At 41.8% G+C, this 144,179-nt stretch overlaps 1 protein-coding gene and 1 long non-coding RNA gene across 4 annotated transcripts; one reads left to right on the forward strand and one right to left on the reverse strand.

The window, feature by feature from the left end:
- The first annotated feature begins 27,841 nt into the window (after positions 1 to 27,841).
- On the forward strand, positions 27,842 to 113,261 carry LOC140117803 (uncharacterized). Of its 3 annotated transcripts, XR_011853085.1 has the most exons (6): positions 29,488 to 29,575; positions 98,358 to 98,412; positions 102,318 to 102,505; positions 106,384 to 106,545; positions 111,247 to 111,326; positions 111,417 to 113,261. It is a non-coding gene; the product is annotated as an uncharacterized lncRNA (long non-coding RNA). The 3 variants fall into 3 exon arrangements; XR_011853084.1 differs by lacking the exon at positions 29,488 to 29,575 and adding an exon at positions 27,842 to 28,027 and having other exon boundaries at positions 111,247 to 113,261; XR_011853083.1 differs by having other exon boundaries at positions 111,247 to 113,261.
- On the reverse strand, positions 90,805 to 94,160 carry LOC140116519 (inhibin beta B chain-like). Its single transcript, XM_072133033.1, has 2 exons — positions 93,345 to 94,160; positions 90,805 to 92,158 (listed from the first exon to the last, which is right to left on the reverse strand). The coding sequence occupies exons 1-2, from the start codon at positions 93,697 to 93,699 to the stop codon at positions 91,413 to 91,415; spliced, it is 1,101 nt and encodes a 366-aa protein (XP_071989134.1). The 5' UTR covers positions 93,700 to 94,160; the 3' UTR covers positions 90,805 to 91,412.
- Positions 113,262 to 144,179: the final 30,918 nt, after the last annotated feature.

Consider the following 144,179-nt stretch of genomic DNA (forward strand, 5'->3'; position numbering starts at 1 on the left):
GTCACTGTGTTCACTGTTTTTATTCTATTCTTCACTGTTCTTCACATCTGCTAACTTGTCGGGAGATAATATACGTGCGGAACAGTGAAGAATAGATTGCAGATGTTTGCATACATCTGCTAACTTATCAGAAGACATTCTTTTTCAATTAAATAACACAGTTTATTCCCGAACCATGGTCCCTTTGAAAAATGCTCGAGTCTCCCATTGACTTCAATGGGGCTCGTTATTCGAGACGAGCACTCGAGCATCGGGAAAAGTTCGTCTCGAATAACGAGCACCCGAGCATTTTAGTGCTCGCTCATCTCTAGTCAGTGCTCAACTCTTCTAAGTCACAATTCACATTCAGTAGGTAATCTCACCACCTTCCCTTCAGTTAGAAATTGAGGATCTCCTAAGTTTCTCCTGCCTTTTCTTCGTTCTCCCGAACACTGGATTCCAATGCACCCCTGAACCACTCCCGTGTCAGTGGTGCACTGAAGAAGCCCCGAAGAAGTCTGAAGAGGCGAAACCTGAGGTGTTTGGCGTTTTTTACACTGTTACATGCGCGCCTTTTAACTCCACTTTGTGAGTATGTACAATAAAATAACCTTCTTGAACCTTGGGATTATGCACTATTTGTTCGTTTATCTTCTGACACAGGACTAAGAGTGCACCACTGACACGGGAGTGGTTCAGGGGTGCATTGGAATCCAGTGTTCGGGAGAACGAAGAAAAGGCAGGAGAAACCTAGGAGATCCTCAATTTCTAACTGAAGGGAAGGTGGTGAGATTACCTACTGAATGTGAATTGTGACTTAGAAGAGTTGAGCACTGACCTTTTTTATCTGTGTGAATTGGTTACTATATTGGGAGAGTGCCGGTTCAGTGGCTCCTCTGTTTCTTCTTTTTGTCCCTGTTCTTTTTCCGGAGATTGAACTTTTTGCAATATTTATTCTGAGAACCAGTGTTGCCCGAGATCCCTTAACCTACTAGGGGCATGTAATGGTAGAACCAATGAGCCAACAGCCAACCAACACCCCACCACAAGCACAAGTAATGAAACAACACGCAGCCTAGAGAAGAGATTTTGTCAACTTCCTCAAATAGAAGACGGAATAGTCTCAAAAAGGTAAACAGGTATGAAAGGACATCACCAAGGCCATTCCTCCCAAGTGCAGGGTCGGGAGAAACGGAATGTAGGGAAAGTACAAGTAAGCTAGCAGGATAAATCAAAACAGACCAGCACAATGGGTGCAGTGCTGAAAAGAATGGAGGAACAGGGCCTTTAGTGCCATCAATCCTATTAGTGTCCTTTCCTGGGGAGGCCTAGCATGTGAAAATAGCAGCAGAGGCTGGTGGAGATGAGACTTGAGGAGAAAAATATAACAGCCAGTGGCCCAATTTCACCACGGGCAGTCATAGGGCCTAAAGAAACAACTGCAGGTCATCCGGTGAGCATAGGGTGTCATCTTTCCCTCCATTCCGGACATGAAGAGCAAATGGGAAGCCCGATCATTAGGAAAGATTATACTCTCTTAGTAAGTCCAGCAAGGGCCGTGCAGCAACATGCTGAGCAAGGCCAAAACAGGAAAGATTACACAGAATCTTCAGCAAGGCTTTCTGGTACATTATCTGCTTTTGATTCCATAATTTCAAGTAGATCTGCACTTTGAGAGAGTAGAAATGGAATTAACACACCACGATGACACTTGTGTTTCTGATGATATTTAGAAGAAGAAGAAGGGCAAGTTTCTGATGAAGGAGCAAAAAACTTCTAGTGGAAGCAGCGGCCCACATTTATCAAAAACAGTGCAAACTCATTCTCATCTCTCGGATTTTGTGCATTTAGAGGCCATCCAAGGATGTTGTTGAGGATTTTGATGATGGGGGAGAACATGGATACAGTTTGGACAGATTTGCGGAAACGTTTGATGTGCAAGTTATTGCGCCTGCTTCTATTCTCCATATAATCCATATGTAGCTGGACGCAATGATTTGCATTTGATGGTGGAAGTGAGTGAAGATTGCGCCTGGTCCAGGTTGTCTACTCTGGTGGTCAAAGAAGTAACATTGAAGCGCAGACTGGCAAACTCTTGTTGGCATTCAGCCAAGATTTGAGAAGAAAATTGAGACATATCCATAGGGAAGAGAGTAGAGATGTAGAGATGAAGGGATGATGTAGAATTGAAGGGCTTGACTGAGTCTTGCCGGAAACCAAGGTGGGGGTCAAGGATGGGGCTTGGGGACCTCCAGTATCAACCTGAGTGGTCCTACTAATGGGGGGGGGGAGATACGGGGGGAGATACGGTTAGTCCTTTACATTGGGAAGGAGTGGTGGAGTGGTTTGCACTGTTTTTGATAAATATGGACAACTTCTTCCACTATAAGTTTTTTCTCCTTCATCGAAAACTTGCTTTCCTTCTTCTTTTTCTTGATATCATCAGAATCACAAGTATCATCAGATGAGCAGCAGAAGAAGGGGTTTGTATTATTCGGCAAAAGCAGCCGAATGAGTTCCTCCATTTGACTAATCTGGCTGGTGCTTGTAATTTGCTCCTTCTTCATGGTGTCATTCCGGGGCTCTCCTTTAGCATACTTTATATATATTTTAATTTAGACGCACAGCTGCTGCATTAGTGCAGCTCCGGATGATGTACTTGTTTTTCAGCATAGTTTAGTATGGCTTTTTTGTGTGCGCCAAAAAATAGGCGCACAGAAAATGATAAATGCCCCTCAACACATTGACAATCCACTGTGTGTTACATCAGACAACCTCTATGTAATGAGCCTGTACTATGTATAATGGTGCCCAGGGCACCAGAAACTATATGACATGTCCTTACTATTAGTAACATGTGTACTGGTGACATGTGGTGAACACATGTAGCTGTCATGGCTCATGAGCACAGCGTGTAAGGTACTGAATCTATGAAATACCCAGTACTCACACGTTGAATTGTCCAGTAATCACCCGGAGGGGTTCTATGGTATCAAATGTTTGCTTCCATACATGTATTAATAAGATTTCAGCTGAGGCAAAACACTTCTCATACTTGCTTACTCATCTTGCTGCCTCCTTCCAGTCCCAACCAGCGCTGGTAACCCCATTTAATATTGGTTCAGCTGCTTTCTTCCCCTCCTTTATCCCTATAACCTGATGTTCGCTTTATTCCAACCCTCCTCAGAGCTCATATCTCCATGTTTTCAAGATAACATGTAATTATGCAGCTCACTTATATAGCAAATATCTGTTAGTCACTGTCTTTCTGATGAGGCAGGGATCCATTAATGGAATGTTCAGTAATTACCTAGTACAGAATTACCCAAGAAAAGGATGAGAAATACAATGGGAAACAAAAGGTAAACTGAATAAATTGGAGTATAAGGACTCACAAAATCCAGCCACGCCTTGTTCTTTGCCCTGGGCAGAGAGTGAGGTGCCAAAATAGCATGCTTAAACCTTGTTATTTCAATTTTGGAAGTGTTTACATTTTTACATGCTATGTGGGTGTTCTGTACGGTTCTTTATAATGGAGACACGGGCAGTTTTTAATTCTTCTTGTTAAATAACCCACTTAATTTTATTCACTATGAATAAAACAGGTCTTTCAGAAACAGGTCATTATATAACTTAATGATTTTCAGATGTGCACTTAATCTCAGGGAAATAAATAGGTAATTCTATGGTTTTTGATCGGGACATGTGAAATCACACACAGGAAAAAATTAGAAAATCACTGAAGCCAGGAAGAGAAAAAGAGAAAAAAAAACTGATGTGTGAATAATCCCTAAATTTACAGTCATATACTGCACCAGATTATGCTGGTTTAGTTCAAGACTGTGGAGTCATATTTTGCACCATCTATTAGTTGATCTAGTTTGGGTAAGAAAACTGCACAAAAATTTTGATGAGTTTGCATATTTGTTTTTTGGGCCCTGACTTTTACCCCAAAGCAGCACCCCTTTTTCGTGGCCAAGCCCCTTTTGTTGTACTAGTTGTTAAGGTGTCTGAAACCCAGAATAAATGTGGCACACTTCATTTCAGAGGTTTTTGGTAAACATTTGGACAGAATTCTGGTAAATAAATCTCCCCCTGTGTGTTCTAAGCTAAGCTAAATATTTATAGCAGAAAAAAGGCAAACTGCTAAAAGATAAAAATCAATAAAGCAGGGTCATCCAACCCCAAGAGCCTGGGGTTGTATCCTGCCTGCTGCTGCCTGCAGGGACCAGTGAGTGCTGCCATCAATGGGGCACATTTACTTACCCGTCTCGTCGCGATCCCCGCCGTGAGTTGTCCGATGAGGATCCGCGTGCGTCCAATTTCCTTTCCCCGCTGAGGTCCGCCGGAGTTCACCTTCTTCTTCCTTGTTTATGTGAGTGCTGATCTTGCGACACAATTTGCTTTTTAAGTTCTGCGGTTTGTCCGAATCAGTTGGGTTGTCCGACATCCATGCCCCCCGATTTGTGTTGCATGCAAGCCGGCGCCGATGTGACACAATCCGATTGCGTGTGCCAAAAACCTGAGGCAATTCAGGCCAAAACTAAAAAAAAAAACGGGAAACCCGACGAAAATGCGGCGTTTGGACCTTTAGTAAATGTGCCCTAATGTTTTACAAGGACTCGCTTCTCTTGATTTCTTGATGTTGTTAGTAGCAGCAGGACTGTGAAAAATGCATTTATGTTCCAGGATTGTCACTGAATTTGGAATACTTGGGGAGTCTCCTCACACTTCTGTGTTTTGGTTTTAAACTGCCCTCTGTTCCTTCCTTCTGCTCAAATATCTAACCAGCAGCCTGTTCCAGCTCATACTCCTAGCAGAATGGAGGGGCTGTGCTGTGAGATCTCACACACCAATGCACCTCTGTGCATTTTTCATAGCCCTGCTGCTATATACAACACGCACAGGTATGGTTACACGGATTAGGAAGTGGAGGACCAATACCTAACACTGTTGCTTTTCTTGAGGATCACTGACCTTTAAAGGGGTATTCTGGGAATATGAACATCTGATACAAAAACCCATAATGGTGTAAATAAATGAATGTAACAAAACTCAATGGGGCTCATTTACTAAGGGTCGCAGTGCGCACTTTAGTCAGACTGTGCACCTTTTTCGGGGCTAAAACGGCTTGCACAGGTATTTAATAAATGTGTGTGCCAGGATTGTAGTGCACGGACCCTGTTTGTGGCACAGATGCGCTGGCTTCCATGTGACCCAAATTAGGGTGTGTGTTGTCGGACGGTCCGACTGATTCAGACTGAGCGCCGTATTTAACTTTTAAATTCTCTCGCACGCTGTATGTTAAAGATGCACCACAAAAAAGATGGTGAACTCTGTTGGACCTGAGCGGGGAAGCGACACATTAATGACTTTTTGACGCATTGGGGGTCATTTATTAAGGGCCCGATTCGCGTTTTCCCGACGTGTTACCCGAATATTTCCGTTTTGCGCCGCTTGTACTTAAATTGCCCCGGGATTTTGGCGCACGCGATCGGATTGTGGCGCATCGGCGCTGGCATGCGCGCGACGGAAATCGGGGGGCGTGGCCGAACGAAAACCCGACGTATTCGGAAAAACCGCCGCATTTAAAAACCGAAAATGTGTCGCATAAGGACCGCTTACCTTCACCTGGTCCAGCTCGGTGCATTCCGGCGCGATGAGTTTACTTTCAGCGCAGCAGCGCCACCTGGTGGACGGCGGAAGAACTACCTTATTAAATCCCGGCCGGACCCGAATCCAGAGCGGAGAAGCCGCCGCTGGAACGCGAATGGACCGGGTAAGTAAATTTGCCCCATTATCTTAGTGAATCACCGCACGCTGCATCATAGTTGGACAATGCACTTTCAGTGAACTTTGGTGACCCTGTAAGTAAATGTGCCCCAATGTCTTAAATCACAAAATGGAGCTTAAATAGTTTGATTTTATGATTCATAAAATGTTATGGGCTTTCTAAAGTAGGCAGAGTTATCACCAAGATGGCTGCACACTGGAAACTACAAGTCCCATGATCCTTCAGTTCTCAGTAACTCCTCCTCCCTTTTCATACTCCGCTCCCAGTGATGATGTAACAGAATGTCCTGCTATGTTACCGTAGTAACTGCCATCACTGCACATCACTTCACTGAGATGGGTCTCACCTCAACATTGGATGCACTGCAACCAACCGCCTACAGCCAAATGTAGTAATGGTCACATGACCTGCCCAGGCAGGTGCAGGACATTTGATGTGGACATGTGACCAGCGGCCATCTTCTGTCTTGTGCCTACTCCGTGCAGAGAAAATCAAAGGACTAATTAAAGGGCCAGTAGCATTTTAATTCTTCATTACAGTGTATGTCACAGCAGTTTTCTGCTAGGGGAAGAAAATATTTAAATAACAACTAAATATTAGTTTATATTTTAAAGACCCATTTGTATATGAATTATTCTTACTTCTGGAATACCCCTTTGTGATTTCTGTAATTGCTTTCTACAGAGAACTTCCAAAAACGACCATTATATACTATATACTCGATTATAAGCCAACCCGAGTATAAGCTAAGGCACCTAATTTTAACACAAAAACTGGAAAAACCTATTGACTTGAGTGTAAGCCGAGGGTGGGAAATGCATTGGTCACGGCCTCCCCAGTATATAGCCAGCCAGCACATTCCCACCAGTATATAGCCAGCAGCCCCCCAATATATAGCCAACCTCTGCCCCCTAGTATACAGCCAGTGCCTGGCCCCTATATATAGCCAGTGGCCCCCTTCCCCCAGTATATAGCCAGCAGACCCCTAATCTATAGCCTGACCCCTAGTCTATAGCCTGCCCCCTAGTATATAGCCAGCTCCCTAGTATATAGCCAGTCCCCTGCCCCCTAGTATATAGCCAGCAGTCCCCTTGTATATAGCCAGTGCCTGCCCCCTTGTAAATAGCCAGCAGCCCCCTTGTATTTAGCCAGCAGCCCCCTTGTATATAGCCAGTGCCTGCCCCCCAGTATATAGCCAGTGCCTGCCCCCAGGATATAGCCAGTGCCTGCCCCCTTGTATATAGCGCGTGCCTGCCCCCCAGTATATAGCCAGTGCCTACCCCCCAGTTTATAGCCAGTGGCTGCCTCGTTAGTATACAGCCAGCAGCCCCCTGCCCAGCCATAAAAAAACAAATTTCTCTGTACTCACCTTTCCGATGCCCCCCGCAGGTCCTCTTCTGTCTTCAGCTCCGGCTCTGTCTTCGGTTTCCTGTGCGGTGCAATCGCATATACAATGACGGCAGCCACTTGCTGACATCATAGTGTGTGCTGATGGCATGTGGCTGATGTCATGGTGTGTACAACAGGACCGCGTGGGGAGCCAGAGCCGGAGCTGAAGTCAGAAGAGGACCTGCAGGGGAATCGGAAAGGTAAGTACAGAGGTTTTTTTCATAGACTCGAGTATAAGCCCAGTTTTTCAGCACAAAAAACTTGGCTTTTACTCGAGTACATACGGTATGCTCTAATAGCAGAACTGTTAGGTGCTATATTACATGGGGGCCTTAAGTCACCTCTGTAAAAGTTTGTTAACATGATCTTAGAAGGAAGAATTTTGTTTCCATCTACCTGCCATGATTTCAGTAAGTCTTTCACAAGAAAGCAGCTGAGAAGTGAAGTTATGGAAAATAACATATGCTCAAAAGATCTTTGAGTGTATTTCCATGAACACGTGTTGTAGTAAATGAATCAAGGTAGGACTGAGGAAAAGTTTTCCTTTTTTTACAATGAATATTTAATTGCATATTTTTTCACGGAATCCCCAGCAGGACCTTAAAAAGGGGTTTTCCCACAAAGACAAGATTCTTATATGTACTCAGGATAACAAAATAACACACATTCTCTAATTCACTGTTTTTAGCAAAAATATTGAATTTCACAGATATAATTCCAATCTGTCTCTATTAGTCCTGGTGTACACAATTTTGATTGCCCCTGGACCTGCCCCTGGATCTTTTGAGTTTAGGGTCTGCAGCCATATTGTTCTTCTGTCTGATGTTTGCAACACACCTGCACATGCAAGGGGTTAGGTAGGTGTTTTGTGAAAGTGTCCCTCTCCATTTCAGAAGCAGTAACATTGGAAACTTAGTAATTGCAGCTAAAAGGTACTCTCTGGCAAAGCAACAGTTAACTGGTGCATGTAATTAGCCAATGATGTGTCTGTTATGAAAGCTGGAGTGTGATTAGAGAGGTGCTACCATCTGACCAGGGGGAGTATAGAAAACCCCTACTGGGTGAGAGCACATCGTTCAGTCAGAGTGAGAGAATCCATCTTGGGGTCAGACTGCAGAGGAGAGTGTGCAGCACATGCCAGTGCTGCCACAGATACTAATCCCAGGAAATTCTAGTGCCTCAGACCTACTGCCTGACACCAGGGTGACTCTGGAGACTCAAGCCAAGAACTGCAGCTTCCACTATTTGGACACAGTTCTCCCTGAACCAGCCCAGCCTGCAACTACTATCAGGCTGCGTGCACCTTACCTGCGTACCAACTCTCCATGAGCATCCCAGCATTCAAGAATCTGCTGTGCTATCCTGCGTGGCTGTTGCCTGCTGTTGAATAAAGAACTGTAAGTTGATTTGAACAAAGTTTCCTCTGTCTGATCCCTGGATACAGCTGATTACCACCACTGGCTCCCCATCCATCACCCAGGGATTTATCCTACAGACACCTCTGGGGTTGTCCCTGGGAGAAAACATTGCATCAGCCTCTCCTTCCAGGCCCCAAGAAAAGGCTAGGTCCTGGTGGGGGAGGTTGCACGCTGCACTGAGTTTCTCTCTGCCTCTAGACCCCACTCTTGCATTCCAGGACAAGCTCACACAGACACACAGACTTCCTGCCCACAAAGAACACATCACATTGTGAGGAGAGTAAAGCTACAAGCTACAGACAGATAAGATCTTTATCCAGGGGAGGAGGAGGATGGTATATAGTAGGCCTGCAGTGTATGCTACGGCTGTGATAGAGGGGATTTCCTCAGCAATCGCCCTGAATTCAAAAACATCAGTTATCTGTGGATTGCTGTTCAGCTAAACTGAAAATAAAGTACAATTCCACGGACGGCTGGGAAATCCAGGACTGTCCTGCCAGATCTGGGATGGTTGGGAGGTTATTAATCTAGTGCTGCACCTATTGCAGTGTTCCTGGTCTTGAGTCAGAAGGCATGTGACTGCTACACCCCATCAGCGCTGAGTAATGACGTTCCATAAATATCATTGTGATGTTTCAAATCAAACCAAAATCACAACCCCGTATTTATTCCAAATAAAATATAATATCAGTTACAATTCAATAAACCTTTTTAAGGTCCATAGTTTATGTAAACAAATGAAGATAACAATTTGGAAACCTCATGCACCTTGACATAACCCTAGGTAATGGTGGGTCATCTGTCTCCCTAGGCCAGTGATGGCGAACCTTTTAGAGACAGAGTGCCCAAACTACAATCAAGACCCACTTATTTATCGCAAAGTGCCAACACAGAAATTTAATATGCGATTTATACTTCCTGCTCTGTCACAACTTTCATTCATATCAGCACCCTGAGGACACCAATAAAGCAGAAAATAGAAGAAATTTGGATGATCATTGTAGTTTCCCTGCAAGGTCCCAAAAACAGGAAGAATTGTTAGGGCCGGAGCATGAGCTACAATGATAATCCAGATCTGTCCACACCTTTCCACTCCTCCAGTAGTCCCAGGTAGCCCTGTCACTTTAAAATAGCTCTGTGCACAGCAAGTCCTGAGCTGTCTGGGACTACAGGAAGATACCTGGAGACCTCTCTGGTGATGGCCTGAGTGCCCACAAAAAGGGCTCCGAGTTCCACCGCTGGCACCCGTGCCATAGGTTCGCCACCACTGCCCTAGGCTATTAGTATTCACATGTGTCTATTTATATCAGGAACATAATTTGTAAATGGGTCTACATACCCTAAGAGAAAGGGGAAGGGGTTTGGAGATGGGAGAAAGCACTAAATGGACTGGATGCATAGGGATAAAATTACACTTAGCATTCAGAACTTTTCATTTATACTGAAGGCTGCTAGCAATTATCATAAAAAGTGATAGTTATAGGCATAGAAAACCTCACCCAGACAAACATTACTGCCTCTGCAATCACGCCGACATACATAACTGTGAAAAACATAGAGCACATGAAATCTTCCACCTTTAAATACTTCATATCATGGTGGGGTCCAGATATGGTGATCTGCATCCAATAACAAATGTAGGTGCGGAAAGAAAAAGGGGATGCATATGTACAAAGTCAGACAATTTAAGTTTTTATTAATCAATATGTACAAAAACACACAATTTTAAAACACCATTAAAAAGTCCCAAATTGGACATGTATAAGGAACAAGGTCAGACAGAGGTATGGGACTTGTATATAAAGGTAATCATGATAAAGTGACAGAAGTGTGCATAGAATATATGTAAAACAAGATACCCATATATAAGTGTGGAGACCAGAGCAGAGTATACAGAATAAAATGCCAATGATTATAAAAACTAATAATACTTTGTATACAATAAGTCTAAATACCTGGTCTCCATGGAGTCTATATGGCCAGAATTATACTAGCCGACAATTGTAAAAAGCACAGTCTGAACACATTATAAGGAAATGCAATACCAGTTTACAATCCCAACCTGTGTCTGGAGGAGAATGACCCGACGTGTGTCGCCTATCAGGTAGGCTTCATCAGGAGTGAGTGAATAGTAGGGGAGGACTGCCCTTTATACCCGCAGCTGCTCGGAGTGTGGTTCCGGTCCGCGTTTATGGCGCATGCGCAATACGTTTTCCATGAGCCGGAAGTGCGTCATCAAGCATTAGTTACCTAGTGTGTGGAACGCAAACTGCGTCTCACCAGGCTAAGAAGGAAGTGGCGCATGCGCACCACCAACCAGCGGCACTCCGTGATGCCGAGTCAATAAGGTGAGTAAGATATAACCAAAATATGTAATAATCAGTTACCTCGGCCGAATGCGATCCAAGGTAAGTACAAAGAGTTATTTAGGGTGTTTTAAAATTGTGTGTTTTTGTACATATTGATTAATAAAAACTTAAATTGTCTGACTTTGTACATATGCATTCACCTTTAAATACTTGCAGTAAATGCAAAGCAAGAGACTGGAGCCAATGGCGGATTATAATATGGGTGTTTGGAGCAGCCGCTGGGGCCCGATGGAGCTATATACTAGGGGTCTGGAGGGTTGGAGCTATATACTAGGAAGTTGGAGCTATATACTGGAGGCCTCGAGCTATATACCAGGGGTTGGAGTTATATACCAAGGGCATGGAGCTATATACTGGAGGCTGAAACTATATACTATGGACCTGGAGCTATACACTTGGGAGCTGCATCTATATATGGGGTGCCTGGAGCTATATACTAGGGAGCTGGAGCTATATACTGGAGGCCTGGAGCTATATATTGGGGGCCTGGAACTATATACTAAGGGGCTGGAGCAGTGGAGCTATATACTAGGAGCCAGGAGCTATATAGTAGGGGGGTCATGAGCTATATACTAGGGGGCTGGAGGTATGTATATTCCTGGAGTCTGTAACTATATCCTGGGAGTCTGGAGCTATATACTAGAGAGTTGGAGTTTGGGTTGGAGCTATATACTGGTGGGATGAAGCTTTATATTAGGGACCTTTAGCTATATACTAGTGGTCTGGGGCTATATACTGGGGGCTGGAGCAATATACTGGGGGCTGGAGATATATACTGGGGGGGCTGGAGGTATATACTGGTGGGCTGGTTATAGTATATACTGGGGGCTGGAGCTAGATACTGGGGGGACTGGAGCTATATACTGGAAGGTTAGAGCTACATACTGTGGGCAGGAGCTATATACTGGGGGGCTGGAGCTATATACTGGGGGGTCTGGAGCTATATTCTGGAGGTTTAGAGCTATATACTGAGGGGGCTGGAGATATATACTGGTGGACTGGATATAGTATATACTGGAGTTGGAGCTATATATCGAGTGGTCTGGAGCTATATACTTGAGGCTTAGAGCTATATACTGTAGCCTGGAGCTATATAGTGAGGACTGGAGCTATATACTGGGGGCTGGATATAGTATATACTGGAGTTGGAACTATATACTGGGTGGTCAGGAGCTATATATTTGAGGGTTAGAGCTATATACTGTAGCCTGGAGCTATATACTGAGGACTGGAGCTATATACTGGGGGCTGGATATAGTATATACTGGGGCTGGAGTTATATACTTGGGGGCTGAAGCTATCTACTGCGGGGCTGGAGTTATATACTTGGGGGCTGAAGCTATCTACTGCGGGGCTGGAGTTATATACTTGGGGGCTGAAGCTATCTACTGCAGGGCTGGAGTTATATATTGGGGGGCTGGCTATGATAATTTGGGGCATGGCATATACATAACTGTATAAGAGGGTGTAGCATATCATTATGCTGAATATCATACTATATGATATATAAGGAGGTGATTTATTGTGTACTTTAGTTATAAGGGATATTTCGGGAATAAATTACGTGTATGGTTGGGGGACACTATATATTATACAATAAATTGAGGGTGCTGTATTTATTATTCATAAAGGGGGTTATATATTATGTAACAGGGAACACTGTATATATTCTTTGAAGTGTAACATATATTCCTGAGGTATAATATAATAATTCACTATTAATATTAATAATATGGTAGTAATATGGTCACAGTGAGGTCAGTTGTGGTTTGAGGTGACCGTAATCCAGGTGATATTATATTGTGACTGTGGTATTTTTAGTTTTGTCTGTTACTGATCAGTACTGTAGTCGCTGACCTTCTAGTATAACCAGTGTCGGACTGGGATACCTTGGGCCCACCAGTAAAATCTGATCTTGGGGCCCACCACAGCTATAAGTTTGTTACATAATCTATTAATATAATCATATAAATGCATAGGATAGTTGCGATGCTCCATGCTATATATATATAATACACAGAGGGTACATTGTCCAGCACTACTTATGCAGGATCTGGGGGCCCACCTAACTCAAGGGCCCACCGATTGTCAGTAATCAGTATTTTTTGGTTAGTTTGGTGGTTTGTCGGTCCTTTTTAGGGTTATCCTGGTACAATTGGTCGACATGATGTTGGATTAGAGGTATCAGGCTGCAGACAGGTAGGGGGCCTGCAATCTGTGTACAGTGCAGGACCCATGCTAGTCTAAATGCGCCACTGACTGGAGCCAAAGCAGAAGCTAGTGACAAGACACTATTGAATATGTGATATAACTGCTCCCTCTAGTGGTTATACAGTATATACTTTAGCTTTATTCACAAGGTGGATAATGGAATGAGTGCAAGTAAAGAAAAAGACTTCAGCTTTTTTAAATCAATTCTTCTTTGACTTATATAATAATATATTTAAATATAAATAAAAACTGCATTAAGCACAGATGGCCTAAAATTGATACAAACAGCTTTTATAGTTGGTCATGATGGGGCACATTTACTTACCCGACCGCTGGAGTTCACCGAAAGTGCATTGTCCACCGATAACACTAAGGTCGTGCGCCCGATATCATGAATGTGTCGCTTCCCCGCTCAGGTCCAACAGAGTTCACCATCTTTTTAGTGGTGCATGTAAGTGCTGGGGCTTGCAACACAAATTGAAAATTAAATCCTGCGCTCAGTCCGAATCAGTTGGATTGTCCAACGGCACTTCCCCTAATTTGTGTCACATGGAAGCCAGGGCAGCTGCGCCAAAAAATGGTCGAGTGTGACACAATCCCAGTGCAGACACCTGTTAAATACCTGTCAAAACTGTGTCATTCCCGAAAAAGGTACAAAGTCTGACAAAAGTGAGCAGCACGACCCTTAGTAAATGAGCCCCATTGTCTACCATCAAAATCAAGCAGGGACACGTACTCATAATTCCAGACACATTGGCCAACATTTATTAAAATGTCTATAGTGCAAAGTCAGAGAGAAAACTGGGCAAAGAATTCGGAAAAAAAACGCCGTATTTTTTTTTAAAAAAGTGTCGCTTGATACGCACTTACCTGCACCCACGATAGCTTGGTGAACTGCGGTGAACTATGACGGACTTCAGCGCAGCAGCAACACCTAGTGGACATCGGGCGCACTACCTTAGTGAATCGCCGGAACACCCGAATCCTCCACTGAGAACGCGCCGCTGGACCGCGAATGGACCGCGTAAGTAAATCTGACCCAATGGGGAAAAGAGACAGTACAAATCTACACTACTAGCAACACAATGGGGAAAAGAGACAGCACAAATCTACACTACTAGCAACACAATGGAGAAAAGAGACAGCACAAATCTACACTACTAGCAACACATTGGGGCAGATTTACTTACCCGGCCCATTCGCGATCCAGCGGCGCATTCTTTGCACAGGATTCGGGTCCGGACGGGATTTATGAAGGTAGTTCCTCCGCCGTCCACCAGGTGGCGCAGCTGCGCTGAAAATCATCTGAACGCGCCGGAATACACCGAGCTGGACCAGGTGAAGGTAAGCGCTTCCCAAGCGACACATTTTCGGTTTTTAAATGCGGCGGTTTTTCCGAATACGTCGGGTTTTCGTTCGGCAACGCCCCCCGATTTCCGTCACAATCCGATCGCGTGCGCCAAAATTTCGGGGGAAATTCAGGTACAATCGGCGCAAATCGGAAATATTCGGGTAACATGTCGGGAAAACGCCAATCGGGCCATTAGTAAATGACCCCCAATGGGGAAAAGAGACAGCACAAATCTACACTACTAGCAACACAATGGGGAAAAGAGACAGCACAAATCTACACTACTAGCAACACAATGGGGCACATTTACTACAGATACTCCTTGTGTCAGTTTTCTGTCGGACTTTGCACATTCATTCTAGTGCACACTGCTTGCAGACGTATTTAAGAAGCGTCCTCGCCACATATGTTTTGCATATGACACTTTTGTGTCGCGGCTGCACTATTCTTCATGCGAGACAAATTCCGTCACATTTTACATGCAAAGTCCAACAAAAATGCATTCCATGCCCCATGTTAAAGGTGCACCAAACAAACTGGTGCACTCTGGCTCCAGAAATCCTGAATCTGGTGCCCTCTGCACTATACACAGGAGAACTGCATATAGTACAGATTGCACTATTTTTGATAAATGTGGGCCAGTGACTGTGGTGATCTTCTTATATGTGTTATCCATGGCCTCCTTCCTTCTAAAATCAATGTTTATAATACTCCTTGTAAGCCTCTAGTCCTGTGGGGAGGTGTATCCAGAACCCCTCAGTGCTGTAGCTTCACAGGCTGTTACGCTGTGCAGAGAAGGTCTCCCCTACCCCACAGAGGGCGGGGAGAGAGCAGGTTGAGGGTGAGGGGATATGCCAACAATACCTTTGTTTTTAATTTCCAGCTGTTCTGTGTTCAAAAACTTAAAGTGTTTTAATACATTTAAAAAAATTAAAACATTCTGCACAAAAAAATAAATGTTCATTTTGTTATCTTCTGGTGCTAATAACTTTTTCATACTTTGGTGTACGGAGCTGTGTGACGTGTCATTTTTGAGAGATGAGATGACATTTTCATTGCTGCCATTGTGAGGACTGTACAGCCTTTGGATCACTTTTTGAAAGAGGGGCTTTTCTGACTTTTGGGGGCGCTATTTTCTTTTACGGAGTTGAACACCTGGAATAACTGTTATTATATTTTTATAGACTGCGTATTTTGCTGGGGGATGTGTTCACACAGGGGGATGTGTTCACAAGGCTGCGTTCACACATTTACCCTGCATTTAACCAGTGCTCATTACTGATCACGTGTGTTTCGCTGGACACGCATATCACACCAAGGCCCATCCTAGTGCCACGGGTGAACATGCCCCAAGAAATGTCCCCACATTCCCCAGTATTGTCCTCACACAGCTCCCAAGTAATGTCCCACATAAAGCTACCCAGTAATGTCCTCACAGCCCCAGTAAAGTCCACATACAGCCCCCCAGTAATGTGCCCCACACAGACCCCCAGTGATGTGCCCACACATCCCCCCACATAACCCCCCGGTAATATTCCCACACATCCCCCCCTCAATGTATCTCATGTAGCCCCCATTAATTTGCCCCACAGAGGCCCCCAGGTGACATGCCCACACAGCCACTACAGTAACGTGCCCACACATGCCCCCAGTAATGTGCCCACACAGCCCCCCAGTAATGTTCTCACACATCTCTTCCAGTAATATGCCCACACAGCCCCCCAGTAATGTCCCCCACACAACTCACCAGTAATGTGCCCAAACAACCCCCCAGTAATTTGCCCACACAGCCCCCCCAGTAATGTTCTCACACATCTCTTCCAGTAATATGCCCACACAGCCCCCCAGTAATGTCCCCCACACAACCCACCAGTAATGTGCCCAAACAGCCCCCCAGTAATGTTCTCACATATCCCCCCAGTAACGTGCCCACACATACCCCCAGTAATGTCCCTATTCAGCCCCACCCCCAGTAACGTGCCCACACAGCCCCCCAGTAATTTTTCACAAATCCCCCCAGTAATGTCCTCACACATCCCCCAGTAATCTTTTCACCCCCCCAGTAATGTCCTCACACATCCCCTAGTAATGTCTCTCACCCAGCCCCCCCAGTACATGCCCACACAGCCCCTTAGTAATGTCCTCTACACAGCCCCCACAGTAATGTGCCCACACATCTCCCCAGTAATGTCCTCACACATCACCCCAGTAATGTTCTCACATCACCACCCCCAGTAATGCTCTCACATATCGCCCCCAGTAAAGTGCCTACCCATCCCCAGATATGTGACTACACAGCCCCCCAGTAATATCCACCATACAGCCCCTCCAGTAACATGCATACACATCTGCCGCAGTAATTTCCTCACACATCCCCCAGCAATGTGCCCACACAGCTCCCAAGTAATGTGCACACACAGCCCCCCAGTAATGTGCCCACACAGTTACTCCCAGTAATGTCAAGCACACATCCCCAAGTAATGTCCACACCCATTCCCCCAGTAATGTCCCCCACACATCCCCCCCAGTAATGTCCTCCCACATTCCCCACAGTAATGTCCTCACACATCCCCCTCCAGTAATGTTCTCACACATCCCCCCAGTAATGTCCCCACACATCCCCCAGTAATGTCCACACCTATTCCCCCAGTAATGTCTCCCACAAATTACCCCAGTAATGTCCTCCCACTTTCCCCACCGTAATGTCCTCACCCCCCCCAGTAATGTTCTCACACATCCCCCCAGTAATGTCCCCACACATCCCCCAGTAATGTCCACACCTATTCCCCCAGTAATGTCCCCCACACATTCCCCCAGTAATGTCCTCCCACATTCCCCACCATAATGTCCTCACCCCCCCAGTAATGTTCTCACGCATCCCCCCAGTAATGTCATCACACATCCAACCCAGTAATGTGCTCACACAGCTCCCAAGTAACATGCCCACACAGTCCCCCAGTAAAGTGCCTACACATCCCCCCCAAGTAATGCCCTCACACATCCCCCAGTAATGTGCTCACACAGTTACTCCCAGTAATGTCCCCTACACAAATACCCCAGTAATGTGCCCACACAGTGACCCCCAGTAATGTCCCCCAAAAATCCCCCCGGTAATGTGCCCCCCCCCCAGTAATATGCCTACATCCCCCCCCCCCCAGTAATGTACCCACACAGCCTGCCAGCAATGTGCCAACACAATTACCACTCATGTTCTCCCCCTTCCCTTAGTCCCTATCATGTGCCACCTCACCTGACATATGACATGATCACAGGTCCTCCAGTCTTTGGGTAGTAATATTCTGCAGAGGCTCAGGACCTGCAGGGGAAAGCAGTAATGCACATTGGATAGTGATGTGAGTGGGGAGGAATGCCCGGGCAGCGTTACTTATGTCCTGCTGACCTGGGGAGATCTGGGGCTCCGGCCAAAATATCTGGAGCACGGGCCCCGGAGCTTTTGACCTAGCGATGCCCCTGCTAAGGTGATTTAAATTTTTAATCGCAGGAGGTTGTTATGGCGGATACTTTATACATGCCCGGATGCTAAAATATCACAGGATATGGGAAGAAAACATTTGTTTAATAGGTTGAACTAGATAGACCTGCATCTTTCCCCAAATTTATCTACTATGATACTATGAAAAAATCATTAATTTAACTGCAGGAAGTTCAACTTTTATATGCCTTAGTGTACAAGATATGTGATACATAGGGGTCAATGGGTCATGGTATGAAGAAGTGCTTATGGAACCAATGGGGAAGATATGTTATCAGTAAGTTCCTCGATGGCAGATGTGCATGTGTCCCATCAGTACTGTAGTGACTGACCTTCTCATGTCACAAACCCCAAATATTTTATAGTTATTCATAGAGTATCAGTGAGACAAGCCTGCCTTCTGCACGATGAGCTGACATTTTCATAAATTTAATTTAAGGGATTTGATTTCATTTTGGGCTCTATGCAACCTTTCAATGACTTCTATGTGGGACGTGGGGGTACTTAGTATGTTTATGATTTTTTTGTTTATATTTATATGTTATATGGGGGGGGGGGGAATTTGATATTTTAATTTTTTTTTATTTTTGTTAAATTTCTTTTTCCCTTTTGTATTTTTTATTTTAGTATTATATGAGACCCTGTAGGTCTGATTGCTCAATATACTGCATAATACAATGCACGGCAATACAACTACTGTATAAGCCAAGTTTTTCAGCACAATTTTTTAATGAGGGGAGCTGCTGGACATTTTATTAGAGAGTAGCGTCTACTTTTCCCACCCTAGGCTTATATTTGAGTCAATAAGATTTCCCATTTTTTGGGTGGTAAAATTAGGTGCCTCTACTTATACCTGGATTGGTTTATACTCCAGTCTGTACAGTATATTGCAGTACGTTGTGAATATACTCCTGTAGATGTGGTGAATGACCGGCTTGCAAGCCTTGGAGAGGCTCCTGTCCATCATGGCAACAGATCCCATGATGGCTCCACTATGGTGCCACCCATGTTCCCATGGGTTCAAGAATGGCATTCAACAGGTGATCTATTCCTGCACTGATTAGGAAAGATTAAAGAAGTTTACATAGCTCTTAAGTGGATGGGGTTTGTGTTAGCAACAACTTAGGTATTATCCCCCTGACAAAGCAAAAGGCGAAATGTGCATTGAGGGTGGATGGAAGGAGCTGACAAGTGTTCACTCAACAATATAGTTAGTAATAACTTCATTGAAATCTTTTCACTTTCCTGCTTTCAATAATACTTAGATGAGGAGCCAATATTTTGGTATTGCCATAAGATTACTTTTAAACCTCTTGTTTATGGTCGTTAGTCATAAAGGGGAAGTGCACAATAATTGTCTTAAAGGTGTGCCATAAGATTACTATTACATGAATTAGGTTTTGTTCCTTGTATGTATCCAATCCAATATTGGCGCTGTTGGGATATCCTACTTTTTAATTCTTGTGAAATAAGCCTTTCTTGTTACACTTCCTATGAATTTTATATAAGTGTATCCTAAAATATTTTAAATAAAGTAATAATCCATTTTTTTTCTACAAAAAACTTTTGTGTTATCAGGCTCAATATCTATAAAATAGGTGTTGTCTTCTGACTGTTTTTGAGCACTTCCACCCTGTGATATTGGCGGAGGATTTAATTTGGGTATATACAGTAACTTAGGTAATATAATAGATATTCTAATTTTTAACCCGATATCTTGCATATGTGTCGCTTCCCTGCTCAGGTCCGACAGAGTTCACCATCTTTTTTCTGGTGCATGTAAGTGCTTGGTTTTGCAACACAATTTGAATGTTAAATCCTGTGCTTAGTCCGAATCAGTCGGATCGTCCGACAGCACGCCCCCTACTTTGTGTCCCATGGAAGACAGGTCAGCTGTGCCAAAAAACAATTGCGTGGGACACAATCCCAGCGCAGACACATGTTAAAGGGAACCTACAAATCTACCTATAAAGGTAGAACGGGTGGTAGATGCATGTATTGGACGTGAGGATAGCCCTTTTTAGCGCTAATCCTCACGTCCCTGCTATCTTTTTAAAGTCTTTATTGCCCTAATATGTAAAGTTTCTAAAGAGGCTACTGGGGCGTGGAGTAGCCGGACATGAGTAGCCTCGTAGCTGCGCGCCCTCGTCCGAGAAGCCAGCGTTCTGCGCATGCTACGAGGAGCTGCACGCCAAAGATGTCAGGGTAGGAGGAACAAACAGGTTATTGGGGCGTGGAGTAGCCGAAACGTGTAGCCTCAGCTCTGGCTACTACTTTATAGGTAGATTCGTAGTGGTAGGCTCCCTTTAAATACCTCTCCGAACCGTGCAATTCCCGAAAAGTCTGAAGAAAGTGAGCAGCGCGATTCTTAGTAAATGAACCCCAATGACTCTAGAACAGTGGTTCTCAACCTTTCTAATGCTGTGACCCCGCAATACAGTTCCTCATGTGGTGGTGACCGCAAACCATGCGATTCACAGTAAAAATGCAATAAAATTGCGGCTCCGATGGCTTTAGGCGACCCCCGATTTTGGTTGTTCGACCCCCGCTGGGGTCGCGACCCACAGGTTGAGAACCACTGCTCTAGAACAATTTTGTAGGATTTCACAAGATAGCTAGATACTTTCTAATTTGTTTTATATACACTTGAGTCCAGTGAGTTTTTACTTCCCATACACATAAACAACCAACTAGATGGAATGTGAGCTATAGGAATGATTGTAAGGAAACCCCCCTTCTATCACATCGTTTTATTTTAAGTAAACCCATTGATAGGTTCTCATCACAATATCAACAGCATGTACCGAGCCTGTAAAGTAGCACCACAGATGTAGCTTTAGATTACTGAGCTATAAACAGCCTCATGTTAATCCGTATTTGCTCAGTCCAAAGTAAGCCATAAATATAGCTCGAAGCACTTGGCAAGATCATTTTTATGTAGAGAAGTAATCAAGGTTGTAAACAAGATGTTGACAAGCGTTCATCGGAATAATGTTCACTCTATATATAGCATATTGTAAAAATGTTCTCTGGACATTAAGATATAGTTGTAAACTGACTGGTTTGAACATCCTTTTTATAAGGGATTTGCATCCGGTAATATTTCATTTTCCAAAAAAGTTTTCTTCTTAAATGTAGGCAGTGAAAGGAAATCTATTACTATGGTCAAGGATTGTAAGCCAAGCATAATGACGTACTGGTGTGTGCCCACTCTGGCAGGATCTGCCCTTCTTATAGCTTCTTATGCCCTGGTTTTTAAAAAAATGCTTTTAAAATTAAAACAAAGAGCAAGCCAGTGTGTATAGGCTGTAAAGAGGATACTTTTATTTCAAGTCATACACAAAAGATGCCATGCATCAAAATACTATGAATATTATTAACAAAATACTAAATACTATTATCTGATGTGCAAATACTACTTTCTATTGCGCATGCGCGAGTTGTCACTAATATCGCAAGTACTCATGCAGCTACGGACCGACATGCTGCAGCTTCATGCTCACAGGTGTTTCTCACCTAGTGGGCGTCAGAGATTGGAGGCAGGTGATCACCCCGGGACTTTAAAGATAGGCTCCACAGGTTAGGAGGCACTAACCTCTGAAGAAGTCAAATGGCTGCGACGTAACGTGTGGGGTGCCTCCGGCTGCAAGTCTGAGATTGGACTATTCCTCCCACTATGTATCCAATACTGATTAGCTTTGTTTGTATGTGCTTGGTCCTGATTCCAACATTGGGGGGCTCCCGTGACTGGTATTCATATCTTATTATTTGTTTACATTACTGTCTAGGAGTTCATTGACCTTTACTTTTTGATATACTGGGGCAGATTTACTTACCCGGTCCATTCGCGATCCAGTGGCGCGTTCTCTGCAGAGGATTTGGGTCCGGCCGGGATTCACTAAGGTAGTTCCTCCGATGTCCACCAGGTGTCGCTGCTGCGCTGAAGTTCATCGGAATGCACTGGAGTTCACGATCCTATCCTGGGTGCAGGTAAGCGCGTGTCAATCGACACTTTTTTTTTTTTAATGTGGCGATTTTTCCGAATCCGTCGTTTTTTTTTTTAGATTTCTGTTGCATGCATACCGGCGCCGATGCGCCACAATCCGATCGCGTGCGCCAAAATCCCGGGGCAATTCAGGGAAAATCGCCGCAAATCGGAAATTTTCAGATAACCCATCGGCAAAACGCGAATCGGGCCCTTAGTAAATGACCCCCACTGTGTTTGTGTTCTCTAGGACTGTACCACATTGCTGCTATTAGTGACTCATGTTCATATAGCGTGGAGGGTTTGTCGACTTGTGGCCATTTGTGGATCCTTGTGATTGGCTCTGATCCACATGTTCTTTTGTGATGTGTTTATTTACACTTTTTAAATGATTTTATGAATTTTGATGCATGGCATCTTTTGTGTGTGTTTTTCATATGACTTGAAATAAAAGTATACTCTTTTCAGCCTATATGCACTGGCTTGCTCTATGTTTTGGTCACATGTTGTATACAGTGCCCTGCTATATTGTATGTTACATCTTGTACAAATTTCCACTATTATCTTTGTATGCTTTTAAAATTATCAAAATATGCTTGAGGGGCTCTGGGCTCCATAGATGTTAATGGTGCCTGGAGCCCCTCTGGCTCATTTGCATATTTTTCTAAAGAATAAATATGCCTTTTAATAGCCATTTCTTCTGTGTTGCAAAATATTAAAGTTATGATCTATGACTGCAACTTCATATTTCCAGTGTCTCTATGAGTCTCTATGAAAATATTTGCTTTCTTGGGCACTGATAAAGTCCCCGGGGACTATAGTGTGAACCTGGACCAAAGAAATCACACTGTTGGATTCATTTTGCTGGACCCGCGGAAACCCGCTAGAAGTGGTGCTACAGGTTAGTGTTCCACCAAAACATGACAACTGGTCTTTTTTAGAGATAATCGCAGTGTTAAATCTCAGATAAAGGTTAACCATTACTGCCAATTTTACTGGGATCATCCAACGATCTTATGCACAGTATATGGGGACATACCTTGTCCTACTTCCGCCTCATGGTTATTGCTTGCTTGTATTTGGCTTCCGCTCCTGTACTTAGCTGTAGTCTAGACTGCAACTCGAAATGCACAGTAGAATATAACCAACAGCAGGTCATGGACCCCAGGGTCGGATCCAGGTATCAGTAGGCCTTTGGGTGACAGAGCCTCAGTAGGCCCCTTTGCAGTGAACTCACATGGTGGCATTAAAAATTCAGAAACTAAAACAATCTCCTGTTAATTTAAATATTCCCTATTTTATCATCCCAAACAGTTATTTTATACACAATTATTTTTTTTGCACATTGCAGAAAACCTTGTCATGGTTCACCTTTTTTATTCAAAAAAATGTATCATGTAGATATGGAATGTAGGCTTGTCTACGTAACCTTGCTCACATGTACAGGGCATGTCCCCTATTCATAGTAAAGGGCCTTTATTGAGAGTATATGTGATCCCAGTGCATTGGTAGCAATTAACAATTCTTCCCCCATAAACATTTTTAGAAGTTTATTCTCCATAAACTAGTACTTGCATAGTATAATCTGCATAAAATAGTGTCAAATCTATGCTGTTTAATGAGACAATATTGGCTACAGTGGGACAACTGTGACTATATTGGCTACTGTGGGGCCTCTGCGACTATATTGGCTACTGTGGTGTACTTGTGGTTATTTTGGCTACTGTGGGGGCCCCTGTGACTATATTGCTGCTGTGGAAGCAATGTAACTACATTAGCTACTGTTGGGGCACTGAAATTATATTGGCTAGTGTGGGGCATTGTATCTCATTCCTTTTGTTCCCTATGGCTGTGTTTTTACTCTGTAATGCCTTATTTTTTTTGTATGTGTCCCCATGATTTGTAAAGTGCTATGGAATATGATGGTGTATATAAATAAAGATTATTATTATTACAGTGGCCAGGGTTAACCCCTTCCTGAAATGTGACGTAATAGTACGTCACACGGGCTGAGCCCTCTTCATAGCCGGTAAGTCTTTGCTGCATATTGCAGCAAAGGCTTACCCGGAACACCCGCGATTGGTCCTAGCAAAGCTGCCGGTGGCTTAAAAAAAATGGCGGCACATGGGCACCACCAACTTGGCGAGGATTGTGACTCCCCGTGACGTCATCAGGGAGCGGCGATCAGTCGACATGACAGCCTCGGGTCTTCCGAAGACCCGGTGCTGTCTAGTTTTAACCCTTTCATTACAATGTCCGATCAGCTGTAGTATGGCAGTACATGGTAGGATCGATTAGACAAACTAAGGTTAAAGTACCCTAGGGAGTTTAAAAAATAGTAAAAATAAAACTAAAAAAAGTTTAAAAAATTAAATAAAAAAACCTAAAAATTCTAATCACCCCCCTTTCCTTAGAACTGATATAAATATAAATAATCAGTAAAAATCATAAACACATTAGGCATCGCCGCATCCAAAAATGCCCGATCTATCAAAATATAATAACGTTTTTTCACTGTGTTTAACCCCATTACAGAAAATAGCGCCCAAAGTTTCACACTGGAGTGTGAAAAAGTTATTTAGCGCCAGAAAATTGCAAAATAATTTTTTTGTACATGAGGTTTTATTTTTGTAAATGTATGAAAACATCACTGTCCGTACAGTGAAATCCGTAAAACCCAAACCCACAAGAAAACGGCGCAAATGTGTTTTTTCTCCAATTTCACTGCATTTGGAATTTTTTAAGTGCAATTTGTTATGCAAAAAACAAGCCATAACACAGCTCTGTACATGGATAAATAAAAAAGATATAGAGTTTGAAGGTGGGGAGAAAAAAATTAAAACGCAAACACGAAAAAGGGCTGCGGCGGGAAGGGGTTAAATGCATTTTCGGTATAATGAGAGGGTCCACCATTAGGAATTTTGTCCCTAACTGATGACCTGGATTACTTACACACAGCTCTATCCCTCTAACCCCCTTTCTTACTTTTCAAAGCCAAAGAATCAACAGACAAAATCCTTATTTACCCGAAGCATCTAAAAGAAGGGATCTTCTTTACACTAGTTCAGTTGAGGTCAATGAGTACAATATAAATTCTTAAGCAAATTTAGAATAAGTCAATATGCAATACAAATGCAAGAAACGTTGTAATATGTTTTATCAGAATTTTTTTTTCTTTTTTCATTGTCATTGCATTTATACTGTATATAGTTACTGACCTGAATATAGCTACATAAAGAATGGGCCCCTAGTGGCAGCAACAGGCAACACAATGCCGGGCAAGACCCGTTCCCTTTGGTAGTGCTTCAGGAGTGCTGAATGTCTGTGAAGACATCTGCAGAGTTTATACACTTCAAAATTAATGCTCAGATCCCTGGACCTATCCAGTGCTGCTAACTACCGACCAGTCTCTAATCTCCCTTTTATCTCCAAACCCCTGGTCTATTCTCAACTAACTGCACAACTAACTGCACATAACCGCTTTGTGGCGCGGCTGCAGTATACTTCACGTCCTCTTTTGGACCGGGCGCCAAATTTATCATGCACAGTCCAACAAAATTGCACGACAGTTGTGTGTTAAAGGTGCAACTAAAAAAAGTTGGTGCAGTCCATCGGAGCAGTGCAGGGGGCGCCAGATTCACGATGAACACTGATTCGCACTGATTGCCTTTACAGGCAAACTGCTCACAGTGCAGTTTGCTCTGTTTTAATAAATGTGGTCCATGGTCATTCTGTCATCTCTAACATCATGTCCTCTCTCTTCTTGACGCTTAATCTTTCTGAAGTTCTCGTCTTTCCAACATCTACTACCTGACTCAACCCTGACCTTTCCATCTCGGTCTATGGGGTCACTATAACACAGAGGCAGCAGGCCGGTTGTGCTGGGCTCCGACCTCTCCTTTGCACTGCATATTCAATCTCTTGCTCCCTCTTGCCAAATGCATCTCAAAAACATCTCTAGAATCCGCCGATTTCTTACAATTTAAACCTCTAAAATGCTAATTGTTGCTCTAATTTACTCTCGATTAGACTACTGTAACTCCCTACTAATTGGTCTTCCACCCACTAAATGCCGCAGCCAGGCTTGACTTCCAGACTAAACACTACACGAATGCCTCCAGGGCCACAATTAGAGCTGGAAGAAGCACTGATTGCTTTTAATAAATTCTCCTACCTAATGCTGGACCTTAAGTCCATGATCTAAAAATTAAATTGAGTTTTAAAATGTATTTCAAGCTTATCTGAAGTTGTTCCTCCCTGAATGCTCGATATGTATAGATCTAAATGCCTGCATTTAGGTCTAAACCCATCTACATTCGGGGAGGATTTACTCCAGATGTGCTTGTAAAGCATTTTAAAATGCAATTCAGTCACATCTTGTGAACATGGCCGGGGCTGTGCTTAAACAATGGCTCAGATTTTTTAATAGTGAAGCAAACTGCACATGGTGTGCACATCGCTCCAGATTAATGAAGATCGGTGCACGGTCTTCATTACTCTGGTGCACCCAAAGAGCAAATACAGAGTGCCCCAGTTTTTTCTGGAGTACTCAGTTTAACATCCTTGCGGACATAAATGTGGTGCACGATGCGAATATGCACCAGAACGCCCCTTTATGTGCATGGTATTGTGTCTTGGGGGACCCAGTGCAGCCGCGACACAATACTGGTGCTCAAACTTCATAAGCCCTGATGCAAAACTTACTAGGACTGTAACTTGTAAGGGCACATTTACTAAGGGCCGAGTACCAGTTTTCTGTTGCACTTTGCTTGTTCTTTTATGTGCAAATTGCTTGCACAGGTACCTAAGAAGTGTCTGCGCCAGATATGTGTCGCACGCAATCCTTTTGTGTTGCCTCTGCACTATTTATCAATGGAGGGGGCGTTGCGGGGGGTTGCACTATTTGCCACTGAAGGGGGCATTCCGGTGCATAGACAGGCTACACATAGTTCAGTTTGCTTTGTTTTTAGCAAATGTGCTAGCAAATATCTGTATTTGCCATATTGTAATAGATAGTATGCTAGGCATAGGAGTGAACATACCGTAATTTCCCAGAAATTCTCCCAGGTCCACTTATACTTATTAATAGCAGTTTAGAAGGGTGAAAGGGTCTCCGGAGTTATGTTTCTGTATGGAATGCTTCCCTTCTCCAAAGAAGATTTACCACTTCCCATCACTCCGCTGCCTTTTCATGTCCTAATGAAAATGCCGCTTTCCTCATGGATGGTAAAAGACATACCCTGTTTCCTTGAGGATAGTGATATCTGGTCTTCCCCGCTTTCTCCCTACTGCAAGTACATGAAGCTAAATAATGTTCAGCTTCAGGCATCATGAATATGTTACTTTCATCTGCTTTAATGTACTGTGCAGGATTTCTAGCTATCTAGGACCAAAGCATATTCTTTATTTATACCTCATTTGCACAGATAAAGAAGGATTTACCTGTAGGCAAGATGGTCACCATAAAAATAATTACTACACATCTGTTGTAAAGATGAACTTAAGACTTAAGTTGCTATAACAGTAGGAGCATGTGCTATTTGCACCTCAAGCCGATAAGTCAAAGCTATTTGCAAATGTTTTTTTGTTATTTTTTGCTCCTTGTGTACCTTTGAAGACCTTAACAGACTCTGTGCGGCTTTACCTTCTCTCAGGGAGAGCAGAGGGAATAACAGCCTGTTCCATATGCCATTGAGGATAGGACAGATGTTTCTATCACAGGGCAGCACGGTCATATAACAAGAGATTTTCTCTACAGATGGCCCTATGCATATGTCAAACAATCCATCTCTATGTATGGACTATAAATAGTGTCCTCCAGAACGAGAATAAATAGACCAGTGTGAGATGAATAGGATGCAGAGAGAGAATGGCTACGATACTGCACATTGTGGCTCTGTGTGTCATTTAGAATTTTTTGTCATTTTCATTGTCTGTAGTTTGTTACTTGCACTCCCACTATAATAAGGGGTCATAATGGATATTTATCTTCATGTCTGACTGTAGAAGAAGTCTGCAGGTTGCTGCAAGGTAAAAAGGTAGGAGCAATATATATCATTTATTTTACTGTAAATATGTATGGTTTTATAGTATTGCACATTTTATAGCTATAAATCCTACAATTTTGTTATGATCAAATTTTGCCCATTTTTATCCGGTTGCAAATGACAGTTTTTAGAAAAGTGACTGTTGCTTTAAGAACAGAGGTGATAAGTCATATCCTGCATAGGTGGCTTTTTTGAGAATACCATATCCCTTTATGATAAGTGAAACAGTACAGGGTGGAATACTGTAAGAAAACAAACCAAAATCTGTGAAATTCTTGTAGATAATAGCTATGTTTATCACATGTGCATCGTACATATGTATGAATTATGCTGTATAGATGATACAATTACTCTAACAAAAATGCAGGCTCATTCATGGATGCAATTATTTTTGCACGCCAGAGGTGACAAAAGTGACACTTGTAGGCTTAATGCATACATTGGATGTCCTAGAAGAAATAATAAATGAATACTAATTTGATATTGATGTCATAAACATAAACACACAGATTGTATGGAGACAGAAGTATGAAGAAGATCATAATAAGATCATAATATTTATGTATTAATAAGAACATTTTGATCCAATGTTTAACATTAGGTTTAACATTCAGGTTTTGTACACAGTTTTTATGGGAAACTATCATGTTATTATGTTATGATACTAAATATACAGTTTTCTCACTTAAAGTATCAGTAACATGAATTTCCCTGCACATGATCCTAGTGCAGGAGCTGTGAACCTCTCTCACTCTCTTAAACAGTCAGTTAACATTCCTATTAAGTTGGATTAAAATAGTTTCCCATTTACTTCTACAACTTTCATATAATACATTTTCCTAATGAGCAACAACAATAATTTACACTACTGAGCAACAACTAATGATGTACACTCTGTGTAGTGATAATGCACATATGTTTGTTAAAATATGAAATGTTCACTGCATTATAAATCAGACAGTATAGATTTTCATTGTGCCTAGAGAGCCGGCTTTGTTTCATAACTACATAGGTCTTAACGTATGAATGAAAGGGCTGTGGGATATCCCCTCTGCAGTATACATCCTTTTCCACTGAATAGTACAGGGTCGATTGAGTTCAGTTTAACTTGGATCAGGTAACTTGTGATTGGTTTCCAATGGAAAAGCTGTGCTGCTCCGCTTCCAGGAGTGCTAGACTGCAGACCAAAGAAGAGTGCTCTGGCACTGGCTCGGTGAATATAAGCCTAGTAATCCATGTTAAAATCCATCTTCTTTATTGATACATGTTAAAAAAGATTTTCTTGATGGTAGCAAAACACTGCATACAACATTCAGTATGTTTTTCTACCATCAAGATGGATTGTTTTTAAGTCCAGCGCTGTATAGTCTTTCCCAAATACAAGATGGTGACATAGTGCTCCCTTTTCCTTCTACGCATGCTCGTATTCTTGATTCCGATTGCACAATGAATGATGATGGACATTGAGAGAACCTTTTGAGCAAGAATATAACCGAGCAGCCTTTTGCAGACATTGATCGATATATAATCAAAAATCAAGTAAGTGTAACATGTACAAATTATCAGTAAACCGATCCGACAAGACTCAGCTAATCAAATAATGAAAATAGCACAAGGAACGCTATGGCTGCCCTCTTGGGTATGCATGCAAGCTTTAGACTAACAGAAAAAGAGGATGCAACATGCCAAATGTGATAATAAAAGATAATTTTTATTGAATACAAAGTTCATTAAAATGTCATATAAAATAGCATCTCAGGAGAGACATAAAATATGAAGCACACCAAGTATACTGTCCATACACAATATTATATTAACAGGAAGTGTAACCAACCAGTGTAAACAGTAACAAACTGCAATGCAAGATATATACCATTAGTAACATATCGCCTATATCGGCTTGTAATTAGACCCCATAATGCAGCATCGTGCCTTGGTTAGTGGTTGCAAAGTTAAACATTGCATAAGATGTAGTAATTGGACATACTACCTGGCGTGCCTCTAGCCCCAAACGCGCGTTTCAACCCGCCTGGTCTTTCTCAAGGGGTGGTGTTACTGCACACGCTCCCGGATTATATATAACTGAGGGCCAATAAGCCGCCAGATTCAAATTGAGAGCCCACGTTCACCTGTATGTGTGGCGCATGGTCCGCCTATCGGCCCCACGTCATCGGAGGGGGCGGGCCCATGATGTCAGAGGGGCGGAGCCTAGGTTCCGCCTCACATGACTGCACAGACACACCCCCCGCATGAATATCGCGGCGCTGCGACAGACCGAGCATGCGCACCAGGTGGAGGTGAGAAATAGCAGCGGGATACACAGAGTATAACTTAAAAAGATAAAATCACATTTGGCATGTCGCATCCTCTTTTTCTGTTAGTCTAAAGCTTGCATTGATCGATATATGTTGTAGTACACTACTGTATACCCCTTATTTTTAATATTGCATTTTGCTCACTAATTAGGATGTGGGGATTGCACTTCCGCTATCCTGTATAGCGTTGTGGCAACCATGGGAACGCGCAAGTCGCCTCATAGTGCCCCAAACACCTGATTTTCTTACTTTATTGGAATATATATTTCACCATGGAATATATGTTATGGTCCGTGTTCATCTTTAGAATGTTATGTGGAGTTTTGTATATGCTGTCACTGTTTTACACATGGGTTGGTGATTGCTTCACCGCTATTTAAGTCACGTGACCTGTAACTCACTATGCTTGAGAATGCTTTGATTGAATAAGCAGAACGACGCATTACTATGGTGGAATAAAAACTCTTAAGCTTTCTACATAGATACAGCAACAGAACTAAGACTACTACATAGATATGGTACCAAAATCATGATTGATACATAGATACAGGAACAGGGCCAATATTAATACATCAATAAAGGACAAAAACCAAGATTACTACATATATGCAAGACCAGAACTGAAGAAAAGTGACAGCCTTAGGGTGATGCCACACATGGCGTTTTGAAACCGTTTTTGGTCCGTTTTTAAGCAATCCATTAAAAAATGCATGTGTTAAAAAACGCATCCGTTTTTTAACAGGTTTTCCAAATTGAATTTCACAATAGTATGTGAAGAACAATATGTGTGAAGAACACATTGCAGATGTTTCCATATATCTGCAATGTGTTCTTCACACATAGTGTTCTTCACATACTATTGTGAAGAACACCATTCGGCACGCGTGTCTTCCGATAAGTTAGCAGATGTACGGAAACATCTGCAATGTGTTCTTCACTGTGTTCTTCACTTAAATGATCCTGCCTTCACTGTGTTCACTGTTTTCATTGTATTCTTCACTGTGTTTTCTTAAGTAAATACTCGATCTCGAGCAGGGGAAATACTCGTCCGAGCAACGAGCCGTTTGCTAATACTCGAACGAGCATCAAGCTCGGACGATTATAACTGCTCATCTCTAATCTCCAAGATAACAGAGAGTCAGTAGAGTCACAAAACATAGGAGATGCTGCACAATTGTGAGCTCATGGATAATGCTAGGACTTCCTGTAAATCTAGTTAGAAACAGAAGAAGTCTTTGATTGGAGGAGCTTTTATTTTTTTCTTCTATTTTTATGTCCCCACAGATGCCAATATAGCCACAGTGTCCCCACAGCAGTTCTTATAGTAGCCAATACAGTCACTGTGCCCCAAGTAACCCCAGTGCCACAGTGCCTTCTGAAGCCAGTAGTTACAGAACACTATGAGCAAATAGTAATAATTCCTCTTTGTAGACAATAATCCATAATAACAGTGCCACCAATGGTTCAGTTCAGCCTTGTAGCCCATATTGACAGTCCCTTTTGTTGCCAACAGTAATACTGTCACACTTAGTAGCGAATAGCTACAGTGCCCCCTCACAGCCTATAATCACAGCATCCCCAATTGCCAATGGTAACAGTGCCCCTATAGGTAGCCCCAGTTCATGTCCCCAGTATGTAGGTGGTAGCCCCAGCAAACACCCCCAGTATATAGATAAGTAAAAGGTATCCACAGTACATGTCCTCCACTGCATAGATAGGTAGCCCTAACACATGTCCCCAGTATATAAATAGGCAGCCCCAGCACATGTCCCCAGTATACAGGTAGGTAGCCCCAGCACACGCCCCCAGTATATAGATAGGTAGCCCCAGCTTATGCCCCCAGTATGTAGATAGGTAGCCCTAGCACATGTCCCCAGTATATATATAAGTAGTCCCAACACACACCTGAGTATACAGGAAGGTATCCCCAGTATATAGATAGTTAGCCCCAGCACGCATCCCCAGTTTATATATAGGTCACCCTAGCACACGCCCCGAATATATAGACACAAAGCCCAAGCACATACACCTAGTATATAGATAGGTAGCCTCAGCACACTCCCCCACAGTACATAGGTAGCCTCAGCATACTCCCCCACTGTATATAGGTAGCCCCAGCACACTCGCCCCTCCATTTTATAGGTAGTCCCCACCAGTATATAGGTGGCCCCCGCACACTCCCCCAATATATAGGTAGCAACAGCACACTCCCCCTCCCAGTATGTAATTAGCCCCAGCACACTGCCATAAAAAAAAACTATTATTCTTCTGCTAGTAGAGTCAGCTCCATTCACTCTGCCCACTAAGACGTTATGAGGCGACAACCTGCTGCTTCATAGTAGGCATAGAGAGCAGAGCTCACGGAGCTGGCTCTGCTGTCACTACTGCAGAAGAGTCTCAAGGAGAAGAGGAGCGGTGGGGGGCACCTGGAAGATCAGTAATGAGATAATTTTTTTAATGTGCTGGGGCAGTGAGTGGCTACTGTTGATCGCCCGCCCCACCCAGTGGAAGAAATGGCATGTCACCCACTCTATTCAATTCTGAATAAAAAAATAATAATTAGCCTTGAAGCTTTAGCTATGCTTTAAAGTATACCTGTCACCAGAAATGTGACAAGTTCCAATAGCTTATGCTATGTTGATTTTAAAAATGCCTTTGTGAACATACTGAAATATCTCAAAACTTAATAAAACTTTATTTTACATTACCTGGCTCCCAGCCAGCAGTGTGTGGTAAGTCCCTTTCCCCTCCTCAGGAAGAGTGTTTAGGCACACAGGCTACATGTGCTTGCACCTTCACCCGGGAACTTGCCACACGTTACCACTGAGCACCAGAACGCTCCCTTCAGTGAAGAAATTTGTGCTGCATGAATAATAGTGAAGCCATACCTCCCAACTTTTGGGCAAGAGAAAGAGGGACACAAAGCCCCTCCCCCTTTTTCTAAACCACGCCCACTGTCCCACCCACAGGCATAGTATAATATCTACCTTGATGGTGCCCCCATGGTACAACACCCCTTAATTTGCCCCCCCCTTCCCATGGACCAATATAATATCCCCTAATGCAACTCTGCAACATGTAAACCATATAAGACCCCTCTTTAATTTTATTCTGCCTTTACATTTGGTTTTGCACTTTTATTTATCTCCCCAAACTTACACATAATACTATCTGAACTCCTACACCTACCCCTTCTCACATGGTGTAGTCCCAGTTCTCTATCCTCCTCATTTTGTTCCCTTCTGTCCTCCATCCTCCTCCTGTAGCCCCCTTTCCTATATCCTTCTCCTGTTCTCTATCCTCCTCATTCTGTGACCTCCTGTCCTCCAGCCTCCTCCTGTAGTCTCCTGGCCTCTATCCTCCTCCTGTAGCCCCCTTCCCTATATCCTTCTCCTGTTCTCTATCCTCCTCATTCTGTGACCTCCTGTCCTCCAGCCTCCTCCTGTAGCCTCCTGTCCTCCAGCCTCCTCCTGTAGTCTCCTGGCCTCTATCCTCCTCCTGTAGCCTCCTGTCCTCCAGCCTCCTCCTGTAACTCCTGTCCTCCATCCTCCTCCTGTAACCTCCTGTCCTCCATCCTCCTCCTGTAGCTCCTGTCCTCCATCCTAATCCTGTAGCCTCCTGTCCTCTACCCTCCTCCTGTAGCCTCCTGTCCTCTATCCTCCTCCTGTAGCCTCCTGTCCTCTATCCTCCTCCTGTAGCCTCCTGTCCTCTATCCTCCTCCTGTAGCCTCCTGTCCTCTATCCTCCTCCTGTAGCCTCCTGTCCTCCATCCTCCTCCTGTAGCCTTCTGTCCTCTATCCTCCTCCTGTAGCCTTCTGTCCTCTATCCTCCTCCTGTAGCTCCTGTCCTCCATCCTCCTCCTGTAACTCCTGTCCTCCATCCTCTTCCTGTAACCTCCTGTCCTCCATCCTCCTCCTGTAGCTCCTGTCCTCCATCCTCCTCCTGTAGCTCCTGTCCTCTACCCTCCTCCTGTAGCCTCCTGTCCTCTATCCTCCTCCTGTAGCCTCCTGTCCTCTATCCTCCTCCTGTAGCCTCCAGCCTCCTGTCCCCCAGCCTCCTCTAGCATCATCCTGTCCTCCAGCCTCCTGTCCCCCAGCCTCCTCTAGCATAATCCTGTCCTCCAGCATCATCCTGTCCCCCAGCCTCCTGTCCCCCAGCCTCCTCCTCCTGTACCCCAGCCTCCTCTAGCATCATCCTGTCCTCCAGCCTCCTGTCCCCCAGCCTCCTCTAGCATCATCCTGTCCTCCAGCCTCCTCTAGCATCATCCTGTCCTCCAGCCTCCTGTCCCCCAGCCTCCTCTAGCATCATCCTGTCCTCCAGCCTCCTGTCCCCCAGCCTCCTCTAGCATCATCCTGTCCTCCAGCCTCCTGTCCCCCAGCCTACTCTAGCATCATCCTGTCCTCCAGCCTCCTCCTCCTGTACCCCAGCCTCCTTCAGCATCATCCTGTCCTCCAGCCTCCTCCTCCTGTACCCCAGCCTCCTCTAGCACCATCCTGTCCTCCAGCCTCCTGTCCCCCAGCCTCCTCCAGCATCATCCTGTCCTCCATCCTCCTGTCCCCCAGCCTTCTCCTCCTGTCCCCCAGCCTGTTCCAGCATCATCGTGTCCCCCCAGCCTCCTTTCCCCCAGCCTCCTCCTCCTGTCCCCCAGCCTCTTCCAGCATCATCCTGTCCCCCAGCCTCCTCCTCCTGTCCCCCAGCCTCTTCCAGCATCATCGTGTCCCCCCAGCCTCCTTTCCCCCAGCCTTCTCCTCCTGTCCCCCAGCCTCCTCCAGCATCATCCTGTCCCCCAGCCTCCTCCTCCTGTACCACAGCATCCATCATCCTGTCCTCCAGCCCCCTGTCCCCCAGCCTTCTCCTCCTGTCTCCCAGCCTCCTCCAGCATCATCGTGTCCCCCCAGCCTCCTTTCCCCCAGCCTTCTCCTCCTGTCCCCCAGCCTCCTCCAGCATCATCGTGTCCCCCCAGCCTCCTTTCCCCCAGCCTTCTCCTCCTGTCCCCCAGCCTCCTCCAGCATCATCGTGTCCCCCCAGCCTCCTTTCCCCCAGCCTTCTCCTCCTGTACCCCAGCCTCCTCCAGTTTCCTCCTCCTGTCCCCAAGGATACCAAAATTATAGGTTTTATAATGATTTTATACTTTTACAAAAATGAAAACCTCCTCTTCATATTGCCATCTTCTGATGCTAAGTTGTTCTTTTTAGTGGTCTTGTTTTAGAGTGCAGAACATTTTTTATATCACTTTTTAGAGCATTTTGTTAAAAGGTATTAATTAAAAATCTTTTTTTGGAAAGTTTTTTGCGTTTTTTTCTCCGGCGTTTACCGTGCAGGTCCAGTAACGATTCTTTTTTACAGATTGTTACATACCAAAATACCGTATATTCCGGCGTATAAGACGACTTTTGAAGACAGAAAAATCTTCTGTCTTGTCTGGGGTCGTCTTATACGCCGGTAATCCCGACCGCCCTCCGTGTATTCACGGGCTGAGCCCTCACCATAGCCGGTAAGTCTTTGCTGCATATTGCAGCGAAAACACCGGTTTTCACAGCGATGGCTGCCGGCAGCCTCAAAAATCTGCCGGCAGCCTCAAAAAGACATCGGGGCCACCGGAGGGTGAGTATGCGCCCCGATGTCTTTTTGAGGCTGCTGGCAGATTTTTGCCTTCAGCCTACCGCGCCGTCTTCTTTCTTCTGCCGGGCGCCGCCATGTTTTTCCCCGGGGTAGCGCCTAGTATGACGTCAGCAGCGGCGCATCATACTAGGCGCCTGCCGGGGAAGATCAATGGCGGCGCCCAGCAGAAGAAAGAAGACGGCTCGGAAGACTGAAGATGAGCCGCGCGGACATCAGGGGAGCAGCGCAGCACCTCGGGGCCACCGGAAGGTGAGTATATAAGTTTTTTTTTTAATGCTGGGCTGTGCTGTATACTACTGCGGGCTGTGCTGTATACTACTGGGGGCTGTGCTGTATACTACTGGGGGCTGTGCTGTATACTACTGGGGGCAGTGCTGTATACTACTGGGGGCTGTGCTGTATACTACTGGGGGCTGTGCTGTATACTACTGGGGGCAAGCTGTATACTACTGGGGGCTGTGCTGTATACTACTGGGGGCAAGCTGTATACTACTGGGGGCTGTGCTGTAATGGTAATGTTGTTGTTGTATGCCTTATGTTTATGAGCGACAGTTTTCCTGCTATATACCTGCATGTCATAAGAATTTACATTATAAAAAGGACCATGTTAAATTCAAATCAGTTTTTTTTTTAATTTTTACCGGTGTTTTGTATGCGTTGGAAAAGGGGTAGTCTTATACGGCGAATATATCTTAAACTCTATATTTTAAACAGGAAAGTAGGGGGGTCGTCTTGTACACCGGAATATACGGTATATGTATGTGTATGTGTGTGGGGGTTGTGTTTTTGTGTGTTTTATACTTTATTAAGTGTTTTTATGGGAAAGTGACATTTTAGGGGCTTATAATTTCATGTATTTATTTTTTATTCAAGTCCAATACACTGCTCTACAATACTTCTTCATTGTAGAGCAGTGTAAACTGTCTTCCAGGGAGATTGTGCAGCCCCAGGGCACTTGGCAGTCCTCGGGGCTGCCCAGAAGAGGAACAGCCTTACACGCCGTGATCATGCATGACCGCGGCGTGTAAGGGGTTAACACCCGCGATCGGAGTCAGCTCCGATCGCGGGTGTTACAGCGCGGTGTCAGCTGTGATAGACAGCTGCCAGCCGCGGCTTCTGGTGCCGGCTCTGTTCGTGAGCCGGTGCCAGAAGCGGGAAGCTATACTACGTCCCGGTGCGCTAAGTATCTAGCCACAGGGACGTGGTATAACGTCCAGGTGTGCCTAGGGGTTAATAGCTCACTGATGGCTATATCCCCCTTGGTGTGGAGAAGGGAAAAATAATCGCAATGTCTGGCGGTTCACAAGACATTGCGATTATTTCAGGGCTTGTATGTCACAAAGCTGCCATACAAGTCCTGATAGAGGTGTCCTGTCACACAGCTACAGGTCAGTGTGGGGGTCAGGCTGTGTCCTACCTCATCACTGCTGTGCAGATTCTCCTAATGGATGTCTGTAGCCTCTGGAGGGGGGCACATCACACAGGCTGCCCCCTCCACCTCCACAGCTTCAGGAGCAGAGGGTCTCCGGGTCACACAGCAGCAGGCCCTCCTGAAGATTCATCCTCAGAGATCGCGGCAGCACACACAGGGGGGGAGGAGGAGGAGGGGCCGTGCTGTGCCATGCTCTGTGCTGGGAGCTCACGATCTCCAGGTGACACCCCCCCTCCCCCCTGTTGATTCCTCCTTAGACATCCCACGGCAGCTCACACAGGGGGAGGGGGGCGGCCCGGGGGAGGAGAAGGAGGGGCCGTGCACTGCTGTGAGCTCTGCCTTCACAGCCTCCGCGCTGCCTCCTCTGTCTCTGCAGCCGGTGTGTCCCGGGACCAGGAGACGGGACAAAGTCTCTTGGCCCGGGACAATGCAGAGGAAAGCGTGATAACCTCTTAACCTCCCGGGGCGGCGGGACACAGCTGAAAAACCGTGAAAGTCCCGCCGAACCCGGGACGGTTGGGAGGTATGGTGAAGCCGTGCCACAAAAGGGTCGCGTGGGGCACATATGTAGCACGGACCCTTCTTAAATACCTCTGCAAGCAGTTTGTACAGGATAGAACGTGAAAAGTCTGTCAGAAAATTGGCCCTTTCCCCTCCTCAGGAAGAGTGTTTAGGCACACAGGCTACATGTGCTTGCACCTTCACCCGGGAACTTGCCACACTCTCCTGGCAGGGAGCCAGGTCATGTACAATTTTTATTGAAATGATTTAGAATGCTGAAAAGGTATTTTTAAAATCAGCATAGCAGAGGCTATTGGAACCTGTCACCAACTACAAATGACATTTCTGGTGACAAGTTTGTTTTAAAAATGTTTAAAATTATTTGGTAACTTTACATTATGCTAAGAAATCTGCACTGCAAATCCACACTAGTAAACATTACCTCATGGTGCTGCTTCAGTGAGGCATTTACATAATAAATGTATCATAATATATAAAAATGTATAATATATAAGTCTCTCTTGAGGAGTTTGGGTCTTTATGGAATGCTGGAATATATTGGGGCTTACTTACTAAGGGTCTGCTGAACGCACTTTCGTTGGATGTTGGTAATTTTCGGGATTAGCGGCACTGTGACAGGTATTTAGAAGGGGATTGTGTCGCATTTGATCGAATTTTGGCACATCGGCGCCAGCTTTCATGCGACAGAAATCGGGGGGTGGGCCGTCCGCCTATCTGACTGTTTTGGACTGAGCACAGGATTTAATATTCAAATTGTGTTGCAACCAATGCATTTACATGCACCGGGAAGAAGATGGTGAGCTCCGGCGGACCTGAGCAGGGAGGCGACAGATGCAGGAAATCGGGCGCACAATCTTTGTGAATCGCGACACAATGCATTGTCGTTAGACAATGCACTACGGGTGAACTCTGTCGGCTGGATAGGTAAATGTGCCTCATTGTACGTATAGAGGAAGTTTACTGAAAACAGTGCAAACTGCACTATATGAAGTTTTCCTGTCTCGTGTGCAGGGGATGCCAGATTCATGATTTGTGGTTCACATGAATCTCATGAATCGGACGCCCCCTGCACTGCTCCGACAGAGTAAACCAACTTTTTTGGTGCACCTTTAACATTTCTGTCGGACATGTTAAATTTGTCGCACGTTACCACTGAGCACCAGAACGCCCCCTTCAGTGAAGAAATTTGTGCTGCATGAATAATAGTGAAGCTGCGCCACAAAAGGGTCGCGTGGGGCACATATGTAGCACGGACCCTTCTTAAATACCTCTGCAAGCAGTCTGTACAGGATAGAACGTGAAAAGTCAGAAAATTGGCACACGGCTGGCGTCAGCTCACCTGGGCAAGTGCCGGGGCCCACGGCACACGCTGGCCCGATCATAAAACTCAATTACATCGGCATCCTTGCGTGCTGGTGCGGGTGACAGGGGAGTGGGGCTGCAGGCTTATCCTCCGAGGAATCAATTGCAGAGTGTCTGTGCTCACTGTGCAGGATGCTGGAGGGCGACATGATGACCTCACGCCACCAGCGTCCCTGCTTCACTGAAGACTATGGCCCCAGAAGAGGTGAAGAGGAGTGCGGGATGGAGCCATGGACCTGCATGCTTGAGGTAAGTTAACGTATATTATTTTTCTATTGCCCACTATATGGTACTAAATGTGCATTTAATTAATTCAGGGGGCTGTATGTACCTAATTAATGGAGCCGCCTCTTACAGTTAAAAGTTTGAGGGGCTGTATATTAATTCATGAAGCAACTGTATGTTAACCCTTTAAGGATGCAATGTTTTTATGTTAATTTTTTCACTTCCCACCTTCTAAAATCTATAACATTTTCATTTTTCCGTGGACAGAGCTGTGTGAGGGCTTTTTTTCGGAATAAGAAACATTACTGCTCAGTGACGTTATTTATTATTCCTTGTTGTGTACTGGGAAGCTGGAAAAAATTCTAAATGTGGGGAAATTGGCGAAAAAACGCCAATTGTATCACTTTATTGTGGGCTCAGTTTTTACCATAAAGGTTTTATTGTATTTTAATACATTTTTAAAAAATGAAAACTTTCCCATACTATGGTGTATGGAGCTGTGTGTGGTGTAATTTTTTACGCAATGAGCTGACATTTTCATTTGTACCATTTTGAGGACTGTGCGAGTTTCTGATCACATTTTATAAAAATTTTTATGAGATGCAAAATGGTGTAAAGGTGGCGTTTTGGATAATTGGGTGCTATGTTCCATTATTGGGTTCACTGTAAGGAATAACCATTTTTATATTTTGATCAGGCATTTTGAGACGCAGTGATGCCTGTATTTGTGATTTTTACAGTTTATTTTGTTATATATCAGTTGTAGGGAAAGAGGGGTTAATCTTATTGAATTCTTTTTTTTAGACCCTCTATGGTAATTTAACCCTAGATGGCCTGATCACTCCTACCATATACTGCAATACTTACATAGGATTCGTTACAATGTGTACATGTATGGTGTAGAGCGCTAAGAGGTTAATTCTTGGACTAGCGGTCTATTTATTCATTAAATTGTGTGTTTTTAATGCCGCCACATGTGTTCACTGCTAAGGGGCCCACTGAGGCTCTGTCGCCCAGGGACCCACTGATTCCTGGAGCTGGCCCTGGCACGGCCCTAAGTAAATGTGCTCCTATGTGTTTTATTTTTCAGTCTTCCAAGCTAATACGTTCTTTGCCACAAGATGGCACCATATGCATTAGTTGTGCCGGAAGATCTTCTAAAAGTTTTGAAAGATGCTTCTAAACTGATGTATAACTTACAAGTGATTGATGTTACTAGAATTGTTTCTATCTATAACATTATATTTTTTACAGTTATTTAAAGAGGACTGGTGCTATTACTTTATATTATTTTATGTAAACTTTGCATTTTGATCTGGTTTTAAATGCACGTGCAACAAAAAGGAATCGTCTGACTATATGATGGTTTGATATTCACCCATGCATCACTATAGTATCTATAAAGTTTATTAAGAAAACTGCCATATAAGAGTCTTATTGGGAAATTTATAATCTGTCCCTCCAATAGAGGAATACGAGGATGGTTAGTTCCCCCCATTACAAAACCTCTATAGCAATATGTAAACTCTCTTACAAAATGAAACTTTATTGGGCATCTTTATTAAAAAGGAAATATCTCAGTGCAGTCCTCTGTTTTTGTGGCCTAGAAACTTCAGTAGAAGCTGCTGATCATCTAACAACTGGATTACCCCAATGTAGTTAAAGCAACTAAATGGGGCACATTTACTTACCCGGTCCATTCGCGATCCAGCGGCGGGTTCTCCGACGCTGATTCAGGTCTTCCGACGATTCACTAAGGTAGTGTGCCCGATGTCCACCAGGTGTCGCTGCTGCGCTGAAGTCCTTCAGAGTTCAGTGGATTTCACCATCCGTTCATCAAAAGTCACCCACAGCTCCATACACCAAAGTATAAAAAAGATATTAGCACCAGAAAATGGCAAAATAAAAGTTTATACACAAGTTTTTAATTTTTGTAAATGTATGAAAACATTATAAAACCTATACAAATTTGGTATCACCGTGATCACACCGACCCAAAGAATAAAGTAAACATGTCAATTGTGGCGCACAATGAAAGCCATAAATTCCAAGCCCACAAGAAAATGCTGCAAATGCGTTTTTTCACCAATTTCACTGCATTTTGAAATGTTTTCCTGCTTCCCTGTACATGGCATAGAAGAATAAATATCATCACTATGTTACGCAGAAAACAAGCCATTACAGAGCTCATTGGGGCAGATTTACTTACCCAGTCCATTTGCGATCCAGCGGCACTTTCTCTGCAGTGGATTCGGGTCCGGCCGGGATTCACTAAGGCAGTTCCTCCGACGTCCACCAGGTGGCGCTGCTGCGCTGAAGTTCCCTAGAATGCACTGATCTTCACCAAGCCGGACCGAGTAAGGTAAGTGCGAGTCCCTCGACACTTTATTTTTTTTTTAATGCCGTGGTTTTTCCGAATCCGTCGGGTTTTCGTTCGGCCACGCCCCCCGATTTCCTTGCGTGCATGCCAGCGCCGATGCGCCACAATCTGATCGTGTGCGCCAAAATTCTGTGGCAATTCTGGGGAAATCGGCGCAAATCGGAAATATTCGGGTAACATGTCGGGAAACCGCAAATCGGGCCCTTAGTAAATGACCCCCTTTATGTGTAAAAAAAAAAGTTATAGATTTTTGATTGTGGGGAGTGAAAAATAAAAATGAAGGGCGAGGTCCTTAAAGGGTTAAGTAACGCTTAATACATGAATGAGTGTAAAGAAAGCTATTTTAGTTAAAACAATTTTAGCCAATATTACAGGAAGCTTCTGTCAGAAAATGATTCAAGGATTCACAGGTTATAGGGCAGTGGATTAAAAAGTAACCATCATGATCTGGTAGTTATGTCACAGTACAGTGATAATAAATACATTGATGTCAACAGTACAGGGATATTAGACACAATGATGTCACAGTCCAGGGATAATACACACAATGATGTCACAGTGCAGGGTTAATACACACAATGATGTCACAGTATAGGGATTATACACACAGTAGTGTCACAGTACAGGGATAAAACCCACTTGTGTGGCGGTATGTACTGCACACGGTAAAAAGATAGAACATGCTCTATCTTTCCCCATGTTTATGGCCGTGCAAAACCATTTCCTACGGAGAGGGGTGAGCAGCGCTCATCCCTCCTCCTCTCCAGTGCGCAGATGGATGCAGTGCGCTGTAGCCCGGCGAGCGCATGTTCATCTAAATGCGGCCTTAGTCAATTTAATTTTTTGTTAAAAAATAGACGAAGAGGAATTTCACAGTAAACCAAACATACCATGGCTTTGCCAGAACAAGGTTAAGGTTTTGCTATGGTCCAGATCCAAGACCTAACTCCAACTAGACAAATGGTGGATTGACAAGAAAAGGGCTCTAGCAGGAGATGGATTTAGCCACTTTTGCAGAGACTGGCAAGGCTAGATTGACTCTTATCCACATAGACAAAATATCACAAATTCAAAAGGGCACTTTAACAAAGTACTAGTTTGAGGGTGTTTTAATTTATTCAACTATATTTGTTTAGTTCTTTATTGTTATTGTTCCTACATTATAGATTTATGTTTATTTTTTGGGATTGTACAGATTTTAGGTGACGCTAAAGGTGGAAAGTTCTGCAATGATTCTTCTGGTCTGTGTTTTTCACATGACAGAATCCCAGATTTTTACAGGGAACAGTATATTTTTAAATTCACTGTACAGCATCTCCACCTTTAATTATAAAATATATAGTGCCCCCCCCTAAATAATTGTTATATTCAAGTCTACCTTCAATACCTCTGCCCCCAAATGAAACAGAATGTAGTGTATAACTACACTAAATTTATTAAAATATATCAGTGTGTCCCGTTGAATTTTTAATATGGTAGCTCATCCCCCCAATTTCATTACACAGTGCCTAATAATAAAACAATAAAGTAAATTTCCTCCAAGCACCTTCCTCCACCAATGAAAGCCTTGGTCTCGCAGGTCTCAACTCATTGCTATAAACTCGCAGATATAATTGATTCTTATACAAAGAACACTCGACTTACATACGACCCCTAGTTATAAACGGACCCCTGGATATTGGTAATTTATTGTGCTTTAGTCCTAGGCTACAATAATCAGCTGTAACAGTTATCAAATGTGTCTGCAATTAAGCTTTATTGTTATTCTTGATTCTTATGACAATCCAACATTTTTAAAATCCAATTGTCACAGAGACCAAAAAAGTTCTGGCTGGAATTACAATGATAAAATATACAGTTCCGACTTACATGCAAATTCAACTTAAGAACAAACCTACAGACCCTATCTTGTATTTAACCCGGGGACTGCCTGTATCCACTACAATAGAACTTGAGCAGCACCGTAAATTTCAATTGAGTTGGTTCTTGGGCTCTTGGTGCTTCCCCTTTTTATCAGTTACATCAGTCTTTGTCCCCTGTGAGACTCACAATGTCATACAAGCTGCCTCAGACACAAGGAGAAAGATACTATGGACAATTTTATAGTTATCAGTATATGTATAGATTATTGTAGGAGACCTACGTTTCTGAAGAAAACATCCAAAATCTCTCATGTCTGAGAGTAAAATTGTTCTACTGGCCCATGACACAGCTGTGGGAAAATGAAAACTAAGACGACCATCCGGCGCACCCATATACATCAAGAGGCTCCGGCCTCTTGATGTATCCGGCAGGGGCCTGTGCAGCATTTATTTCATGCCAGACCCTACCTGGTGCTGAAATACAAGCAGCCGGCAAATTTTCACGTATGAAAATTTGCCGGTTGCAGCGACTGCAAAGACGCCCGTCCACTTCCTACCGGCCGCACTCTGCCCCCAGCAGGCTGTGCCCCCTCTTCAATGAAGTGCTAAAACAGTATATGAACATAGCCTTACTAAGTCTTTAACCCCATCATTAATCTGGCATGCTACTTTACAAAAGGGTAATCAGGCCGGTGAACTGTTCAACCTAATTTTGACTAGCATTCCCTAATCATAGTCATAGACTAAAGACTTGTAGACAGGCCAAGAAATATCACATGGAATTACTAAAAGTTTATGTGTACACATGATCTTACCAAAAATCAAAGTGTTTTTAAAGTTTCCATTTTTTCCCATTGTTTATTGATATACAGATTATTTTAAAACAAGATTTTAACATGAGGCAATAATGAGCCAGGCCCATATACTTAGAGGGCATCCAGAGCACAACAACAAGGAACATCTACCACCAGGATAAAGGATTATAAACCAGGCACACTGACATACTGGTGTGTGCCCCCTCTGGCCGTACTGCATCTATTTTTATTTTAGCTTTTAAACCTTCTTTTATTTAAAAGGCCTTTAAAATGGTACAAATGAGCCCGTGGGGCTTCAGACTCCATAGGTGTTAATGATGCCTGGAGTCCTTCAGGCTCATTTGCTAAATTTTTATAGCCTTTTTTTCTTAAAAACAAGGACACTGGAAGCTTAAAGAAGAGCAGGTCCTGCCAGAAGGGGCACACACCAGTATGTCAGTGTGCTTGGTTTACATCCTGGTGGTAGATTTCCATAAGACCATTCTTAAGACCAACAACAAGAGAGCATCAGATCAAACCTGTATTCACCATGATGCAAACTTACATCATTGTGGCCTCAGTTTTTATCATCAGTTTAGTTTGGTTGAAGGGAAAGAAAAAAACAACAAAAGGTAAAGTTAACATTTATATGAATACTAAGTTGCGAAAGTTATTTGTGATGATACCTATTACATGAATTCCTTATTCTGTGAAGTTATTAAACTACCTGGCAATACAGTGCAGGGATTGTATTGCTTAACATGATTATGTGACTCGCCAGCTATTACTTTCATGCTATATTTACACAGAAAGTTACCGTTTAATTGGAATTATCCGTCACTTGATATGTTCTACACCTCAAAGACGTCACACGTAAGCCAGACTATTATGAAAATCCTGGCTGCAGAGACCACTGAGCAGACAGGATAAATCACAGAGGGGACATGGCCTACATGAGCGGCTGACCAAGTCACACTAAGTGACACTTTAATCCGTGTAAGATGCTTTATCTATGACATGACGGTTCCAAACGTGTTCCCATTGTACTTAATTATCTCAATGATAAATGAGACTAATTATTCTTAAATGTCTTCTGCAAGCATTTTCAACTTGTTTTGGCTCTATAATCTATTTTATCTTTCCAAAAAAATGAATTTATAATGAATCTTATCTACCGTATATACTCGAGTATAAGCCGACCCGAGTATAAGCCGAGACCCCTAATTTCAACACAAAAAACTGGGAAAACCTATTTACACGAGTATAAGCCGAGGGTGGGAAATGCATTGGTTACAGCCTCCCAGTATATAGTCTGCCAGCCCCTGTAGCATATAGCTTGCCCAACCCCTGTAGTAGGAAAAAAAATAACACTGTACTCATTCTTCCGACGTCCCCCATAGGTCCTCTTCTGTCTTAGACTGTCTCAGACAGAAGAGGACCTACGGGTGACGTCAGAAAGGTGAGTTTTGTTTTTTAGTTGACTCGAGTATAAGCCGAGTTAGGGTTTTTGTGCTGAAAAACTAGGCTTATACTCGAGTATATAAGGTATATATATTTTTTAAAGATGCATTGTATAAAAACTGAATGTGGTAACAAATTTCTGGCACTATCCACTCTATGTATATTAGTATATTGTTTTAAAAAAAAAAAAAAAATACATCTTAAAAGCATACAATTCTTTCAAGTTACACAGTAGTATATACGGACATACAATTGTGCAAATACTTTCATTAATGCATACGATGATGTACATAAAATAAATGTACATAACACCAAGATTACCCTGCCCAGTGGCCTGTGTGATACATGAACAACTAGTATTACCAGTACTACAATGGTACACTGGGAGATAGTTCTCTAAGAAGACTTAAGGTGAATGACTGTATGGCATAAATATAGTGAAACATAGTGTATTCAGACTTTAGTGATTACACACAGGAAGAATAACAGGATTTTGGCTGGGTGATGGTATGTTTCTCAAACCACTAACATCAACTTGGCCAGGCATGTGTAATAAAGAGCCTTCCCCGTCAATCTTATCACAGAGAACAGAAACAATACAAGCACTATTGGCCCTTAGGTGTTTGTATACTGGCTAAACATGATGTATCTTTGATAACTTACAATGAGGAACTGACTGGTATTAGTGATATTTCCCAAACATCAATTGAAAGTGACAAATCGGATGTATGTTTGGTTTAACATTTTAAAGGGAGCATGAAATCCACTTACTGTCCACCCTTGCCGACCAAACATCCAATTGAAACAATCTCCTAAAGTGTAATGGATGTTTCATGGCTCTGGTTTACACACATGAGGAACAAAAATCTCTCAACGGGCTGAAGGCCAGCAAAGATGTCATAATCAAGCCAGCTGACAAGGGCGGCAATGTGGTGATCATGCCTGTGAAGCTGTGCATCAAATAAGAATATGCAGTTTAATAATTCAGTTATATATGCAAGTTTAGATAACTTTCAAATAAGACAGGAGAGAGATTGTTCCCTCTGGACCCTAAGTTCCCATTGTGGTATTTCCTGTCCAAAATTCATATGATGCTTGTGGACCCACTGGGACATCCCATTGTGGGATGGAAAGGGTCATCAACTGAACAAATCTCTCAATGTTTAGAATGGTTCATGGTGGCTCAGTGGTTAGCACTACAGTCATGCACCGCTGAGGTCCTGGTTTCAAGTCCCATCCAGGTTATCGTCTGCAAAGAGTTTGTATGTTCTCTCCATTTGTATTTTCCTCCCACACTCCAAAACATACTGGTAGGTTGATTAGATTGTGAGCCCCATTGGGGACAGGGGCCAATTTGGCAAGTTCTGTGTAGCGCTACGGAATCTGTAGGCATTATATAAATAAAAAAAATATAATTATGGTTCCTAGGACCCCTCCTTTCAAGAAATTCCATCATACATTATACCACAGCCTTTTTAAGAGCTATTGAAAGCATTGATTGGCAAGAAGGTTTCCAACTTGCTTCCATTGATATGGCAAGTCTCTACATCAGAATCCCTCAGGATCTTGATGTGGAGAGTGTGTGCATAGTACTGTTGAATATACAAAATGGAGTTAAAAATATAAAGTTTGTTTGCAAGGCCCTCCTTTTGTACTGTCCCCTAAGGAGTCTATGTTTGATGATGGGTGGTATGTTCAGAGTGTCTCTTTTGTCTCTCTGGGCAACCCATTAGTCAAAGCTAAAATTTTTAGATGTAAAGATCACAGAATTAGTTTGAAAACAGAGGGGTACAGAAAGCTGCCCACGAGGATGATATGCTTTTCATGCAAGTGAAAGACTTGGAAAAATGGCTGCTGAACTGAGGATATCCTAAGGTCACAGTGGAAAAAGTGTTGAATTGGTCTTCCAATGCCGTGTATTATAGATTGCTGCATTCTTATAGAAACTTAAAGAAAAGAATCAGAGAATTGCCTTTACGTTTGGCTTTAGCTCACACGAGGAAGCTATTTGTGCAGCAATACAGAAATACTGGAGAATCTTAGGGCACTCATCTAAATTGGTAGACCTGGTCCAGAAAAGGCCATTGATATCGTCTAGAAAGTGCCCTACATTGAGAAGTCTACTGAAAAACACATCTGGTCAAGAGAAGGGACCCAGATGTGGACACTGCATCTTTTGTAACTTAAATATGCAGGCAAAAGTCCTATCGGTTGGATGTGCTACACATAATGTACATGACTTCATTAATTGTAGGACCTCATTAGTGGTATATGTTACTTTTTGTCCCTGAAAAAGGTTGTATATCACAAAAATGATAAAAAGCTTTTTTATTTAAACCAGGGAACATTGTAATTCTACTGCCGCAGGAAATTGATCCCCACGACTGATTGAACATGTTAGAGAACACCATGCAGGTGATCCAAGTAATATACAGGTGGTCCCCTACTTAAGGACACCTGACTTACAGACAACCCATAGTTACAGACGGACCCCTCTGCCCACTGTGACCTCTGGTGAAGCTCTCTGGATGCTTTACTATAGTCTCAGACTGCAATGATCAGCTGTAAGGTGTCTGTAATAAAGTTTTATTGATAATCCTTGGTCCAATTACAGCAAAAATTTTGAAACTCCAATTGTCACTGGGACAAAAGAAAAGAAATTGTCTACAACTTCAATTATAAAATATACGGTTTATAACTTAAGAACAAACTTAAGAACCTCCGGACCCTATCTTGTATGTACTGCCTGTACATGTATAGGATAGTAATGACCACTATCATTTCCACTATCATTGAATAATATCAACATACTCTTTCTGTATTGTACCGCCACACCATGACCGCTAGCATTGCCACTACATAATGACTGAATAATAACTCTATATTGATATTGAAAAAAAAATCAATAAACACAATCACCGTAATACAAATTATTTTAAAAAACAATAAATGAATAACGGAATACTTTAGCCTGTACAACCCCCTATGGTTTATCTTGAAGTATATTGATGATTGTGCTCCATCAGACATAGAAGTTCATTATGATTCCTTTCGGCTGTAACTTGTCATTGGAGATGTTGCCATTTTTGGTAGTACATCTCCCCACTGCACCCCTAAAAATATCAGTCACTAACAACAGAGTCCACCTGATAACTACTATGTCCTAAATAATATATACCGTGCTTATCAGACGATGCCCCTTGCATATAGCACATACATTGTGACGTCTTAATTTATAATGTATAATAGTATCCACCTAATTAACTTGTATACAGCACAGCCCTCACTATTTTATATACTGTGCACCCTAATGAACTTATTTACAGCACTCCCTAATGAATTTAAATACAGTGCCCATTAAAGTTTATATACAGTGCCCCCCTGATTATGAAATCAAGTAAATCAAATATACTTACCTACTACATGCAATCCTATCCCTTCCTGTTTAGCAAGGCATTGCAATAGCATAATCTCGTCATCTGTGTCATAGAGAGGTCAAAAGCAGAAGTATTTCTGCTGCACCACTTGCTGAATCAGTAGTATCTGCGTCTTAAAGATGCTGATCCAATTAATTATTTTTGCAGTTTGAGCTTGCCAATAGCTTTTGGCAGGTCCGTACTTTTGATGGCATTGACGTGCGCATGTGCTGCCGCGAGTTGTGACTTCACATTCTTCACTGCCCCAATTTAAGCTCCATATTGATAAGGCTAATATGATGATCACCATGGTCTGTACAGCGCCGCAGAATTTATTATTATAATATCTGATCTGTATAAAAAACTGTATAAAATATGGACCATTTTATCTCTTAAGGCAAAAGGCACAATGAATGCCAATACAAGTATAAAGCACAATGCACATACTGTTAGGACTGTGAAATTTGTTATATATTATAGGTAGAGATAAGAACAATAGTTGACTGTGCATTAGATTTGTGACCATAAAAATAGAACAAATATTTGAAATATAATGTGTGGATCATTGACCTGATACCTAAATCTCAAGGCATCAAAGGTTGCACCCTGTTTAGACATTGCTTTACTTTCCTCTTTTTGTTGCCCCTCTTTTCTGTACCTGTCCCAAAGATGTTTTTTTTTCCTGGCGTGATGACATGATTTAATTCTCTAAATGACATAAACAGTTACTGTAAGTCATGCTGGTCACACTGTAGAGCGGAATTACGTGACTTGCCTGCTGCCACATCTACATGCCATGCTGTAACCAGAGTTGTTGCCGTCTATTACACAACTGATACTATTTTAGTTCTAGGAATCAGAAGCTTTAATTTTCCCCTTCTGGTAAGCTTTACAAATGATTGACCCTTGGCCCTTTAAGAAAGTAAACTGACTTGGTCTGGACTGTCTCTGATTGGTGTGGGGGCCTAAGCCAGATTAAGGGTTTAGTATCCTGCAGCCCTGGATGTCCCTAGATTTCTGGGTTAGTATGTCAGCATGTCAGTGAGTCATTAGGCCAATTGGTTTATAGCACACAGGCATAATGTTGTGAATAATAAAAAAAAGAGCTTAAGCTCACACAAATATCAAGTTCTTAGTCCAGATTTTTACCCTTTTGAAAAAGGCTACTAAGCATAAATTTTAATGAGTTTTCTCAAGTTAATAAAAATAGTTTTAAACGCAGAAGTATAAAATTAATAAAACCGGACATTACTCACCTGAAAAAATGTCCAGATTCTAGAACTGCTTCTGTACCCCCCCTCCCTGTACAAATAACAACCTTGACCACCCTAGCTTCAGTGTTAGACTGTTCAGATCAGTCATTGGTTGCTGGCAGACAAGAACTCGCCAAAATGCACATTAAGAAAAAGAAAGAAAAGAATTATATACAGTATATATTTCTTATCTTTTCTGCTTATGGACCAGTTAAAGGGCACAAAGAGATTTACTCCCATGAGTCTATGGTATGATATCACATATGTGACCTGCCAATCTGATCATATACAAATGGCAGACCACCATTCTTGTGATCAGTGGTTATACCCCACCAGTCAGACATTACTTGTGGGTAGGAAGTAATGTATAAAATATGAGACTTATGGTACAAATTAATTTTATCGACATCTGAGGCATAAAGGAGGGGCAGGTGTGATATAATGGATTGTAGTGGTCGCAGGAGGCATGAGCAGCAGAAGTGTAGCAATGTGCAGGCTGGTAATACACTGACTCTCTGAACTATCTATGTTACACATTCTCCCACCGTCTATCTCTGACCTGACTTCTCGACCCTAGTCAAAAGCCTCTCACTCAGCCAAACCAGTTCCCTACACTGTACTAAAGAAACCCAACCAGGTCGAAACAGTGCTGTCTACAGTTGGGAGTCTGTTCCTTTTGGAATAGATATACTGGCTTGGTTTTAATCCCGCATCATGTCATGAGGCTTCCTGAACGTCATGCTTGATGTCAAGGGAGCTGCCTTACACGGTATCTAAAACAGGTGTGGTTTTCCTCATCACAACCTAGAAAACTTGGCTATAACTCTACTCACGCCTACAAGGTGGCCTTAATTGGCAGTCTCCGAAAGGACAACCCTTACTTTCTGACCCCAGTCAAAAGCCTCTCACATAGCCAAATTAGTTAAGGGCTCATTCACACGGCCGTCTGAGGGGGACGTACATGTGGCCAAAATTTGTAGACTCCTCATTTTGTCGCATGACGAAGAGAACCAATGGATGGAAGGGCCACTCTGCATACTAGGCTGCCACCCTCTTGCTCATTGATTGGCAAAATTGTGACAATTGGTTGAGACATTTTTCCAGTTTATGGAACTCACCGTATGAGCTAGTTAATCTTTATTTTGATAGATCAGGTATTTTGAGATGCGGAGATGCCTCACATGTATATACATTTTATTTATTTTTATATGTATTCTACGGAAAGGGGGTGCTTTGATTTTTTTACTTTTTAAAATGTTTTAAATATATATTTATTTTTAAATATATTTACTACTTTTATGGGCCCTCTCTAGGATGTTTAAACCCTAACAGGTAAGACCAGGTATTACTGTATTACTTTGCTGCTCTTCTATAACAGCCTGACCATAATGCCTGCATTAATATATCCAGGATAAGAGTAGTAGTACTGGGTTTTACCCATATATGCAGTTTAAGATCATAATATTGTGTCCCACCACAATGCTACATTCATCCGGTGGGCCAGTCCAAGACTGACACCCATGGTGGCCAGAACTGCACCAACATCAGGGGGGAATACTGCATGACTAGCATTGCAATGATTTCAATACTTGTATGCCAAAAAACTGAAGTACAAGTCCTGATAAATGTCCCCCAATGTATCTTTAAAGGTTCATCTATCATATATCCTGATACGTTGTTGCAAGCTCAATGTTAGAAGTTCGATAACATTGATCCCATTCAGAGCATAAATTATTGCACATTGTAAATAATGGAGCACTTGCCACATGTTTGCTGTTCTCCTTGTATTTTGTGAAAAGTGATTACAGGAAAGGATTCATCAGGTAACACAAAATGTTGTGGCATCTTTCAAACACAAGTAAAACACAGACACACATCAAGTAAAAATCCATATTTGGAAGCATTATAAACAGTATGATTATCCTCATGTATGCAGCTCGACAACTGATTTCTACCAATAATTTTATCTAGATTAAACAGATTGGGGGATATTTATAAACACACTTGAGCCACAATTCTGGTGGTTTTGCACCAAAAACACTGTCTAAAATGCCATGCACCACAGTTATCAAGGCTTTTAGACCTTTTTTTGGCACTTTCCCGACTTATCCGACTAAGGGTGTGGTCTTGGGGAAAGGGGTGTGGTCTTGTGAGGTAGGGGCGTGAATCGCAGGAAATTGGCCATATGTCCAAAATTCTGGCGCATAGTTTAGACCAACTAAAAGTACGTCTAAAGTAGGAACCGACAGTCTTATACTGCACCCTTATCCGACTAAGGGTGTGGTCTTGGGGAAAGGGGTGTGGTCCTGTGAGGTAGGGGCGTGACTCGCAGGAAATTGGCCATATGTCCAAAATTCTGGCGCATAGTTTAGACCAACTAAAAGTACGTCTAAAGTAGGAACCGACAGTCTTATACTGCACCAGAATTCATCATCACATTGATAAATCTGGCACAGCAAAAGACTATTGTTTTCCAGCTAGAAACTGGCAGAACCTGAGACACATTGTTAAATCCCCCCATTGTCTTCTCATATGAATCATATCTACTTCTTACATTTAGTTCCCCATACATTGATAAATACTGGCATAATTCTCTGATTTTGAGTTTGGCTGATCAATTCATTTGTATTGCGCTATAACCTGAAAACAAGCCTTACAGCAGACCCTGCTGCCAAAAGCCTACGGTAGTGGTTTCCCTCTCTTTCATTTAATACACATGCATTACCTGGTGGGGCTGAGTGCGCATGTATATGGAGAAGTCAACAGAGATTGCTGTCACTTGACGGAAAGATCAACAACAACTATGTAAGGCTATTGCCAGGATCACCTAGAAAACAAACTTAGAATTAGCATCACGGAGTGCGGGGACAAGATGTCCGGTGCTCCGGGCTACTAATTATTTGCTCCCTCACCACCCCCTCTCCCACGCTGGGAGAGCACGGTGGCATCAAACGAGAGGTGACCTCAAGTCCCTCTCCCAGAAAGGGCATGGAAATTAGAAGCCCAGAGCACCAGACATCTTGTCCCCGCACTCCGTGCTGCTATTTAACACAGGATCAAGATGGAGAGGAGCGAGGGTGAGTATTTGTAGTATTTTTTATGGTTTTTATGTGGTTTAAGGAAACACCACTGCATTGTGCTCTGTAAACCAACAATAACAAAGGTTTCTGATGTGTTACATTATATGAGTTCACATTGTTGACATATAACAGGGGTTTTCCAAGATAAAATTGTCATATTTCATAAATTGACCTTTATGGTAAAGTTATTGACTGATTTCATTGCTAACTAGTGTAAGGGTAGACAACATAATTACATAACAAAACTTGAATATACTTACCTGTTCCATGTCTCCAGTACTGACACTCTAGTGCTCTAGTCTTAATTTGTTGGCAATTTTGCTGGCAATCCCCAGATTCAGCAATGATCCCTGGGAATATTGAAGACCTTGGGCTTTGATTGCTTAGATAGGTTCAACTTATGCATAACTATATGACCTGCTGTAAAGTAATAGTCAATGAATGTATATGAGTGGATGGTTGATAAAAGAGGTAAGCAATGTTTTGCCTAAATCCTGTTTCACCAAGTTGCCCAGCGATATAATGCATACAATGGAAGAAGTGACCAGTCTATTCTGTTAAATGTAAAAATGCCTTATAAATGTTAATAAACTGCATATCCTAAAAGAGGTGAATAAATGAGTCCCCTTAAAAAGCAATATTTGTCTCCAGCACTAATATTTCACATTTCACCTGTAAACACAGTAGTATTGGTTATGTGGCAATGTAATTTTTTTTATATTTTTTCATTGTGGAACTACAAAAGGTTTGATTTAAAGGAAATCTACCAACAAAACCAAGCATGATAAACCACTTACTCATAGATCTGGGCACAGTGACAGGGGTAATCTTGTATTTGTTATCCATGCTTCTTAAACTTTTAAAATCATGTTAATGAGCCAGAAGGACTCTGGGGGCATTACCAGAGCCCCTCATGCTCTGGCTTCACAGGTTGTTACATTTTTTCACCCTACCCCTGCTTCCTTGGCACTTCCCCCGCCCTATGCCTGGTGTTCTCTTATGGCAGCAGATGAAGTGAGCCCTTCTGGCTCACTAGCATAATTTTACCACAGTCACAGTTCCTGGATCTATGATTCCATTGTTTATCATACTTGATTTTGATGGTAGATTTTCTTTAAAGTTAAAGAGGTAGTCCCTAAAAAGAGACAGGTCACTGATTCAGGGTATCTCTAATGGATTGCTTTTCTAGTGTGTCCTATATTTTCAGGAGACAAACAGTAAGCAGCAAGAAAGTGGAGAGCGGTAACTAAGTAACATGTTTTTTAATTTCCTGGTCCTCAGTATATACTTGTTCTGCATACTCTTTATACACTCACCGGCTACTTTATTAGGTACACCTGTCCAACTGCTCGTTAACACTTAATTTCTAATCAGCCAATCACATGGCGGCAACTCAGTGCATTTAGGCATGTAGACATGGTCAAGACATCTCCTGCAGTTCAAACCGAGCATCAGTATGGGGAAGAAAGGTGATTTGAGTGCCTTTGAACGTGGCATGGTTGTTGGTGCCAGAAGGGCTGGTCTGAGTATTTCAGAAACTGCTGATCTACTGGGATTTTCACGCACAACCATCTCTAGGATTTACAGAGAATGGTCCGAAAAAGAAAAAACATCCAGTGAGCGGCAGTTCTGTGGGCGGAAATGCCTTGTTGATGCCAGAGGTCAGAGGAGAATGGGCAGACTGGTTCGAGCTGATAGAAAGGCAACAGTGACTCAAATCGCCACCTGTTACAACCAAGGTAGGCAGAAGAGCATCTCTGAACGCACAGTACGTCGAACTTTGAGGCAGATGGGCTACAGCAGCAGAAGACCACACCGGGTGCCACTCCTTTCAGCTAAGAACAGGAAACTGAGGCTACAATTTGCACAAGCTCATTGAAATTGGACAGTAGAAGATTGGAAAAACATTGCCTGGTCTGATGAGTCTCGATTTCTGCTGCGACATTCGGATGGTAGGGTCAGAATTTGGTGTCAACAACATGAAAGCATGGATCCATCCTGCCTTGTATCAACGGTTCAGGCTGGTGGTGGTGGTGTCATGGTGTGGGGAATATTTTCTTGGCACTCTTTGGGCCCCTTGGTACCAATTGAGCATCGTTGCAACGCCACAGCCTACCTGAGTATTGTTGCTGACCATGTCCATCCCTTTATGACCACAATGTACCCAACATCTGATGGCTACTTTCAGCAGGATAATGCGCCATGTCATAAAGCTGGAATAATCTCAGACTGGTTTCTTGAACATGACAATGAGGTCACTGTACTCAAATGGCCTCCACAGTCACCAGATCTCAATCCAATAGAGCATCTTTGGGATGTGGTGGAACAGGAGATTCGCATCATGGATGTGCAGCCCACAAATCTGCGGCAACTGTGTGATGCCATCATGTCAATATGGACCAAAATCTCTGAGGAATGCTTTCAGCACCTTGTTGAATCTATGCCACGAAGAATTGAGGCAGTTCTGAAGGCAAAAGGGGGTCCAACCCGTTACTAGCATGGTGCACCTAATAAAGTGGCCGGTGAGTGTATGTAACTTCAGTTAAGACTGAGGGAAAATGAATTTATTAATAATACTCTTTAGAGTATGGTTTAGAAAATAAATAATAAATATTCTGGGGGCATGTATTTATTTGGGAACAAGGCTGCTCTGGAAGTCTGCTAAAATTTTCAGTGGGATGTAAGTTTGTGGCGCAAGCTTTTAGCTTGCTCTAATTGTGCACCAAAATTGTGCCACAAAAAGATTTGGAAAAATAGGAAAGTGTCCGATTCACAAGCGGTGCCACAATTTTGTACCCAAAAAATTAACAAGTCATTAGTATCGGAAAAGCACCAATATTGTGGTGCAGCCTCTTCATAAATAAGGAACAGCAATGGGAAAAAAATTCTGCCAGTTTTCCGTTTGAATATCCATAATAATAGCCCCCTTCTATATTCATTGAAAGCTGGAAAGCCCAACTTACAGACTCACCAAATACACCAAACTTTATATTTGTAGAATTGGCTTTAAAAATCAAATCACTTTTAGGCAAGGTATATGCTACCTGGAATTTGTCTTTCATAGAAAAGCATGAAGTTTGGAAAGTCACATCAGGACTTAATCAAAGGGCAATCATTTACATGTTTGGGTAAATCAGACAGAAGTTTTTTTCCCTGGCAGCATTTTGATTAGGGAATCTTTTGGGCACAGGTACAAGTAGGTGTAAGGTCAGGACATCGAGACTTGCTGGAGTGAAAAGAACTCAGTGAACCCTATCGTATCCTGAGGACGTGTTGTGAACGGATCATTTGCAATAAACATACCTGATTTTGCAAGAGTCTCATGACACGTTTTAAGACTGGAAGGGAATCTCTTCCATGCATATCATGGTGGACTTTGCCATCTGTTGCTGAGTAGGTATCATGAATTTTCATTTCATTTTAGTAGATGAAAGTGAATTAGCATCTGCACACAACTGCGATTTTATTTTTTTGTAATGAAACTTCTTAATGTGAACCTGTATAATATTAATAACTGCATCTTTACAAACCTTTGCTCAGTACTATATGTTTATTCATACTTTATGGCAATTAATATGTTTTATCTATATGATGTTATGTACTTCTTAGATAAAGTTGGAGCCATCATCGCTTTCATTATCCTTTGTCACATTGAATTAGTAGAATGCCGTTTCACATCATGTATAAGTCTACCTGCCTGTGCCAAATCTCAGCTGTGAAAAACCTAAGTTTTTTTTTGTAGTTTCTAAAGCCAATTTGTGTCATTTTCATATCCGTTTTCCCCAGATCCTCATCAGCTAAAGTGATTTTTGTGTTCTACTTATTAACGGATCAGTAAAATGGTCTGTTAATGTAACGGCCATATTGGCTCTGATCCATTAAAAAGTATTGCATTTAGTGCAGCCGTGTGAGTGGATATCATGTACATCTGCCCTAAAACATCTTGAAGGGAGCATTCCACTATTACATTGAAGTAGCACACAACCAGTTTCCAAGTACTAAGAAAGCTGACGTAAAAAAAGAAATGTAAGAATCCATTTAACAGAAAATATGTGTCTTATAGTATCTCTGACATTAGTAGAGAGATGGGCACAGTATAATTTCATCCATAACAATGTCCCTTATAGGATAAATAATACTTTCCAACAGCAGATGGGGTTAGAGAATGCACAATGCTCCAAACTCATATCTGTTAATATTGAGTTAATGCGCAAAAACCTGGATGGTCTGACTGATTATATGATGGTTAAAACATGAGCAAATTGGAAAAATCCATAATTGACAATAAAGCTTGTTGCAGATTAGCATATTAACAATCCATATTGCATCCGTGTTTTGGGATCTGTAATTTAGTGCTAATGATAGTCAATTCAGCTATTCACATGTTGCTTTTATACATCTGTATTTGTAAAAATGTCTTAGGTGTTTTCTTTCACAATGTGGAAATTTTAGCATATGGGAGAGCTCAAAACAATGGATTTTATCAGTATTTATGTTCAGCATTAGAATTTCTGTTGGGTCAAAATGTTTTTGCATAGTATAACCAAAAAACTCATACTCATGCTTACTCATTCTTATGTTTCTTGTCTCATTGGACATCCATTGGATTTTGATGATATATTTCTTTTAAGGTTCCTGTGATACTTTCTATTGATACATGATTAACTAGTAAAAGAATATGGATGTTTTATCCATATGTTGTAACCTAAAAATGTAGCTGCAACAGATTATATCTGTATCTGGTACAACAGGAGTCAAAAAGTTGCTTTAAGATTCCTATTTCTCTCTGAAAATGGTGACATTGACTTCTTGAGAATAGTGGTGGCTAACCTATGACACGCGTGTCAGTGCTGACACGCATAGCCATTTTCACTGACACGCGGCTGCCTGAGAGTTAAGTTTCATCCTACATGACCAGGTGCAGTAGCCGGGAGGCTGAGAGATTGCACTGAGCTTCCAGCACTCCTCCTCCTCCCCGGATCGATCTCTCCCCATGTGTGAGCTGTGCCTAGTGTCTCCAGTCAGCACAGGTATCAGCATGGGGCACAGCAGGAGAGGTAACCCGGCCATACACTCAGGAGGCTCCTCTGCAGCTCCTGATAGTTGTGGTGGGGGGAGGATGGCAGCACAGTCAGAGGTCACATAGCTGCTGGGACATGACACAAGGCAGCAGCGGTCACCTCTACACTGACCATCTCCACAGCAGGGGCAAGGGAGGACAACCACTTTCATCATATAGTAAGTAAATTCAGTGCACTGTATGATGGAAGACAGTCATCTGGGCTTGTGTGTCAGTTTTGTGACGTACAAGCCCTGAAATAATCGCAACGCCTTGCAAATCGCCAGACATTGCGATTATTTTGCTCCTCACACCTTCTCCATGCCAAGAGGGCATAAGGGAGATGCAGACAGCGGCGCCTGCGCCCTCGCTATAACCTGTGAACTTTCATGACTGAAAGTTCACAGGTTACTAAGCATTTCCACACCTGTCTGATTGTAACCGATCTATTACAATGTGCGATTTGCACATAGTAGTAGATGATCGGGAAAATCCCCATATACTGCCATACTGTAGAATGGCAGTACATGGTAGGATCAATCAGACAACCTACAGTTAAAGTACCCTAGAAGTTAAATAGTATACATATTTATTATTTAAACTATAAATATCACAAAATTATGTTTTTTTGTCAAGGTGACACACCACCCGAGTTATGCTCGTTTTTTTGGCGAATTTTGACACACCGAGCTCAAAAGGTTGCCCATCACTGGTCTATGGTCAAGTAATTTCGTATTCAAGAATGGGCAAATTTTTCTCTACCTGTAAATTTTATCCATTTGGTCATATGCTATAGTTGACCTAGATTCTTAATCCTATCATATAATGTATCAAGATATTGGGGGCATTTATTATCGACTTTCAAATGGAAAACTGGCGTTTTTTCTTTTTTTTTGTTCCTTTTGTGACTTATTTATGAAGTGTCGGCGTCACAATATAATTGTTTTTTTTACACTCACAAATTGTTCTTTTTTACACCAGCTAAAAGATGGGCTATGGAGTTCTATTTCATGAATGTGGATACAGTTCTAAACCTTTTTGTTTGTGAACAAAATCAGTAATCCCTTGGCGCCACAAACTTACATCCCACTGAAAATTATAGCACATTTCCTGCTCCACCCTGCGACCAAAACAATAAATGCCTGCCAATATGCAGAGGTCTAAGTACAGGAGGTCCCCTACTCTAGGACAGCTGACTTACAAGTTACAGATGGAACTCTCTGCCCACTATGACCTCTAGTGAAGCTCTCTGGGTGCTTTTTTAGTCCTCAGCCATAATGATCAGCTGTAAGGTGTCTGTAATTACGTTTTATTGATAATCCTTGGTGCCATAAGAGCCAAAAATTTTTAAAATCTTATTGACATGCGGAGAAAAAAAAAGGATTTTTGTCTGGAGCTAAAATGATAAAATATACAGTTCAGACTTACATACAAATTCAACTTAATAACAAACTTAAAGAACCTCTCGTGTATCTAATGTGAGGACTGCCTGTAGTAGTTTAGTTAACGTGAATATTGGGGACAATAAGGATTTTAGCGTAAAAATTGGAGTAAAAAATATGGACCAAACTTGTCCTGTGTGAAATGAATGATTATTAAACTCTTTTATCATCTGAGGGTCTTCACTATATTTGCATCTCCGTGCATCTCTTGACCATCTGTATTGTTGAACCTGGAGAGTTTCAAGAGGTTGGACTTGCCCCTGAACACAATTCTTCAATTAATGTTGGACCAGACCTAGCAACTGTGAAAAACAATGGCGCATCCTCATACAGGCGGTATAGGCGCCCTCGGCCTACCATACCCCTCATAAAAATCTGTGTGTCCTCTGTAATTTTAAGTCAGCGGCACTGCTGACACATGGCGTTCCTGTAGCAACACCACCGACGCTGTGCCTGGTGCATCACAGAAAGTGTTTGTCACTTTGCCTCCTTCCTGTCCGTCTACTACGCACTGCTGCACGGCACACGTCAGACTACTGGGTGGACTCTTCATGAAAATTTCAAAAGGTATCTGGTAGCCTAGTGGTTGAGGGATGAGTTGAGATATGGATTGGGCGCTACAGTGTCTGATGCTTAATATTAGTCTGGATGGAGGGAATGGAATAGTCTGAGCTATATAGTTATTTATATTAAGCATAGTTTTTTTGGGGGAGGGCTTTATATCACTGGGGTGGCTGTACATCACTGAGGTGGCAGTATATCACTAAACTGGGGTGGCTGCATATTACTAAGCTGGGATGCCTGTATACCACTGGGGTGGCTGTATATCACTGAGGTGGCTATATATCACTAAGCTGGGATGGCTCTAGTATATCACTAAACTGGGGTGGCTGTATATGTGGGCTTTATACAATAAAATGGGGCAGTAAATAAAAAATGGGGCTATGTATAGTTTCATAGGGGTGCTATAAATATAAATTAAATAGGGTGGTGTTTTAAATAAAATCATTGGGGGTGATTATTGATAAGGAGAGAGCTGTACATAAATAGGATTCTGTATATATGAATTAGAAGACACAATATATTATTGAGGTTGCCTCCCATGATGCATTTACGTTGTGTTTTGAAACGCATGTACAGTATGTAGCAACATGTCACATCATTATTACGAATGTTAACAAAAAATAAAATCACATGTTGTTACATATACAGATGCATTTGTAATGCATTTCAAAAACGCAACATGTGCCTCTGGGCAGAAGTACCGTCTTAATTCTGTTTAGAAACACATGTGATTAGTAACCAGCACCCACTGTCTTGCATTTAAACAATACAAGACACCGAGCCCTCTCCATAGCCGGTAAGTCTTTGCTGCATATTGCAGCAAAGGCTTACCGGTAACACCCGCGATCGGTGCTAGCACCGATCGCGGGTGTTTTCTCCGTGATCGCCGCCGGCAATGCTGCCGGCGGCTTCAAAGAGATGGCGCCGCATGGGCGCCGCCATCTTGTTGTGGATCGCTGCTCCCCGATGACGTCACGGGGAGCGGCGATCCGTCGCCATGGTAACCTCGGGTGTTCCGAACACCCGAGGCTACTTCCTTTTAACCCATGCATTACAATGTGCTAATTGCACATTGTAATGCATGGGGAGTAAAATCCACATATACTGCCATACTGTAGTCGATCAGACTACCTAGGGTTAGAGTACCCTAGGGAGTCTGAAAATTGGTAAAAGTAAAAATAAAAAAAAGTTTAAAAAAAAAAATTATAATAAAAAAACCTAAAAATTCAAATCACCCCCCTTTCCCTAGAACTGATATAAAAATAAATAAACAGTAAAAATCATAAACACATTAGGTATTGCCGTGTCCGAAAATGCCCGATCTATCAAAATATGATAATGTTTTTTCACTATGTTTAACCCCGTAACGGAAAATAGCGTCCAAAGTCGAAAATGGCATTTTTTTGCCATTTTGAAAAATATAAAAAAATTTATAAAAAGTGATCAAAAGGTCGCACAGTCCCAAAAATTATAGTAATGAAAACGGCATCAAAATTCGCAAAAAATGACACTATCCACAGCTCCATACACCAAAGTATGAAAAAGTTATTGGCCCCAGAAGATGGCAAAATAAAAAAAAATATTTTGTACAGGAGGTTTTAATTTTTTTAAATGTATGAAAACATTATAAAACCTATACAAATTTGGTATCCACATGATCGTACCAACCCAAAGAATAAAGTAGACATGTCATTTGGGACGCAGAGTGAAAGCTGTAAAATCCAAGCCCACAAGAAAATGTCACAAATGTGGTTTTTCACCATTTTCACTGCATTTGGAATTTTTTTCCCGCTTCCCAGTACACGCCATAGAATATTAAATACCGTCACTACGAAGTGCAATTTGTTACGCAGAAAATAAGCCATAACACAGCTCTTTATGTGGAAAAATAAAAAAGTTATAGATTTTTGAAGTTGGTGAGTGAAAAATGGAAGTGAAAAAACTAAAAAAGGCCAAGTCGTTAAGGGGTTAAGTGAGCCTAATGTACCAGGAGATAAGGGGCAAGACGCTTTACTTATATGTGTAAATCTCAAGTCCGATTGGGGGCCCACAATCTTTATACAGCCTAGGGCTCATGGCTGTCTTAATCCGCCACTGGTGACAAAGTCAGGTAACCAGTATATTGCATGTGGTGTTGTCTTGACCTTCGTACAATGGCAAAAAGAAGGATCATACAGTTTATTTCCAAGATAGCCTTTTTACTCGGGAATATAAACCACTAGAGATGTCCGGCAGATGACGTTCTCTTCTGGACAGCTACATAAGTCAGATAAAATAACAGAAAGTAATTCTAGTTATAAGTCTTCTTTGTAATCAATATTCTGAAAATAAGAAATAATTCCTTTCCATCATATGCTTTTATGTATGAGTAGAATGGTCAAATTGTTAAATACTCTATTTTCCGGCGTATAAGACTACTTTTTAACCCCTGAAAATGTTTTTAAAAGTTGGGGGTCGTCTTATACACCTGGAGAGGAGGGGACACCTTATTGAAGCAAGATTCAATAAGGTGCCCCCTGCAGCAAACACTCACCTGTAACACCCATGATCGGTGATAGTATCAATTGCAGATCCTTTGTAGCAGGGCTAAATCTGCCTTGATGTCGGGGTTCCATATAATTATATATATATATATATATATATAATATATTTATAATATAATATAATATAATATATTTGGAGGCTACCCTCACACATTGGGGCACATTTACTAAGGGTCCGTGGATCGCATTTTTTGGGAGTTTCCCGATGATTTCCGTTTTGCGCTGCATTTAACACATGTTTTTGTTCACGTGACACAAATCGTGGGACGGGCCATCGGACGATCTGGTGGATTTAGCTTTAAAATTGTGTCGCATATAATGCACTTTCATGCACCAGAAAGAAGATGGTGAACTCCGGGGGACCTGATCGGGGAAGCGACACATGCAGGATATCGGACGCATGGTGTAGGTGAATTGCGGCAGCTGTGCGTTCTCGTCGGGGATCGCACCTCGGGGATCCTGCAGGGATAGGTAAGTAAATGTGCCCCAATATGTTTGCTTTGTGTTTTAAAACACATTTCAAACACATTGAGCAAAACCTATGCTAATGCTAAACACATGTGTTACGTAAGTTATAACTTGTGTTTTACATATTTCAATTATTATTTTTGCGTTTGGTGAGGAGTTTAGCCTGAGTTTGCAATGAGTTTCCAAAACACAAAGTAAATGCATCATGTGAATGTAGCCTTAGGGGCTGTATGCTGATTAATTAGTGGAATTTGTATAACATAGATAATAAATAATTTATTTGAAGAGGGGTAGCCTTATACGGCGAATATATCCAAAACTCTATATTTTAACTGTAAAAGTTGGGGGTCGTCTTACACACTCAGTTGTCTTATACTCCGGAAAATACAGTATTTTTTACGTTATACTAACTTTAAGTTATAATGGTGAAACATTAATCCTGGCAGTGTTATATATCCATGATGTAAGGTGCACTTTGACTATGTGTGTTGGAACACCTGCCATGCATTGGTCTCGTGAACAACCCAGGTGGTTGCATGGGTACAAGCAGAGAAATCACATTTATCTCCCGTTTATTTTATTAGGAAGCCAATGACCTTTCAAAATATGTCACCTAGTAGGCACCAGGCCTAAACCACAGAAATTGATTCCCTGTTGTGGCGCTGCTGGTAAATGATAAACATGGAACTGTGTAAAGATTAGACAGATACACAAACAGGCAAGAGACTTGGACTCAGCGAGGTAGATTTTGCAAATACAGAGGATGTTACAGGAATAAGCGTTGTAATGTACTCTTCATTCGCCAACATGGAAATGATTGGCATATCCATGGGATATACTATAAATGTTTGATACGATAAAACTTTAAAGGAAATCTACCATGAGCAATCTATCAGAAGTAGATCTAATGGTAGATTCCTCCTGCCTGCCTTTGCCTTAATCTGTAATTTAATAATCCTGTAATCTAACTAGTTAAAAACGATATTTTATTAATATGCAAATTAATTGAAGAGCTTAGGCTACTCCACCACTACATTTTTAACTAATTAGATTAGGTTCCAGGATTATTAAATTACAGATTAGGGCAGAGGGTGGCAGGAGGAATCTACCCCCAGATTCTTCATGGTAGGTTTCCTTTAACAATCCTTTTATTTAATCCTTTTATCTAATAATAATGAACAAGGGAAACTGGTTTTCATCTCAGCAAACAAAAAATAGACCAAAAAAAACACATACATACATAACAAGAAATAAAAACACATACAATACAATACAATACACAAATAGTGATAGTTGTGACTTCCTCTTATGGGACAGAAACCCATTTGATGCTACCTCTTCATTCATTTTCCACTTGGTTTCTACATGCAGAAGCTCAAGAAGTTCTCCACAATCATACGGATCCCAGAGGTGGAACCTACATACATAAGATACAAAACAAAATCCATAAAACGGATTCATTTCATATATAATCTCTCAAAAATACAAATCTTACATTAAATGGGATCCAAATTTGTAACATTTAACCTTAGTGACCACCCACACAGATTTCTCCATAGGTCACTAAGGGTCCTTGGGCTAGGCTGGCGGGTTTTTGCGTCAGTCTATCCGAAGTTCAGCATGGGTCCCTTGTGCAGGAAAGAACAGTGACCCGGCTGTCATATGACAGACAGGGTCCTGCTTTAACAGTTCGGATCTGAATGAGTTCCGATGTGCACTTTTTAACCCTTCAGATACCGCGGTCATGCTGTGACTGTGGGATCTACACACCTGCTGATGGAGGGGGGTCGATCACAGGGTACCGTTTTATGCCCGGGACCTAATAAAGTTTGCAGGTCTGGCTGGAGAAAGGCCTGCTCAGTCCAGCCCTGCTCAGTCCAGCCCTTGCCTGTCAGCCTATGCACTTGCATAGGCTGACACTTCTTATGCACTGCAATACATGGTTATTGCAGTGCATTAGTATAAACTAGTGATCACATGATGAATAGTTCATATGCTAGTAATGTAAAAATAAAAAACTAAAAAAAACACAACAAATAAAAAATAAAATGCATTAAAATGAATTATATAAAACAATATATAAATTAAAAAAGTGTAAAAAAACAGAACTCACTAGGTATCAGAAAATTCCCAATCTATTAAAATATAAAAACAGTGATTCATGGTGGTGAACCCCATAATGTAAAAATGCGCCCAAATGACTGAATTGCCATTTTTTGCCATTTTGCAACACATAAAAATCACTGTTAGAGATTTTATTCTTCCTCCATTGTACGGTGATTAGTTGCCATAGCAGGGGGCAAAAATGGCTGCCAGTACCAGGATGACGGAGTAAAACAGTAGGACACTCCACTCAAGGTAGTAGCTGTACTCAATCATACCAAGGCACACAGCCATGTATATAAAGAACAGAAATACTTTACATAAGTTGTAACAGGTGAAAGAATACTAAAATGCTATAGCTTGAATATACTTTTTGCAACTCACAGAAACTCCACTTAAGGTACTTTCCCAGAATAATAGCGACATGCTCTAAGTTTCATTTTTTGTGAAAAACACTGTTCTCCATCCACAAATGTACTGGGAAAGTTCCCCTGAAGTCAAAACATGACCTTCAAGCAGGAGCTACAAAAAGACAGAAGCTACAAAGACAAACCATCTCTAGGCAGATTCCACGAGATGGTGGCTGAATCATGAGATGGATGACAGTGAACAAGATGGCGTCTGGATGAACAAGATGGTGTCTGGAGAGAAATATGATATCTATCACATCCCCTATACCTCATGATAAAAAGTTTACAAATTCTCTGGAATAAGGGGTTTGCGGTACCTGAGGCCACATTCACGTAACATTTTGCTTGCATTTTAAAACACAATCAAAAGGCTCCACTCGTGATCACATGTTTTGGTAACATGTGATGTTTCGCGTTAACTAAACGCGAAAGAGATGCAATCTTACTGCAACATGTGATCGCAGGTGGAGCCTTTGCGCTGCGTTTCAAAACAGAACCAAAGTGCCACTTGTGAACGTGGCCTTAGGGGCTCTACAAACACGTCATTCAAATCGGCCCTATGAAAGCTTGCCTTCCACACCGGGTATTTGCGCAGACAGTTATTAATGGTAAATATTAGAAGCTTCCTAAGTGCAGTAGGTTGAAGGGTGAAGTTAACAGAATGTGGTGATATATGTTAGGTTTCTATTAACAGAACTTCCAAAACCTCTATAGAAATAAAACGGCTCCTTAAATAATGGATTCTAAAAAATTTTGAAAATTTGAGAGAATGTCGTTTGATTAGTGATCTTAATTAAACAAAAAGACACATAAAATGGAACCAACACAAAGCTGAGATATGGTAAATGTTAGTAACTAGAGATGAGCGAACATGCTCGTCCGAGCTTGATGCTCGGTCGAGCATTAGGGTACTCGAAACTGCTCGTTACTCGGACGAATACTTCGCCCGCTCGAGAAAATGGCAGCTCCCGCCGTTTTGCTTTTTGGCGGCCAGAAACAGAGCCAATCACAAGCCAGGAGACTCTGCACTCCACCCAGCATGACGTGGTACCCTTACACGTCGATAGCAGTGGTTGGCTGGCCAGATCAGGTGACCCTGGGATAGACTAGCCGCTGGCCGCGCTGCTCGGATCATTCTGTCTCTGGATGCCGCTAGGGAGAGAGCTGCTGCTGGTCAGGGAAAGCGTTAGGGTGTTCTATTAGCTTACTGTTAGGCAGGAGTGATTCTCAAAGAACCCAACAGCCCTTCTTAGGGCTACAATAACGTTCTACTTTTTTTATTTTAATTTGCATCTTTTACCATTTTGTGAGGAATTAGCAGGGGGACTTGCTACCGTTGTGTTTAGCTCTTAGTGGCACACATATCCATAGCAAAGACCGAAGTGGGAAAATTCAGTAGGGGTTGGATTTCTATTAGGCAATAACTCAGTGTCATCTCATCTGGCATAGTAGTGTGCTTCCTTTGATACTTGGCTAGAAAATAGCCATAGGAGAATACAAACAGCTTCTTGAAGCCTACAGTAGCGTTCTATATATTTGATTTCTGGTTGATCTGCTGGTGGCTGTAGTTTCTGCAGTGCATGTACTTGCCAATTCTGAGCAATTTGTAGTGAGACTTGCGACCGCTGTGTTCTGCGCTTAGTGGCGCACATATCCATAGCAAAGGCCGAAGTGGCAAAATTCAGTAGGGGTTGGATTTCTATTAGGCAATAACTCAGTGTCATCTCATCTGGCATAGTAGTGTGCTTCCTTTGATACTTGGCTAGAAAATAGCCATAGGAGAATACAAACAGCTTCTTGAAGCCTACAGTAGCGTTCTATATATTTGATTTCTGGTTGATCTGCTGGTGGCTGTAGTTTCTGCAGTGCATGTACTTGCCAATTCTGAGCAATTTGTAGTGAGACTTGCGACCGCTGTGTTCTGCGCTTAGTGGCGCACATATCCATAGCAAAGGCCGAAGTGGCAAAATTCAGTAGGGGTTGGATTTCTATTAGGCAATAACTCAGTGTCATCTCATCTGGCATAGTAGTGTGCTTCCTTTGATACTTGGCTAGAAAATAGCCATAGGAGAATACAAACAGCTTCTTGAAGCCTACAGTAGCGTTCTATATATTTGATTTCTGGTTGATCTGCTGGTGGCTGTAGTTTCTGCAGTGCATGTACTTGCCAATTCTGAGCAATTTGTAGTGAGACTTGCGACCGCTGTGTTCTGCGCTTAGTGGCGCACATATCCATAGCAAAGGCCGAAGTGGCAAAATTCAGTAGGGGTTGGATTTCTATTAGGCAATAACTCAGTGTCATCTCATCTGGCATAGTAGTGTGCTTCCTTTGATACTTGGCTAGAAAATAGCCATAGGAGAATACAAACAGCTTCTTGAAGCCTACAGTAGCGTTCTATATATTTGATTTCTGGTTGATCTGCTGGTGGCTGTAGTTTCTGCAGTGCATGTACTTGCCAATTCTGAGCAATTTGTAGTGAGACTTGCGACCGCTGTGTTCTGCGCTTAGTGGCGCACATATCCATAGCAAAGGCCGAAGTGGCAAAATTCAGTAGGGGTTGGATTTCTATTAGGCAATAACTCAGTGTCATCTCATCTGGCATAGTAGTGTGCTTCCTTTGATACTTGGCTAGAAAATAGCCATAGGAGAATACAAACAGCTTCTTGAAGCCTACAGTAGCGTTCTATATATTTGATTTCTGGTTGATCTGCTGGTGGCTGTAGTTTCTGCAGTGCATGTACTTGCCAATTCTGAGCAATTTGTAGTGAGACTTGCGACCGCTGTGTTCTGCGCTTAGTGGCGCACATATCCATAGCAAAGGCCGAAGTGGCAAAATTCAGTAGGGGTTGGATTTCTATTAGGCAATAACTCAGTGTCATCTCATCTGGCATAGTAGTGTGCTTCCTTTGATACTTGGCTAGAAAATAGCCATAGGAGAATACAAACAGCTTCTTGAAGCCTACAGTAGCGTTCTATATATTTGATTTCTGGTTGATCTGCTGGTGGCTGTAGTTTCTGCAGTGCATGTACTTGCCAATTCTGAGCAATTTGTAGTGAGACTTGCGACCGCTGTGTTCTGCGCTTAGTGGCGCACATATCCATAGCAAAGGCCGAAGTGGCAAAATTCAGTAGGGGTTGGATTTCTATTAGGCAATAACTCAGTGTCATCTCATCTGGCATAGTAGTGTGCTTCCTTTGATACTTGGCTAGAAAATAGCCATAGGAGAATACAAACAGCTTCTTGAAGCCTACAGTAGCGTTCTATATATTTGATTTCTGGTTGATCTGCTGGTGGCTGTAGTTTCTGCAGTGCATGTACTTGCCAATTCTGAGCAATTTGTAGTGAGACTTGCGACCGCTGTGTTCTGCGCTTAGTGGCGCACATATCCATAGCAAAGGCCGAAGTGGCAAAATTCAGTAGGGGTTGGATTTCTATTAGGCAATAACTCAGTGTCATCTCATCTGGCATAGTAGTGTGCTTCCTTTGATACTTGGCTAGAAAATAGCCATAGGAGAATACAAACAGCTTCTTGAAGCCTACAGTAGCGTTCTATATATTTGATTTCTGGTTGATCTGCTGGTGGCTGTAGTTTCTGCAGTGCATGTACTTGCCAATTCTGAGCAATTTGTAGTGAGACTTGCGACCGCTGTGTTCTGCGCTTAGTGGCGCACATATCCATAGCAAAGGCCGAAGTGGCAAAATTCAGTAGGGGTTGGATTTCTATTAGGCAATAACTCAGTGTCATCTCATCTGGCATAGTAGTGTGCTTCCTTTGATACTTGGCTAGAAAATAGCCATAGGAGAATACAAACAGCTTCTTGAAGCCTACAGTAGCGTTCTATATATTTGATTTCTGGTTGATCTGCTGGTGGCTGTAGTTTCTGCAGTGCATGTACTTGCCAATTCTGAGCAATTTGTAGTGAGACTTGCGACCGCTGTGTTCTGCGCTTAGTGGCGCACATATCCATAGCAAAGGCCGAAGTGGCAAAATTCAGTAGGGGTTGGATTTCTATTAGGCAATAACTCAGTGTCATCTCATCTGGCATAGTAGTGTGCTTCCTTTGATACTTGGCTAGAAAATAGCCATAGCAATAGGATAGGATTGTTTGGTTTTAAAAACTCAAAAAAAAACAAAAAACACAAAAAAACACCAAAAAAAACAAAAAGAAGTAAAAAAAAAAAAAAAGTTATAACTCTCATTTTAAAAATGTTTAACCCGAGGGCTAGGGGTAGAGGACGAGGGCGGGGACGTGGGCGTCCAACTACTGCAGGGGTCAGAGGCCGTGGTCCTGGGCGGGGTGAGACACCACCTGCTGATGAGGGAGCAGGGGAACGCCGCAGAGCTACACTCCCTAGGTTCATGTCTGAAGTTACTGGGACTCGTGGTAGAGCACTGTTGAGGCCAGAACAGTGCGAACAGGTGATGTCGTGGATTGCTGACAATGCTTCGAGCAATTTGTCCACCACCAGTCAGTCTTCCACGCAGTCCACCCATGTCACCGAAATCCCCACTCCTCCAGCTCCTGCACCTCAGCCTCCTCCCCCCCAGTCTGCCCCCTCCCAGGAAAATTTGGCATTTGAACCGGCATACTCTGAGGAACTGTTTTCTGGACCCTTCCCACAGTCACAAACCACTTGTCCGGTTGCTGCTGAGCAATTTTCCGATGCCCAGGTTTTCCACCAGTCACAGTCTGTGGGTGATGATGACCTTCTTGACGTAGTGGAAGTGTGTAAAGAGGTGTCCGACGATGAGGAGACACGGTTGTCAGACAGTGGGGAAGTTGTTGTCAGGGCAGGAAGTCCGAGGGGGGAGCAGACTGAGGGATCGGAGGATGATGAGGTGACAGACCCAAGCTGGGTTGAGAGGCCGGGTGAACACAGTGCTTCTGAGACGGAGGAGAGTCCTCGACCTGAACAGGTTGGAAGAGGCAGTGGTGGGGCCAGACGGAGAGGCAGGGCCAGAGCTGGTGCATCAGCGCCACTGTCAACTAGTGAAGCTCCCGTGGTGAGGGCTCTTGCGGCGAGGGCTAGATCTTCAGAAGTGTGGAGGTTCTTTAAGGAAACACCGGATGACCGACGGACTGTGGTGTGCAACATTTGCCAAACCAGGCTCAGCAGGGGTTCCACCACTACTAGCTTAACTACCACCAGTATGCGCAGGCATATGAATGCTAAGCACCCCACTCAGTGGCAACAAGCCCGTTCACCTCCGGCCGTGCACACCACTGCTCCTTCCCCTGTGTCAGCTGCTAGTCAGCCCCCTGCCCAGGACCCTGGCACAAAAACCCCATCGTCGCCTCCACGATCCTCCACAGCATCCACCAGCGTTCAGCTCTCCATACCCCAGACGCTGGAGCGGAAACGCAAATATAGTGCAACCCACCCGCACGCCCAAGCCCTTAATGTGCACATCTCCAGATTGCTTAGCCTGGAGATGCTGCCCTATAGGCTAGTAGAGACCGAGGCCTTTCGCAACCTCATGGCAGCGGCCGCCCCTCGGTATTCGGTCCCCAGCCGCCACTACTTTTCCCGATGTGCCGTCCCAGCCCTGCACCAGCACGTGTCAGACAACATCATCCGTGCCCTGACCAACGCCGTTTCTGACAAGGTCCACCTGACCACGGACACGTGGACGAGTGCTGCCGGGCAGGGCCACTATATATCGCTGACGGCACATTGGGTTAACTTGGTGGAGGCTGGGACCGAGTCTGACCCTGGGGCTGCTCATATACTGCCGACGCTGAGGATTGCGGGGCCTACCTCGGTCCAGGTGTTTCAGGCCTACTATGCCTCCTCCTCCTCCCACCCCTCCTCCACCTCCTCCTCCGAACTACCATCCGTGGGCACGGCGCCATCAGTCGGTAGCTCTAGGCACAGCAGCAGTGCCGTCGCTAAGCGACAGCAGGCGGTGCTCAAACTGCTGAGCCTAGGCGACAAAAGGCACACCGCCCAAGAGCTATTACAGGGCATCACGGCGCAGACTGATCTGTGGCTGGCACCGCTGAACCTCAAGCCGGGAATGGTTGTGTGTGACAACGGCCGTAACCTGGTGGCGGCTCTGCAACTCGGCAGACTGACACATGTGCCATGCCTGGCCCATGTGTTAAATCTGATAGTGCAGCGTTTCCTCAAGACATACCCCAATCTGTCTGATTTGCTCACGAAGGTGCGCCGCATCTGTGCGCATTTCAGGAAGTCCAGCCCAGATGCTGCCACTCTCAGGGCAGCGCAGCGCCGCCTCCAACTGCCCGCTCACCGACTGTTGTGCGACGTGCCCACGAGGTGGAATTCAACACTGACCATGTTATCCAGAGTTTACCAGCAGCGCAGAGCGATTGTAGACTGCCAGATGTCAACTTCCACCAGAACTGGTAGTCAGGTCAGTCAGCTTCCTCAAGTCTACAATGAGGAGTGGACGTGGATGTCTGATATCTGTCAGGTGCTGAGTAACTTTGAGGAGTCAACACAGATGGTCAGTGGCGATGCCGCCATCATCAGCCTCACCATCCCGCTGCTTGGCCTGTTGAAAAACTCTCTGGTCAGCATGAAGTCGGAAGCTTTGCGCTCGTCACAAGAGACGGGGGAAGAATATTCCCTTGTTGATAGCCAAAGCACCCTGAGGTCTGTTTCTCAGCGCATATCGGAGGAGGTGGAGGTGGAGGAGGATGAGGAGGAAGAGGAGGAGAATGTTGGCGAGACACAAGAGGGGACCATTGTTGAGTCCTTCACTGTTCAGCGTGTATGGGCAGAAGAAGAGGAGTTGGAGGAGTTGGAGGAGGAGGAAATGGACAGTCAGGCCAGTGAGGGGAGTGAATTCTTACGCGTTGGTACTCTGGCGCATATGGCAGATTTCATGCTAGGCTGCCTATCCCGTGACCCTCGCGTTCAAAGAATTTATTCCAGCACCGATTACTGGGTGTTCACTCTCCTGGACCCACGGTACAAGCAAAATCTTCCCACTCTCATCCCTGGAGAGGAAAGGAGTGTGAGAATGCATGAATACCAGCAGGCCCTGGTGCACAAGCTGAAACAGTATTTCCCTTCTGACAGCGCTAGCGGCAGAGTGCGTAGTTCTGCGGGACAAGTAGCGAGGGAGAGTAGGCGAGCAGGCAGCTTGTCCAGCACTGGCAAGGGTACGCTTTACAAGGCTTTTGCCAGCTTTATGTCACCCCAGCAAGACACTGTCACCTGTCCCCAGTCTCGGCAGAGTAGGGCTGATCTTTACAGAAAGATGGTGAGGGAGTACGTAGCTGACCATACCATCGTCCTAAATGATCACACAGCTCCCTACAACTACTGGGTTTCAAAGCTGGACATGTGGCACGAACTGGCGCTGTACGCCTTGGAGGTTCTTGCCTGCCCTGCCGCTAGCGTCTTGTCCGAGCGGGTTTTCAGTGCAGCTGGTGGCATCATCACCGATAAGCGTACACGCCTGTCGACTGACAGCGCTGACAGGCTGACGCTTATTAAAATGAATAAAGGCTGGATTTCTCAGAATTTCCAATCTCCACCAGGTGAAGGAAGCTCAACCTGAATAATTGATCCACTCCTCCTCCTCCTCCTCATTTTCCTCCTTCTCCTCCTCTTTGTACAGTAAAGCAGAGGAAAATGGCTATTTTTTGACAGGGCCCACTGGCTCTTGCTATAGTACTTCATGCATTTAATTTTTCTGGAGGGCCACCTACCCGGTCCTCTGTTTGAAACAATTTTTGTGAGTGCCACATACAGGCACTCAATCTATTCCATTTTTCTGGAGGGCCACCTACCCGGTCCTCTGTTTTAAAAAATTTTTGGGACTGCCACATACAGGCACTCAATCTATTCCATTTTACTGCAGGGCCACCTACCTGCTCCTCTGGTTTGAACAATTTTTGGGACTGCCACATACAGGCACTCAATCTATTCCATTTTACTGGAGGGCCACCTACCTGCTCCTCTGGTTTGAAACATTTTTGGGACTGCCACATACAGGCACTCAATCTATTCCATTTTACTGCAGGGCCACCTACCTGCTCCTCTGGTTTGAACAATTTTTGGGACTGCCACATACAGGCACTCAATCTATTCCATTTTACTGCAGGGCCACCTACCTGCTCCTCTGGTTTGAACAATTTTTGGGACTGCCACATACAGGCACTCAATCTATTCCATTTTACTGGAGGGCCACCTACCTGCTCCTCTGGTTTGAAACATTTTTGGGACTGCCACATACAGGCACTCAATCTATCCCATTTTACTGGAGGGCCACCTACCTGCTCCTCTGGTTTGAAAAATGTTTGGGACTGCCACATACAGGCACTATCCAAATTAAATTGTCTCCATAGCAGCCTCCACACGTTGTCTCCATTGCTACCTCCAAAAGTCGTCCATATAGCTGCCTCCATACATCGTCCCTTTATCAAACGAGGTGTGTCAGGCAGAAATTTGGGTTGTTTTCATGGATTCCACATCAAAGTTGTTAACTTTGTCGCCACCCTGCTGTGTTATCCACAAAATATACTGGCAAACTTTTACCATTTAGGGATATTATTTCAGCGCTTCTTGCGCATCTGTTTACATTCCCCTCACCCGGCATATCCTAAACTTATAAGAACGCTACTACACTTGATCTTATACAAAAGGTTCTTAGAAGTGCTGTTTGGGGAGTAGCCTAGAGACAGGGGCTTGGATTGGCGAAAGCTCGCCTGGCAGCGGAACGCCAGCTCCATGCGCATCATGCGCTTCTTGCGCATCTGTTTACATTCCCCTCACCCGCCATATCCCAAACTTATAAGAACGCTACTACACTTAACTTGGTGCAGGCTGGGACCGAGTCTGACCCTGGGGCTGGTCATATACTGCCGACGCAGAGAATTGCGGGGCCTACCTCGGTCCAGGTCTCAAAGGCCTACTATACCTCCTCCCACCCCTCCTCCACCTCCTCCTCCTCCGAATTACCATCCGTGGGCATGGCGCCATCAGTCGGTAGCTCTAGGCACAGCAGCAGTGCCGTCGCTAAGCGACAGCAGGCGGTGCTGAAACTGCTGAGCCTAGGCGATAAAAGGCACACCGCCCAAGAGCTATTACAGGGCATTCCACATCAAAGTTGTTAACTTTGTCGCCACCCTGCTGTGTAATCCCCAAAATATACTTGCAAACTTTTACCATTTAGGGATATTATTTCAGCGCTTCTTGCGCATCTGTTTACATTCCCCTCACCCGCCATATCCTAAACTTATAAGAACGCTACTACACTTGATCTTATACAAAAGGTTCTTAGAAGTGCTGTTTGGGGAGTAGCCTATAGACAGGGGCTTGGATTGGCGAAAGCTCGCCTGGCAGCGGAGCGCCAGCTCCATGCCAAGATCCAACTAACATAGTTTTAACTGCAGCACCTTTAATCTACTACTAGTTCACTGCCTCCATACATGGTCCCCTTATCAAACGAGCTGTGTCAGGCAGAATTTTGGGTTGTTTTCATGGCTTCCATGTTAACTTTGTCGCCACCCTGCTGTGTAATCCACAAAATATACTGGCAAACTTTTATCATGTACCGATATTATTTGAGCGCTTCTTGCTCACCTCCTTTGGTTCCTCTCTGCCACCCATTGGTTTGAAGCCTGAGTCCATTTAGGGTATGTCGCCATGACACTCTCTAGCCTGCCGCTGCTGCCGCTGCCTCTGCATGCCGTCCCCTATAGTGTCAGGGTCAATTATTGGATGTTTTAGATGCTATCTAGCTTCATTCTGTCACTCTGTCATGGCCATGCTGTTGCCCATAATTTTGGCATAATGGTGCGATTATGCAGCCTCAGAGGCATCCATGCATGCTGCCCCTGCTGTTTCCTGTCCATTTCCGTGGTGTTTCCATCCTTTTCTGAGGTTCCCAGGTGTTTGGCCAAGCTTCCCTGTGCAGAGCCTTGGTCCCCTTGAAAAATGCTCGAGTCTCCCATTGACTTCAATGGGGTTCGTTATTCGAGACGAGCACTCGAGCATCGGGAAAAGTTCGTCTCGAATAACGAGTACCCGAGCATTTTAGTGTTCGCTCATCTCTATTAGTAACTAATTTGTATAGTAAGACTATCAGTTTACCTGTTTTCCCAATAAATTGAAGTACAAAATGTCACGAAAAAATTAACTGAAAAACACTTGAGTAAGTTAAAGCGTTCTAAAGTTATAAACCGATAGTGACACATGCTGGTTTTGAAAAATAGGCATTGGTCATCAAGGTGCAAAGGAGCTTAGTCACTAAGGGGTTAAATAATAATAATAGCAATAATAATTCCTTTATTTATATAGTGCACACAGATTACACAGGGCTGTACAGAGCTTGCCACATCAGTCCCTGTCCCCAATGGGGCTCAACAATCTTATCAACCTACCAGTATGTTTTACCAGAGTGTGGAAGGAAGCCCATGCAAACACGGAGAGAACATACAAACATACTCTTTGCAGATGTTGACCCTGGGACTTGAACCCTGACCCCCAGCACTGCAAGGCTATAATGCTAACCACTAAGCCACCATGCAGTAAATTGACACACAAATTAAGGACTATTGCACAAGGAACATTTTTTCAAAAGCTTATGTTGACTTCAATTTTAACCCCTTATCACCGACACTAGTTTTCAGCTCAATGACCAGACTCGATTTTTCAAATCTGACAAGTCTCACGATAATTGGTTATAACTTCGGAACGCTTTAACATATCCCGGTGATTTTGAGAATGTTTTCTCGTGACACATTATACTTCATGTTAGTTATAAAATTTAAGTGATAAGTTTTGCATTTTGTTCTGAAAAAAAGTGAAAATTTGGCAAAAGTTTGTAAAAATTCTTCATTTTCCAAGTTTGAAATGTTCTGGTTTCCAGACAAGATGTAAAACTACCCAAAAAGTTTGATAATTAACATTTACAGAATATCTGCTTTATGTTGGGATGATAATTTATGCTTCCGGTCATTTTTCTAGGATGTTATGAAGCGCAGAACTTTAGGTGCGATTTTTCTTATTTTCATGAAAATTGCCAAAACTCACATTTTGAGGGACAACTCAGCTTTCAAGTGACTTTGAGAGGCCTATAATAATAGTAAAACCCCATAAATTACCTCACTATAGAAACTTCACCCCTCAACGTATGTAAAACAACTTCTATTAAGTCTATTAACCCTTTAAGTGTTTCACATGGGTTAAAAAATATGGACCTGCGATTTAGAAACTATTGAATTTTTTTGGAAAATACATTCATTTAGGCCAAAACTGAAATTTTCAGAATAAATTAAATGATGAAACGCACTGCAACGCTTGATGCCCAATTCCTCCCGAGCGTACTGATACCCCATATGTGGTGGTAAACTGCTGTACGGGCGCACGGCCAAGTATAGAATGAATGGAGGCGCCATTCACTGCAGATTTGTATTGTCACATTGTACGACCTATAAATTTTTATTTTTTTTGGTAATACAAACATATGAGGGCTTATTTTTTATGGGATGAGATACAATGTATAGATAATTTATTTTGGGAGTCTGAAGCTTATTCTTGAGATTTTATTAACTATTTCAAGGGGGACACAAACAAAATCATCAATTTTTATTTTGGATTGTTAGCATTTTTTTTCCCCCGCTCACCGTAATGTAAAAATAATATTTTATCTTTATTCTCTGGTTCACTACGATTACGGTGATACCTCATTTATATAGTTTTTCTTATTTTTGCTTAATTTTCCTGAGCAAAACCAATTTGGAGAAAATCGCATTGTTTTTACTATTGACAACTTTTCAGGGCCATAACTTCTGTATTTTTCTGTTGTCAGATCTGGTTGAGGGCTTATTTTTTGCGAAAACAGTTGTTCTTTTCAGTCGTATCATATTAGGGAACGTAACTTTTTTTGATCACTTTTTAGAACATTTTTTGTGATGGTGTTTGATGAAAAATTGTATATTATGGGAAGTTTTCCAAGGTTTTTTTCACGTAGTTCTCCGAGCGGGTTCAATATTGATTTAGATTTATTGTACAGATTAATACGGACGCGGTGATACCAAATATGTATGTTTTTGTGTTTTATTTACTGTATATGCATTTTATGTGTTACTGGGGAGATTATGGGACTTTTATTTTATTTATTTATTTAATTATATTATAAAAAGTTTTAATTTTTTTTTTTTAACTTTTTTACATTTTCCACATTTTGGCTTGAATAAGCGATCATCCGATCACTTATTCAAGCCTCTACACTGCAATACACTTGTATTGCAGTGTAAAGTGTAAGTAACTGAGCATGCCGCGCATGCTCAGTTACTTACAGCCGGGTCCTGCCAGGAAGGCAGGACCCGGCGAGAAGAGGAGCCGACAGCCTCGGGTCACTAGTCGGGACCCGGGGGCAGCGGCAGGAGGGATCGGATCCCCCGGTAAGCACACCGGGGGGGTCCGATCCACGGGGGACACACTTGCACGCCGCGGTCATGCTTGACCGCGGCGTGTAAGGGGTTAAACACCCGGGATCGGAGTTTTTCCGATCCCGGGTGTTAGTGCCGGGTCTGGGCTGTGATATCACAGCCCGACACCGGCACTAAACTGACCCGATGTCCCGAAATCTTCTTCTGACGCGGCGCCGTAGAAAGGCGTCGCGTCAGAAGAAGTACCCTTAATGACCGCCGTAGAATCCCGATAGGGCGGTCATTAAGGGGTTAAGAAATCCAGAATGTCATTACAACCCTCAGCTCTATGATCACAGATCCTGAAACTGATAGAAGACGCAGTTGGGTAAATACTGACTGACCGAATTATTCCTTGTCAAGTAAATGTATCAGATAGACACAAGGGGAAATCATTAAAATCCCAGCCGATTTGCGACATAGCCATGATGTTGCCCCTACCTTCTAGTGGCAATAGATAGACCACTATTAATCTAATAACGCCCACACACCATCTATAGGCCAGTAATCCACAAGTGAGTTTGATCCAAGTAAAACTGTCAGTGTCCTGGAGAGATTTTCCAGACCACACCTCGTATTACTGGACTAAAGTGAGCATGTCCATTCAGCTCAGTGATACGAGACTTCTTCTGGCAAATCCCTCCAGCACATGGAGGGTTTTTCTCAGATCAAATTTGCTTGTGGGCTACTGGCCTCAATCGGCAGAAAGTGAGCACACTGATTCTGCAGGGACGTCTTACAGTATTACTACAGTTTTTCCTAATTCTTTACAGAAAACAGGAGTAGGATAGGAGAATAGACAAGTGTTATTTTCAGCTTCTGAAGTACAAATGTCCACCATGGGTATTTTATGACAGATATACATAACTAAAAAGGAAAAAAACTTCAAAATTTGATATAATTGATGAAAAGAAAAGTTCCCAAGCCAAATAAAATCAAATCATTCCTATAGTTACTCAATTTTATGAATTTCTATGAATAAAAAAAAAATGTTATGGGCGTACAGGCGGTCCCCTACTTAAGGACACCCGACTTACAGACAACCCATAGTTACAGACAGACCCCTCTGACCTCTGGTGAAGCTTTCTGAATACTTTATTATAGTCCCAGGCTGCAATGATCAGCTGTAAGGTGTCTGTATTGAAGCTTTATTGATAATCCTTGGTCCCATTACAACAAAAAATGTTTAAACTCCAATTGTCACTGGGGCCAAATTTTTTTTTGTCTGGATCTACAATTATAAAATATACAGTTTCGACTTGCATACAAATTCAACTTAAGAACAAACCTCTGGACCCTATCTTGTACGTAACCCGGGGACTGCCTGTATTAAACTTCTACATCCCCAAAAATTCTACAAAGTGTAAGGGCTTTTCAGGCCTACCTATCTTTACATTTTTATAATGTCATCATCCATAGTTTTTCAAATAGTGTTGAAGGAAAATTTACCCTCATTACTGATTTTAGATTTCTGTTTTCTATACATAAATCATTATCAACTAATGAGGTTTTCCAGGAAGAGTAATCCAAGATTGAAAAAGAAGAACACTTAAGCCCCTTCCACACTGGCGTTTTTCACGCGCGAGTTCTGCGCGTGCATTTGACGCGCAGAACTTGCATTGCACTCTGTCCCATTGTATTCAATGGCTCTTTCTCCATTAGCGTTGTTTTTGACGCGCGTGCTTGCGTTCGTTTGCACGCGTGTCAAAATCGCAGCATGCTCTATTTTTGCGAGTCACGCGCAATTTTCACGCCCCATTCAAGTCTATGGAGATGCATCAAGAACGCATTGTACTCGCAATCATTGCAAGTGCAATGCGTTTTAAACGTAAGGGTTGCTAGGTGACCAGAATAACAGTATTTCCCCTGCTCGCGAACGATCATTTAATTAAAAAAACACAGTGAAGAACAGTGAAGAATAGAATAAAACCAGTGAACACAGTGAAAACAGTGACCACAGGATCATTTAAGAGAAAAACACAGTGCAGAACACAGTGCAGAATAGATTACAGATGTTCGGCACATCTGCTTACTTGTCGGGAGATACGCGCGGAACGGTGCGGCCAAAATAGCATGTGAAGAACAATATATATGTGTGAAGAACACATTGCAGATGTATTTAAACATCTGCAATTTGTTCTTCACACACATATATATCAGAAGACATTATTTTTTAATTAAATAATTAAAAAACCCATTTTAATCCCAAACCATGGTCCCTTTGAAAAATGCTCGATTCTCCCATTGACTCGCGCGTGAAAAATGCGCAGAAAACGGAAAAAAAACGCTAACAACACGCGCGTGAAAAACGCAAAAACGCTAATTACTCCAAGGAAAAATGGAACAAAAACGCAGCCAAAAACGTCAGTTTTTCACGCATTGCACCCTGACGTGAAACGCAACGCTAGTGTGGAAGAGGCCTTAGTGTGAAAAGGACTCTGAACTGAGCTCTATCTTTTCTATGGCAATTGATGCGTGAAAAACGCAATGCACTTGCAAGTGTCTCAGAGTGCAATGCGTTTTTGATGCATCTCCATGGACTTGTATGGTGCGTTTTTCACGCGCGTGACTTGCAAAAGTAGAGCATGCTGAGATTTAAATGCGCGTTAAAAAAACGTGCGTTAAAAAATGCGCGTGTGTGCGTGAAAAAAAATGCAAGTCTGAAAAGACCCATTGATTACAATGGGCCAGAGTGCAATGCAAGTTCTGCGCGTCAAAAGCACACGCAGAAAACGCGCGTGAGAAACAGAAGTGTGAAAGGGGCCTTATTCTGCTCCTGGTTTCCACATCTCTATGGTACAACCGACCTGTGGTTTACTTCAGGTTTTCGGGCCTGTGGGACTAATTAGCGACTTCCCTCCTTGAACCAAGGGACACCACTTGCATTTTCCAGGGGACTTCACATCCAGTATTTTTCCCTGGCATGAGGAGGCCCCTCATTGCATAAATTCTGACCCATAACCAAATCTTTTCATGATCAGTAGAGTATCAATGATCGGATGGAAAAAAACAGAGCACATTGTGTTCTTTCAGGTTTTAGTAATATATTCAACTTTAATAAATACCCTTTAAAACATTATAGATGCATCCATACTATATAAAATGAAATAAAAAATAATATTAAAAAGTTACATAAGCATTCCATAACCTTTTTTTTTGCATTTCATAATTTTACTTTTCAAAAATTCAACGCTTTTCATCATTTTCAAATTTTGTTTGTGGCTTTTCCTTTTGAATTTTTACATTTTAAATATGTATATTGTTATAGTGGGTTTCCATGACATGTAATGCATGTGTTAAAAATGGAAAGGGAATAAATCATTCCTCATTATAATGCATTTAGTGTATTTTATTTTTGACTTATTACTGTAAACAAATAACAAAACACAGTTTTGGTGTCATATTAAAGAGGAGAATCTCCCCTTTAATATCCCATCAGGATTAAAAAAAAGCATCTTGAACCGGAGATATCCGTTCTTACAGTGACAGTCTGGAATGGTTAAGTGTATTTAAAAATGACTTTTTTGTTCTGTTACTTTCACAGTGGACATCTCTGGTTCTGAAAAACCTACACACATAATCCAGAGGGGAGTTTCTCCTCTTTAATATGACACCAGAATTTTCTAGGTGCCATTGAGCAGATATAGCCGTTTGAAGTGGGCCACTGTCATGATGTCTATACATGTGCTATCTGCGCGGGGGATGTGCAATTAGTACACATCTAGCAGTATGGCAGTTATGAAGACTGCTATATTGGACTTGCATATTGGTTTGGAAGGGTTTCAGCCCATTCCTTTATACACAAAGCCTCATCATTGTCAGGTTTCCTGTAATGAACTGCTCACTGCAGGTTCCTCCATAACATTTCTATTGAAGGCCGGGACTTGGACTTAAAAGGGTATTCCCACGAAAACAAAATTCTTAAATACACTCAGGATAACAATATAGCTAATCCTCTAATTCACTGCTATTAAAAAAACACAGCATTTCACATATATAATTCCAACCGGTCTCTATCAGCCCTGGTGCATACAATTTCAGTTGCCCAGGGATCCGACCATAAATTTTCTGACTTAAGGTTTGGCCAGGCATATTCTTCTCATGAACATCTTCTCCTGTCTGCAGTCTCTCTCATCTCAGCTCCGCCCCCTGCATTCCAAGGAGAGCTCACGCACAGACACTTCCTGCCGGCAAGCAGCAGTGTGAGGAGACTTAATCTACAAGCTACAGATAAGATAAGGTCTTTATAGCAGGGGAGGAGTTATAGGAGAGCTCACAGTGATTGTTATAGCTCAGATGTAGCAGAACTAAAGTGTGTCATTGTGTCTTATATCCATCTCATGGATCTCATTATCTCTCATGACTCTGATCTGTCTCATCTCTCTTTTTCTATGTGTCATATGCTAGTAGAATATTCAGAAGCTAAATAAAAGTATAGATAAACCTGGATCATTGGTGTCTTAGAGAGTCCCTGCCCACAATCTGGAATTTTACACTGAGTGATAGGAGCTAAAACAGCAAAAAAATCATAAAGTAAGGGATCAAAATGATCTTTATTGTGTAAAAATCATTAGGGGATTGAATTTGAGAACTCTCTTTAATGGGAAAACCCCTTTAACCACGCTAATGAGCAGACATGAGTCAACTTCTGAAGAGAAGAGTCAGGTTTTCTGTGGACTGCCATTGAATCATTCCTCCCACTTTTGATAGACAGCTCAGTGTCTCTTCAAATCTCAGCCTGAGCATACAAGTCCTCTTCGTGTCCAAACCAGAATGCTGTCCCTGTGGGGACAACATAGACAAAGGCAGAATTTTACTGCTGGGAAGAGACAGATTAAAGCTAGGAGACCTGTGCAGTGTGGGAAAGGGGGGGGGGTAAGGTTCATTGTGCCTGCTCTTGATGACAGGCTCCCTTTAAGCTTGTCTTTAAATGCAATGTGTGAATGTAGTGTTTGCTAATATTTAAAATCCATTGCTTCATCAAAAACCATGACAATACCACCACTTTGCTACTACTACGACCATTTGCTAAGGGTCCGAACGCCGTACTTTCATTGGGTTACCCGAATATCTCCATTTTGCGCCGAATTGCAGCAAATTTTGGCGCACGCGATCGGATTGTCGCGCATTGGCGCCGGCTTTCATGCAACAGAAATCAGGGGGCCTGGCCGTCGGACAGGCCGGTGGATTTGAAAATCCGCAGAATTTAAAAAACCATATGTGTCGCAAGATCAAGCACTTACATACATCGGGAATAAGAAGGTGAATTCTGTCAGACCTCGGTGAAGCAGCGACACCTGCTGGATATCGGGCGCATGATCTTAGTGAATCCCGGCAGACCTGAATCCTCATTGGACAACGCTCTGCGGGATCGCGACTGCACCGGGTAAGTAAATATGCCCCAATGAGTTTTCCTTTCTCGAAAATATGGCTGTCTTTACGGACAGTAAAGTTGTCTTTACCGGACATTGCAGTAAATACTATGGTAATAAAACCTGTGGTGCTATTTTATTTGTTCATTATTTTTAATTTGTTACAGCACTTTGTGCATATGTTCCTCAGATTCTTATTACCTATGTCACATCCCTACACCAATTCTGTAAGAAACCAATAGCTTAGTAAAATATAGAAAGAAATCTAGTTCCCCAGGACATCAATTGTTGTCCTTAGTCAGATTTAGACCAAGGAGCTAAATGCTGCAAGGCAACCACAAAGCACCAATATATTAAGCAATATATCTAAAATTAGCTGTGCAAACACACCAACAACTGCAATCAGTTGTGTACTGTAAGGACTATTGCAGAGAGCAATTACATCAAATATTTGTGCTACAGGTGATCTACTAGGATGATCCAAAATCTCCATATACATTTTGTATCTACAGATAAATAGCATGTAGTCCATATCCTCGCATATTGTAGAGCTATCTGTCTATGAGATCATTTACAGCACCCTTACAGGGTTGTTCTGACCATGTTCTGTTCATGTTGGCTGTTAATGATCATTGATAAGTTGAGATAACAGGAACAAGGTACATATGACATCAGTGTTAAAGCAACAGACAGCTAATAAAAAGCATGGTTTTAGTTCCACAGATAAGAAGTATCCCTTTATTTACCTGGGAATCCGTAATAATTAAAAAAGTGTGAAACAACAGAAAATATGTCTTATATTCTTGGTTATGAGAGTAGCCACTCTTTGCTCAGATTACTGCTTTGCATGCTCTTGGCATTCTCTTGATGAGTTTCAAGAGGTAGCCACCTCAAATGGTCTTCCAATAGTCTTGAAGGAGTTTCAGAGATGCTTAGCACTTATTGGCCCTTTTGCCTTCACTTTGCGGTCCAGCTCACACCAAACCATCAAAATTGGGTTAGGTGACTGTGGAGGCCATGTCATCTGGCGTAACACCCCATCACTCTTCTTCTTGATCAAATAGCCCTTACGCAGCCTGGAGGTGTGTTTGGGGTCAGTGTCCTGTTGAAAAATAAATGATGGTCCAACTAAATGCAAACTGGATGGAATATCATTCTGCTGAAAGATGCTGTGGTAACCCTGCTGGTTCAGCATACCTCCAATTTTGAATAATTCCCCAACAGTGTCACCAGAAAAGCCCCCCACACCATCACACCTCCTCCTCCATGCTTCAAGGTGGGAACCAGGCATGTAGAATCAATTTGTTCACCTTTTCTACATTGCACAAAGACACAGTGTTTGGAACCAAAAATCTCAAATTTGGACTCAACAGACAAAAGCACAAATTTCCAATTGTCTAATGTCCAGTCCTTGCGTTCTTTAGCCCAAACAAGTCTCTTGTGCTTGTTGCCTGTCCTTAGCAGTGTTTTCCTTGCAGCTATTTCACCATGAAGGCTGCTGCACACAGTCTCCTCTTACCAGTTGCTGTAGAAATGTGTCTGCTGCTAGAACTCTGTGTGGCATTGCCCTGGTCTCTAATCTGAGCTGCTGTTAACCTGCGATTTCTGAGGATGGTGACTTGGATGAACTTATCCTTTGCAGCAGAGATGACTCTTGGTCTTCCTTTCCTTGGCCGGTCTTCATGTGCACCAGTTTCTTTGTAGCGTTTGATGGTTTTTGCAACTGCACTTGGGGACACTTTCAAAGTTTTCCCAATTTTTTGGACTGACTGACTTCATTTCTTAAAGTAATGATGGCCACTCGTTTTTCCTTACTTAGAAGCTTTTTTCTAGCCCTAATACAAAATCTAACACTCTATTCAGTAGGACTATCATCTATGCATCCACCTGACTTCTGCACAACACAACCGATTGTCCTAACCCCATTTATAAAGCAAGAATTTGTTTAACCTCTTAACCTCCACTTATTATCCCTGACAGGGCACACCTGTGATGTGAAAACCTTTTCTGGTGACTACCTCTTGAAGCTTATCAAGAGACTGCCAAGAGTGTGCAAAGCAGTAATGAAGTGGTGTGAAACAACTGAAAATATGTCTTATATTCTAGGTTCTTCAAAGTAGCCACCTTTTGCTTTGATTACTGACCCTTGACAAGGCATTTTGGTTCTGGTCCTGAGGAGAAAAGTGAAATGGCAACCTGACTCCATTAAAAATCATATTAAAGAACTCTAAGAAACCAACTGCTCTGGGATAATTTACAATGAAGAGTACCAGCAGTAAATATATAGCACATATATATAGCAAAAACTGTATATATAAATATATACCTGAAAAAGTAACCAGCATTTAATGAAGCAAACACATATATATATACCAGCAATGAATATACAATACTTATAGATACCTGTCATGAATATGATGCATATATAAATTACCAGTAATAAATATACTGAGAGTATAAATATATCCTGCAAATATAACTATATACCAAAAATGAATATATTCCACACACAAATATATATCAGCAGTGAATAACCCCACATAAATATATACCAGCTATAAATGTATTGCAATCAGGGCTGCCATCAGACAGGCACAGACCTCACATGTGACAATCCTTCTCCATCAAGTATAGATCTTGGAGACTTATCCTTTCCCATGACTGCAGAATTTGCAACTTGGTCACTTTGGCCTCTGGAGCACAACTAAACACTACATCCCTAAAAAAAACTGTCAGTATTATGTACCCTAGATAACAGCTATGTCTTACAGTGCTCTATAGTAATATTTGCCCTTCAAAACTGACCCCTCAACAAATTGCAGTGCATAGTACTGTATAGTTTCCCTTTGTTAACTCATATTTTACTCTGGGACCTCCTCATTAAATTAGTAAATACAGCATCCACATTATAAATGTAGTTAGCACAGCACCCCCTTTGAAATGAACCACTGTAATCCTGTTTAAAATGAAGCACAGAACTCCCCTTTATAACAAAGAATGAAAACCCCCTTTAAAATGTAGCACAGTGCTCCTCTCTAAAATGTAGCACCACACTTCCCTTTAAAATCTAAGGTTATCTTGGGCCCAAGCCTGAAAAAAAGTTTAAAGGAAATCAGCCACTTTGGAAACATAAAAAACCTATTAATGCTCTCCTCGGCTCCTCCTTATTTTGATCCTGGTGCTGTCTGTGACTAGTTTTGACACACTGGGATCACCTAGAAAACAAAGTTATAATTAGCAGCACGGAGCCTGGGGACAAGATGTCCAGCTGGAAGCAAGGGAGAGCGAGGTGACGTCATGATACAGGCGTGAATTAGCAGCCCGGAACACCGGACATCTTGTCACTGCACTCTGTGCTGGGGGACTTTGTTTTCTAGGTGATCCCAGCATGTCAAGAATAGCAACAGACAGCGTTGGGATCAGGGTGAAGAGGAGCAGGGGTGCCTATGTTTGTGGCTCTTGAAATCTTTTTTACTGTCTCGGTGAGTAAGTGGATTTTACATGCCGATGAAATATGTGGCACAAACAACAGAAAGTGGGGGGCATTTATTATTTTTGGCAATAGGAGTGTAACGGTCCACAGACAACAGAACTAAAAGTCTCTATGGGAAGAGTCCAGAGGGAGGAGACAACCGCGGGAGATGGAGAGAGTACTAGCCACAACCCGGAACCAGAGTTTAAGTGGCACCTGGTCCTCACCAGAGCCTGCCGCATAGCAGGATGGTCTTGATGTGGCAGGGTGCCACCAGGTCATTCCACGGGTGCGACTAGGCCAGCAGTGGCAGCCAGGGATGACAGGGATGTAGGACACAGCCCGAGCCTGGGATGACAGTAGCAATGCGGCTTGACAGGATGAGCTGGAAATCACGGCAGGCGAGCAGGCAGAAGCTGACACAGGACCCAGGGAGACAGGAACGGAGAGGTCCTTGGAGGAGAGCTGGTGGCTGGGAGGTGTCTGGAAATGCTTGGAACACGGGAGCATCTGAGAATGCAGGAGACAGGAAACACGGAGACGTCTGGAAACGCTGGAGGAACACAGGGAACATGAAGGCATCCATGGAAAACATACAGGAAACACAGAGGCGTCTGGAAATGCTGGAGGACAGGAGCATCTGTAAACGGCAATCACTTCAACAGAAACCGCTGTTGGAAGCGATGTGTGGAAACCTTGGAAGTTCCATGAAGAATGCTGAAGATCCGGCTAGGAAGGAAGGGAGGTGCCGGATTATAAGGATGAGGCCGGATTAACGAGCTCCAATCAGGAGGACGCCTTTAAGGCTAGGAGAGCCTGCACGCGCAGACCCTAGAGAGTGGGGACGCGCACGGCCTGGAGAGAGGATGTGCCCTAGTTGGAAAAGCAGGAGCGCTGGAGAGTTAAGTCTGGGCCGGGGGTGTCCCGCCACATGGAAGGGCACGTGTGTACCCGCGATCCGTACCGAGGATCGTGGGTGCCGCTGTGACAAGGTGGTTTTTTTTTTGCCACCTGATTTAGCAGCGATTTGCACTGTGATGTTATACTGTGGCTTGTGACCTTTATGTATTTTGCGCTCGGTAAGAAGAACAAATGATCATCAGAAATGTCAAACGACATTAAAGACCAATGCTAGAAGTTGTTACATTTGCATTAAGTTGGTCCAATTTTGCTTCAAAAAATGGGCCAAAAAAGTGTTGGGAAAAGTGTAGGGATTAAAGAGCTGCAACCAAATTAAGCTATCAAAACAAAAAAGTCATAAGTGTTGAAAAAAAAAGCTAAATTGTAGCACCGAGATATAATAAATAAATATAATATATAGGCAATACTATATATCCCCCCACCCCCCAGTGGATCTAATGTTTGCATATTTTAGTGTACAGGTAGGGTTAGTATGAAGAAAATGTAGTATCCCTACAAACCACTAGGTGGACATTAGGAGGACGAGGATACACACATCATACCATACAGTACTATGTGTATAGATAAATGTCACATAGCACAGGATAGGAAAAATACAGAATTTCACGATCTTTGTGTGTATGCAGCATTCTTGACATCGGTGTTATAGGGTTTCCCATGAAAGCAGATGTTTGTTATCAAATGGGAGCAAACAAAAAACTCTGATAGAGAAATACAAAGTTCTCTGCTGGTTTTCAACTCTATCCCAGCCTCCAAACAAAATAAAAACTATATATAGTACTTACCTGATAACGCTGACTACAGAGGTGGTACAGAGAAGATCTAGTGTTATTACCCACTATCATCCATGTCTTCTGTCACTTAGCATCAATCAATATATTTTATATTATATAACTACTACCACTGACAAGACTGCCATGGGCCCTGGGCTGTATGAATCAATTCAATCTTTGACTTAAGGACCTTTAGAGGACCTTCAAAGCTCCTGAAATGGCTCTTGTGTACATGTGTATTGAGAGCAGGAACAGATGTACAAGGATTTCATGGGTGAAGGTCCTTCTCAGTATAAAAGTTGGTCAGTGGTTTAGGTGGCCATGGGTTTGTGCCAGTTTTCTGTCTGACATTGCACTAGAAAGAACGTGCAAACTGCTTGCACCTGTATTTATACAGTGTCTGCACCAGTTTTGTGTCGCGGCTGCTCTATGTCCGACAAGACAGAAAAAATGTGCACCAAAACGGGCGTGTTAGTGGCCCATAAATCTGTCCAACGTGCGCCACAATTCTGCTGCATGAATAAAGTGCAAAATAATGGTGCACACTTACCAGAACAGTGCAGGGTGCACCAGATTCATGAACTAGACCCACCCTGCACACTTCACAGGCAAGCTTTTGATAAATGTGGGTCTTTATTTAGATTACATCATGAATAGTGTTGAGTGGACCAAAGTTCAGGTTCATAGACGTTCAGGGGGATCCCTCCGAAAATTGGTGGTGCACTAGTGGCATTGTGCTGGCGCTTGCGTCCACAGGTAATTTAAATGTCACATGCAAACCCAAACCCAGACAGCTTTAATGCAGGTAAATAGTTACCAATACCTAAAAGAAGTGTGATTTAGCCTATAGAGCATTTTGAAATGTAATTCAAAGGCTGAGGCGAGGGTCTTGGCTCAATCACAGATGCGTTTCCACTGAATTGCTTGCGATCAGCAACAAATTGTTTACATGAAAGCCATGGGGTGCTCATTGCAGATTGCAAGCGGTCCAATGAAAATGCCAAGCCCCTCCCTGCTGCCTTTGAACTGCATTTTAAACACAATTCAAATACTGTGTGTGAACGCAGCCTCAAAGAGAAGGAGGAAAGGCTGGGACGCTGGTGTGCTGGGTAATGTTCTGCTGGAAATCCTTAATGTGGTTGTAACTTTGCTAATAAAAATGCCCACATAAATGTTGTTGCAAACCATGTATATGATTTCTTGCTAATCACAGTTCCTTCCTTGATAGTATGCGCTGCCACTATACAACAAGGTAGTCAAATTCTTAAACGTCAATTTGGCTTAGCATTTCTATGAAAAAAAAGTTTAGTAGGGCCTCATCCTGGGGAAGCATATTTATTCTTTTTCTAATGTCCTGGGAAAACCTCATGAGTGTCCCAATACAAATGCTTTTCAACCTGTGACTGCATTGTGCCACCACGGCATCAATTTGACAAGGACCACATTTTCAAAGGTTTTTTGTTTGTTTATTAAACAGTGTAAAGTAATAAAAATAATAATTATATACAAATAAAATATAAAATACAATACAAGTTAGTTGTGCTATATTATCTAGGTCGATGGAAAAAGACAGGTGAGCACTTAATAATGACATTCAGTTTTCATCAAGTTTCACGTACAACAGTTCTATGAAATGGGAGCAGTGTGTAAAACGTCTTTGATGGCTCCTTTTCTTTTTTTCCCGATTTTGATTTTGGCACTTTTAAGAATGTAACAAGATTGCTGCACAAATGTCCAGTCTCTGTCTTCATGCTTGTTGTTTAATCTTTGGTAGTGTTCATTACATTGATCGTGTTGCTACAGGAAGAATCCCACGCATGTGCTTTATCTTCATCTGAATAGCGGAGACGTGTGGTGCCTTCTATAGCCTGAGTCCCATTGTGATGGATTGGTACAGCTATAGACATAATGCTATTGTAATGTGTATTATAATAAAACATATTGCAAAATTATCCAGTCGTCAAGTATTTTATAGCCACATGTTAACCTTCAAGATTCCAGGTGTGTACCGGGAAACTAGTTCTGTTTTTCTGTCTTTTTTTTCCTGCAAGCGCAGCAGGCCTAAGAGACAAGCCAGCTTCTCTCTGCTCTATGTCAGTACGGGCGTACCCTTAGCTACATCCACAAGCTTCCACGATCATATCAGGAATGTCAGTCTTGACAATGTTGTTATTTCTATCATAATAAAGCATGGACAGGGGACGTCTTTTTGTCGGAACACAACATGAACTCACCGCTGTCTGGATGTTGTTGGCTTTAATGAGATTGAAGACTGTTGTATGGAATGAGGCGGCAATTCCCGGTGCCCCAGCCATATGCATTGGACAGAGGCCCATGCAATAATTTATCTGGTATCCCTCTGGTTGTATAATCCAGTCACTCCACCCAATGTCCTTAAATTCTACATAATAGTCTTTCCTGCAGCAAAGGTTAGAATTTTGGTCACACTTGAGACTTCTTTTGGAAGCATGATGGCTTCGCTCTCGTACCTTTGCTTGCGCTACAAGGAAGGGTTGGTTGGAATCATTAGTATTGAGAATAATGGGCATGTTCTCACAACCCTCACAATCAAGTTCTAGTTTTAAACTTTTATTTCCTTCATCAAAAAATGTCTGCAGCATTTGTTTCAGCGGAAATGTCTGCCAACCAGTCCATCTCGGCTCAAGTAATTTCTCATTTAATAAAAGACGAGAACTATCAGCCGCTTGCACCATGTATAATCTAATCACCTGATTAGCTTGGTTTGTTCTGTTGGACTTGAGGTAGACCCAGAGATGGGCTTGCAAAACATGGACATTTTGTTCAGTTTCTCTAGTAAACTGGAAGGTCAGGGTTGTTCTGGACTTGTTACTGCTTTCTGTAGAAAAAAAGATTGTTTTATTAATTCGATTATAATTTGTCAATTTTAATTTTGTCTGAATGATATTTACAAACTATGAAATCAGTTATTTTAGCTTTAGAAATTACTTCCATCACTTAGCTGTTTCAGCACTGAATCTCCAAGCAGTCCATTGGCCACAGAATAGCTATAACTTTTCCCATCTTTGTGTTATCATTAATTGATTACATCTTCCCAATTCCCATTAAAATCTATAGACACAGCTAAGGCCATGTGAGTTTTGTGTAGCTATTTCCCACCACTCAAAAGGTTGACAGGGTTCTAGTTTCACAAGATGAATAGGGGTTTACGGGCAAGGTCCAATTAACTTTCTTTTTCTCGATAACTCTGTGCCAGCTTTCCTCACGACTGGATTAGGGTCATTAAATACTTGATAGTGCAGAAACTAGTATGCCCATTAGATGTCGCTGCTGTTTGTTTGCCCATGAAGCAGAATCCATAAAACAGAATAGTTTGTTACTTCACCAGCAAAGGGAATACCTACACACTCAGTCCATACTACATTCCATGCCCCTTTAGCTTTACTAGATCCCACAGCCCAGGTTAACCCCAGTGATTGCTACACAGGGCACATGTATATAATTAGGCACAAATACTTTAGCATTTATTAATTAGGTTTATTGCAAATTTCAATCTTTTGAGTAGCATTGACCTCTTGGAGCTGCCTGACCTGTGCTGTACAGTGTTGTGTCTGGACTTTTGGTATTTCTAGTCTGTTATTCTGTTTGCCGCAACCTCTCCTGTACCGGCTCAGGTTGACAGGTCATTCTCATAGTAAAGGTGACTACAGATGCACTATATCAGAAAATAAGGTCTTTGTAATATACGTTTATCTCTATTTAAGTTAGGTACATACATATTTGCCTAAACCCTGAATATGTAAATAGTTTAACCCTTTAAATTGTGTTTCTTTTATAGTTTAATGCTTTGTGATTTATCATTACATATTGTTAGTATTATAACACACAGTAATAGGGCAGTAACTCCTTTCTATTAGCATAAGAACTTGTGTTCTATATAATGGGACTCTAAGTTGTACTACAGAGACATAGCACAAGGAAAGTATTTATTTTCTGGTAAAAAAAAAAGCTACGTTTTCAGCATGATATATACATCAAAGAGTTGTGAATGATGGAATTCTTACCTGAATCAGCAAAGCTGATGATTTCATAGCTTTGTTGTTCTGTCTCATAATTTTCACTATTGCTGTCCCAGCTTGGAGACCCAAAAAGGCCTTCCATTCTTGGCTTGGTTAAGTGCAATCTACGCAGAGCGTTGACCACTGCGGCTCTAGGAATGGGGTGTGTGATGTTTGGTCTTTCTTTAAGATGTAGTTTCTGTAGTATTTGTTGCTTTGCCATCTCCATCATAGCATCTTTGTCTTGTACCCCACAGGATGGGCATTCAGTTTTCCCACCAGTCTGGGTAGAGGCTGCCCAAGCTCCTAGCAGGGTTAGCAGATAAAAACAGATACCTTCTTTGTGGGTTCTTACAGCCATCACAGATAAATTCTTGAAAAGCTGATGAAGAAAGTTGGAAGGCGTTGACTTCTTTATCTTGAGTGTCTTTCACCAACACTTTCTTCAGCTCTTACACAGTTGTGGTTCTTGCACAGCTAGCATCCTGCTTTTATCAGAGATCTGGTCCAGCATTAGCTGTCATGTGGCTATTGAGTCTGGGATTAACTCCAAGACACCCCCTGTCAGTTGATAGGTCAACGATGCAGAAATCACAGTTCTAGAGCTTCAGGTGGATCCGACAGGTTGATCTTGAGGATAGGCACCAGTCCTGACCTGACTTTTTGTTAGTAGGACAGTCAAGAAGTGCACCATGTAGATTCTTCTGTATTGTATTTTCTTTGATGCTACTTACAATCGTGTGCAGGGTACGACCCACGAGTCACAGTCAGGATAGCTTCAGTGTGTAGCTGAACAGGTAATGGTAACTACTTTTGAATTGTCCTAAGCCTCTCCCTCCTGTTACACTGCCCTATATACTGCAGCTGGTAATTACACTCTCTTCTTCTCTCCTCCCCTTAGTGCTACAAGCTCTCATAAAGCTTTTGTACAGGGTGTTAAATATTATTTGCCCTTTTGGCACAGCCAGTCATTTGGAAAGCACAGCCCTCTCTTATCATGTATTGATTGCTTCACCCCTCCACTTCTATTTACAGTCTCCCTCCTTTTCAAAACCAATAGCCACGTGGAGAACAAGGTGCTTGTCCCAGGGCAGAGATGTGATCTCCAGCGTAAGGTGTATGATAAGGAAAGATCTGATCCCCTTTTCACACAATACAACTTTCTGTCAGTCCTGATGACAGCAGGGTTCTGCAGCCCTTATGATGGCATCATGCCTGCAGTCAGTTATCTTTCCATTATTGGAGTGTATATGTAAAATATGAACACTTACGAAGTCTAGATTTACATATCTATAAATCACGTTTCTGCTCAGGCATTTGATTGAAACCCCCAGATGTGTGCGCTTTCACACACTGCAATCTTTGTCCATAAACAAATACAATGCTCATAGTTTTGACAAAACTTCCTTTGTTGAAAGTATGTGGCTTATGATTACATACTTTGAAGAAACATTAAGAATGAGTATTCCAAAATTTTTACATGAATCTTTATCAATGAGGAGCAATCAAATTCACCCAATTAAAAATTTACAAGCTGCAACTCACTAAGAACATAGAAAGAAATGATTTTAGATTTGGATGATACTTTATGGCTATAATATAAATCCAATATTTTATATGGCTGGTGATTAGTCACTTGACTACTGATTCATTCTATTTTAGGATGGTTCATGAATTCTAGAAGATCAAAATGCAGCACCACCACTGATCAGCTTATAGCAGAACTGCAATGCTGGAAGTACCACAGTGAACTGAGATGAAACAAGAAAGCTGGGGGAGATCATACAATGCATGATAGATACATCAAGAGTTTAGGACTTGTGTTGTATCTAGTGGGTGGCTACAGCAGCTAGTGGCTAGTTTTGGGCAATGTTTTAAGCAAAAACCTTGTTCTTGTTAGTGCGCAGGAGCTGGCATAAAGGGGATAGTAATTGCTATACCTGGTGGGTCGCAAGGCACTGCGATTATTCAGGTTTTCTACACAAGTTTTCTATTAAACATCCGATGAGCGAGTTCGGGTACTGAACCACACTCTCCTGCTAATGGCTGATGAAAGGTGAAGGATGTTATTTAACTCTGCCAATCCATTAAACATAACTAGAGATGAACAGACACCTTAGGGTTTGGTAGAGTTTGGCCTAACACAAACATGACGGTTTGGTTTGGGTACTGAACCTGGATACTCACCATCACTTTTCCCTGATCTGCGATCAGTACTGGATTATTGATGTGTCTCCTGCGATCAGCTGATCACAGGGGATGCTGGTTGTTGAACTCCACCAATCTAATATTTACGCAGAATGACCCAATCTGTTAAGGTTCAGTTTAAATTCGGGTACTGAACCATAACGCTCACCCCCACTGGTAACACCCAGACACTTGCATGGATGCGAACAATGTGGGTTTGGGTCTGCTCATCACTATTCATCACTTATCCTAAGGATAGTTCATAAATATATACGTCCTGAAAACTCCCTTAAAGACTTTATTATTTAGTAGTAATAAGTCACACAGAATCTCAGAACTCAGATCTAGAGATAAGACATTAATATGTCGTCCTCATATGCCCATTGAGGTGAATATGGATTTTATGATACTTATGGAATATTTGTTTCCACTATTGCTTCCTTTATTGACATTACTCAAAATTTACATGAAGAAAGTGTTAGCCTATTTAGGACAAGTGGTTTAGGACATTTTTAGTCAGAACTCTCAAAGGGATTAGTCTTTTGGCAGAGAATGAGATACACAGATTAAATAAAAAGGTGTGTATGTGTCATACCACATTAAAGCTATCGGCCAGGGAAGATTTCCAGCCCTTTAACTGCTTCAGCCAGTACATGGGAGGCAGCAGAGAGGGGAGTCGGCATCATGTAACAGCCAATGGCATGTGGGCAGTGACATCATGGGGAGCAACAATCCCTCGCTTTGACACCCTGGGGATTTTATAAGACCCCCAGGACATATGATTTCAGGAGATCTGCTACAATGTGCAGGTGGTGCACAACATACTGCTATACTGTAGTGTGGGAGTATTTGGGAGGGTCTAAAAAAATTGTAAAAATATTTGCCCTTTATCCTAGAACTGATTTAAAAATAAACAATAAAGATCATAAAGATGTTAGGTCTATCAATGTATAAAATGGTTATTTCCATCGGTACACCCCGCAACAAAAAATAGCACCCAAATGTCTCAAATGCCCCTTCATCATTTTCCAACTGATAAAAATTGAAATAAAAATTGATCAAAAGGTCACACAGTCCCACAAATGGTATAAATGTAAATATAATCATGTCCTGCAAAAAATTATACATTACACAGCTTCATATACCAAAGTATGAAAAAGTTATTAGTGTCAGAATATGGCAAAAAGAAGACTTTTTAGCACAAAAAGTTTTAAAAAATTTAGTATCCTCGTAATCACACTTACCCAACAAGAGTTCACTGTATTTGGATTTTTTTTCCTGTTCCCAATGCACGGCATGGAAAATGAAATACTGTCTGTCTGTACACAGGAAAATAAAATTTTACAATTGTAGTAGAGCCTGCTCTGTGGCTCTATACAATAATTCTGCCATTTATGGTACCTCCATAAATGCCTCCCTATGTCTTCATACAATAAGAATGTCACTTTCAGATACCATACAATGGCTATGCCCCTTTTGTAACAACAAAAAATACCCATGGTTACTGTGCCTCTACAAAAGAGTAACACCCCCATTGTGCCCCATAGTATAATGCCCTATTTAAGTATATAAGGAAAAAAAATTACCCCATTAATGTGATTAACATTAAGGGACACGTTATTTTATTTCTGGTGGCATAGCAGCAAAAGACAGGCAGCACTCTATGTGGTACCAGCATTTTCAGGAGCAGAGCAGATCCAACTATACTGTTCTGTACTCACAGCTTAATTTGGATATGGGATAGTTTTGCTGGGGCCAGGCTCAAAGGAGAATTCTCATCTGGGAATTGACATTTAATTTAAATCACCTGCTGTATACATATATTGTACCTGTGTGAAGATAATTTCCCATAAATGTAGCCAAATAGTCCCTTAATAACAAGATTGTTATCCTTGGATAGGACCACCACTACTGGAGAGATTCCATTGAGAAACACATTTTTTGCATATGAAATAGATGATGAAAGAGATATGAAGAGATGATGCATGTCCCACAATCGCCCTAGTGGGCCTAAAAAAATTGTAAAAATATTTTAAAACCCTGAAAAGTTCAAATCATGCCCTTTATCTTAGAACTGATATAAAAATAAACAATAAAGATCATAAAGATGTTAGGTCTATCAATACCTGGATTCAATGCTGAATCCAGGTGATCAGGTAAGGCTCAAAAGTGCATATGTGGCTACCGCTGCCAGGGTGCGGGGTTGGTCGTATCAAAAGTGCATATGTGGCTACCACTGCCAGGGTGTGGGGTTGGTCATATAAAAAGTGCATATGTGGCTACCGCCACCAGGGTGCGGGGTTGGTCGTATCAAAAGTGCATATGTGGCTACGACTGCCAGAGTGTGGGGTTGGTCGTATCAAAGAACAGCAATCTTGTCAAGGGACAACATGACTACATTTAAGGGAAATTATCCACCCACAGGTACATTTTTTAATAACATCTAATTGAAGAAATGTATGAATATGGCAGGTGAATTGAATTAAATGTGAATGTACAGATGGGAATACTCCTTTAAATTTTCAGCTCTGGGTACATCTGGGTACATCAGTTTCATACACAGATAAAACACTGATCTAAATAATCTAGTCTTCCTAACTTCAATATCAAATTTGCAGAGACCTGTTGTATCAGGAACCTGGCAAATCTGATGAGTGTGGGTACAAAGTATAGTTCGAATGCAAACAGTGCAGGCTGCCTGAATCCTACTGCTTTCATGTCTGTTCTCCTACCAATGTACTGTACAATATGACTGTAACTACCTTCTCTATAAACCTAATATATTATGCATATTCCTAGCTTTTATAACCAAAAATCGTTTTCCTTTTGCAGGTTTGTGAATGTATGATGTACAGGAGCATCAGTGACCTTTTTGTGGGAGCTAAAGGTAATTTGTAAAAAATTTCCTATCCACATTTCCATATAACATGATAAGTACAGCCTTTTTATTGTGAGTTTATGTAATAATGATCTGATATATTCATAAAATATAACTGAAACCATAAAACTAAAGCAAACCAATCAGGGGAGATTAGCAAGCACATATTTGTCTACTTACGTCGACACCTCACCTTTGTGAGTACACAGGAACAAGCCGAGTCCGGACCGGTATATCCTAGTTAATTCCAAAATATGTTTGTTCTTATCGTAGTGTTTGGCCAAAAGAAGTTCTAGTATCTTTATGACTAAGGTGGGGTCATAAGTAATTAGTATCCTTACCTGAGCTCTAAAAATAGGATGGTTTCACACATTACAGGGCCAATATATCAAGACCGTCGTTTGATAATTATCCTGCCAACCAGACTGGCTGATGGTAGATTCCTATTACTGACATGTCCATTTTCAAAATCTGTTCTGGGACCGGGTCTTTTTATATTTAGGAACAGCTGAATATCATATAAATAGAACCTTAAAAATATGCGAATGAGCCAGAGGCGATCATGACTACGTCACCAGAGCACCTCTTGGCTCCGTCAGATATTAATTTATTCATCCCCCCATCTTGTTCATTGACCCTGCCTATCACTGAATGTCAGTGAAACTGGACAATGAACAAGGTAGGGGCATGAATAAATTAATAGCCAGCAGAGCCAGGAGGCACTCCGGTGACGTAGCCCAGAGTGCCTCTAGCTCATTTACATATTTTTAAAACATGTTATACGTTATATGGCCATTGCTTGATTTAAAAAGACCCAGTCCCGGTATGAATTTTGAAAACAGGCAGGTCAGCAATAGGGATCTAGCATCAGTCAATCTGACTGATGGTAAATGTTTTTTAATAAATGTAGCACATAAGGTTCAATGCGGCCAAAGAGATTCTACACCAGCCCAAGCTTTAGATTTCAGCGATGACCTGCACCAGTTTTCTGGCAAATGTGTTGGGTCAAGCCATACCAGGCCCACCTTGATCCAAGTCCTGCTCCACCTACTTTTTACAAAGGCTGGGAATGGGCATTAAAGTGAAATAGATAAGAATTCTTTTGTACAGCCAATGACTGCACAATATCTACCACTTCATGACTACTACACCAGAAACTGATGCATAAATCATGATATATCAGCCCCATGTTTCTAAAGAACACCAAGTTATTAATGTTTTTTGTGTTCCATTTTTTTTTGTTATGCTGCCACAAGTTACTTTTAGTGAAATACTCCTTTTGTTGAAATATGTCAGATTTATGGTCTTTCCCAAAGTATGTCATGTAGTTTTGTCTTTACAGCTATTTGTGCAAAATCACAAAAAAAGCAGATGTGGTTCACCTGGATTTTTGCAGTAACCTGTAAAGAAACCAAGACAAAAACCCAATAAAATCATAGCCTTGAAACCTAGCCTTTAGGGAGCATATAATTATAAACCTGCTGGCTGCAAGGTTTAAAGGGAATGAGACAACAGTTTTTGTTTGGACTCATTAAAACCATATTTCAAATTATATCACTATTTTTCTAATTTGTTCTTATTTGCTGATTGTAAATTATTTTTATCTCCAAATCCTATAATCCAATATATCATAGACCTCAGACACTCTCTATCAAATCCTGCCCTCAAGGCAGAAAAAATCTATCTATAATTTTTTTTCTGCAACACATAGGATTTCTATAGGTTTAATTCATTTCTTAGCATTATTTCAAATTTGTATTTTTTTTCTTTAGTTATGTTTTACTGACTCTACTGGACAAAATGCAAGAAAACCCTTTAAAAACTCTTTTTTTTCCACATTGCATAGCATTTCAACTACAGTTTACTTAAACATTCCATCATGAGAACAAAGGTGAAGAACATTTTCTATGAGTCTGCATCAATTCATAGGTCAATAAGCATATCATTGAGTTACGTGCCACTTGGCGTGCTGCTGTCACTTTTCTGTGGTTGCAAAACTGCTGATTATTTACTGGTATTTGCTAAGTAATGATCAAACTGAAACTTACTGTGGATATTGTCCTTACTGAACCAGGAGGTATAAGATCAAGCAAGATCAATGTTATTTAAATTACTTAGTGATGTCTCATCTGCTTAAATGTTGTGTCATTCCAAAAAGTCTTGAGAAATATACGGCTGGGACAAAGCTATTAGGTAATAGAATAATACTATGGACTTTCTGCCAAGCAGTGACTCTCATAGGTCATGATTCTCTACAATGACATACATTTTCTTATAGGGATTATCCAAGGCTCCCCCAAGTGGTATTTTTGTGCATTTATTAAACATATATGACAAGCTGAATACATTTGAAGCCTTTTGCTAAAATGTATCAAGATACCTTTCAATTAGGGGTATGGTTTGCTACCTTCTCCTCTTCAGCAGCATCTTTGATGTAGACATCTGCAGTCATGTATTGCACCCCTTACAGATGCAATTTTCTGCGCAGCCTCCCTTACATGAATTTAAACAGAAAACCTGATACTGCAGGGGATACTGCAGCCAGTGCAGAGAGCAGAGTGGAAAATTTATAATACGTAAAGGGGTTGATTTTAAGGATACAGGATGGCAGATAACCACCTTAATTGGTAAAGGTCCGACAGCTGGGATCCTCACTAATCATGAGAATGGGACCTTCCAGAAATTAGAACGGTAACTTACTAACTGGTTGTGTGGCAGGCGGAGCACACTGCTTCATTCAGCCCTACAGGGTATCATTCTCCACCCGTTAGTGACAACGGGATCACCATTTCCCTATTTGCTGGTCCAGTTTGTGTGATCAGTGGCAGTCCCAGCTGTTGAACCCTCCAATCTTGTGGATTGGGGATAACTTCCTAAGTTGGGAAAACCATTTTTAAAGAAATTCAAAGTGTTAGAGGTGCTTATCTTAGTTTGAAGATTGAGGTTGGAAGTGCTACAACCTTTATAGCCACGCCAAAGAGACTTACTATTCATTGTAGTGTAAGCAGTGACTTGAATGCACTGGGGGTTATTTATTATTCGACCTGCTCCTTGGGACAGTTCTATGTCTATTATTGGAGATCTGCTGCCCATCAGATTCATTAAAGTGGCTTTGGCCCTTTAATAAATGTTCTTATGGTCTTTATTCTGTCTGGGAATTTTTTACAAAAAGTTCCAAAAAAGTGTCAAAATGCATAAAATGTCTCAGCACATACACCAGCAGGGGACTGGAGTAACTGTCTCAAGTCTCAAGTCAGATTAATGAAGAGGTAGAAATATTCCTGTGAAACTTTTTTAGCAAAAAAAAAAACAAAACAGGAAAACCGATGATAAATACTGTATATTACAGTACAGTATATAAATACTGTATATTTCCATACCCACCTTTGCACATAGGTTTCACATGATTCTTACTATTGTTATGATTACTGTTGCATCGGTAAAACAAGATTATAAAATAAGTATTTCAGACCGTCCCCTACTTAGGAACACTCAACTCACAGATGACCCCTAGTTACAAACGGCCCTCTGGATGTTGGTAATTTACTGTACTTTAGTTCTAGGCTACAATAATCAGCTGGAACAGTTATCACAGGTGTCTGCAATTAAGATTTATTCTTAATCCTGGTTCTTATGACAACACAAAAGTTCAAAATTCAATTGTCACAGAGACCCCAAAATTTTCTTGCTGGGGTTACAATTATAAAATATACAGTTTCAACTTACATACAAATTCAACTTAAGAACAAACCTACAGAACCTATCTTATACATAACCTGGGGACTGTCTGTACATCATTTACATAATTTAGTTGATAACATGTTTTATTTTTACTTAATATAGACGCAATGTTGTAAAATATTTGATATCATATAAATTAATTGTCTATTTCTTCCTCATGTTACTGTCCATAGTGCAGATATGAGCCTGGCGACATTCAATCATGCAGTGTGATTGAGTAATGTGGAAGATTTCTGCATGGTATTATGTCACTTTGGATTCGAGTGAAGTGTATTTCTCCAAGCTGACCTATGAGCCTAGATTGTGAGAAGATGTTGTGTGGACCTGAACACACTGGACTTTTGGCTGTCAACCAAGGATGGTATGACTAACATTAACTCTTTAATCCCTTTAATTCTCACCATTAATAAAACGACATTATACAATTGTAAATTGAAGGTATTGTCTAGGAGTAAAATTTTTATTTTATATACTTTTTTATACTGACCTAAGGATGGCTTCATAATGAGAACACCTACTGTGTGACCCTAGTCCATAGCCTCTCACACAGCCAATCCAGTTCCCTACGCTGCACTGAGGAGACCAACCAGGTCAAAACAGTGCAAACTCTCCATAAGGAGAACACCTACTGTCTGACCCCGAGTTATCACCGTAATCCAGATGTGAAAGTTACAAATTTTTGCACAAATCTACGGATGTCCCTGACCTTAGCTTGTAACGCGACTTTTGGAGACTTTTGTTTTAAAAAGTCAAAAATTCCCTAAAGACCAAACGCCACATGTATCAATAAGGAAAAACCACTAAGATAGGCCTGAGCAGCAGAAAAGCCAAGAAAAGTCCCAAAAGTCGACACTCTACAATGTATGCCCACTATAAGTATTTTGTATGCAAATACCTTATGGAGTTAGATTTTTTTAAATTTATCATTACAGATAACCGCTATTTTCATTCATCCCGGTCATAATGAATATCAAATTGGCATGAAATGGTTAATTTAGGCAGACTAACTAATTGTTTAAATTATATTTCCGTCATAAAAATTGATTTATCAATGCTAATAGGAAGAACTACAGACTTTGAAGCAGGACAGAGACAACATTTCCAGCCATGTGTGACATGTGCTGACACACTATGTGCTACTGTAAAAGGCGGGCAGGAGCAGCCACGTCTCCTGCAGTGACATGTCCCGTGGAGATAAAACCTCAGTAAAACATGTGATGGAGGGCAGAGTGCATTTTCATGCTTTCCACTACTTCGCATTCATCTAATTGAATTTTTGCCCCACTCACGGCATGACAGCAGTGTGTGCCAAGGGGTTAAAGCAGATCTATGGATTTTTCACCTATTACAGTGTAGAACTGTATAATATTTATATTGTTGTTGATATTATACCTAATGGGGGTTATTTATCATTAGTGTTGCTGAGGTTCTTTGGGACTTTTCACTGCTAAAAAGTCTCACATGGCTATTTCTGCCACTTCATTAACCTGGAATAAACATATAACAGATTCATGACTTGGAGCTTTTGGAAAAAGTCCCATAAAAAGCCTTTCCCGTCTCCTGCGGGTGTATGTGTTTGGACTTTTTATTCAGTATGAGACTATTTTGGGGCTTTTTGGAAAAAAAATTCCATACAGCAATTAGAGCAAATGAACATGTATCAAAGGGCCAAAGCCACTTTAATGAAACTCATGGCCATGGAGCTCCAAAAGGGGGGTTATTTATAATTAGCCCAGCTCCTTGGGTCAGTCTTTGGAGCTCAGCCGCCCATCATATTCACTAAAGTGGCTTTGGCCCTTTAATGAATGTTCTTGTTGTCTATTTACTGTCTGGGATTTTTTTTTCAAAAAGTCCCAAAATAGTCTCAACATACATAAAAAGTCCCAGCACATAGACGAGCAGGGGGCTGGAGTAACTGTGAGACTTGTTATGAGACTTTTTGTAAAAGTCATGAATCTGGCTGTGCACGGTGTTGCACTAGCAGTACTGTAGTTCTATGGTTTACACCAGATTAATGAAGAGGTGGAAATCGCCCTGTGAGCAGTGAAAAGTCTCAAAAAACCTCAAAGTGGACTACTTTGAGACCTTTTTACACCAAAAAAGACAAGGAAAACCAATGCTCAATAAACCCTTAGAACTGTTCCAAGGAGCCGCCCTAATGATAAATAACCCACAATGGGGCATATTTATCATACGCCAGCACCTGTGCGCCGACGTATGATGGCCCTGCCACTACATTTTCGCAGCAGGATACATCAAGAGGCTTCCACAAATGAAAAGTCAGAGGCAGCAGCGAGTGGTGAGAAGGTGGCGGAAAGGGCAAAATAATTGGAAGTGCTGCCAATAATCTGACTGAGGTGGCGCAGAGGCCCTGATAAATATGCCCCAATAGGTTTATGTTTCATTTTGATTGTTTTATATGAGTTTTGAAAAAAATAGGGAACTATTTCCATTTTTTAAACTAAAATTTTTTCACATTTTAATAATTCCTCGCAGAGGGCTCATAAACTTGTACCATATACTACTTTATTGCAGTATATGGCTATTTTTCCCTATAGCTTCTGATGCCTGCCACAGGAAAACTTCAATTGATATAGGTTTTTAAAAGTTTGGAAGTTGTTGCTAGATTCTAGGCTTCCTGAAACGAGGAACAACTCCCCCGCCATCATCACTTTCAATGGGGGGGGGCATTTATTGGGGCAGATTTACTTACCTGGTCCATTCGCGATCCAGTGACGCGTTCTCTGCGGTGGATTCGGGTCCGGCCGGGATTCATTAAGGCAGTTCCTCCGACATCCACCAGGTGGCGCTGCTGTGCTGAAGTTCCCCGGAACGCACTGGAGTACACAGAGCCGGGCTGAGTGAAGGTAAATGCAAGCTCCGCGACACTTTTTTTTTTTATGCGGCGGTTTTTCTAAATCTGTCGGGTTTTCGTTCGGCCACGCCCCCCGATTTACGTCGTGTGCATGCCAGCGCTAATGCGCCACAATCCAATCGCGTGCGCTAAAATCCCACGGCAATTCAGGGGAAATCGCCGCGAATCAGAAATATTTGGGTAACACGTAGGGAAAACGCGAATCGGGCCCTTAGTAAATGACCCCCATTATATCCTTTCAAATGGAAAACTGGCGGCAATTTTTTTTCCTCTCTGCACCTTTTGCACCTGTATTTTTGAAGTGTCGGTGTCCCAATATTGGTGTTTTCCTATACTCTCGACTCGTTCTATTTTGGGTGCCAAATTTTGCCTCCTCTTTTAAATCCACCAGTTTTCAGCGCTTTTTGTGGTAGACTTTTTTGTCATGTATGCTTTAATGTGTTGATACGAATTATATGAATTAGAACTTATATGAATGGTGTATATTTGTGCATAATATAGGAATGATCAGAAATAGTAAATTTATTATTATAGATTCAAAAAATATATTTATTTTTCCATCAAAAAACTACTCTCCCACGAAGATCCTTTATATTGTGAAAAAAAAATACAAAATGTTAACATTTTAAAAATAAAGTACCGTATTTTCCGGACTATAAGGCGCACTTAAAAGCCTTGGATTTCCTTGGAAATCCAAAGTGCGCCTTATAGTCCGGTGCGCCCTATGTATGACGCTGGGCAGCGGACCATACTTACATAGGTCCCCGCTACCGGAGACAGCAGATCTCCAGCGGGAACTGCAGACCACGCGGCACGAACAACTTCTGCCGCGTGGTCTGCAGTTCCCGCTGGAGATCTGCTGTCTCCGGTAGTGTGGACCTATGTAAGTATGGTCCGCTGCCATCCTCCACCTCCCCCTCACCTTCCCCACTCACCTTCCCCGCGTCGCCGCTTCTCGTCTTCGGGTCGCGTCGCGTCTCTTCTCCGCGCCGCGCCCGTCGCGTCCTGTCGCGTCTCCGCTCTGCCCCCGGACCTCCGACACGCCCCCGGACCCCGCGCCTTATAGTGCGATGCCCCTTATATATGGAATTATTACATATATAAGGCGCATCGGACTAATGCGCCTTATATTCCGGTGCGCCTAATGGCCCGAAAAATACGGTAATATAAAATTATTAAACAAGAAAAAAAAAGTTATACATTTACATGGCAGTAGACGCAATTACAGTGGAATTATTATTGATGTGTTTTATCCACCTTTAGTTTTTCTTAAAGATTAGTTTGAGTCCTCTTATTACAATTTTATTTTCTCATAAAGAGTTGTATATTCTCAGAAAGAAGTATGTCTCTCCTATCTTGTGCAGCTTTCGGAAGGATGGAGATGAGAGAGAACAGTTACTGTGCGCTGACTCATTACATTCTGCCATGCAATTTGACACAAGACAAAGTCCAGATACACTTTGGATATAATGCTGCTTGATTCTTGGCCTGAAAGTGAAGCAACGTGTAAATACGAAGAGCAACAGGTAATTAATTTTTTGAATAGTAGGGCAAGGGAATGTTTTATAAGCCCTATTACACACTTATCTGCCTCAGAAAGTTGATGATGCCTAAAAAAGGGGGGCACTGTGTAAAGGGGTAGATTTGAAAAGTGTAGGAGATCACTGTATAGGTCCATTGTATGAGGATGGGGGTTGCTTTATAGCAGTGATGGCGAACCTATGGCACTGGTGCCAGAGGTGGCACTCAGAGCCCTTTCTGTGGGCACTCAGGCCATCACCAGAGATGACTCTAGGTATCTTCCTGCAGTCCCAGACAGTCCAGGACTTACTGTGCACATAGCTATTTTAAAGTGACAGCGCTACCTGGGACTATTTTCTGCTATATTGGTGTCCTCAGGTGCTGGTATCAATGAAAACTGTGAAACTGTGTGAGCAGGGAGTATAAATCACAAATAGAATTTCTGTGTTGGCACTTTGCGATAAATAAGCGGGTCTTTGTTGTAGTTTGGGCACTCGGTCTCTAAAAGGTTCGCCATCACTGCTTTATAGTAAGGGGGTGATGTGTAGAATGGAGGCACAGCATAGGAGGGAGGTGCTGTACAGAAGAGGACACAGTATAGCAAGTAGATGGTCTGTAACTGAGAGGGACTGCTGTACAGTGATGGGTTAGGAGAGGGTGCTGTATAATAGAGTGAGGTTGCCCACTGGAAGGGGTCTTCTTGTGGGCAAAAAGTACTAAGTACTTAAAGCAAAAAATCTTTCCTGTAGGAGGGTTTCGTGTTGTGGAGAGATCCCTAGATGTCCATCAAGATGAATGGCTGCCATGTACTATTACAATTTCCCTATGACAGCCTAAGGGTGAAATATCTCCACCAAATTCCCTATATGGGCTTTCCTACATGGATTCAGACTTGCATGTAGGTCACTTCGGTTTTCCATTGAAATCAATATAGAGATGATTTTGCCACTGTCACATTGTTCTTTGTGTGGTACAGACGGAATGTTTTATTTATTCAAACAGCTGACAAAAAGTTTCTGGGCCAAGGAGTCGTCTTGCTGACAAAGCCCAACCAATATTCTCTACACAGTACTTTTTTGGTCCAAAGGTTTAAACTTTTAAGATGAAAGTCTAGACGCTGGGTATCATTGAGCCGGGTCATTAACTTTTACTCTGCTTGATACATTTCCAAAGACTGTTATGCAATTGTCTTTGCATCCCGACATGTCTATTAAACCAATTTCTAATAATTAATAGATCCAGTGATTTTGTTAGAGGCCTGGATTGGTTCAGATACTCCTTGATAATGAACTTTTGTTGAATTGAAATTTGATTTTTTTATCATATCTGGATTTTCTTTGTATTTTCCTAGAAGGTTCACAGTTTGTCCAATACTTCTTGCGCGTCTAACTATTGGGATGAACTGGACATTATTCATTGTTCTTACAAGGTCTACCAGTCTACCAGCAGCTTTGAACATACAAAGCTGAAGACAGTGTAATGTCCCAGAGATATATGTAACAATAACCTTGTGTGTAATGTTAGTAGCAGCAGGAGTGTGGAAATGGATATTCAAAGATTGGAGCTGGATTTGGAGGTGGACTGTTGTACTATTTAACAAGATGCCTGATGCTGGTTACATTAGAGGGATGGAGCTGTGATATTGTTTAGCGTTGACATCTCACATAGTGTTGCTGTAAGTCCAGCAAATATCCTGGAATATAAGTGAATTTTTCCCACTCCTGCTGCCACTTACAACATCCATAATGGTGTATGATTACATACATCTCCAGGTCACCTAACACTGTCTGCAGCTTTGTATTGTTAAAGCTGCTGGTAGTTTCCTAAAAATACCCCCACCAAATTAGCTCCCCCTAATCCTATCCCCAGCCCATTTATATTTATATATTAGAATTTTTATTAAAATGTATGTGTGCATACTTAGTTTTAGACGATCTGACCTCTTATCAAATAAGAGGTCGGATCGTTGTACAGGTCCCCTAGCAGTCGGCCGTATTCATGAGAGGGCCGGCCGACACACCCCTGTATTGTGCTGCTGCCAGTGATTCTTACAGGTCCCTGACTGACAGGGGTGTGGAGGGGGTGTGTAAGCTGCCCACTCATGAATACGGCCGACTGCTAGGGGACCTGTACGACGATCCCACCTCTTATTTGATAAGAGGTCGGATCGTTTAAAACTACGTATGCACACACACATTTTAATAAAAATTCAATAAATATTAATGGGCTGGGGACAGGATTAGGGGGAACTAATTTGGTGGGGGTATTTTTGGAGGGTAAGGCCCACATGACATAAAACTGGGCACCACATCTGTGATTATATCTAAAACATGTTGATGAAACATTTAATCAATGTTCCCTCATCAGATCTTCAGAAAGTAATTAAAGTGCTGTGAAATCATTCTTGCTTTTAACAGGTAAACTGCCTGTAGAAGTATAAGGAATATACCATTAGTCTGCACATAGAGGTCTATGACACTAAGCGGTGTACATCCAGATACTTTCATAAAAAATGTTTAATTTTTCTTTCTTTTTTTCTTGTCTCAAACATATAATGTGATCTTTAAAATCATGGTATGAACAAAGCCCAACATGGAAACTCTGCGGACGTGCACTTTTGCATTTTCCATTAACGTTCAGAGGTTAATGAGAAGCAAGTTGTACATTGATGTCTGAGACACCTTGACCAGAGCTCAGTTTTGCCGTTTACTGTATTGTCTGCTTTAGATTTTATTTTGTGGAACCAACTAAGATTCTGTCATCTCTTTTCATTGTCCATGAAAGACCTTTCCTCCCTAATCTGACAGATTACAGGATCCACGCCAATGAACAACCGAATATGGAATAATACTTTTTATTTGAAATATGTCTCTATATCTCTTTTGGAATGGAATCTAGAGCGCTTCTATTGAATGCATGTCTATGAATCAGTATAGTGTTCAGTATTCACAGAAAGCATAGAGCAGTGCTCCGCTTTTAGCTATTATGCACAGTAAGGCGCAGTCAGGTATTTCTTTTGCATTTACCATTGAGCTTTAACTAAATGATTGCATTAATCCCAAAGGGCTTGCTTTGTGGACCCTTGCTTGTATATTTGACACATTAAAGTAAAGCTAAGAAGAGTAGACCACATTTATTAAGCCCCATTTACACCACTTTTTTCTGGGGCAGGAGTTTGCTGGAGACTATAGCTACAACCTTTGACAAATCAAACCTTTTCCCCAGGTAGGGAACGGTACGGTGCCGCACGTGTGCAGCACCATACCGCTCCATACCACTTTGTGCGCCCATTGCCTATGTCTGTACAGGCAGTCCCTGGGTTACATACAAGAGAGGGTCCTTTCAAATTTTTTTTTTGCTGTAATGGGACCAAGGATTATTAATGAAGCTTCATTACAGACACATTACAGCTGATCGTTGCAGTCTGGGACTATAGTAAAGCATCCAGAGAGGTCACAGTGGGCAGAGGGGTCCGTCTTTAACTATGGGCCTTCTGTAAGTCGGGTGTCCTTAAGTAGGGGACCACCTGTATATACGGTGGCTGTATATACGCCCCCCTACGGTCGTGTGATAACTTCTTCCTTCAGGCCCGCACTATGCATTTATCAATGAATTCACTTTGACAGGAGTGTTCCTTAAATGAACTATTTTGTATGCATAAATGTGTTGAATGTTTCTGTGTCCTGCAGTGTCCTTCCAGCTCAATATATATAAGCACTTTGAACGGTGAGGGAAGACATGTGTAAATGTGAAATGTAGGTCTTTGGTACCTGAAACTATTAAAGAGAGTATACTGCATCTCTGACCAAAGCTGCAGATAGTGTTGGGTAGCAGCCTTGTAGACTTGTGTAATCATATCTTTATGTGTGTTTTTAATAACAGCAAAACTGTGAAGAATGAATTTATATTCCAGGATTGTAGCTGGACTTGGTACACTCTTGTGCAGGATCTCAGCACACTTCTTCTCCCCTGTGTTTTGAATAAGAGCTTCATCAGGCTTCTGGTTGGATAATACAGTGTAGGAGAAGGGATGGGAACAAGGCTGCAACTAGGAGAGGCAGGGCCCCATAGCAGACTTTTGAATGGGGCCTCCCTACCACCTCAGAAAATAAACATAGTTCTATAATCACCCATTTATACATACATATTGATACACTGATGTATACATTTATACACTTACACAGATCTGTCCCAGTAGCTGCTGACCACATAGGGAAAATACACAGGAGGAATTAGAGAGGAGAGATTCTAGTGCTGTCGGTCTGTTGTCCCCTCCCTCTCCCCCGACATTTCTATTCTGAGCTGCTAATTTATGTTGTGTACTTTGGAAGATGTGCACTGTTATATACATATTATGCTGTACAGTGCGCAGCATAATATGTATATAATGGTGCACATCCTCCATTCTTCAGAGTATCAAGTCAGATGCTGGGGCCCCCTGACACTGTGAGCCCCATAGCAGCTTCTATGGTTGCTACCACTATAGTTATGCCCCTGTCTGGGAAGTAGTGTATTGTAGAGTTGAAAGAAAAAAGAAGTATGATTACACTTCCCCAGTGCTTCAAGTCAAGCTACAATCTTGAATTATAAATACATTTTTCACAGTCCTGCTTCTATAACTCACCAAACCCCTTTATGTGTATTAAAGGGGTTGCCCCACATTTTTTTTTAAGTTTTCTCACCTATCCTTTGTTCTTTGTTTACAGTGCTCACAGACATGGTTACCTAACTTCACAGTACCTCATTCTTCATGCTTCTACATTGTGTGAAGGATCTGCTGCAAGTTGTAAGATCTATCCTCTTATCTAGCTTTACGCTGCCCTGTCAACACTATACAGTAACTAACATAATTTCTGCTGTCCATAATATATTTCAGGATGAAATAGATATTATACAAATCCTTCTATCTACAAATACAGTCTGTATTAGAATATGTTTACTATGGAGTGGCACATAACGCAGTATGAAGATGGCTGCCAAAGGAGTTCCTAACTTCTTCTGATATTCTGATTTTGGACAAGTAAATTATTCACATCCAATAAACTGTTGACTTGGTGTTGGATAGGTCACTATTATCTCTGTGCCTAGTTCATGTCCATGACATTTCTCATGTAACTCTATGGCTTTTCATAAGTAATAAAGGTAGGTGTGCCATAGTTTATATGAGCCTGATTTCTCCATACAACTACAGGAGCGCTCTAGAAGGAAGGATGCAATCTACCTCTTCTATTACCACATACTGTATAAGCCATGTTTACTTACTTTCCTATTTGACTTACATGTACATTCACTTGGCCCATTTTTCAGCTGAGGACTAATGAATCTGGGTCAGATAATTGCATAGAGTGACTGCTTTTAGCATTAATTCCTTTAAGCCTTGCTTACCTCATATCCTTTCCTATGCACCAGGTCACAGGAGCATAGTCTTGAATCCAAAACCTCTCGTGAACCATCCTGTTTTCTTAGCTTCTTTATTACTGATGTTCCAATTCAATGAATCCCCTGCACAGAAGACATGACCTGCATTACAAATTCAATCTGGTCAGATATTTAAAGAATAGCCATAAAATGATATTTTATGCACATCAGGGTAGCAATGTATTCGCAGTAGTAGTATAGAGGTATATGAGTTATAAATAGCGGTATAAACCAGGGTATTATCTAACAGCAAAATAACACTGTTACCTCATGTAAAATGGAGAGTGAATCTAGTAGTTTACTAGCAATTTAAGATGTGTTTCCCCAGGTGGGAATGCATTTACAATTCATACACTTGATAATACATTTTACTTTATGGAGGAGTCGTAATAAAACGGTAAGTGCCTTTAAAGTTGCTAGGTGAGGAACTCAAGCAAAGTCCTATTACTTTGAGCATGGACAACATGACTTAAAGGTGTTGTACCAAATTTACATGTTATGCCCTATCCACAAGATAGGGGATAATAGTGTGATCAGCAGGGGTCTGACTGTTGGGACACCCATTGATCATGAGAATGGACAGATAACAGTGAGAAATGGACCCCCATTCTCTGGATCTGTGGGTGACCCAACAATTGGACTCTCACCAATAAAATTGTGATCCCCTACCATGTACATCACTCCGGTCACCAGGGCCGATTGAGACGGCCATGGGTCCTGGGTTGTATGTATATTATAGCCCCTACAAGTCTGGAATCCACTTCCTACATATGGAACTAGAATCAGCTTCATGGGGAATGGAGGTTGCGTCCCTTCTGACTGCTTTCATTCTGCAGTTTCAGACCCCTTGGAAGACCTTGAGAGGTCCTGAAAAGGTTATTGTTTACATGTGTATTTACATGTGTATTGAAAGCAGGAATGCGTGAAGGTCTTTCTTAGTATAAAATTTGGTGGGTGGTTTGGGTGGCCATGGCCCACCTTAAAGGTTTGGGTCCTGGGTTACCAGCCAAACCGCCTATGTTATAATCCACTACTGACGGACAAATCCACCAATATGTTATGTAACCAAGAATTAAATCTGAAATAGGCTATTGTCATTTTTCTTGTCAAAGAGGTGTATCATGTAAGGGTAAGGGTAAAACATGCACACAAACACTGATACCATACAAAAAATATGAAGCATGTTCGTCAGAACATCATGGTTTCGATCTGCTTTGCTGCCTAATGACCCCTGACCTGTGGTTATTGAGGAAACCATTAATAAAATGTGTATCTGCAAATGATGGATGATGCTTCAAGACAATGGCCCAATACACAAAAAATAATTCCAATAAAGAATGGTTTAAAAAGAAGCTTTGTGGAGTTTTTTTTTTGCATAGCCAAGTCATTGGTATGACCTTAAAGGGGTTGTCCTATTTTAGATATTTATGGCATAATACTGTCTGCTTGAATGGAGCAGTGGTGGAAACTGACCAAATGTTCTCCATTCAGATCAATGGAAGTGCTGAAAATAGCTGAGGCCGCTTGCGCCTATTGACCTACATGGAGAATGCACAGTCAGTTCTTTCCACCGTGTAAAGATTAGGAAAAACTACCCCTATGAAATTCCTTTGCAGTCTTGTACATATATTGTTAGTAGCTACAAAATATTTTTGTGGAGGTGATTACTTCCAAATTGTGATTTAAATCAAATAAATCACAGTACCCACTAAGGCCGGCAGCTCAGCCCAGAAGCTCTGATTTCTACTTCCTATGGTCTACTTCTCCCATTTCAGCAGCTACTGGGCCTTGGGGTGAGAAAACTGTCTGGCAGGGAGTACATACATATGTCTGTGTGCTTCTGCTGTATGTGTGAATATTATGTATGTGTGTGTTTGTATTCTGTGTTTTTATTCAGCTTGGCAGCATGGAATAAGTAGTAGAAGCCACCAGTGAAATAGTTACTTGAAGTGTATAGTGTTAGGATCAGGGGTAGTGGATCCTCTGTAACACCGCAGACGACACCTGGGACCGGAGCCTAAGTGGTGCCCGGTTTTCACCACAGTCCGCCGCAAAGTGAGTTGGACTTGTTGCGGCATGGTACCACCAGGTCGTTCCACAGGTGTGACTTTGTCCGCGGTGGCGGCCAAGGCGTAGTACAGAATCGTAAGGCAAACTTGTAGTCGGGGACAGGCAGGAGGTGGAGACAGGCAGCACAGGATCAGAGTCGGGTATGTAGCGGTAGGTCAGGACAGGCAGCATGGGATCTGAACGGAATCAAGGTCACAACGGGAAATCAGGATCAAGGTCATAGAACAATGCTTTTTCTTAGGCATAGAAGCACAAAGATCCGAATCCGTTGGGTTTCCTTACGGCCACGCCCTCCGATTTCTGGCGCCTGCATGCCGGCGCCGATGGGCCACAATCAGATCGCGTGCGCCAAAATCCCGGGTCAATTCTGGGAAAATCGCTGCAAAACTGTAAAATACGGGTAACCCAACGGAAAAAAGCGATTCAGGCCCTTAGTAAATGACCCCCATAGTGTGTTCTGTGTAATAACTTCTGGTAAACATCTTCCCTTTTTTGAAGATAAATTGTAGCGGAGGAGGCAAGTGTTCTATATTGCAGCGTGAAGTTCATACAGACAAAGAAAGTTGGGCACAGGGCTCTCCTACATAGAGAGCATAATCATGTTCTTCCCTTCTAGCTAGGAGATTCAGCCCTTTCCGTCTACCAATTGGTTACCGTATCTAACATTTCCCATCACTCTATGGTTTCATAGACATAATCAGAACAAGAGGGAGGAGAAAAGAACTGACAGACTGCTGCTCTGATGGCCTAAACTAAAAATAAAAATTTGAAATACCTTATTGTTATAAATATGACTGTGTTTCATAATACTGCTACAAGTATAATAGCATTTAAAACCATCTGTCTGGAGTTTTAGAGTGCTTGATTCAGCTTCTACTATGCGACTTTATAAATAACGCAATGTCGACCACCTAGATTAGAAACCACCTAGTGTAAGAAAAGTTTGGAATAGATGATATTTATTATAAATTCAACATGAGTATAGCCACTTTTCCCACCATGTTTTAGCTTAAGAGTAAAATTAAGAGGGTGGCTTAAAATTTACCAACTGTGCGTTGAGAGTTGGCTCCGGACTACTTGAAAGGATTTCAAAAGTTCTCAAGCTGCCAAAACTGCATGAAGACCACGGGGAACATGTTAGAGGTAGGGACCCTGGGCTGCATGAATATTTTTGCCCCTACAAGTCTGGAATTCACTTCCTACATATTGTACTGGGATCAGTTTCTTGGGGAATGGAGGGTTCTTCCTTTCTGTCTGCTTTCAATCTGCGGTTTCAGGACCTTCAAAGGCCCTGAAATGTCTCTTGTGTACATGTGTATTGAGATCAGGAAGAGATGTACAAATATTTCATGAGTGATAAAATACAAAATTTGGTGGTGGTTTGGATAGCCCATGCCCCCCATAAGACTTTGGCAGCTGCCCAAACTGCCTATATTATAATCCACTACTGGTTAGATGTATTTGTGTATGTTGTTATACTGATAATCAAAAGGGTAACGATGTTTGATCTTTTAGCTTTCAGACTCCATAGCTCACTATCCACTACATATTTTAAGTGAGTCTACCATCATTTTATGGATATCTTGGCTATCTAATACATAAAAGTCTCATCCTTCTCCCACATTCCGAAACAGCTCAGGGTGCAATTGGGTTGATTCCCAAGTGGTTTGATTTAAGGAACAACCATGATGAAGATTTCCCAGGATAAGAGAAACTGTATCATACAAAAAAATTTCCAAACTGCATCATTTGGGTCATCACAGTTGGGAGAATGCAAAATATGGTGGACATGCAGGCAAAATATTATATATATTGTATATATATACCTCCACCCCATGTTATGGCATGACAAACATGGGGTGGAGGTGACCTGTATACCTTGTAAGAGGGGGATTCCAGACTTTAATGTGACCACCATGTGAAACACATTAAACAAGTCTAGAATGGTGGCACGGAAAAAGGGGAAGAAGCCTCACTTTCATTATCTTCATGAGAAACTTTGGCTAGAAGATTGAAAGTGGTGATTGGAGCAATGACATAAAGTCAATCAACTGGGCACGGATGGTTGCAAATGGGTCTTGAAGAATCAATCAAAAAAATGGGGCTAACGAATTGAGAAATTGAAGGAATTGTCAAGTTTGTTGGAGGAAGCCTAATGATATGGGTTTGTTTCACAGGCAAAGACCTGGGATACTTGGCCAGAGTTGATAGTGGTCTCATTTCCGAGCTGTATGTGTGTACTCTAAAAGGTGAGTTACTTTGTGTATACAATGAGTATGAATAGGATGAAGTAGTGTTTGAGCAGGACAATGACATGAAGCATTAGTGAAGATTTGTTTCAATGACTATAAAAAGAGAGATGCTGAATTGACCCCATAGTCACCAAACCCTGACCCAATTACTTGTGGGTACAGTTGAAGAAAAAACTGCAGTTGTTCAGTATGTACCAACATTGGGAATATGTAGAGGAGACCTGGGAATGTGGACAAGAGATTGCTTGATTCTGATCCAGAGCATACCCAGAAGGATTCAGGCAATGTTGAAAGCCAAAGTTAGTTTTACAGTTTACTTTTACAGATTACAAAATAATTGATATAAAAATGTGATTTTAAGTAACAAAACAGTAACAATGCAGTTACATGACAATAATGTGCATAACAAAACATATGGTAAATAGTTGTAAGTCAAATTAATGTATGAGATAATAAGGACTTTTAAGAAGGTTGTTAACACTTCAGGTGTTTTATAGGGGTTAAAACAAAATGGAGGCGCGGTCTACAAATTGTAATATATTCAATACATTCATTTTGGCTGGAAAATTAAACATTTGAAATGGATTAAATGAAAAAAAGCTCCACAAAGTTTGATACCCAATTTCTTCTGAGTACAAATCCCCCAATGAGGTGGTAACCTGCTGTATGGGGGCACAGCCGGGCATAGAAGGGAAGGAGGCACCATCCAGAGCAGATTTGCATTGTCACATTGTACAGGATATACCGTATATTCCGGCGTATAAGACGACCTGGTGTATAAGACGACCCCCCTACTTTCCTGTTAAAATATAGAGTTTAAGATATATTCGCCGTATAAGACTACCCCTTTTCCAACGCATACAAAACACCGGTAAAAAAAAAAAAAAACAGATTTGAATTTAACATGGTCCTTTTTTAATTTAAATTCTTATGACATGCAGGTATATAGCAGGAAAACTGTCGCTCATAAACATAAGGCATACAACAACAACATTAACATCGTCCATTTTACTGTAAATGTTACCATACTGTACTATAATACTGCCCCTTATGTACAGGAATATAACTACTATGCCATATACCACCGCCAGCCCCCCCAGTATATATCTAGCCCTCCCTTGTATATAGCCAAACAACCACCCCAGTATACAGCCAGCTCCCCCTGTATTTTGCCAGCCAGTCCCCCCCAGTATACAGCCACCCCCTTGTATATAGCCAAACTGCGCCCCCCTTGTATACTGCCAGCCTGTAAAAGTACAGGCGGTCCCCTACTTAAGGACACCCGACTTACAGACAACCCATAGTTACAGACGGACCCCTCTGCCCACTGTGATCTCTGGTGAAGCTCTCTAGATGCTTTACTATAGTCCCAGACTGCAATGATCAGCTGTAAGATGCCTGTAATGAAGCTTTATTGATAATTCTTGGTCCAATTACACCAAAAATTTTGAAACTCCAATTGTCACTCGGGCAAAAGAAAAAAAATTGTCTAGAACTTCCATTATAAAATATACAGTTTCGACTTACATACAAATTCAACTTAAGAACAAACCTCCAGACCCTATCTTGTATGTAACCCGGGGACTGCCTGTATTCTGCGGAATTACCGTATATCTGTATACTGGGGGCTTGCTGGCCGCATTGCAAGTGGATCTCTAGAGCTTCTCACCTTTCCCGCGATCCACCGAAGCTCCACTGCTACACTCCGGCCGGCGGTGACAGCTCATTGAGCGCTGGCGGCTCACAGAATATGACGTCAGCCGCGTGCCGACGTCATATTCTCTGCGACGCCGGCACCCACGTAGATGTCACCAGCGGCCGGAGTGTAGCAGTGGAGCTTCAGTGGATCGCGGGAAAGGTGAGAAACATTACCGGCGTATAAGATGACCCCAGACCAGACTGAAGATTTTTCAGTCTTCAAAAGTCGTATTATACGCCGGTATATACGGTAATTTTTTTTCTTTTTTTTTATGTGGACCTATAGGGGCTTATTTTTTGCCACATAAGATGTACCTAATGATGTACATAATTTTGGGGCATCTTTGCTAATTGGTGAGATTTTATTAATTTATTTATTATTGCAGGTCTAATAACAATTCTGTTTTATTATGAAGATTGTCATAGACGCAGCGATAGCAAATATGTGGGGGTTTTGTGTATTTTATTAAATTTTACTGAATAAAAACTAATTTGGAGAAAATCTTGTTCATTTTAGCAACACCATCTTTTCATATGCATAACTTTTTTTTTATGGCTGACGAATCAGGTTAAGGGCTTATTTTTTGCGAGAACAGTTGTTCTTTTTATTGGTGTGAGTGCGGAACATTTTTGTAATCACTTTTTAGAGCATTTTTAAAAACACAAGTTTTTAAAGTTTTAATTAAAAATTAAATTTTTTCGGAAAGTTTTTTGTGCAACAATTCTTTTTTATTATACAGATTGTTACGGACGTGGCAATACCAAATAAGTGGGGTTTTTGTGTGATTGTGTTTTTTATACTTTATTAAGTGTTTGTATGGAAAAGTGACAAACACTTTGAACTTGAACCAGCGATGCTCTGATCGCTTATTATGCAGCGTTTATATTTCTCTAGACGTGAGTCCGATGAGGCAAATAGGACTGACACCTGGATCTCTCGGTGCCTCCTCTGTCAGTGCTTGCTTTTATGCGTTTATGTACAGTAATCAGGATTTGGAACACTAAACCACCAGTCCATGGATAGGAGGAGTAGTTTTTTCTGTACCCATATATACAGGATAGGAGAAGTCGTGTAGTGTTGTGCCCATATATATTCAGGATAGCAGGAGTAGTGCAGTGCTATGCCATATATATATATATATATATATATATATATATATTATAATGGAAGGAGTATTGGTGCAGTGTTGTGCACATTCATATACAGGATAGGACTAGTAGTACAGTGTTGTGCCCATACATTTACAGGGTAGGAGTAATAGTGCAGTGCTATGCTTATATATATTTATATAGATAGGAGTAGTGCAGTCCCCATATGTATACAGGATAAGAGTAGTAGTGTAGTGCTATGTCCATAGATAAACAGGATAGGAGGAGTACTGCAGTACTGTGCACATATTTATAAAGGATAGGTATAGCAAAGCAGTGCTGTATACACATATATACTGGATAGGTGTAGTTGTGTTGTGCTGCAGTGTAGTGTAGGATTGGTGTAATAGTAGTCTAGAAAGGAACAGCAAACACACAGGCAGGCAGACATACACACACATAGACACACAAAAACCACATATGTACCTCACTCATGTGTTCTGTCTCCCCTCAGCAGTGCAGCACAACCAGGCCCTGTGGATGACTCATATCACAGGTCCTGAAAGGTCAATAGTAATACATGGGTCGGGAGCTGGCTCCCATTTATTACCATAGGAGCACAGCAGGGCTGGACTGTTTAAAAACTATTTTAAGTGACCTTTGTCCAGGTAGCTACAAGCCTTCATAAAATCAAATTTTGTCATATGTCAGGACATGTTTTTTTCAATATGTGCAAATAAAAAGCATTGTTAAGATGTTACTATTTATCTGTCCCATTCTGCGAAACATTTTTGTCATTTCTAGCTTTTATTTAGGGTTAAAGTTGGAGAAAAAGATTTTTTGTAATGTATAGAAAATATTTTTTTTCAATTTTCATATTGACCATTATAAATTAATTCCTTAGTGTGTTTTGATATATATGTATAGTCTCAGGAGAACTGGGCAACTATGGTAATGTTTTGTATAGTGTAAGGAGAGATTTGTTTTATTGTACTATTGCCCGGGATCCGGTCCGGGGGAGCACACGGCCGTGTAAATTAGCCCTAAGGGTACATTCACATGCGGTATGCCCACAGGCATACCGCCGTGTGCTGGAGAGGAGGAGCAGGTGACCGCAAATTTGCGGCCGCATGTACCCCTGAGGGACATTTTCACAATTTTGTTTTCTTACAAGGTTAAGTGTCTTATAGATTCCCCAGTTACAGGGGCAAATGATGGTTTTACAATTGGTGTAAATTGTCTGGGGCAGAGCTGTCCTGGGTCTGATTTGAGCCAGCAGCTCTGCTTAACCTTTTCAGTCCCGGCGGTAACATGACCACCAGGTCTATAGAGCCGGTGACATCACCAGCTCCTGCATTTACTGCATAGTGCTACTTCAGCGCTATGCAGTGAGGAGAGGAGAACGCAGAAGTGGTAAAAAAAAGCTTCTATCTTCTCCCTTAGGTTTTCGGCTGTGTCTGACAGCCAAAGACTCGGTCCTGCTCCCGCGATTAGGATAAAACTACAGCGATGCCGAAAGACACTGTAGACTCGAGACTCGCGCCCGCTGACATCTAAGGTCAGTGAACGGTCGGGGACTAGTTAAAGAAGACTTGGTCAATGGGGTCTTCTTTCCCAATAAACACTAATAAATCCCCAATAAACAAAAGTTCTTTTTATACCTAGGCCTGTGACCAGGACAAGGGGGCATCCTCTATGCCTAGAGGAGAGGCGATTCTACCATCAACATAGACAGGGATTCTTTACTGTAAGAGCAGTGAGACTATGGAACTCTCTTCCGCTGGAGGTTGGCTGAAAATTTGTACGTGTTCAAGAGGGGCCTAAATGCCTTTCTTGGGAGTAAACATATCCCATGTTTCATTTTTCATTTTTAGGTTGGAGGAAATTTTTTCCTACCTTGAATCAATTGATGTCTGCCTTATATGGTTTTTTTTTTCCTTCCCCTGGATCAACTTTGTAGTAGCACAGGTTTGACTTGGTGTAGCAACTTTTTTCCATCTTATCTACGTGAGTATGAACTGCTAATTAAAATAAGGTTTGACAGATTTATTGTAGAAATTGTAGTACTCCATTCCATGTTCATATAAATACTGTGCAAATCTATGTCTTTAAAGCTTATAAAACATTGGAGAGTCATTTGAGAAAGATAGACTATAAACCAATTGCAAACTGATTTAGGTCTTTAAGTTTTTGTACACTACAATGCAGTACTAATTTCATCCACTATAAGGCAGCATAGTATTGTGTTTTTACTCAAAACCCTTGGGATTCTATAGTGATCCTTTATTATGCTGCATGCCATGTCAACAAATCCATCTGTAAACACGATCAGCCAAACCAATAGCTATCCTAATAGATTTGGCATTGAGAATAAGAGTAAAAAGTGGATTGTCTTGCAGTGATGTCTGGACGTGTTGCCATCCATCTATTAAGGACACAAATATCTAATCTATGGACCCCCACCACTGGGATCTATTTGATTTATGAGATTATGGATACTGTATCCCTGCTGCTATTCTCAATCCAAGGTGAAAGAAAAGTAAGCAATTGTAGTTTGAATTTGCCTGGTACTGTCCATTCATATAGAAGAGAGACAGGTTTTCTAGGGGGTTTAAAACATCATGCACAAGTATTACGACATTTTCCCTAAATCCTTACAATGATTTATGTACATATTTATTGTTACAATAATAAGAATTATTTACATATTGTCACTTTATAGGTCATTGGGAACATATACAAACAAAATAAGACAGTACAGGGTAATAACATAGTTATTTGATACAATAGGAATGAGGGCCTTGATCACAAGAGCTTACAATCTACGAGGAAGAAGGAGCGACATTTTGCTGATACTGTTATACTTGCCCTGGACTAAATATTACTCTCATGGAAAGAGCAAAGATTGGTGGAGTCTTCCATAGGCACCCTTCAGACTACATAAGAACACCCGACTTACAGACGACCCCTAGTTACAAACGGACCTCTGGATGTTGGCAATTTCCTGTACTTTAGCCTTATGCTACAATAAACAGCTATAACAGTTATTAAATGTGTCTGCAATTAAGATGTATTGTTAATCTTGTAACAATCCAACATTTTTAAAATCCAATTGTCACGGAGACCCAAATAAAAATTTGTCTGGAGCTACAATTATAAAATATACAGATCCGACTTACATACAAATTCAACTTAAGAACACACCTATAGAATCTATCTTGTACGTAACCTGGGGACTGCCTGTACATGAATACAATACACTGAAATCGAAGGACTCACAATTGGAATCCTTTCTTTATTCCCTTTTACTGTCACTTCCAACTAACCCTGGCCTCCATGATGACTTGCCATAATTTTGCAGCAGTTTTTGCTACCCAGATATCTATAGCTTCTTTTTTCTCCCCTCAATGGCTATACATTATCTTGTATCTTGCATCTTGTATCTGGAATCTGCTATCCCAAAAGCTGATGCCTTTAGACTTCTGTTGTTGTCACTGTATCCACACCCCGAGGGTGGGAGGAGGATTACATAACACAAGTTGTGGCAAATACCATTCAATGTAAATAAATGTTAGGTTGTACAATTGGACAAAGAAAATTTTGGGAATAATTAAAGATATGGGGGAATGCAAACTTGTCTGTGATATACAGTACATATTTATATATATATATACAAGCGGTCCCCTACTTAAGAACATCCGACTTACAGCTGATCCATCGTTACAAACAGACCTCTGAAAATTTCCTGTACTTTAGTCCCAGGCTACAATAAACAGCTATAACCTTATTAAATGTGTCTGCAATTAATATTTATTGTTAATCCAGGTTCTTATGATAACCCACCCCATTTTTAAAAATCCAATTGTTGCCAATGCAGTCCAATTTAGTTGGGGTTACAAATATAAAATATACAGGCGGTCCCCTACTTAAGGACACCCGACTTACAGACAACCCATAGTTACAGACGGACCCCTCTGCCCCATGTGACCTCTGGTGAAGCTCTCTGGATGTTACTATAGTCCCAGACTGCAATGATCAGCTGTAAGGTGTCTGTAATGAAGCTTTATTGATAATTCTTGGTCCAATTACACCAAAAATTTTGAAACTCCAATTGTCACTGGGGCAAAAGAAAAAAAATTGTCTAGAACTTCCATTATAAAATATACAGTTTCGACTTACATACAAATTCAACTTAAGAACAAACCTCCAGACCCTATCTTGTATGTAACCCGGGGACTGCCTGTACAGTTCTGACTTACATACAAATTCAACTTAAGAACAAAACTACAGACAGATATATATACACACCTTTATCCCTCTCTTTAACTTCCATTTTTTTTTCATTTTGATGAAGTTGTTAACTTTTGAACTTTTTATGGTTCACCACTGACCAATAAAACCCAACTCAAACCTGGACATGACACCCCAGCAACTATCTCAATGATAAATATACTCTAATGAAAGATATAAAACTGACACTGAATAGTAATCATCACTCCTTCGATAGGTCATACTCAACAGCAAGAAAATGCCTTTAAATGCTTACACAGCAGGGGCTTAACTACAGTGGTAGCAGCCATAGCAACCGCTATGGGGCCCACAGTGTCAGGGGGCCCCAACATCCGCCCTGACCCACTAAAGAGTGGAGGATGTGCATTATATCCATATTATGCTGCACATTGTACTGCATAATATACATATAACATATATGTGATGTATATATGCTGCATCTGTGATGTTTATATGTTGTATGTGTATGCGGTGTATGGCGTTTGCATATACTGTATGTATGTATACATGCTGTGTGTTTGTAAATGTCATTGTATGTGTGTGTATATGCTCTATATCAGCATATGTGCATAAGTATACAAATGTGTGATTGTAACTTGCATGTGTGAGTATACAAATATGTATAATTTATAAGTGGGAAGGGGGCCCCATGCCGAAGCCTGCCATGGAGCCCTGCCACTCCTAGTTACGCCACTCTTACACAGCTGGTAATTATCTTTAATAGGCATCTCCAGGTATTCATTAGATTTCCAAGAAACTTTCATCAGAACTGTTCAGACAAGTAGATCTGATAAAACAAAAAACCAAAGCCTCTACACTAACATAGCTACTGGATGAGTTCACAGACTTTGTTTAAAGTTCCAAAGGTCAATTTGTCAAAGGGACAAATGCTGGCATCTTCTGTACTTTCCTTTGGTCCTTCCAGTAGCAGAACCTTAAAGGGAACCTGTCACCAGGGATTTTCACTAAAGACAGGTTACATAAGCCCATCACACCTGCAGTGCAATTATGCCTTTCCGCTTTCTCTAAGCATTTGTATTACAATATAATTGTGTGTTATAACTTACCTTGCATCCTGACAGAATCCTCTGTGTAGTCCCAGGGGCTGGGCTTTGGTTTGGATGCATTTCAAAAAATTAACACGTGACTTGTCTGTGCTGCAGAATCCTGAGCTTTCAGCCCCCACCTTTGTGCTCCTGTACAGCACCTCCCTCCTGCTCCTTTACAGACCTCACAGCTTGGTGAGCTGACATCAGTGGAAGCTGAGGAATCTGCAGCACAGACAAGTTTCATGTTTTTTGAAATGCATCCAAACCGAAGCCCAACCCCTAGGAATACACAAAGGATTCTATCAGGGTGCAAGGTAAGTTATCATACACAATTATATTGTAATGCATAGGCTTTTGCAACCTGTTTTTAGTGAAAATTTGAAAATTTAAACTGGCTGAAGAGTATTTAAAATCACCACCATGCCTGTGTCTATAGGGGGTCAGGTGTTGCAGCTCATTTAAATTATCTATCCTATCACAGTGAAAGAGATAAATATAGTTACATCTTTACCAGATTGTCTATTCATTCACAAATAATATCAGCATGTTTTACCAATTTATCTATGTACCATGTAAAATCAATGTTGTCTGGTTCCTACTGGTTCAAATACCATTATTCTACCCAAACCTGGTAAAATCCCATACGTCACTCAAAAATATAGAACCACCTCAGGCAGGATCAGTTTGCTTTCTTGACGGAGTGACAAGCCCCTGAAAAAATACATTATAAACACAATAAACACAATAAAATTGTACCAAACTTCTGAATGAGCCCCTTCCCCTTTAACATAAAATACATTGCATACATTATATATTTTTACATTTTTATACACTTACATACATGATAGCATTCATACCCATATCACACCACCTAATGCAACTCAGCAACATATAATAACCCCCGTTTGATTTTATCCTCCACTTACATTTGGTCCCCACTTTTATTTATCTCCCCATACTTATAATGCCCTAGTCTTCTGTAATCAAACCCCTCTTGCTCCTTACATTGTGGCCGGCTGATTCTGACTCCTGGTCTCAGTGCCCCGACTGCTCTGCAGGTATAGTGTGTCTGGACTGGGAGCAGGAGACTAGACACCAGGTCAACCACCCAATCGCCTGGGACAGCGGGACAGTGGTGAAAATCCAGGACTATCCAAGCAAATCTGGGATGGTTGGGAGCTCTGCAGTATATACACATCATATACACACATACACAGTATATATACATCATATACACATATGTATAATATATATACACATGTATACTATATGCACATCATATAGACCCACAGCACATACTGTACACATATAGAAAAATATAGCCATCTTATACATACATGCAATTTATATACATCATATACACACATAAGAATGAGATAAGAGTTCAGTTGTTGTTGACCACATGACTCTGCAGGCATTTTGACAGCTGCTATGGCTGCTACAGTGGTAGCTGCACCTTTGTTTGAAAGGTGTAGATAAAAAAGGCTAACTATATCATCGGCCTGGACAGATTTGTAATAGGGAAGCAACTGATTTTCTGTTTTTTTACCCTCTAATCCTAACACATAAATCTGGACTACACTGTAGTAGAAAACCTGGCTACTTCCCTTTGATGTACTGCAATGCAGGCTCTGGGAACAGACAGGTGGCACAGTCAGTGGGCCCTGGTGCTAAACCCATTTCCCAACTATCCCTTCCTACTGCATGGCTCACCATAGGTGTGGGGTAGACTAACTAGAAGACGTTCCCTCCTTTTGCCAAAGAGCAAATAAGTAACAGGACAAACAACACAAACACAGAAAAATGGTTGACAAGCCAGGTCACAACAGAGATAGCAACCCAGTAAAAAAATTATAAAAGAAGAATTGTGGCCTGAAGAGAGATAAAAAAATACCAGAGATATAACAGAGTCCACCTTACAAGGTAAGGAGCAGGTCCTGGGGCCCACACTGTCAGGGGACCCGGCATCCAAACTAACACAAAGAATGGAGGATGTGCACCATCGTATACGTCTTATGCTTCACATTGTACATATTTCACAGTGCACATACAGGGTCAGCTGCTAAGCAAAGATAAATTGGGGGAGTTGAAGGGAACAGCAGAATGACAAGACTATAATCTCTTGTCTCTACTTAATACCATCTACTTCCCGTATAGGGTCAGCAGCTACTGGGACAGACCTGTGGCCTCCGACAGCCCTCTGCAATAAGAAAACTGCCTGAGAGTGAGTATAAACATACGTGTGTATGGATGTGAAAAAGTGATATTTATATGCTGTCTATGTGTATTCATGTTTATATATGTGATGTTTATATTCTGTATGTGTAGATGTTGTTTGGTGTATATATGCAGTATGTGTGTGTGTATATACACTCACCGGCCACTTTATTAGGTACAACTGCTCGTTAACACTTAATTTCTAATCAGCCAATCACATGGTGGCAACTCAGTGAATTTAGTGAACTTAGACATGGTCAAGACAATCTCCTGCAGTTCAAACTGAGCATCAGTATGGGGAAGAAAGGTGATTTGAGTGCCTTTGAACGTGGCATGGTTGTTGGTGCCAGAAGGGCTGGTCTGAGTATTTCAGAAACTGCTGATCTACTGGGATTTTCACGCACAACCATCTCTAGGGTTTACAGAGAATGGTCCGAAAAAGAAAAAACATCCAGTGAGCGGCAGTTCTGTGGGCGGAAATGCCTTGTTGATGCCAGAGGTCAGAGGAGAATGGGCAGACTGGTTCGAGCTGATAGAAAGGCAACAGTGACTCAAATCGCCACCCGTTACAACCAAGGTAGGCACAAGAGCATCTCTGAACGCACAGTACGTCGAACTTTGAGGCAGATGGGCTACAGCAGCAGAAGACCACACCGGGTGCCACTCCTTTCAGCTAAGAACAGGAAACTGAGGCTACAATTTGCACAAGCTCATCGAAATTGGACAGTAGAAGATTGGAAAAACGTTGCCTGGTCTGATGAGTCTCGATTTCTGCTGCGACATTAGGATGGTAGGGTCAGAATTTGGCGTCAACAACATGAAAGCATGGATCCATCCTACCTTGTATCAACGGTTCAGGCTGGTGGTGGTGGTGTCATGGTGTGGGGAATATTTTCTTGGCACTCTTTGGGCCCCTTGGTGCCAATTGAGCATCGTTGCATCGCCACAGCCTACCTGAGTATTGTTGCTGACCATGTCCATCCCTTTATGACCACAATGTACCCAACATCTGATGGCTACTTTCAGCAGGATAATGCGCCATGTCATAAAGCTGGAATCATCTCAGACTGGTTTCTTGAATATGACAATGAGTTCACTGTACTCAAATGGCCTCCACAGTCACCAGATCTCAATCCAATAGAGCATCTTTGGGATGTGGTGGAACGGGAGATTCGCATCATGGATGTGCAGCCGACAAATCTGCGGCAACTGTGTGATGCCATCATGTCAATATGGACCAAAATTTCTGAGGAATGCTTCAAGCACCTTGTTGAATCTATGTCACAAAGAATTGAGGCAGTTCTGAAGGCAAAAGGGGGTCCAACCCGTTACTAGCATGGTGTACCTAATAAAGTGGCCGGTGAGTGTATATTTATAAGGTACTGTATGTGTGTATATTTGTGATGTGTATATGTTAAATTTGTGTGTAAATTTGATGTATTTAAGTTGCATTTGTGTTTATGCTGTATGTGTGTTTATGTTGTATTTCTGTATATGGTACTGTATTTATGTGTGTACTTGCTGTATGCATATGTGATGTATATATGCGCCATATGTGTGTGCATATGGTTATGTCTGTTTATATTGTATCTATATGCTGCATGGGTGTAATTTGTACTGTATGTATGTCTATATGGTGCATGTTTGTATCTATGGTGTGTATATTTTCTATGTTTATGCTGCATATGTGTATATGATTGTATTTGTGTGTATATGGTGTCTGGTGTGTGTATACCATATGTGTGTATATGCTGTGTTTCTGTGTAAGATACTGTATGTATGTGTGTATACTGTATATGGTGTGTGTATATTGTATGTTTATGCTGTATTTCTATATATGATATGTTTACACTACAAACATGTATACACTGTAGGTGTAAAATGATGTTTATATACTATATGTGTGTGTATTTGATGTGCCTATATTGTATGTATAATTGTATGAATGTATATATCTGTGCATGTATGTTTGTATGAGTGTATACATTTCTGTAAGGGTGTATAAATGTATATGAGTGAAGAACTGTATGTGTATGTATATATGGGTGTATAAATGTGTGTAAGGGTGTATAAATGTATATGTGTGAAGAACTGTATAGGAGTATAAATGTGTGTTATTGTAACTCACATGTGTAAGAATGAAAATATGTATATTTTTGAGGGAGATGGGTGGCCCCATTTAGTTGTCTGCTTTGGGTAACCCCCCCCCCCCCCCTGTTATAGCAAGGGCACAGACAAAGAAAGTGGCAAAGCAGGCACAGAAATTACAGGCAAAGAACAGATAAAATAACTCCTTGCTAAGTTAAACATCCCAACACAACTTACCTATTTTAAGGGTATTACATCTCTACCTGGATCAGATGGACTATTAAACTACTATTGGCTCCTACCCAAAGAAAATAGAGCCTCAAAAGTTCCAACTCAATCAGGTAAAATCCTATGCATCACTCTAAATTATAGAACCATCTCAATGAGGAACCAATTGGTTTCATGAGGGAGTAACAAGTCCTTGAAATTACAAGAAGGGCATTGGACATTATTAAAATCTAGTATGGTATTCACACCTTCAGTCTTGCTTTATCTTTATGTTGAAAAGGTGTTCAACTTTATCAAATGGTCCTACGCCTATTCAGCAGAAAAGAGGCTTCACTCACTTATCACAAGATTTACCTATTAAAAATTGCACTTTTCAAGGGTTTCCATGATTCGGTTGTGTTTATCCTACCCATGAGCATTCTGGCCTAGTGAACTTACTGTAAAAGGTATTGAATTGGGTAATTGCATGTTGTCACTATAATCTAGTATCTCAAAATAGGAAGAGGACAATTTAACTATTGACTTTACTTATGTGAGCATTTACTTTTATTTTTCACTTTTAAAACCACATTTCTCATTTTCTCTAGAAAACTTTAGGTGATATGGATAAAAAAAATTCTAATTAACTTTAATTCATGTTCCATCTTTAATGACTTATAGTTGTGAGTTATTTTTTTTTTCTTACCAATTAAATCTGATGTATTTTTATTATTTGTCAACTTCAGACACTATACATGCTCTGTACAAATTGTCTTTAATGAATTCATTTATCTAAAGGATGTATTAATTGGAAAAAAGTGTTCAATAGAAACAAAGTGTGATGAAGGTTGGAAACCTTATATAGAGAATGAAATGAACATATTACGCATTTCCAAGCTATCATTTGTTTCTAGATTAGACCTTTGAAGCTCCACTTATTTATGTTGGCTAGATGCAATTCAATATTTCCAAGAAAAAACACTAACTAGTTGATTTATGTTCCCACTTTATCTAGCAAAAGGGATATAACACACAGTACTTATTCCAATTCATTTCAAATATATTCTCATACAAGAGATAAGAATGCTCTTAAACTCATAAGCTAGCATCTTTCACTTACTTTACATTTGGAACATTGTATTTGTTGCAAAAAGTTTGTGTTTTCTATTGTTATCTTATGTATACTTTTTAACAGAATGCAGAATAAAAAAAAATGATGTCTGGAGTTAAGAATAGTACAATAAAAAATTCCTAAAAATAAATGTTATACTGCTGTAAGGGAATGGCCTGGAGGGAATGAAAAGACAGAAAAGGACAGTGAGCCTTAAAGAGGGCCTGTTACAAGATTTTGACCACCCTGAGTAACAATGCCTACTGATAAAGGGTTACAAGTCCTCTTTATGTAACCTAAAATTAGCTGCCAGTGAGGCTCTGTACCTTAATTACAGATGTTTTTCTGATATGCAAATTAGCTTTTGTGACTCATGTCTGCTATCTGTGACTCTTCTCTCTTTCAGGCTGGCAGTGAACCACGCCCCATTACACTGACTGACAGCTCTGTGTCTCTTCAAATCACTGCCCTGTCTCCTTGTACTTAGACACTGTCTGCTAATATTCAACTACAGAGATATAAAGCTCTATGTACAGATGGGAAATATTGTGTCAATTTTTTTTTTACACAATGCCTAATGTTACAATAGTGACATGTGACCAGTGACATCATCGAAGGTCTTTTAGTCTTCTAATAATAGCAAACTGTACAGCATGTATGTGATTACATCACAGCAGCCTCCATGGAGAATGGAGAGGAGTCCGTGGAGGCTGATGTGACTTCATGTGGTCAGATACGTGAATGGGGTACAGTTTCATATTATTATGAGGCTAAAGGACCATGACATGAACTGTAACCAGTAAGGAGGCATAAGGCATGTGGAGGATTAAATGGGAGTGGACGGCCGAGCAGGACACACCCCCTCTAATGCCAGGTAATATAAGATAAAAGGTTATTTATGTGAAAGTAAGCAAAACTATTTTTAGCTGTCAGTCAGTTAATAGAGCTCTATAAGAACATGTCACTGGCTGTACATGTGAAAATGTGGTGACAGGTTCCCTTTAAGGATAAACCCCTTCTGAGCTAATTTCCTAACCTACCTAAAGTGATAAATGACAAATGAACAGTGATTACATCATCCTCTGTTGCAGTGCATAACTAATGAGAAAGAAAATGTGCTGAGCCCAGGCACAGAAGCGACAGAGCTTCAATATCATAATTTTATAAATGTGTTTTTTATCAAAACTACTCAGCTCAGCAATGTTGGGTTTCCTTTAAGGAGTCCCCAGCAGCTGAATCTGGTCCTTGTGATTTTCAGTTCAACTGTTCAAATCACTCATCACTAAATATAAGCTATTGGGGGCAGGGGTATAACTTGGAGAGGCTGGGCCTTTTATACACATTTATACATTCATAAAGTATATACTGTACACATGTTTATATACTTGTGTATACACACATAAAGTACTACACTCATACCCACACAATTATACACTCTTTCATATATTTATACATACAGTGCATACACATACACATGGTTTATACACACCTTACACCATATACACATCACATACTCTAGTCTACAGCATATACATACAGACAAAGACCACAGATCAGAATTCATGCAGCCCAGTAGCTGCTGACCACATGGGGGAAGTAGATGTTTGAAGCAGAGATGAGAAATTTCTAGTCCTGCTGTTCTGTATTCCTCTCCCCCAACATTTCTTATCTGAGCTCCTGGAACAGCTGTGTACTTTGGAAAATATGCACTGTTATATACCTATTATGCTGTACAATGTGTATATAACAGCGCACAACCTTCATTCTTAGTGTGTCAGGTCGATTGCCGGGGCCCCCTGACACTGAGGGCCCCATATCAGCTGCTATGGCTGCTCTCCCTATAGTTATGCTCCTGATTGGGGGATAGACCACTGTACACAACAGTGCACATTTTTTAAAAAGTATTTTTTAACATTTCCCCTCTTGAAAAAAGTCCAACATATGCCCCTGCACATATGTCACAGATTTCAAGATCCTTGGCTCTGCACATCACATTATGCTGTCAGCAATAACCTTGAACCTTCTATAAACTAAGGTTCTTTACCTTTTTATGCCATGATCAATGAAACATTGTGTGGCAATATTGCTCAATATGCTGTGTGGCATAAATTATTGCCAAGTAACACTCACCATTGCTGCACAAATGAATGGATGTGGGCAATGCCAACTATGAAGTGACTGTGCATCGTTATAGATTTTTGGCTTTTAATTGAAATCTACATTAATTACTTTACTGAGCCCAAATAGTAATAGCAATTACTATGAATAAAGTATCAAAAGAGTTAACCACTGCCTGCCCTGTCTTTTCTTTTCTATCTACATAGCTTTGTTTAGGCTTGTTTTATGTGTAATGGTTTATTTTTGACTGGTACCATACCTTTTTAAAGGGGTTTAATTTACATCACAGGCATAGACCTCATGTACTAATGATTACTACCACTTATTACATGTTCCCTGCTCCACCATGTGGCTGGTCACCGCATACATCCTGTATGTGCACTGTGCAGTGTTAACTGGATTTACATGTGGGAAACTAAATGGATTTAAAGCGTAACTGTAACATTATAATTATTTTACCAATTTATTATATGTGATTGTGCTGCTCGCCCTCTTCTTTCCAATTCAAGCTGCCCACAGATCCTATGATGCCTTTAGATCTTTAGCATTAAATCCATTAGTTTACCACAAGTAAATCCACTGAACACTGTACAGTGCACATACAGGATGGTGACTAGCCTGGCAGCTTCCATCACATGGAGGAGCAGGGAACATGTAATAATTGGTAGAAATCATTAGTACATGAAGTCTTTCCCTGTGCTGTGTGAGCCCTAGGGGTTGATAGCTTATCTGCATAGAGCTTATACTGCCGATGACAAGTTGGGGGAAGAACTGCAGCATGAGGTTCAGAGAGAGACAGAGAAAGTTCTGTAGAATCACAGACTGGGATAGAGGAACTGATAGGAAATAGGGGAGATCTTGTACCTCATTATTCTGTGTAGGAGACATCTGTATCCACAGCCCTGAACACATCCAGCACTGCTACATACACAGAGAGAGCACTGTCACATGACCTCCTCCACTGTGAGCAGGGATCAGCAGCCCCTCCCAGGAGTCTGACAGATAAACAAACTATGGATTCACAGGACTTGTCAGCACGTGCAGAGGAAGCAGTCATTGCCCCACTGAGATAATCTGAAACAGCTGGATATAGGTAACAAAGATAAAATGAAAAGTTCTTTTATATCTCAAGAGCTATTGATTTGTGGAAAACAAAAAAACTACAGTTACTCTTTAATGCTAAATTACTTTAAGAAAACACAAGGCATCATGGGATCTGTGGGCAAGCTAACTGGCCTCAGCCTGAGGGCATAGACAGACAGATATCAGTCTTTACCCAGTTCACTTCTGGTGAGAAAGATTTTTGTCAAATACTTTCGGAAAATAAAATGTCTTAACTTTAAAAAGAAAAGGAAAGAAAAGGACAAGCAACACAAAGTAGGCATCATTCTGTTTTTAAAAGGGGGAATCACATATAATGATTTGAGAGAATCATTATAACTTTACAGTTACACTTTAATTATTTTATTATATTAGTTTCCATTTATTTAATTAGTCACTTGTGGGGACAACAACATCCATGAACACTTGCTGGTATAATACACTGCACTACGGCAAAAATGACATCATGTGTCATAAATGCAATACTTACCTGTACCTTTTGACTCACTTGGATGCCACAGATGCTATGACTGTGCATTATGAGGAGATAACATTTGTCTCTCTCTCAAATCTCTCTGCACGCAGCTATCAAAGTACTAGCAACAGGCAGGGTGCCAAGGAGTAGCGAATTCACCAGGAGCAGAACAATGTGCATATAATTTAAAGTGCCTTGTGAAAGTATTTTGCCCCCATGAACTTTTCTACCTCTGTAATTTTTTGGTGAAGAATCAACAGCAAGTGGGACACAATTGTGAAGCAGAATGAAATTTATACAATTTTTTAAACTTTTCTAAGAAAAATAATTAAATTGACAAGTATGGCATGCAATATTATTCAGCCCCTTTACTTTCAGTGCAGCAAGTTTAGTGAAGATCTCTGAATGATCAAATGTTGTCCTAAATGACTGATGATAAATATAATCCACCTGTGCGTAATCAAGTCTCTGTATAAATCCACCTGCTCTGTGATAGTCTCAAACCAAAATCAAATTTCTTGGCCACAATGCCAAACTATATGTTTGGCATAGAAGCAACACAGCTCATCGCCCTGACCACACCATCCCCACCTGTCACACATGGTGGCGGCAGCATCATGGTTTTGGCTTTTCTTTAGCAGGGACAGGGAAGATGGGTAAAATTGATGATGGATGGAGCCAAATACAGGACTATTCTGAAAGCAAACCTGTTGGAGTCTGCAAAAGAGCTGAGACTGGGATGGAGATTTATCTCCAACAACACAATGATCCCAAACATAAAGCAGAATCTACAATGGAAGGTTCACAAATAATCATACCCACGTGTTAGAATGGCCAAAGTCCAGACCTGAATCCAATGGAGAATCTGTGGAAAGAGCTGAAAACTGCTGTTCACAAACACTCCCCATCCAACCTAACTGAGCTCCAGCTGTTTTCCAAGGCAGAATAGGCGAGAATTTCTGATAGAGACCTGATACCCCAAGTGAAATGCAGCTGTAATTCCAGCAAAAGGTGAAATTACAATTTTATATCTTTATTTCCAAGGGGGCCAAATACCGTTGCAAGGCACTGCACAGCCAGAGATACACACATGAACAAAATTGTTGGTTTCCCTTATTTAATTAAAGAAAAACACACAATGGTCACAGAAATAACTTGAATCTGACAAAAGTAAAAATAAATTACATTTCTTTGAAGATGAACAAATGAAAGGCAGACAGTGAGGCACATTTACTAAGGGTCTGAACGCCGCATTTTCGTTGGGTTTTGCAATTTTTTACATTTTGCACTGAATTGCAATCGGATTGTGTCGCATCGGCGCTGGCTTGCATGTGACACAAATCGGGGGGCGTGGACATCAGACAACCCGACTGATTTGGACTAACCGCAGAATTTAAAAAGCAAATTTTGTCGCAAGATCAGCACTCACATACACCAGGAAGAAGAAGGTGAACTCCGGTGGACCTCAGAGGGGGAAGCGACACATGCAGGCGCACAATCTTAGTGAATCGCGGCAGACCCGAATCCTCGTCCGACAACGCACGGCGGGGATCGCGGCGGGACGGGTAAGTTAATGTGCCCCATTTTTTTTCATCCATCCTTCAACAGAATTTAAAAAAAAAATAAAACTCATGAAACAGGCCTGGACAGAAATGATGGTACCCCTGAAAAAATGTGATCACAGGGACATGTTAAATCAAGGTGTGCCCACTAATTAGCATCACAGGTGTCTACAAATATATATATATAAATATATAACACTACATTTATTTGTGGTAATTATTGCTCTGAGATGTGTACTGCGTTCTAGAACCAGGTTTGCTCTTTGGCTGACCCGTTATGTAGTTCACACCATTCTGTGGGGTTGATATCCTTGGAGAGGCTACTTATAATGCATTTGTCTCTACTCTTATTATTAAGGGACTTTGGTTGCCCGGCCGTGCACCTTTTTATAAATACAGAGTTCTATCACAGCATATGATACTGCCCTTAGTTTTAATGGATGCCGCTGTCTGATGTCTGCACTGCTCATGCACGACTGTTGGTTCCGGTCATGCGCAGAGTGACCATCAGGACGCGATTGCCGACATGTACTTTTCCATGCAGTTTTGAGACGCCAGGTGCCGTGATATAATTAATATACCAGCTGTTCCTGCACATTATCACATGATCTTATTATGTATTGTCAAGGGTGCCCCTGTGACCCATGTTCCGGGTCGCAGGGGCACCCGTGTGCCTCCCTGTTTCCCCGGAGCTCTGCAGCATCTCTTACCTTGCCACACTTATTCTGACTCAATTACCTGGCTGCAAGCAGGTGTTTATAGATAGTCTTATATCTTTGCTTTAACCAGTACTCACACCAAAATCACTTTTTGTCAGATAGTGTCAACTCCATTGAAGATGCATGTAGGAAGATTCCAGCTTTATTTGGTGCAGAAATCTTGAAGAAATGCTGGTTACAACGGTGTGAAAAGGATATAATATGCCATGGGTAGCAGGAACATAGAGCTATATGCTTTTTCTGACAAGAAAGAGGGCTGCCAACATGAGGAAGAGGGGAAGAGTTACAATACTGCAGCTAGAGGATAGGAAGACAGGAGGGTCAAAAGGCAAAGCAGTATAACACATATACATGTCAATGAATAGAAACAAGTCCTGGGACATGACAACACTCCAGTGACAATCTCCTTGTACCGGCGCATGCATCCCCACCTACTAAGATGCACGTTCGCTGGCCGTCCAAGATTTAAAGAGCCAGCGCGCGCCAATGATTGATACTGGCTGACCGCCTACCCAGTTAAATTCCCGGCCCCTTCCTGTGGCCCCTGCCAAATCTTTGTGCTTCTAAGCCTCAGAGAAAGCTGCGTTCATTGCCTTGTGTGTTTATCCTGATTTCCTGTTGTGATTTGGAATTACGTTCCTGACTTCGCTCCTGTGCTGCCTGTCCTGACCTACCTCTACGTCCCCAACTCCAGTCCTGTGCTGCCTGTCCCCGACTTCATTTGCCTCACGATTCCGCACCTCACCTTGGCCCCCACCATGGAGGGGTCATCTGGTGAAAACCGGGTACCACTTAGACTCCGCTCCCAGGTGTCGGCTTACGTCATCGTCTGCGGTGGTCCAGTGGGTCCACTACTCCTGATACTGAAATGTATCACTGATCAACTATGGTATTATGAATTTTAATTGCATATTGCATGCATTTGCACTTTATTGTTATGCCTTATGATTACATTACCAGACTTCCTGTTTAATGTGATTATGAAATTTTAGAGGTATGATCTTTGTTATTATGTATGTATAGCCACTTCCATTTTGGGTATACGTGTTTGTTACTGAATTGCTTGAGAAAGGTGCACACTGCACCGAAATGTCGCTGTTTTGGAATAAACTTCACCCTCTCGTTACGTCATTGAGATTGGAGTGCAGCTTCATTTATTTTGGATACACATAACATTAGCTATAGGAGGTATATGGTCATTCATGTTGCAGATACTTCTCTTTTTTCATACTTAATTTGTCCTTTTAATCTTGGGATGTGTTCCGCTTTTTTTTTTGTGGTTATTGGTTTGTGGTCTTTAATTCAGTTGTAGTGTCAACTTTCCAAAGCAGTATGTGTAGTATACTTCGGGAAGTAAACGGCATTAAATGCTATTTATATATTTAACATGTCTGAGACGATGGGGGGAACATCCAACGACTACTTGAAAGTATTTTTTGACCTGCACATGATGTAATCGCACATTTAATGCAACCAACACTATTAATTTTTGTGTATATGACACTACTGGATCTTGCTATCAAGTATCGGTGTATGTAATTATGTACATGTACTGTGGCAGAAATTGTCACGGTCACTGATGTCACCGGCCACTTTATTAGGTACACCTGTCCAACTGCTCGTTAACACTTAATTTCTAATCAGCCAATCACATGGCGGCAACTCAGTGCATTTAGGCATGTAGACTTGGTCAAGACAATCTCCTGCAGTTCAAACCGAGCTTCAGTATGGGGAAGAAAGGTGATTTGATGCCTTTGAACATGGCATGGTTGTTGGTGCCAGAATGGCTGGTCTGAGTATTTCAGAAACTGCTGATCTACTGGGATTTTCACGCACAACCATCTCTAGGGTTTACAGAGAATGGTCCGAAAAAGAAAAAACATCCAGTGAGCGGCAGTTCTGTGGGCGCAAATGCCTTGTTGATGCCAGAGGTCAGAGGAGAATGGGCAGACTGGTTTGAGCTGATAGAAAGGCAACAGTGACTCAAATCGCCACCCGTTACAACCAAGGTAGGCAGAAGACAATCTCTGAATGCACAGTATGTCGAACTTTGAGGCAGATGGGCTACCGCAGCAGAAGACCACACCGGGTGCCACTCCTTTCAGCTAAGAACAGGAAACTGAGGCTATAATTTGCACAAGCTCATCGAAATTGGACAGTAGAAGATTGGAAAAACGTTGCCTGGTCTGATGAGTCTCAATTTCTGCTGCGACATTCGGATGGTAGGATTTGGCATCAACAACATGAAAGCATGGATCCATCCTGCCTTGTATCAACGGTTCAGGCTGGTGGTGTCATGGTGTGGGGAATATTTTCTTGGCACTCTTTGGGCCCCTTGGTACCAATTGAGCATTGTTGCAACGCCACAGCCTACCTGAGTATTGTTGCTGACCATGTCCATCCCTTTATGACCACAATGTACCCAACATCTGATGGCTACTTTCAGCAGGATAATGTGCCATGTCATAAAGCTGGAATCATCTCAGACTGGTTTCTTGAACATGACAATGAGTTCACTGTACTCAAATGGCCTCCACAGTCACCAGATCTCAATCCAATAGAGCATCTTTGGGATGTGGTGGAACGGGAGATTCGCATCATGGATGTGCAGCCGACAAATCTGCGGCAACTGTGTGATGCCATCATGTCAATATGGACCAAAATCTCTGAGGAATGTTTCCAGCACCTTGTTGAATCTATGCCACAAAGAATTGAGGCAGTTCTGAAGGCAAAAGGGGGTCCAACCCGTTACTAGCATGGTGTACCTAATAAAGTGGCCGGTGAATGTATATGGTATATATTGTGTATTTTATAGATGAATCTATTATGACATATGCACCATTGCACTTTGAACTTATAGCGAGGTGGAGTCTTTAATGTCATGTGCTGGCTCATGGCCCTTAGTAAATGTGCCCCATTATTTAGAAATTTAAGATTTATGGAACTGTAACCAACCTTGATGACAAATCAAAGAGACAAATAATACTAATTTTAACAAAAGAGCCCAGAAAGGGCAGTGTCAGATCGCACCATTCGTCATTGTTTGAGCCAAAGTGCATTAAATGACCCAACACACTCAGCTAAACACCCAAAAATGGCTAAGAGGAAAAAATTTGGACTATTCCTTCTGTGAGCCATGACCTAAATCCTATTAAGAATTTTTGGAAGGAGATGAAATATGCCATCTGGAATTAGGTACCCTTCAAACCCCAGACGACTGGAGCAGTTTGCTCATGAGGAATGGGCCAAAATACTTGTTGAGAGGTGTAGAAGTCTTATTGACAGTTACAGAAATCATTTGATTGCAGGGATTGCCTCAAAAGGTTGTGCAGCAAAATATTATGTGAAGGGAACCGTCATGTCATCAGTTTCATCAGTTTTATCTTTTTGTAATTCCATTGAAGCATGGTTGAAAAGCAATGTCAGCCTTACATTTGTTCATTTTCATAGAAATGTAATTTACTTTTACTTCTGTGAGATTCAAGTTTTTTCTGTAACTATTGTGGGTCTTTCTTACATTAAACAAGGGGTACCAACAATTTTGTCCACTTGTGTATGTCTGTGTAATCTGCCTGTGCCACTGCCACCTCATACAGTGTACGCAGGCAGACTGTACAGACATTTATCTGACTGCGCTATTACACTGCTCAGGGGCCCTGTGTTTGCTGATGATATTTCATTAGTGAAGAGAGACTGCTATTAGACATTTTATTAGGAGAGGGAAGGCTGCTGCATATTTCATGTATGAGGGGAGGTAGCTGGACATTTAATTAGTGAGGGGAGGCTGCTGGATATTTCATGTATGAGGGGATGCTTCTGGACATTTAATTAGTGAGGGGAGGCTGCTGGACATTTCATGAATGAGAGGACGCTCCTGGATATACCATGAATGCCATGAGGCAAATGGACAGTTTATAAATAATATTAATTATTTATTAATAATTCATATACAAAACAGTATATATATATGGTATACAAGTATGGGGCTATGTGTATAAATCTGTGTACCATATATGTGTATTCTCATGTGTAATGTGCCGAATGGGGTTGTGAGAGTTTAGGTATATGGGACCCCGATCCAAAGATTGCACCGGGACCAACAGATGTCTTGTTATGTCACTGGAATTCCCCATGATATTGTGATCTTGGCACTACCTTTTCTCATCCTATTTTTTTTTACATTATATACAATTTTACATGGTTCACCCGGTACCTTAAATAACATTATGCATTTATGTAATTGTGCTAAGATAAATACAGGAAAAACATTTATAAAGTATTTCTTAATTTATGCTGCTTATGCACAACAAAAATAATGCTTTCCTAGAAATATTGTTTTAAAATTTAAAAATAGGTCCCCTATAAGTCCAAATTTCAACAATCTTCCTTTTGGCAATCTCCATCACCATGATTCCTGATGCCTAAAGCTTGAAGCTTGGATACTCCTGAGATAGTGCTATAGGTCATTAAACATGTTTCGGGTATATATCTACCAATAAGAATACTTTTCACATAATAATGGTTATTTGGAGATTTCAAAAATACTCTCTTAATTATTCTCTTGATCTTCAATCAAACACCCATGCCCAGTGCCATAGTACAGAGAAATAGGCTGCCTGCCTCTGTGGTTTGTTTTCTTTCTCCTTGACAAATAAAAAGATAACAGATACTGGTGTCCTCTTATGCAAAGTTCAACGATATTGTCTTATGTATTATGTAATTGTGCTTAAAGGAAAATTACATGACAGTAAAACCTATAAAAAGAGCCTTGTAGTGGGATGAGTATGGGACAGTATGGATGACATATCCTGCAATTGCAATAAACATGATTTGATTAAAAAAGAATATCTCTCACAGGAAATCTCATCAGTAAAACGGGGTAATCTTTTCAAAGGGGTGGTCTTTTGAAGAGTTTTTACTGTGAATAAAATAGTGACTTCAGTGAACACAAGCAAATTTGTAATATATCTTAGAGTGGCCTCTCGTCTCCTCCCTCACATTGTGGCACTCTCCTATTCCTTCCTCATGTTGTAGCTCCTTTCCTCCCTCTCACATTGTGTTCCCTCTCCTATTCCCCCTCACATTGTATCCACTCTCCTCTTCCTTCTTATAATGTGGCCCTTCTCCTCCTCCCCTAACTTTGTGTCCCCTCTCCTCCTCTTCTCACATTGTGTCCCCTCATCTCCTCTGCCAAATTGTGTCCTCTCCTTCTCTCCTCACATTGTAGGCACTCTCCCCCTTCCCCTCAAATTGTGGCCCTTCCCCTCCTCTCTTAACATTGTTTCACGTCTCTTCTTCCCTCACATTGTGGACACTCTTCTCCTCTCCTTACATCGTGACATGTCTCCTCCACCCTCACATTGCTCTCCTAATCCACCTCATAATGTGGCCCTTCTCCTCCGGCCCTTGTCATTGTGGTCCCTTCCTTCATTTGTTGTATATTGAGCACCTGCTGGCCACTGCCCTGACAGAGGGACAAAGATGATGCCCAGAGCTGACGGGGAGCGTTCTACATCAATATTTTATTCAAAGCCAGGGGTGTCTCTAGGTCAAAAGATCCAGGGCCTGTGATGAACTTTTTCGTGACCTAGTGGCTGTCTATCTTTGCCCTCTGATTCCTCCAGGACTACTCCTGCATCTGAAAGACAAAGATTGAGCCATTTTTCTTACTTTTTGCAATGACACTGATGTTCTTGCTGACATCAGGTTTGCGGTCTGTTTGTTGGTTTGTTGCACATGAGATACTATTTTATATATAATATTTCAATAGTATCAGTAGAATTATATTTTATACCTTTCCCCACCTTTATTGCTTGGTTATTAGATTGGTTGGTGAGATATAACTGGACAGGGTGGAGCAGCTTGTACCTTGTGTAACGGTCACACAGACAACAGAAAGTACTTGGGAGTACCAGGGAGGAAAGTCTCTATGGGAAGAGTCCAGAGGGAGGAGTCTGTGAACCAGTGGACCCTCTGGACCACCGTGGGAGATGGTATGAGGCCTGCGGTGGCAGCCAAGGTAAAGGACATGCAGGAACACTGGTAACACTGGCACAGACTGGAGGTGTCTGGGAACGCTGGAGACACACAGGAACATGGAGGCATCTGGGAACGCTGGAGACAAGAGCCAGGAGCGGTGAGTAGGAGCCGGGGGGACACCGTGCCATGTAGGAGGGGACAGGTGTACCCACGATCCGTACCGAGGCTTGCGGGTACGGCCGTGACACCTTGTTGTGGATTTGTTTTTCTCTTTCTGGAGTCTCAGATTTAGTATATCGTTTTTTATGGGTTTAATTGGTCGCAGTGCAACAAAATTCTGTATATGGGATCCCAGCAACATGACTACTTTTTAGTTCACTGGTGAACACTTTAGTGTATGTCTTACATGTGTACAAACAATTAGTGTCTACTGACACTCATGTCCCATGTGTACAGAGTAAGGTGCCATCACATAGCCTGCTCTCAGAGGTAAATCCAGAAGTACCAGTATCTGTGGGGCTAACAGTGGTTGTTATTCGCTGTGATCATGTTTGGTTGGTGTGTTAGCCTAATCTACATGCTCATAAACCCTTGATCTTAGGAATCACCAGAATACAAAGAGTTCATAATACATGTCACCACCACCTCTCCTTTATTATTTTCACAGTTTTTGACTAAGGATTGGCTAAGGATTGACAGGCTTTATACTGCATTTAGGCGTACTCAATTCACCCTATTTTCATGCAATAGAAAACAGACGTTTGTATTGGGCTTGGATTTTGCCTGGTACCCAGTTTAACTTTATTAAATGCAACTATAGGGCTTTCTCCCATTATGTCTTTCATCAAGTACAGACATAATCAGAATTGAATATCTACCAAGTCACCCACAGGTACAATCAGCGATGTGTGGGATATTTTATTCTCATCTGGGCATTCACATTCAGTTTCATTAATCTGTCATATATAAACATATAAATCATTTCCCATAAATGTAGTTATATGGTCCCCCGAGATAGCTTCCTTGGATACGGCCACCCACAGGTACAATCAGCGATGTGTGGGATACTTTATTCTCGTCTGGGCATTCACATTCAGTTTCATTAATCTGTCATATATAAACATATAAATCATTTCCCATAAATGTAGTTATATGGTCCCCCGAGATAGCTTCCTTGGATACGGCCACCTGTGCTGGATTGATTGCACAAATAAACAAAAAGTTTTTGTATATGAAATGTCTGGGAGTTACTACAGGTCCCGCAACCGCCCTGTGGTAATGATCGCTGAATCCAGGAGGTCAGACAGGACTCAATAGCGCATGTCTGGCCACTGCTGCCAAAATGTGAGGTGGTCGTATCCGAGGAAGCTATCTCGTTTCTAAGAGACAACATGGCTACATTTATGAGAAATTATCTTCACACAGGAACATTTTTTTAATAACATCCAATTGAAGAAATATTTATGTATGGAAGATTAATGAAACTGAATGTGAATGCCCAGACGAGATGAGAATACCCCTTCAACAAGCTTTACAGACATACCTTTACTGTTTCCAAGCTCATTGTTGCTTTAGAGAAAAAAAGGTAATTTGCAAAAAAGATCAAAACAATTATTTGCAAATTATCTTCTTAGTGCACCATGACTGTCAAATAAATCATGTTTCTTGTCTCTACATCTTTCTGCTAAGGATGTCAATCACAATTTAAAGGAAATCTACCATTTGTTTATCAGCATTGTGAACCAAACATACCCTGATAATGCAGAAACATATCTTGTTTAATCCCTGAACTGAGTGGTTTTGCTCAAAAAACAATTATAAAATTCAGGACCATGGGAAAGCTGAGTGCAGTCTGGCTACAATACATAAACACATTACTTCCACATACATAGGAGCTGTCTGAACTGTCAAGACAGGATTTATCAATCTCAGCTGGATGACTCATACAAAGCAGCTGGGGGATGGTGCAGCGATTGATTACTTCAGGGACAACACAGTGATGACTTATTCTTGGCTTATGCTGGGCCGGACAAGGCTGGAGTATTGCATAAATAGGGTGGGGAGAAGCCATGGGGCAGCCACAGGAGCAACAGAGCCTCGTTATCATAATTGCATGATTTTTTTTTTGCAAAACCACTCAATTCAGGGATTAAACAAGATATGTTTCTGTATCAGTGTAGCTACAGCATTCTCAAG

The sequence above is a fragment of the Engystomops pustulosus genome, chromosome 2 (genome assembly GCF_040894005.1).
Source record: "Engystomops pustulosus chromosome 2, aEngPut4.maternal, whole genome shotgun sequence".
NCBI lineage: Eukaryota > Metazoa > Chordata > Amphibia > Anura > Leptodactylidae > Engystomops > Engystomops pustulosus.

What these genes read in the sequence shown, in the direction of transcription:
- LOC140116519 (XM_072133033.1), bottom strand. Translation starts at nt 93,699, where the DNA reads ATGGCTGTAAGAACCCACAAAGAAGGTATCTGTTTTTATCTGCTAACC. An exon ending in CATCAGCTTTGCTGATTCAG is followed by an intron (nt 92,159 to 93,344) that starts GTAAGAATTCCA and finishes TTTTTTCTACAG; the next exon opens with AAAGCAGTAACAAGTCCAGA.